The following is a 144179-nucleotide window of genomic DNA, read 5'->3' on the forward strand; positions in this document are numbered from 1 at the left end:
GGGTATGGTTTTTGCATTTGCTACGCCATTTAGGGTAGGATTTTGCATGTGTTTTGCCAGTAAGGGGTGGAATTTGGTTATGTGAAAATTCGCCATTAAGGGTGCATTTCAGAGGTGTTCGGACGCGGGTGGGAGGCACTTTTGTGTGAGAGTGACCCCCGGGGTACCAACTAGAACATAACAAACGTATTTTAGTTTGGACGAACTCCAGTTGCAAGTAATATCACTTCAAATCCTTTGAAGATTGATAATAACAGCAGAACTGTGCACGAATTCCCAAGTCCGCAAATTTAGCCTCTTTATATTCGCCATTTTAGGTAAATTCACTACTTAATAAAACCATACTGTTAACCAACATAAGGCATGTTTTCTCCCTACCTAGTACAGGGTTTCTGAGATTATGACTAATTACATGTTTCAGATTTCTGAATGGCGAAAGTCTTACTTATTTTCTAGATGGTATAACAAGGTCTCGTAATATTCACAGACAATTCAACCTGATCTGATGTGTTGTAAAAGTTTCGTAGTTCACTGTGGATAACAATGGCCTCATCCCAATGGCATAGGTCAATAACCTCAATTAAACCCAAAATGCAAAATGTGACCTCAAGTTACAGAGTATGAGTTTTTGTCCCAAAATTTTCAAAGGTCATTCAATGAATCTACAAATGTATTGGGCTTAAAGAACTGTGCCCTGATGGGTGAGCATGTTGTGAATCCTAGTGTATGGCCAAAAAACCTTTGTGTGTAATGCAATCAACGTATAGACCTCAATCTCTACTTCTGTGCAATCTCAGCAATGTTAAGATATTTTCAAGAAAGAGGTCAAACAACACTTAAACGGATCCCTAAGAACAAACGTGCAATCTATGTTATTAATTACCTGTATTCAGCTGGACCTGCTGTTTTTTCTTTCTAACATTAAGTTTGGTAATAATAATAATGTGATTTCATTTTATCTAATTCCTTTACAAATTTGTAGGTAATGGTAACAGTATTCTGTAATAATTATTGCATGTTTTTGTTTTTGGTTGTTGTTGTTGTTGTTGTTGTTGTTGTTGTTGTTGTTGTTGTTGAGGAGGAGTTTAGATGCTTACTATTTATACTTCCGTTTGAATTAGGTTGATGCAAATTATGCATCAACTTCAATTGTTAAACCTGAGGTCCTGGGTTTGATTCCAGGGTGGGATCTCTTCTTCTGATTGTCTCCGCGCACTGGTAACCTAACATAATTGCAAAAGGCCTAATTAGCTGGACAATGAGAAAACTAACATATTATGGTAAAATAACGATTATTAAACGCTGGTTATCTCACAAATACCTTATAACGCCAGCATTGGGCAATGATTCAATTCAAAAGTTTTTATTATGTACCAGATTTTGACTATATTTACATGTATTTAAATTTAAATTAGGCTGATTCAAAATATGCATCAACATCAAGTGTTAAATCTGAGGTCCTGGGTTCCATTCCAGGGCTCGGTCACCCTTTTCTGCTTGTCTCCTTTATTATTTGCGACGGCGAACCTGGTGAAAAAGTATGTTTATTTATCTTCAAGTGTATTGAGGCCCTTTAAACTGGAAACTATATTGACATAATTGCAAAAAGCCTATAACTAGCTGGACAATGAGCATACTAACATATTATGGCAAAATAACGATTATTAAAACTCTGGAGGTTTCACAAATACATTATAAATCCAGCAATCTAACTGTACCCGGCTATATTGTTTTAAAAAGATACTCAGGTACACAAATAAAAATTAAAACTTTGTTTGCTGGGATGTTAACAAACCCATTTTTAATTTTCTTTGGTTTCAGAAAGAGAGAAAGTTAACAAAAAACAATAACAGGTTATATGGAATAAGGTGGTATGAAAATGTTAAATTTAGCTTATCAGATATGCGCCTTAAAAACATAATAGATTTTCAACATTTTAGATGGAAATGACAATATGGAAATATGGAAATGACAATATGGAAGAACATCGGTTCCCAGAGTTTTGTGGTTTGTCTTTTTCATTCCTGAACTTAATTGTAACGGGGAAGACCTAACAGAAGTAGTATATGACCAATGCCGTAGTTCTATAAAGAGGTGTTAAAAGTTTGGTACAAAAATAGAAACAGGAAAAAAAATTCCGTAAATATTATATTATTATTATTATAAATATAAGACATGAGAATGCGTAATGTATGAAAGACATTGTTGTAAATAATAGGATTTTAAATTTAGATTAAATTAATTATCTCAGATTATCACAAATACACTGAGCCTCTACTTTATTCCACAATTTAATTGATGTTATCCTGGAAAACTATTGCTATAGAATATGGTATTTTTAACAAGGGGTGGTCAATAAGTTCATAGAACAAGGTACTTGAAAGAGTACTAGTCAAATTCGTTATATCTCAATCTTGAGCATGGTCATTGCATACCTTAATCACCCGTCGCAATGTTTCTTGAAACCTTCCGATTGCTCCATGAGCCACTCTTCTTGTAGAATTTCTCCCCGTGAAGGCTCACCATCATTGATCACCAGCAAACCTGATATTATGGAGGTAGAGTTTAAAGTTCTTAAATAGATTTCACCTACTGGAGTCTGGAGGCCATGCCTGGACCACAGTATGGTTGCTTTAGTTAACTAACTCCTCTGTCGCGAATGACAGCTTGACAAACTGAGAATATGGTACAGGACACAGTTGAAGAACAGTCAGATTCCTACCACCAACCTTTTTCACTTGATGGATTAAAAAACGGGTCTTAGATATTTTTTATCTATTTTTAAAAATTAATTTAAAAATTGGCCCAAGTATTTTTTTGTTACGTTGAATGTAAAAGAAGTGGGCCATAAAACCGTTTTAGGGATTTGGGGCCAAAATTAGCATTTTGGCCCAGATTTGACCTCACATACGAATTTATCAAGTATTTGCCATTCTAAATAATTATGTATACTTTTATATACTTTAGACCCATAATTTATCAGTTATGAAAGTTTCAATAATTCCAGGGTTAAGACCACCCTTAATCACCTTTAACCATATAGGGTGAGTCAAAAAAGTGCAATAGAGAAAAGAATCCATTTTTATTTAAGAACCGAGTTGAACATTTTAGGTTTTACAACATTTTATATATGATATATCAGTGACCTTGTGTGAAAACATCAAGGAATTAGCATTTACCGTTTTTTTATGACACAGTTTATAGCGATACCCAATTTTAATATTTGTCCAAGAGACATCTAACATTTCAATGTCAGCCCACTCTGTGTAAGGTAGAATTGGAACAACTGCCATTTTCGTAGCCTCATTGGCATTGAAATAAGATGGAACACCCAAAGTGTTATTGCTCTTGGTTTTGTTCAAGAAGAAGAAACATTATTTGTTGTTATTTTCATTTTACCTTTACATTAAAGATGTTTATTCTCTATCAAAAACATACAAATTTGTAGGCGGGTTTTTCAACCAACTTTCAAAAAACTGGAGTTGGAGTCGAGTGAGGTATGAAGTAATGTTAGAAACTTTGTTTGAACAGAAAAAAAAAAAAGAAATTAAAATAACGCAAAAATCAACCTTATTTAAGTTAAAGTCAGTTTTGGAGCTGGTGGCTTTACCTTGCATTGTGTGCTCTCATTCAAAATACATGGTACCGCGTGGACAAATAGCGAAATTGGGTATCGCATATTTTCACAGTAGGTGACTATTGAGACTATTTATAAAATTGATAAAAGTTCGACTTGGTTCTTGCATAAATATCGATTCTTTGCTCTATTGGACTTTTTGACTCACCCTGTATATTATATGAAACCTGACTCGGTCCTCAAGTGTATAGAAGGTGTGGACCTGATTATGTCAACTTGTATCAAATTTGTGCATTAAGATTTTTGGACCCCATCTAGAAAACACCCTGGAATACCCAAATGTTACTGGATATAAATTATGTTGAAAACACTTTCATCAGAGTTGTCATATTTTGTCTCATCGTTCGTTTTGGTTCTCTATTCAACGCCACTGTATTAGCACGTATATATATCATCACTGGTGACGTCAGCAAGTCCTGTGAGTGATCTTCAAGGACTCTCATTCCATCCTTGAACTCTAAGGACCATTTCGTTGCTGTTGAATATCAAGGATTTCATTGCCATTTATAGCAACTTTACATTGTTACATTTCATGTGAGTTTTCACTACCGTCTGAAGACATTTCCATGATGACCCCGTGTTCACCTCTGGTAGTACCTGTGAATTCAAGGACGTAGGCTTCCTCTGCAGAGTGTCCTGCCTATATACAGTGATGCAAACATCGAATATTTTTTCACTATTATTTTGAAGGAACAAGTTTTCAAATGCGATCAAATTCACTACCCTGCGACAAAGTAGCATACCTTGTTCTACGAACTTTCTGACCGTCCCTCGTAACTATTTTAAATAGGTGCCACAATATGCACCCATATCTCACACACCACAATATTATCACAACAAACGGGTTATAGGTTATATTTTGGGTTTGGGGTTTTAGTAAAAATCTGTCGGGTTATATAAAGATCACGAAAAACAAAACAACAACAACAACAACAACAAAACAGCAAAAAAAAACTACAACAATATTGTTAACATGTTGTCAAAATGTTATTGTCAATCGCTTTTGCAAACATTTTTCCCAAATATTTTGTAAATACTTTAATAACATTATGTTAGAATATCTGCAGTAAGTTGTCAGAAAATGTTTTTGAATGTTATAAAAACGATTTATACCCTTTATATACCCTTTATATAACCCGATATTTAAACGTTTTTTGTTTTGTTTGCTGTGATATAGTACTTTGCAATGATAGCATTATTTAAATATCTCATTTTTATATTATTTATCATGTATTGCATTTCGTATATTGATATTAATTAATTCTAAAACGGTCTCCTCCGTATTGCATTATTCCTACTTGTACCAAAGTGTGTTGTGATGAAATGAAAAAAAAATAATAATAAAGTGAACTAGGGTTAAAAAATTCTCTTTTCATGCTTTAATTGCTTGAAATAAATGACAGATCTGAAATATTGATAGCACATTTATCACACAGATCATTAGGATAACACAACAGCGCAATAAGTGTATTATGCAAAGTAACTCAATTATGACGAATTGACATCAATAGAACCATATTGATGTAGCAAATTTACAACCAGATCATTAGCTGAACACAATAGCGCAGTAAAGGTATTATTATTATTATGTTAACAACGTAAGTCACTGACATCAATAGAACCCAATTTTTAACACGTTTATTACACAGATCATTAGCTGAACACAATGCCGCAATAAGTGTATTATTTGTATACAAAGAAACTCACTTACGAGGAACTGACATCAAAAGAACAAAATTTGTAGCACATGTATCACACCGATCATTAGCTGTACACAATAGCGCAATAAGCATGATAAGTGCATTATACAAAGTAAGTCAACTATTACTCACAATAGTCAGATGAATAGAATCACTGGTGGCACCAATGCAATAGAGGCCTTGCACGAAATTATCGATTGGCTCCAAACAAAGGATTTGAACCGGTGTCCTTCACCGTAATTATGGCGGAGTGCAGTCCATTCAATCAAATGTTGTCATCAACCTATTTGATCGTAGTGCAGGGTTATGTGTGTGAGACGAACTGTCACGGTAGATTGCAATCATGCTTTTGTTGAATGCATTTGAGTAGTCCGCCATATTTACGGGATGATACGTCACATGCAAGGCCTCTATAAGCTCTGTTAGAAAGTAAAAAGAGCAAGGTATACCAACTTGACGTGGATAAACAAGTAAAATACAAACTAGACCATACACAGAGGGGACAATTCCAACATGCTACTTTTATGATACAACTTTCGTCTGGCAAATAAACCCACAACATAGAAGTGTCTGTACTCAAATTTTAAGTCAAAAAAGCTGACACACAGATGAATGGTATGGGTTCTATTAGTTAAGGGAAAAAGTTCACTTTGGTGACCACTCTCTGGCTAGTAAGGTTTGACGATTGATTCGACTTCTATGGACCATTTAGAAAAAAAATAGCCACCATGTCCCTCGCGAAAATCCCGGCATTTTTCGCTAGAGGCCAAAATCCAAAATGGCCGCCACCACCATTTTGAAAATTTAAGTTTTGAACCAGAGCACCTATAATCATGCACAAAGACACTTTTTCGGATATGTCGAGTACAAGGATTCCGATTCTGACATTAATTTGACATTACGGCATCATTTTCACCCAGAAATCCAAGATGGTGGCCGGCACCATCTTGAAAAATTTAGTTTAGAACAAGAGGACCTTAAATCGTGTACAAAGACACCTTTTTGGATAAGTCGACCACGAGGATTTCAAATTTGACATTACTTTGACATTACGAACTCATATTTACCCAGAAATCCAAGATGGTGGCCGCCGGCGCCATCTTGAAAAAATAAGTTTTGAACCCGATTACCTAAAATCGTGTACAAAGACACTTTTTCCGGTAAGTCGACCCCAAGAAATCCGAATCTGACATTAATTTGACGTTACAAAATAATTTTTGCCCAGAAATCCAAGATGGCCCCATTTGGTAGAGCGTAAATGTGATTTTTGAATGAAAGCAGAAGCATAAATGTGTCATTTCCGCCTTATCTGGGGTTCATGTCCCTTATATGGGGTTTAAACTGCCTTATCTTGGGTTTACATCCCTTATCTAGGTATAAGGCGCCTTACCTGTGGTTTAGACGGCCTTATCCTGGGTTTACGTTCCTTACCTGTGGCTAAGATGCCTTAACCTTAGCATATCGCAGTCTAAACCCAGATAAGGCATCTAAACCCCAGATAATGCGCCGTAACCCCAGATAAGGGACGTAGACCGCCGATAAAGCAGTCCAACCCCAAACAAGGCGCTTTAACCCTAAATGAGGAACATAAACCTACGATAAGGCATCTAAACCCCACATAAGGTGCCCAAACTCTAGATACGGGTCGTTAACCCCAGATAAGGGTCGTAAACCTCAGATAAGACATCTAAACCCAAGATAAGGCGCCTTAACCCCAGATAAGAGACGTAAACTCAGATATGACAGTTTAAACCCCCGATAAGGCGCCGTAACCCCAGATAAGGGACGTACACCTCAGATAAACCAGTCCCAACCCCAAATAAGGCGCCTTAACCATAAATAAGGAACATAAACCTAATATAAGAGAAGTAAAACCCAGACGGCGATAAGTAATACCGTATCGTTACCAAGGCAACAGTTATAGGCTTATTAAACATTGATTCAAATGAATGAGTCTCCTCGTTTCTTATAGAGAAATAATTTATAAAAACCATTTTACAATTAAGTTAGTTGATCCCCATCTGTGTTTGACAACAATGGTTTGTTTATATGATCATCACTAGGGCAACTGACAACAGTAATACCTGATCGTTACTATGGTAATGGTTGTCAGGCATTGTGACCTTATTAAATATTCAAATAAATTTGGTTTTATGATCATAACTACCGGCAAACAATGCTTTATAATCATAATTTTAGGCAAGTGATAACTGTACCTGATCGTTACCAAGGCAACAGTTTTTTAGATGACTGAGCTTATTAAATATGGACTTAGATAAATGGTGATATACATAATATTTACTGGTATTCAGAATGTGTCCGTACAGTACATTAAAACAAAATCAATATCTTAAAATAAAATAAACCTGAAATAACCAAATAGAGTAGTCAATAAATGAAGAATTTCATTCTTCGTAGTTTGGTACCTCGTTCGACATGATGCGACTTTTGGACACCAAAATATTTTTAGCTTCTAAGAAAAGCTCCATTAAGTATTTGGGGGCCCTATAACTTTGTTTAGAAGGAAGATATTACTTTAATATGTGCAAATTTGAAATTTAGAAATATCTATGTTTTCGGGGTGTAGTTGGGGAAATATGATCCATAAATCCAACTTTCGCACAATAAAGCGTTTTCATGCCAACTACCACAAATTACCCCCCCCCCCCATGTATAAACTTTAAACGGTTGTCATGCATAATTATATCAAAGTTAAAATTACAAATATTCAGGGGTGACAACCGGCAGTATAGGGTAGGTCAGGTTATGCCAACCAAAGACATTGTTAGGCCTAATTGCTTACAAATGATGACAAGTAGGTTAAATAGAAACCTATTGATATGCATTATAAATGTGAAATGAATGTTTGGTTTAGTATTGTGGCTTAGCCAGGACTTTTTCAGAGGGGTTGGAGAGAGGCGAGGGTGGAGGGGGATGAAAATGGTCAAAAATGGCCTGAAATCTACAAAAGAGGTATACAAATTTAAAATATCAGGGCGGCCAGCTCCAGGGGAGTTGCTCCCCCTGTCCCTTTGGCATATATTCAATTATTTAGAGTATAATTTCCTCTTAGTAATGATACATCAATGTACAAAGGATGACAACTCCCCTGGAGCTGGCCGCCCTGATATTTTAAATTTGTATACCTCTTTTGTAGATTTCAGGCCATTTTTGACCATTTTATATTTGAATGAAATAAAGATGAATGTATATGATAATAAGCATTTAAGAGGCTGATCGGTGTATGGATGGATATTTGTCAAAATTGATAGAAAACCTGGTTAAAATGACTGCTGACATTTACTTCATTGTTTTATGTTCTATGATGAAGAGTATCATCAACCTTATGGAAAAAGGTGCCGGTATGATTTGTTACTAGAACACGGACGAGACACGGACGAGATGGTTCTCTATTTTGGTACTCTTTTCTCGTTTCTATCTAAAATAAGCAATTCTTACTAATCCTTTCCAGGACAAATAGTCCAGGACAAAAGATACACGGTTTGTTTACCCGATACACAGATATTGGAAACAAGCTTTATCTTTTACGGGAGAATATGAACAAATTGTATCACGCACAGACACTTTTAACCAGAGGACCTTTAAAATTGTCGCTTATTTTCCCCAAATTTGAAGCAGCTCTAGTAGTAGCTGCAACTACAAACCTTTTTGGGTTGTGATATCAAATATCTAATTTTGTCACGGACTGTCTGTCCGTGACAAAATTATTTGTCACAGACAGACAGAATTTCGTCACGGACAGACAATTCCTTACAAATCACCAGAGGACTTTTAAACTTGCCACTTATTTCTTCCATATTTGAAGCAGCTCTAGTAGTAGCTTGCAATTCCAAACCTTTTTCTGGGTTTTGATGTCAAATATCTAATTTTGTCACACACATACAGCATTATTTTACACAGACAGACATAATTTCGTCAGGGACAAACAATTCATTACGAAATTTAGACAATGTTATATAAATCTAAACTCTCAAAAGCGACATCTAATCTAAGAAGGAAAAAAGTCTATGATGAAAACACAAATACGTGTTATGTGAAAACTTATTAACGTAAAAGATATAATTACATATTGCAGTTTAGAGGTTTTGATTGCTGCAAGACTCTATTTTTTTGGATATGAGATGTTATGTATGGATCCAATACATCGCAGCCAATTCTAAATGAGGGTGAACAAGAGCAATGTGGTTTCATTTCCCATACTATAAGTGAACACAATTGGATGACCCTTTGTGGTAACTTTAAGTGTTTTACATCTGGAATTACTGGAACCCATTTGCCATTTGTGTGACCATTTGCAGAGTATTGTGAGGTCAGTTTGCAGGATTTTGGTATCACTAGATACCTTTGGTATCTGATAATCCTATAGAGGAGACAAATATCTGCAAAAAGAAAAATACAGGTTGAACTGTCTATGTCTAATGTTGGAGGCAATGTCGTTTATATAAACCAAAAACATAAAGGGACCTAACACAAGGTAGAACTCGCGCCGGTTGGGCTGATTCACCATCCACGACAACTATCTGTGTTCTATTCATTAACCAAGTTTATACCCATTTCCACATTGAACCTCTATACCATTGACATGATTCTAAACTTAGTTTTACTATTTTGCTGTTGACCAATTATTTTTAAATTTGATCTGAATTGGTTAAATCTTTGGATGCACCCCCAAACTTGCTCCATATGGTCATTTCACACTGTCACCAAGTACCATATCTATCTTTATCACTCCATCCAACGCTTCCCTATAAAAATGGTCTGACCTCCCCGTCACATCACAGATATTTATTTGTGCAATAGTTGTAACTGCTTCAAATCCCACTTGAGAGACTACTTTCAGTCCATTCAAGAAATATACTCCTTGGTGCCATTTGTGTTTTGTCGTGGAGATAGGGGGGGCATTGTCTCAATATGTTGTGGTGTGTTTTATCTGCTTGACTAAGTGCAATATATTGTGTCTCTTGTATCTTGGGGCTTCTTGCTTCTTGCTTTTAATGATGTGTTTATAATCTTTTTAATTTTTATGTGTGTTAATTTTTATAGTGCAATACTTTTTCATGACCAGCTTTCAAGGGTGGAGTCCACTCATCTCTTAGATGTCAGTGCTTAATTTGCCACTTTTGCTGGGCCCTGGCAGCCCTTGCTTGCTGGTCTAATGTTGCTGTATATTTTTTGAAATGCCTAATGCATAATAAATAAATGAATAAATAAATAAATAAATAAATAAATAAATAAATAAATAAATAAATAAATAAATAAATAAATAAATAAATAAATAAATAATAAATAAATAAATAAATAAACCACCTGTTTGGTATTGAAGGTAATTGATATTGTTCACAAAGTAGCCTGTCAATTACAGTAGTGAATCATGCAACAATGAAAGTGAACTACAGGCATCTTTAGCCTAATATAGGTTTGACTGCAGTATTTGCTTTATTAGTTCATGATAGTAGTTTTGCAAAGATTTAGCATCACGAAGTTTATTATCTTTAAAATAGGACCCATTGAAATTGTCCCAAAATGGCTTATGACCAATATTGTCGACACAAATTCCCTTTTCCAGTAGTGAATAAATCAAAAGTTAAAGTGAATTGAAGGCATCTATTGCTTTATTATGTTGTACCAGTTAATGTTAGTGTCTTTGCAAAGATTGGGCATAAAGAGATTGGTCATCTTTCGAAAAGACCCACCCGAAACAAAAGTGCCCGTTAGTGACAAAAATGTGTGTATGTCCGTGACGCACTTTAAATTAAAGATTTAACTTACTTAATGGTGCCTTTGTTATTTATAATTCCTGGATGGGGATGGGCATATATAAGATTGATACTTCATAATCTTTTCATTTTTCTACTCTGTGTTAGCTTACAGTTAAACAAAAAACAAAAACTAAACAAAAAAATCTTTCAAACCTATCAAAGACGGATAGGCCGCACCAAAACGATAACACATGTAATTTTTCCAACCAACTGTTTAATAGAATATGTATCTTATGTATATGATTCCAAACCTTTTATTTCTTGGTAAAAACTTGAAAATCCTCAAAAAACACACTTATTCATATCAAAATGTTCAGAAATAAAAGATGCAAAGTAAATTTGATAAATTTTGCTTGAAAAGCTGCAATAGAGAGAAGTAATTTGGACATTTTATTTTTGATGTCTATTAATAAGCAGTTGATTGGTTTGTACACGCAATCCACAGGTTACTGTGGCTCTAATATATTGCTTTCATTTATCAATTAATAAACCATGATACCTTGTTGAAGTAGCTTGATAAATTATCCTCATGTATTACATTATTAGAAAGCTTAATATAAACCTTTATTAGGTGCATTGATGCAGCATATTTCACTCATCTAATGGGATATTCCAATTTAAATGCATACACCCACTATGGAAGACATAACTATAATCTCTCATACAGGAGGTGTAGATTTCAAATGGAGTCACCTATTCAGGTAACTCCAATTGAAATTCAAACTCCTTGTGTGGATGATAAGGTCATGTCTGCTATAGGGGGTGTCTGGATTTCAACTGGAATAGCCCAATGTTGTCATATTCTGGTCTTTGTGTTGCCATGGAATGTATCAAATACAAACAATATAGTAACTATGGAGGTTATTGTAATAATTAAATGTGATAATTTCAGAGCTGTTTTCTATGAGTTGCATACAAAGTTTGTCTCAATAAACAGTAATGCCACATCTCACTTATAGAGACATTTTTAAAATTGGTATTCTTCCTTTTTTGTGTCCCCAGAATGACTGCTCGTGGAGACACTAACCAGTCCAAATTAAATATGCTATTGTCAATTCATTTTAAGTCGCTGGTAACCAGTATTTCAAAAAATGGTGTAGCTTTGAATTGATGTGATGGGATTCCATTTTATTCAATATCTATGCTGACCAACAGATCGTTCTACAGTTTCACGATTTAAATTACTATTATAAGCCTATGGTCCGAGATTGCCGAGAAGGCATTGAGGCACACAGCATGCATGTGAAATGTTCCAAAGGTTAATGATCGAGAATGAAAAGAACATATTAACTTTATCATGTTTGTCTCCCTATGCATGAGTGCGTATATTTATGGCCTTTACAATATTTTGCTGATGTTCTTGGTTAGGTATGGGGGTATTATTAAAATAAAAAATAGTTATATTAAATGAAATCCTAGGACAGATAAATCGTCTTCATTCAATTGTGCTGTCTTTAAAGCAAGTAGAAATAGCTTGTCAACTTTCAACATGGGAACACATTATTAAATATCTATAATTAGTGAAAAGATGTAGCTCAGCGGCCGGCCAACAAAAGGAAATTGTCTATAGTAGGCCTATACGAGAAACAAGATTTTCTCTCTGAATTGGCCGTATTTTTACGTGTAAGAAAATCATCGCATTATCGTGTTCACTCCAGCGTAAGTTTGGGCCCTATTTGAAACATTGGAACGTTCGAAAGAACCCCCCGCGACTATCAAGGTAAAATGAATCAAGTATAGGTGGGTGTAGGGGTGAGTGGGTGTATATGCATGTTAAAGTTTCAGTTAAGAGTTTTGAAATTGCCTTATTTGAAGTAGCTTGCGTCACACTCATTTAATTTTGTCATATTCTGGTCCTTAGTGACTGTTACCATGGAAGTGCATCAAGTACAAACCATAAATTAACCATGAAATTTGATATAACTAAGTAGCCTACGTGTAAGAAACGCTGTAAGCAGTTCGTGTCAATAAAACTGTAAAACCACATCTTGCTTATTATTTATAAGTAAATCTTCGGATGCATTACATATTTACGGATGTCAAATGTATCAAAACGTTGAGCAGGTGAATTGTATTGGGCATAAATTATACACTTGCCATTAATGTTTAGCAATTCATGTGTCTATTAAATTAGACATTCGAAAGCTATTTTCAGAAAGTTAAAATGTCGTACATCTCACATGTAATAGATTATTTAAGTTATCCTTCACATTTTTTTAAATCCAACACCCGTCACTATGGATTTTACCATAGAGTGTAGATCTGTTAGTATGTAATTCAGCCGAGGAAACGTTAAAGAATGAGATATACCTGATGCAAGTTTACCATAAGGTTAGTTCTGTCAGCAAGTAATGCAGCCGACAAAACGTTAAAGAATGAGATATATCTGATACAATCAAGTAAAATATATAGTTTGTCGAGCAAAATCAAAATTTGTTTACAATTTCTTATATGTAATTTACAAAACTTTATTTCACTGAAATCTCCATCACAATTCAGTCGATTCACAATACGATGCGCCTCCAGCAGTGCATCATGGGAAAAAGTTGACAGGCAAACCCAGCGTAATAAGAATAGAACACAGGAACATATCAATGCCAATATAATGATGTTACACGACTCACGATAACAGACACTAACAGCAATTTACAATTATAGTTTTATCATTTTCTATAGATCTCACAGAATCAACTTTATTATTATCACACTTCCGTGAATTCAATGGATGAAAATATGTTAACGTTTCAGTTTAGGGTTTTGAAATTGCTCTCACTCACTTAATAAACCATAATGCTTTATTTGCAGTAGCTTGGTGTCGTATTAATTTCATATAATCCTTTATCAGCTCCATTGATGTATTAGTGTGTCACATTTCACACATCTAATTTTGTCATATTCTGGTCCTTACAGGGTGTATCAAAATGATTGGTACCGGGCTATGTGACATTTTCAAAAATATATCAAAAATATGAAATTGCTAATTAATATAGTTTTTGTACTATAAATAGAAAGGGGCATTATGTTAACTTATTGATCTATTAATCTGAAGTTGATAGGTTGGTGCATCTGGGAGCTATTGTCATTTAAACGAAGATCGACGTAATCATGGTTTGACTTAAACAACACAGGATGAATAGGTTCACTGCTTGAACCATTTATTGCATACATACACTCATAGAAATTGTTCGTTGGCATTACTCAGTAAGTTGATGTAAGTCGTTGCGTCAACTTTCCGAGTAATGGCAACGCGTACAATTTTGAGTAACGCTGACTCGATATCATTATGTTGGTCGCACTCATTTGCACTTACTTTATTGAGTTGTTACAACTCAGAAAATGAAACTAGGTTAGCATAATTTTCTAGAGGTGTGCTATGTATACAAAATTTTGCACTGATTACAAAAATAAATATTTGAATACTGCTAATTGTGCAGATAATGATCCAATTACGTGAATTAAGTAACAAAGTACCAAATTGGAATAACTCAAAACAATAAGTACCAGTAACTTAATAGGAACGAGTTACATCAACTTACATGTTGAGTTACAATAACTCAACTAATTGGTTCTTTGAACCTTGTTTATTTTTCTAAGTTCCCTGAACTTGAATTCAGAAGTTGGCATTACTTAAAAAGTTGACGCAACGACTTACATCAATTTTTAAGTAATGCCAACAAAGTTGATTAGTTGACGGAACTTTTTCAGCTTTTTCAGCATTTTTAAGTTCGGATAACTAAAATGAATTTTGTTTTGGCAACTTTTACACTATTTTTGAGTTGTCCAAACTTACTCTTTTGAATTGCGCCAACAAGGCGAACAAGTCATTTCTATGAGTGTACTCTTCAATATCTCACCTCAGTATACATAACATAAAATTGCTTTACACATGCTTTTAGAAAGATAGTTCCTGAAGTACCTGTCTTATGACTCTAGTAGTGTGAGGTGAAGCCCTATCTTGAAAGAACTTAACACCTGGGATGGGTCCATTCTGTAACTGCCCATATCAAATTTTGAAGCATTGCAAGTTATAGCATGTTTGCATGTGATACGCCTTGCTCTTAGAAGCTGTCTCCTAAATTTTCTCTGCACTTCTCCATAGCTTTGTGTCGACCAGTGATTCTTAACTATGAATGCACACTGAAGTGTGGAATACTGTGGAGCCATTCCAATAACTGTTACCAGGTCTAAACTAACCTACACTGTCTACAGTCTATAGCCATTCTGCCACACCATCTACTTAGTAATCTCAATAATACAATTTAAATTACCGCCCTGGACATGCTGGATGGTGTTGATACACAAACTTCTTTCACCCCACCTAAATTATTCAAGTCAATAATATTACTCTCAAGCAATAAATATTGATTATAACATTTCTATATATTATGAATGAAGAAATAGGCAAGGAAAATATTAAATATTTCCATGATTTTCAACATATCATCCTCACAAGAAATTTGCAGTAAAATAGAGCTTTGAAAATGGTGCGCTACTGATCCAGCGTTACGATGAAAAGTGTAAAAACACCTACTTTCCTTTAGAATCATGTAACTTCTGAATAGAATGTGCTATCTTTCTGATCTAAAATTCTTAGAGAAGATAAAACTACTATAATTACAAATATTTACACAATTAACCCCAAACTGGCACAAAATATAGTAAAAAAATTCGGCAAAAAATGAGAAGTCTTCGGTACCAATCATTTTGATACACCCTGTAGTGTTAGTGAAATTTTATATAAAGAAATAGCGTATATGTAACAACACACAAACATATCATTGTGTACTTAATTGTAAATATATAATGGCGTTACACGACTCATAAGAATGTACAGTAAAAACAGCAATTTACAATTATAGTAGATCAATTTGCTATCTATTGATCTCTCAGAATCTTTCGTGGAGCTGTTTTCAACTGTGTTATTATCACACTTGCGTGAAAATGCCATGGTGGCTAGTACAGCGATGCCGAACCTGGAGTTTAAAAATTGGACTCATCGAATTGCGAGAATTGGACTAGAGATATAATAATTGTTCAGAACAATAAAAGACAAAGGAAGTTGAATGCTATTATTGGCTATACATTCATGTATCTCAAAGTTAATATTAAGTGACAAACTCCACCCCCACCACCACCAACACCTCCGCCACCACCACCAACTCCACCACAAGCACCAGCACTATTACCACCATCACCACTACCAGCGCCAACTCCACCACCACCATCACCACCACCGACACCATATTTTTTGTCCATTTAGGTCCCATTAAGGCAGTAAGATCATCACGCCACCTATAATTCTGCATTCCTCTCGACCTTTCCCTGTTTTTGTTTGCCATTCTATAAGCTGTTTAGTCCATCTTCCCTTTGTGTAAGGTGACCTTCCCATCTCCATTTCACTTCTTTGAGTTTCACAATATAATAATATCTTTGACTAGAGTTTGATGTCTTATTTCAGTGTTCTTAATTTGATCTCTTAAGGTATGTGTAGCATCTTCCTTTCCATTTGGGCTGTTTGTAGTTTCTGTTCCAGGTACTTGCCTCACACCCTACCAAATGCTAGTCCATAGAGATGTGTATTAAAATGTATAATTTCCATCAAATTTTAATTTTGTTATTCTTTACTCAAAAGTGTTGAATAGTCATAAGGGTTCTGTCCATTTTAAGCAGAAATAATGTGGTAAAGTAAAAGAAGCCCTTGGCTATTTTTGCCGTTTAACATGGAGTTCTATGGGGGACTTAATTCGTGAAATATCACATTATGTCGGAAATTGCTCTGTTGTATTACAAGCACAACAAATTTGCCATATTCCATTTAGGTGTAAGTTTGGACATCATATGAAAACATTACAAATAATGTCAAAAAATCAAGTTTGAAAAAAATCATATTACAAGATCGTACATTACGGCTTTCAGAAAACAGGAGTGACTCCAGTCTTTAATACCGACATTTCAATTTATAAACCTTACTTTCTTATTTCATTAGCTTGATGAGTCTCTTGTAATTTATATTAACCTTATCAAATGCATTTGTTCATGCATGCAACACCCATCTTATTCCTGTCTGTTATGTTGCCATGGAAATGTATAAAGTGAAATTCATTATAGTAACCATGGAGTTTATTTTAAATAATTAAATACATGCTAAAATTGAGCCGCTTTCCGTTTTAAATGAGTTTCGTACACATACTGTCTTCTTGAAACCATAATGTCACATAACGCTATGCGTGCTGGCCATGGGATTGAATATAAACAGTCCAAGTATTGAGGTATTTTCACAAAATACCAAGAGCTATCCCAAAAACCACTGAACTAATACTAGTTTGTACCCGTTTTGATGTATTATTCATGCTGATTCCAAAGATGGTCATGAAAATGTACATTAATCTGACTTTTTTTTTCAATTCTGATCATTTAAAAAATTTGTCGTGTGCAGTCGACACCCATGAGTAGATGGTTAAAGTTAAAAGTGATGTTACGTCATACATGTCTGATTGTCTGCAGGAAACTTTGTATGTACTGTAACAAGTAAAGCAGATGGATGGGAGTGGTATGGCCAAGGGTGGCAAGGGGGACAGCAGATATTATGTTGGAAATTGCTTTGTTGTCCTACAAGCACAACAAATTTGGCTGATTCCATTTAGGTGTAAGTTTGGTCGTCTGCAGTAATGGTTAATGTTACAAGTGATGTTACGTCATACATGTCTGACTGTCTGTAGGGGAACTTGGTATGTACTGTTACAAGTAAAGCAGATGGATGGGGGAGTGGTATGGCCAGGGGTGGCAAGGGGGACAGCAGACCCCCTTCTGGGACATATCCCCATCTCCCGTTGCATAACACTGGTTGCCATGATAAATTAGGATTTTGCTAATTTTTACCATTTTCATCTTACTCATTTTAGTGCGTTTTCAGAAATAATTGGTGTGAATGAGTGGGTTTTCATGTTATAAAAATCATCAAAATTATGAACTTTATCTCAGTTAGACAACGTAACTTGTCACGTTTGCTTTTTTTTGTAAGCCTACAATGTTATTCGCACATCTAAAAAGGTTTTAGAAGAAAAGGTTTTTATGTTAGCAAATAAGAGAGAAACATTCTTTTTGAACCAGAGAGTCAACTGATCTTTAAAGGAGTGCAATGGTCATGGTAATTAAAGATAAAACAAAATTAACGATTTGAAAACTGGGTCTAAAAATAAGGCATTTGAGTTCAAAACCATGGAGGCGGAATCATTCAGGGATATATGGTTTATGTGTGAACAAGTTAAGATATGGACAAGAAACATGGACAGAACTTAACGTCCAAATACTTGATGGAAGTCTAACTTAAAGACCTATTCAGTGATTTGCTTATCCGACGGATCTTAACAATCATTGAAATTCAGATTTTGACACCTTTCTTAGTGTCATGGATGTGCTAACATAGCCTCCTTATGGGTTAGTTGAAGTTAAAGTCCCATTCAGTGATTCCATGGAAAGTGTAAAAAAATAAAACTATGTATAAATCCTTAAAAGTGAAGGATAAGTCATTAAAATTGTCATTTAGTATTTCTGAAACAAGGAAACAGCATTATTGACCAAGTTGAAGCCCCATTGAAATACACAGCTAATTAATATACTGTCAGTATATAAATGACAGATTCATGTATAATGTCTTAATTTGTCTTTCATATACATGTATGGCTTTCGGCTGAACTACTAGCAGGCTATGTTAGCACATCTATGACAATGACAAAGGTACCAACATTTTTGATGATTTTTACGATCGTCTGGATGATCAAATTACTGAATGGGCCTTTAAAGACAAAATAAGACATTAATCTGTAAAGGACTGTGCAATAAATATTAATTCGACCTGCCAAAAATCGCATCCCCCATCTCGGCCTGTCAAAGAATCTTTGCCCCCCCCCCCCTCCCATCGTACTGTTTTCTTAGGCTAGAAACCTTTTAAGTGCATTTTATTTAAAAGGCGCCCCATTAATGTGTGCTAAAAGTTGCATGCCCCTCCCCCCCTCCACCCCCATTTCGGCTTGCAAAAAATTGCTCCCCCCCCCCTTTTCGGCTGGCCAAAAATATCTTGCCCCATATTTAGAAATTAGCTTCATTTATTTGAATGCGAATTTAACTGCTGTTTTCTTTGTTTTAGCCAAATCTTTCATTTCAAAAATACCTAATCACTATTTTATTGACTTTTCCTTCACATTTAGGAAATTAATGCACAATTTGAATAAAAAGTAAGAGTTTGTAATCACATTTATTAAACCCAATGCGTACAAATACCATACAATACAATTGGCTGGTGCATGACCCCTTTCAGCGGGGTGGAGTTGGTAACACATAGGGCACCTCCGACAAAATACATTTCATAGTTAGAAAATTTAATAATTTTCTTCTTTTAATGCTTGAGCTTGAAGTAAAATGACAAATATGAAATATTTGTAGCACATTAAGAAGACACAATCGCACAATAAGTTTATTACAAAGTAACTGACTTATGATGAATTGACATCAATAGAACCAGTGAGTGGAACCAATTCTTTTATGAGTGATGAGAGCTCAGGAAGCTTATTAACAGGGATACACTCCGAACATTTCATTTGATATTAACAAATTTTCAAGTGATAATGAAATAGAGCAATAACACAATAATGAAATTGAGACAAAGGCTAAAATAATTGACAAAAGATAATAGAAAACGAACATAACACAATTGGTAAGGGGTGTTATTTCAACGTCAGTAAGCGTAGTAGCTCAGCTAAACATGATCAGCAATAGTGGAATTGATATAATATATATAATATAGGCTAAAATGAGGGACAAAAGACAATGAGATATAAGAAAACGAACATAACACAGTTTGTAAGGGTGTGATTTCACCGTCAATAAGCGAAGTAGCTCAGCTAAACAAGATCAGCAATAGTGGAATTGATATAGGCTAAAATGAGGGACAAAAGACAATGAAACATAACAAAACGCACATAACACAATTTGTAAGGGTTTGATTCCAATGTCAGTAAGTGCAGTAGCTCAGCTTTGGAACCTTGAAGATTCATCAATAAAGTATATGGCCCTATTATCTTAAAAACCAAATGTTAAAGCCATGACCTACCCTCTCTGAGCTGTACTAGATATGTCATTGGTTGGCTGGCAGCGTCACTAGATATTTCGCTATCAGAGTGAAAGGGTATTTTCGGACCTTTGGTGTTCAGAGGATTTGTGCCCTAGTAGACAGCTGATTTTATTAAAAGTTTCTTAATACATAATACTGCCACTAATCAGTGACCTTAATGTACATTTACATGCATTTGATTAATGACATAGACATTAATAGAGAGTTATAAGAGGATTGAAAAAACGCAACACTTGAAATATAACTAATCAATGCAGAGCAAAAAGGGAAACAGAGCACCAAAATGAAGCGAATAGAGCCCAATGCTGACAACTACTGGATTATGACTCAAATTGAGTAGGCCTACCAAACAAACAAGCAACACTGAGCTCAACCGGACTCACCCGCTGTCCCGCTCCCCCTCACTCAACATTGAGCAATTTTTACTATTTAAAACAAAATTAAAGAGTGAAGCAAGTTTACAATGGCTAAAATACACAGGGATTAGATTTTTTTTTCATGCCATTAACAGTTGCCAGGATTGCCACCTTTTATTAAACTTTTGTAACTGTAAGCTACATTTTGCTTGGTATTTCAAAACATTGTAATAACATTTAAGTTCCCTTTTTAAAACATCGAAATTTGGTCGTTTTTCTGTCATCTTTACTCTATATACAAATGAAGTTTTGCAATAGTCAAAATCAGTGTTAAAATAAAATCATGTGTTGATCCAAAAAGAATTAATTGAGGGGTCATAGCTAGATTTATATTAAGCTTCTCTTTTATCCAGTCTTTAAGGTTATCCCAAAAGTTTCTAGAAATAGTGCAATCCACAAAGAGGTGCTTGATTGTTTCTGGATTCATCTTACAAAATGTACATAAGTCATCATTTCTCGTGTTCATTTTCAACAACAAAGTGTTTGTGCCTATGATACTCTGACTAATTCTATATTGAAACCATCTCATTTTAATATCAGTAGAAAATTTAAAATTTAAGGTACATATATTTTTCCAATCATCATTGTCCATTCCAAATTCCGTTTGCCACTTACACATTGCCGCATTTCAAATATATAGTTTTAGTTTTGGTTTTGGTTTTGGTCACGTGGTTTCCTATTGTCCTGCCTAACCACTTGAATCACAAGATATCGAACTCTTTGTTTCTACCTTTTGTTTAAAACTAAACATTTGTGACAGGTAGTTTCGGTTTTGGTTTCAGTTTCTTATAAGTGGTGTGACGAATAAAATTACAGGATTTTCGAGTTACCTGATCTAAGTATACAAAAGAAATGTTTAAATTTCGCAGTGCAATATTCACGAGCAGAGAAGTCGAACAAAACAGTCTACATTTGAAAGCATTGATTTAGTTTGAAAGCATTGGCTTGAGACTACGAAATAGCCTAAGCTGATTTCACTGTGAAAATATATAGACCATCGAAATATTTGCATTCGACATTACAAAAGGGCCACTACTGTAATTGTATAGGTGCTATAAACAAAATCGATTCATGTCCTTAATCCCATGTACCAGAATCGATGGAAGGCCATTATATGACCTCTACAACCTAATGACTTTTACTGAAGCAATTTTTACTGCAAAAAGTAGAAGATAGAGGGGAGAAGATTGGTGTGTGTGTGTGTGTGTGGGGGGGGGTTGGAGGGCAAGGGGGATATGGGCCGGGAGAGAGAGAAACATATGAGAGAGAGCATTGGAAGTGAAAGAGAAGGAGGAGGAGAGCTCGAGATGAAGATATCGAATGTAGGGGAGGAGGAGGGGGAAAGGGGGAATTTAGGAAAGAGGTGGTTATATAGGGGGGAGCCCCTCTTAAAGAGGTATGGGTTGTGCTTCCTGGGATAATAAACTAATTCATAATCAAATCATCTCCATGCATCGTTTATGTTTCATACAAACAAACAAATTCCCCACCCCACCCCATCCTTCAGTATACGCGCATGTATATGATTTCTAGGCCTAGAACTCGTGAGTGTAATATGCCACCTATACCTTCGACAGAGAGCATCAACTGTCGTCCGCGGGATAGATTTCCGATATCAATCATGGTAATAATTATGTTAGCACAATATGCTATTGTATACTTCTGGTTATATACCCTATACTGTGTCCTCCCAGCATAATAGTGTTATGATTGCAGATCAGATCAGCTCTACTTTTTAATCCCTTGATTTTTGGTTTCTGAACAAAAGAGAAACCGAAACTATATATTTGAAATGAGGGATTGTATTCTTCATCTTTGATCCAATAGAAATATCATAGAACATTTTGCACCCTTTTTGTTGCTTAAAAAGTAATTCCATATTATATGGCTGAAAAGGCGACGCTAGTTTGGAGCCTATAGTACCATTGTAATTAAAGTTTGATTGAATTGCCCTGACAATACCATTGTATTCCAAGAAATTGGTCTTCACTTTATAAAGTTTTGTAAATTCTGCACTAGACAAAAAAGATCCGTTTACTTTTAAAAGATCATTTATAAACAGCACACCCTTTTCTTCCAATGGGCATAACAAACTGATTTACCACCAATCTTTATTTTATCGTTCCACCACAAGTATTGTTTTGCAATACGATTGAAATCAGATTATTATTATTTACAATGTTTATAAGCGAGGACCAAGAAAGCAGAGTATCATACCAGAACTTCAAGTGTTATCGATCATATTTTTCATGTTATTAAAACGATTCATACCAAAGCAACAAATATCATCACTTATTACATTCAAACAAAAACGAAATAGCTTAACCCATTTTTGATCACCACAGGCAACTCTCCGAATCCAATTTACCTTTAAAGCATTTATATGCATTTCTACATTTGGCATCTTTACTCCACCATTTTCATAATTTTGTATAAATTGGCTTCTTTTTACTCTGTCTGGCTTGCCGTTCCAAATATACTTATATATCTCATCATTTACCGTTTTGATTAACTCCTTTCTTGGGTTTGGTAGCATTTGAGCAATGTAACTTATTTTTGGCAAAGCCAATGATTTCACAACTACAACCCGTCCCAACACAGTTAAATTTCTTTTTTTCCAACTTGATAACATTTTTCTTATCAAAAGAAGTGCATTATCATAATTATCATTTACCATTTGAGCAAGGTTTGTACTAAAAGAAATTCCTAGAAAATCAAAGCCACCATTGAAATTCCATTTTATTCTTAAATTCTTACTAATTTTAGTATTTCTGAATTTCTGAGACCCAATCCAAACTGCAACCGTTTTATCAATATTAATTTTCAAACCAGACATCCCATAAAATGATTGCAATGTTTTAAAGGCACTTTCCAGTGATTTTTCTGTACCATCTAGTATTAATGTAGTGTCATCTGCATACTGCGCAATTTTAAAATTTATGTCATTTATGCAAATTCCTGTTATATCCTTATTTTGTCTTATCATTGAAGCTAATACCTCCGCACATAAAACGAAGACATATGGTGAGAGAGGATCGCCTTGTCTACAACTGCGCTGAATTTGGAATGGTTTAGATATATTTCCATTTATGATTACAGAAGAGGATGCGTTCTTATACAAAGCTCTAAACCATTTGCAAATGTCTGATCCAAAATTAAATGCCCTTAAAGTTTTAAGAATAAAATCATGTGAGACCGTGTCAAAAGCTTTTTCAAAATCTATCAGTAAAAGCATCCCAGGAATTTCTTTAACTTAGCTCAACAAATCATAAATAAGGCGAATACTTTCACCAATGAATCTATTTGGGACAAAACCTGTTTGATCCTCCGAAATTAAATATGGCAAAACCAATTTTATGCGGTTTGCAATACAGGCAGAGGCCAATTTATATGATACATTTAGAAGTGATATAGGCCTCCAGTTTTTTAAGAACTGGCGGGGCTTATCTCCTTTCGGCAGAAGAGTAACATGACCCCTTTTTGAACTTGAGAAAGAGACCCATTTTTAAAACCTTCATTTAAAGATCGAAGAAGAAAACTGGATATTTCCAACCAGAAACATTTGTAAAATTCCACTGTAAACCCATCCGGCCCAGGTGTCTTGTTGTCCTTCATGGTTTTCAAAGCATAGGTGAGCTCAGAATGAGTAATTTCGCCCTCTAAGGTATTTTATTGTATTTGCGTTAATTTGTTTATGCAAGCATAATCATCAATTTTAACATTATTATTTCCACCTTTTTCTTTATACAGATTTTCATAAAACGATACTACTTCCTTTTCAATCTCATTTTGAGCTGTTACCTCTGTGTTATTACTTCTCACAATTTTTACCATTTGTTTGTTTACAAAGTTTCTCTTTTCAAGATTAAGAAAATATTTTGTGGGTTTCTCTCCCTCCTCTATCCATCGGGCCTTTGTTCGAATAAAGCATCCTTTAATCCCGCCTTTAATCCTTCTACTATGAATATCTTCAAGCTCATGTTTAGCATTATCTAACTCATTCTTTAAAATGTCAACATTAGGGCTATTTATCAATGAAGCTTCCTCGTATGACGTATTTAAGTTTTCTATTAATTTGTCAAGTGCTTCTTCAGACTTGTCTATCGCTTTCTTTCGTTTTGATGAGTATGCTATAGTAGCGCCTCTGATTTCCAAAAGCATTGTTTCAAAAAACAGTTGGTCATTAATAGTTAATTCTCATTTGGATCAATATTGTTTATATTTTCTCTGTCATACGGCGAAGCAGCGTAGATTTGTTTTACTTTAGTTATCGAATCCTTAACTACTTTTACATATTCATCATCTTCAATTAAATCATTATTCAACTTCCACGAACCTCGTCCCCTTTGTATATTATTGCTCTTACTTAGACCAATGACTACCATGGAATGGTCAGTCCTATAACCTGGTAGAATGTCTGTTTGACCAATTATATTCAAATTTTCAGAAGAATAGAGCACCTATAATCATGCACAAAGACACTTTTTCGGATATGTCGAGTACAAGGATTCTGATTCTGACATTAGTTTGACATTACGGCATCATTTTCACCCAGAAATCCAAGATGGTGGCCGGCACCATCTTGAAAAATTTAGTTTAGAACAAGAGGACCTTAAATCGTGTACAAAGACACTTTTTTGGATAAGTCGACCACAAGGAATTCAAATTTGACATTACTTTGACATTACGAACTCATATTTACCCAGAAATCCAAGATGGTGGCCGCCGGCGCCATCTTGAAAAAAATAAGTTTTGAACCCGATTACCTAAAATCGTGTACAAAGACACTTTTTCCGGTAAGTCGACCCCAAGAAATCCGAATCTGACATTAATTTGACGTTACAAAATAATTTTGCCCAGAAATCCAAGATGGCCCCATTTGGTAGAGCGTAAATGTGATTTTTGAATGAAAGCAGAAGCATAAATGTGTCATTTCCGCCTTATCTGGGGTTCATGTCCCTTATATGGGGTTTAAACTGCCTTATCTTGGGTTTACATCCCTTATCTAGGGATAAGGCGCCTTACCTGTGGTTTAGACGGCCTTATCCTGGGTTTACGTTCCTTACCTGTGGCTAAGATGCCTTAACCTTAGCATATCGCAGTCTAAACCCAGATAAGGCATCTAAACCCCAGATAATGCGCCGTAACCCCAGATAAGGGACGTAGACCGCCGATAAAGCAGTCCAACCCCCAAACAAGGCGCTTTAACCCTAAATGAGGAACATAAACCTAAGATAAGGCATCTAAACCCCACATAAGGTGCCCAAACTCTAGATACGGGTCGTTAACCCCAGATAAGGGTCGTAAACCTCAGATAAGACATCTAAACCCAAGATAAGGCGCCTTAACCCCAGATAAGAGACGTAAACTCAGATATGACAGTTTAAACCCCCGATAACGCGCCGTAACCCCAGATAAGGGACGTACACCTCAGATAAACCAGTCCCAACCCCAAATAAGGCGCCTTAACCATAAATAAGGAACATAAACCTAATATAAGAGAAGTAAAACCCAGACGGCGCCTTATCTGGGGTTTAAACTGCCATATCTGAGTTTACGTCTCTTATCTGGGGTTAAGGCGCCTTATCTTGGGTTTAGATGCCTTATCTGAGGTTTACGACCCTTATCTGGGGTTAACAACCCTTATCTAGAGTTAAGGCACCTTATGTGGGGTTTAGATGTCTTTTCTGGGGTTTATGTTCCTTATTTAGGGTTAAGGCGCCTTATTTGGGGTTTAGACTGCTTTATCTGGGGTCTACGTCGCTTATCTGGGGTTATGGCGCATTATCTGGGGTTTATATGCCTTATCTGGGTTTAGACTGCGATATGCTAAGGTTAAGGCATCTTAGCCACAGGTGAGGAACGTAAACCCATGATAAGGCCGTCTAAACCACAGATAAGGCGCCTTATCCATAGATAAGGGATGTAAACCCAAGATAATTCAGTTGAAACCCCATATAAGAGACATGAACCCCAGATAAGGCGGAAATGACACACTTATGCTTCTGCTCTCATTCAAAAATCACATTTACGCTCTACCAAATGGTGGCCATCTTGGATTTCTGGGCAAAAATTATTTTGTAACGTCAACTTAATGTCAGATTCGGATTTCTTGGGGTCAACTTACCGGAAAAAGTGTCTTTGTACACGATTTTAGGTAATCTGGTTCAAAACTTATTTTTTTCAAGATGGCGCCGGCGGCCACCATCTTGGATTTCTGGGTAAATATGAGTTGGTAATGTCAAAGTAATGTCAAATTTGAAATCCTTGTGGTCGACTTATCCAAAAAAGTGTCTTTGTACACGATTTAAGGTCCTCTTGTTCAAAACTAAATTTTTCAAGATGGTGCCGGCCACCATCTTGGATTTCTGGGTGAAAATGATGCCGTAAATGTCAAACTAATGTCAGAATCGGAATCCTTGTACTCGACATATCCGAAAAAGTGTCTTTGTGCATGATTATAGGTGCTCTGGTTCAAAACTTAAATTTTCAAAATGGTGGTGGCTGCCATTTTGATTTTGGCCTCTAGCGAAAAATGCCGGGATTTTCGCGAGGGACATGGTGGCTATTTTTTTTCTATATTGTCCATAGCAGTCGAATCAATCGTCAAACCTTACTAGCCAGAGAGTGGTCACCAAAGTGAACTTTTTCCTTAACTATTATCCTCATTAGGGCCATACAGACAAACTATCGTGATATCCATGGACATCATAGTAATATCAAGTACAATCCAATTGCCTGCTTGATCCCGCTGAATATTACGCACTTTGAAGTCAAAGTTGTTATTCATTAACACTGCCACACCCCTGGAATTTGTCTTATAACATGCAGTATAACATTCGTATCCCCATTCTGATCTGATCATATTTTCCCATTTCTGGTCCCAATGTACATCTTGAAGGCAGTAAATTGAACATTTCTTTTTCCTTAAATAATTTAAAACATCTCTTCTCTTAGATTTATCACTCAACCCTCTACAGTTTATAGAACATATATTTATAGCACTATCCATTCTTTAACCATGTTAACATGTTTAACAGAAACCTTCATTTGATTTTTGATTACCACATACATAACCTGGTTCACAGCTGTCTTTATAAGAAAACTATAGTACATACCAAAACACATACACAAAACTATAAGTGAAAAAAAGTTGTTGTTGAAAAAAAAAACCACAGAAAAATCAAAAATAGAAAAAAAATCGTACCAAATATGGAAAAGTATTTGTTTCCCCTCATGTTTTCCCATATATCATGTATGCAATATTATATCTAAAGACCATTTTACATACATACATACATACATGAGAGCTTTTGTTACACGCCATTTCAAAAGATCACAGCGTGAAAAACCAAAACATATGCAAAATATATACAAGAAACAATTGAAAAACAAAAGAAAAATGAAGCAAGCAAAATTATGTTTGCGGAAACAGGTGGGTTTTGAGGCCTTTTTTAAAGGCAGAGACTGTTTCAGCACTTCGCACAGATGACGGTAAATTGTTCCAGATCAGAGGTGCATTGTAGGTAAATGCCTTGTCGGCAGCGGATTTAAAAGTCCAACTACGTATGATCGGCACATTTAATTCATCCCCATCTGTGCTTGACAACACTATACAATATGAACATCACTAAGGCAACTGTCAACTATAATAGCTGATCGTTACTAGGACAACAGTTGTCAGATATCGTGGGTTTATTAAACATGGACTCAAATTAAGTTTGATTTGGTAGAAAAGCCTCGTACAACCTAGAGGAAAATAATTGTTACACTTACTCAAACCAATTCAAATACATAATAAAAGTATTTGAAAGCAAATGAAAAAAGTTGGATTTTGAAGAACTGTCCTGTATCCCAACCTTCCTCCCTCTTTGATTGGTTGATCACTATTTGTATGGAAACACTTAAAAAATACAAAACAGATCAAACCAGTACAGGTTTCTACTTCTGTCCATTATATTATATTCACATAGCATATTGTATTCTACGTTTAACCAATGAACCTTTTTGGGTTTACATAAACACCGTTTATCTCTATCTATTGGATTACATTCTAGAATGTTGAACATTGTTTTTGCAGCCTTATTTCGAAAAGGGTACTCCTAAAAGTTGCAAAACATATATTTTATTTTTTCATGTGTGCTGAGAATGGTTGTGTAATGTTCATAACAAGTGGCCACCAAACTCATATATTTCATTAAAATAAATTTTTAATAAAAACATCGAGGTCCCATGTATGGAAGATATAACTGAATAAGGAATAGAACATGTTTTATGCTGACAAACTTCAAAAATTACCTTTTCCAAATAGGACCAAGGAGGCAGAGGTGGGCTCATTCTTTTTAATTTTGCCTGTTTTTTTTTTTTTTTTTTTCATTTGCATCGTTTTGGATAGATCTCCTTGACACAAAATTAATATTTATACTTGATCAAAAAAAAAGTTTGTCAAACTCCACTTCAGTACAGGAGTAGGTACCTATTATTAATACATGTAAGCATTGTAAAAACAATGTGATTGAATGTTCGATTTAGTATTGACGAATCGCTACAGGTAGAGATCTTCCTCTCGGTAAATTATATTTTTGATATTTAATTGGTTTGTGCACTCCACAAGTTGCTGTGGCTCCAATATAAAATAATTACTTTCATTGTTCATGTCAATTAATAAACCACGATTCCTTATTTCTTATTCCTTATTTTTCCTTATCATGTAAATTCTGCTATCTACTGAAGACAGCTTATATCAGACCATATTAATGTTACTGTCTACTGATATGCTTATGTCAGACTGTGTCAACTGCTATCTACTGAAGATATCCTATGTCAGATTATAAATTGATATATTAAAATCTAATTAGATGCATGTATCTATGCAGCACAACTCACTGATCTGTAATGTTGCCATGGAAGTGCATCAGGTAAAGACCATAATATCGTAACCATGGAGTTTATTTAAAATAAATTACTGACTGTCTCAATGAAACCTAAATATTTAAGAACATTAACATCTCACTATTTTACCAAACAAATGCAGCATTTTGCTTCATACATGAGTGTAGATCAACCTTGTAACTGAGAAAGATGGTTAAGTTTTGTAGGCATGTGAGAGTTTCTCCTTTAGTCAGATTTCAGACATTTTTAATGCTGGTGTTCCTCCTTTTTTGTGTCACCTGAACGAATGTTTATGTAGACACTAACCAGTCCAAGTTATGTCTGTGGGGTGGCTCCAATAAGGTGTGTGAATGTATGCATGGTAAAGTTCCAGTTAAGGGTTTTGAAATTAATAAACCACAATGCTTTTGAAGTACCTTGTATAAAATGTATGTAATCCTTTATCAGATGAATTGATGCATCCATGCGTCGCATTTCACTCATTTTGTCATATTCTGGTCCTTAGTTTTGCGATGGAAGTGTATCAAGTACAAACCATATAGTAACCATGAAATTTAAAATAATTAAAACTCCTTTATGTCATCAACTATTTAACTGAGTTTCATATGCAGTTTGTCGCAAATAATTAGACTGTAATGCCGCATCTCACTTAATTTTATAAGTAAAATGCTAAAGAATGAGTTATCATTTTGCCCTTATACTACCTTATGCCAGTCCTGTAGAGATATGTACTAAATTCACCTGAAGAAAACATTACTTTTTCTTCAGAGGAGCGACTCAGTTCTTTGGGACATTTTATTTTATAAGCTATTTGAATTTGAAGTAACTTGATTTCCTCATGTATTAAGTTTATGTAATCATTTATCGTTGAATTGATGCATTTATGCGTCACATTTCACTCATCTAATTTGATCATATTCTGGTTGGCATGTAGCGTATAACGTACAAACTATATAGTAACCATGACATTTTATATAATTAAATAGCCTATTATGTAATAAACTATTTAACAGAGTTTCATTTAATTTTAAAGTAAAATGTTAAAGAATGAGATATCATTTTGATCTTATACTACCTGATGCCAGCCCCATAGTGTACTAAATTCGCTTGAAAATATCGTTAATTTTTCTGCAGAAGAGTGACTCAGTTATTAGCGACATTATATTTTATAAGCTATTCTTTTTTAGATTGCAATTAGCTTGGTATGTGTCCTCATGCAATTTATATAGGCCTAATAACTTTATCAAATGCATTTGTTCATGTATGCAGCATCCATATAATTTTGTCATATACCTGTCTGCAATGTTGCCATGGAAGCGTATCAAGATCACATAGTAACCAGGGAGTTTATTGTAAATAATTAAATACATGTAATAATTTCTTTTTTTTTGCACAAACTGTCTCCTTAAAACCATTATGTCATATCCAATTGAAATATACACACCATGTTTGGGAGAATAAGGTGATTGTCTCAAGACATCAGGAAAACACAACACCAAAGCATTGATTAGACTCCGCATTGCCCTCACGATCATGAGGACCATTTATTAAGCTATTTATGACCATTCAACAATTTATATTCATATACATAAATATAATTGAGATACATAATGATAGATTTCATAGCACTTTCATAGCAATTAAGACCTGACATAATATAAGGTAGAACAAGAAATTAGCGAGGTTTTGTAGAAAGAAAACATTGGTATCCGATTAAAATTGTTCATCTAGAATGAAGTCTTGTTCTTCTTGATTGTGGAATTAATGAGAATCTAATTAAATTCTCAAGTTTGCTTGATTCATTGTATCAAATGTTCTACCGGTCTTTGCAATTTATTGTTCTCAGTCTACTTTTCTTCTTATCTTTTTGTGGCGCATTATATGTAGACGATGCACAGCTGCCATGGCTGAAGAATGCAAGAATTAAATCAGCTTGAATAACTTATGAGTATTCACGTAGCCAACCAAACTCCAGTTCGGATAACTCAGACTCGCAACAAAATATTTGCTTCCTGATATGATCGTGTCCTAGGTCTTAACTAGTTTTCTAAATGTTGATGGCAAACTGGACAAAAGAAGCACATGGAAACTCTTCACAGCCTTTTAATCGCCTATTTATGTGTTAAGAGTCCTTCTATTGTTTGGATAACCCGAACAGCTCAGACAACCCCACTGCAATTGATGTGCGAGATCAGCATAGGACATCAATACTCCTGAAATATAACCACAAAGAAACAAACAGCAAAAAGAAGAAACTACATGTGCTTTTTCCCCGTTGTTTGAAACCTTTGCGCCTGATTATATCTTATGATTGGTAAGCCTGGTGTTCCAACACATGCAACCCTAGAATTTATCTACTATAGACAACTTAAAGATTTAAAGGTTTACCACCATGATTACAGTTCTTAACTTAACTTAATTCAGTAATAATATAAATTTGTATCTCCAATAATAGAACCAGCATGCAGTCCGCATACTCTGCTTGATTTACAGGTTGACCTTTTCGAGCAATATTTAATCCATGTAAATCATTCCCAATAATTTGTCATATTATCATAATGACAATATGTGATCTAATAATACCAAAAAGAAAATGGTATATATTGTATAAACAATTTGCATACCATTTATTGCCTTATCTATTATGGCCTTCACATCATGATAAAAGGAGTAAAAAAGCAAATTATAATACTTGTCAATAAAGCCAACGCTAAAAATTTTGCAGACTTGTATTTAATTGATAACATCCAACTTATAAAATACTTGACTGTAACTAGGGTTCGTTATCTCATACAAAGTATTACCGATAAATGTGTTGATTACTTGCCTGCTTGTAAATAAATTGAAGCCGTTGGCTGATTCTGACATGAAGCCGGTGGCCGATGCCAATTTGACCATAATAAAACCAGTTGCTGCTCTGTGAATGTTGATATGCGCTTCTATACACTTAAATATTAATAAATTAATCACATCCACTGTTGAAATAATATATCATTATCAATCCTATACTTTGTGAAATACCACATCAGACAAACAGTATTATTCTTCCAACTGCCAAGAGCACAACAATTTTTTGGTCCAGCATGATCGGAGGAGCAAATGCAAGTGTCTTACTAAGAAAGGTATGAACACAACAAAAGAAATGGAATTAAAGCAGATACCTGATTGGCTGCACCCCTAAAGTGCCATCTGAATGGCCAGGAATCTGGGATTGTTGCTATAACAACACAACAACTCCTACAACATTCCAATACCATGACCCAAATCAATAGCATAAGTTTCAAGAGCACTTGATATGGCTCAAGTGGAACTGATAGGATAATTGTCCAGACTTGGCTGCACATGAACGCCCAAGTTTCCCTGATGCTGAGACAATCTGTTTTTTAAAAGATTTTCAACTTTGAAAAACGTCATTACTTAGGGAATGTATGGATTTCAGCTGGAATAATAGCCCAATGTTTTTAGTAAAGCAGTGGTGTAGTGAGGGGGAATGCCCACCCCCCATTACTGAGACATATCCACCTCCCCAAGCCCTCCTGCTGGTTTCCGTGATAATTTGTGAGTGATTTTATTGGAACTTTGCTTTTTCAGCAATCATGTGTTTGAATGGGTGGGTTTGGCACTTCCGGCAGCTGGTATAAATGGGCGCTTTTGACATTTTTTTCTCAAAACAGAAGCACCTGTTATTGAAACCTATGCACATAAGTGTGTATTCTTTAGAGTAGTTTGATGGAATTTCTAATAATTATGTAGCAGTCCTAATGAACACCTTCAAAGGTAGCACCTATTGATCTACCGAATGTTTTATACAAAGCTTGGTAACCATTCTGTGAAAAGGTATTGAATTGATTAGTCATAAAACTATCCTATGTCCTACTTGTAGCTTGTAGGTATAGAGAAAACCAGCACATATCTAATTACACAAGTGGGCACCATCATCCTACTTGTACTTGTAGGTATAGGGCCCTAGTTTCTCTCTTTCGTGAATATGCTATTTTCATAGGTGAAAACATCAGTTTTGAGATAAATGGTTATAACTTTTTATGTACCAATTACAGGTATGTTAAAGTATACATTGCTGGAAAGCATGAAGAACACAGATTAGAAAACCATAAATATAAAATCAATATTCAGGGTGTGTGAGAAAATATACAGGGTGTACCAATTAACGTTTTAATGAACATGTTGTATAGTTTTAATAGCTTATTTCTTGTTAGGAGCATTTTCACAATCTGAGGTCAGAATTAAACAGGGCTTGAAAAAGCACATCAGAAAATATATAGTTTGTATAGGGTATGATGTTTGTCTACGATACCTTGAATTAAGTACTTTTATGTATAAACATTTTACCAATCAACTTCCAGAAGCATTTCAAAAGTATTTTGTAAGGCAGAGTACTCTGCACAAGTACCACACGAGAAACAATGAAGATTACCAGGTTCCTAAATCTAAAACGAATTTAGCTCATAAAACCTTAAAAACAGCGGGCCCAATTAAGTGGAATTCACTTGAGAAACATATAAAGACTATAAAGACGATCAAGCATTTCAAAACCAAAGTGAAAGATAATATTATTCTTAATTACATTTAGTATTTTATCTAATTTCCTTGTACGGCTTAAAGTAATTTAATTGTGTATCGTATTATCTGTAATATAGTTAATGTAGTATTGAATTTATCTCGGTAATTTCTTGCATATTCTTGATCACAAAACAGGCTCTTTTGGTTTTTGTTAGGGTAAATGAGGGGGGGTGTGTTTTGACATTTTGCGATATATTTTGTTGTTGTTGTTATTTTGAAACTTTTTTTTGTTAGGACAGGGGGTTCTTAATACAGGCCATCCGGCCTTCCGAGAACATCCTCATTCAATGTATGTGTTTAATTGTTGTGCTGTTATATTTTATATTTGAATGAAAATAAAAGATGAATGAATGAATACAGGGTGATCCAAGATTTCTTCATTATTATACCTAATTAATTATTCAAAAATCTTAATGCTAATTAGCTGCTTAAAATACTTGCTGTAACTGGTTTAAGTCACAAATAATCATAACAACCCAGAGCTTAAAATACTTGCAGTAACTGGTTTAAGTCACAAATAATCATAACAACCCAGAGCTTAAAATACTTGCAGTAACTGGTTTAAGTCACAAATAATCATAACAACGCAGAGCTTAAAATACTTGCAGTAACTGGTTTAAGTCACAAATAATCATAACAACCCAAAAAGAATACAAGTTATCTCTTCATTTGACACTTTCGGACTTTACAAGCAACTTTGAAAATTGACCATTTTACATAGAAGTCTATGGAGAGAGACACAGAGTGACCCGTAAACCAGCTTGTTAGTCTTATTAATGAATTTAAATTACACAAACCCCTTCTTTATTTAATTGCTATATGATTGCTATCAATCTTGGTACTAAATAATCATGGATTTTAGTTTGCTAAACAACATAAAAGGGAAAACAATCATGTCATCAAACTGTGCTGGACCCTTTCCATACAGTTTGTATGGCTCCGTGTCCACACCTCCTCCAACCAAGGACCTAATGAGCTTTATAATCATAAAAGAAATTACCAGCAATATATAGACCGTAAGTTGGTAGCAAATTAGAAAGGAAAAAAACCAGGCTTTCTATTAAGACCAAAGTTGTAAACCTATAGTCATCTTCTTAAACAAACAAAACAGAACATTTCATATTCTCAAGTAAAACATCACAACTCCAACCTATTGGGGTACCCAACTTCATGCACAGCCATAGAGAAAATCATCATCTAAAGTGATACAATGTACATGTAACAGTGTGCACGAAATAATATACCAAAATTCAAAAATGTCCTACTCTTTTCTATTGTGTGATTGTCATGCATTAAAGAAACCATATAAACCTGCATGGGGAAGAAGGTTCTCTTTATTTTACAGTAATCTGCACTGCTGCTCATGGGTTTAATGTCCCTGTCAAATGATGTTTGGAAAGATGATATTAAATGAGCTCTGATGTATGTAGGGGTGTGCGTCAGGGTGTATGTGACACACATTTACAAGTTTTGGTTACAGTTGTAATTGTTTATAAAATGATCTCAGGTGAAAGTTCAAATCTCGTTACAAGAAAACTTTGGGCATTCCGTACTGCTTAGAGTGATGTAACCGTGTGGAGGTAGCATGGCCAGAGGATCTTGACCTAATTAGATTTAAACCACAATACATGCAAATTATGTAGAACATTTGAATAAGTTATGAGCATCAAGCCCAATAACCTTGTGAACAGATTATTTTTTTTAATTTTTATACATTAAAAAAAATCTAACACAGCCGTTCGTACCGTGACACTAGGTTGTGTCACTCATGCAGACGCGACATATTTTCCAATGCAAATATGAGTCGGCAAAATCACAATTTACCATTGGAGGGCGATTTACATCTGAGCATATTTTTGGTTACTTTTATGGCAATCAACTCAATAAATGCACACATATTTATTAACTATAATTTTGAAAAAGCACTGAAAAAAATTAAACATGGAACATGTTTTTGGTACATTTTAGTGTCATGGAGTGGAGGGTGCTGAGTAAAATGTTTCAGCATCTATTTAAATTATTTTGAGAAATATATTGCAATGACAATCTTATGAATCAAATATTTACCAATTGTTAAAAATAACGGAATCTATTTCCAATCTGTTAACAATGCAACATAAATCATATAGTTTTCTTTGGTGAAACAATACAATAAATATTAATTTGTTTTACTAATTGCCTTTTATTATATAAGATGCATAGATGTCAGTATGAGGTAAAATTATCTATACAATACGTTGAATAATCAAAATTGCCATTAGACCCTTTGAATTTGACTGTAATTAATACTTTTCAGACTTAGTCTTTAACAGGGTTTTTGAGTACATTATTGGGTATTACAATCTTGAAAAAAGTAGAAATTGGAGATAAAAATGATGGTGTCTCTGTGAGCAAATCGCACATTACGGTTTAATAACTTATTCATTTTGGGCAGACATTTTTTTTAAAAGAAGAATTTGTTTTACACCTGTATGCTTAGTAGTATCAAACTTGAATTTCAAAGTCAAGAAAAAGAACAATAATTATTCTCATTAGCTAGACTCGATACCTGCAAGCGTGTTGAATACTAGGTGGAATTAACACTGCATGCATGTACAGGAATGACAATGATAATTAGAATACTGCATATAATTATTTATGATTATGCTTTGTTTTGAAGGGGGGATGACTAGGAAAATAGCAGTGATCACCAGCATTAGTCATACATGTATTATTAATGATCAGGATATTAATAGCAGTGGGAACTACTGTTAAATGGATCATTATCTTGCCTTTAAAGTGACTAGGATATTAATAGCAGTGGACACCACCATGGATCATTATGTGACCAGGATAGTAGCAGTGAACACCAATATGGATTAATATATTGCCTTGAAAGCTAGTGACCAGGATAATAGCAGTGGCCACCTCCTCCATGGATAATTGTCTCGCCTTGAAAGTGACCAGGATATAGCAGCAGACACCACCATGGATTATTATCTTGCCTTGGAAGTGACTAGAATATTAATAGCAGTGGACACCTCCATGGATCATTATCTTGCATTGAAAGTGACCAGGACATTAGTAGCAGTGGGCACCACTCTGGATCGATCATTATCTTGCCTTGAAACTGACCAAGATATTAATAGCAGTGGGCACTATCATTAATCACTATCTTGCCTTGAAAGTTACCAAGATGGGCACCACCATGGATCACTATCTTGCCTTGATAGTGACAATGATAATAGCAGTGGACAACTCCATTGATCATTATCTTGCGGTGAAAGTGACTAGGTCGGGCTCCACAATTGGTTATTATCTTGCCTTGAAGTGACTAGGATAATAGCAGTGGGCACCACCATAGACCATTATCTTGCCTTGAAAGTGACCAGAATAATAGAAGTGGGCACAACCGTGGATTAGTATCTTGCCTTGAAAGTGACCAGGATGGGCCCCGCCATGGATCATTGTCAGTGCCTAGAAAGTGACCAGAAGATTAAAAGCACTGAACACCACCATAGACCATTATCTTGCCTTGAAAGTGATAGGATATTAAGGATATAGCAGTGATGGGTCCTATAATGGATCATTGTCTGTGCCTTGAAAGTGACCAGGATATTAATAGCACTGAGCACCACCATGGGCCATTGTCTTGCCTTGAAAGTGCCCAGGATATAGCAGTGGATACCACCATGGGCCATTGTCTTGCCTTGAAAGTGACCTGGATATAGCAGTGGATACCGCCATGGATCACTATCTTGCCTTGAAAGTTACCAGGATAATAGTAGTATGTGATCACTGCCATTGTCTTGGCAAAGGGACCAGGATTATACCAGTGGACATCCCCTTGACTTTAGCAGTGGTCACTACCATAATGTTCTGCCTTCAATGGCATCTTTTTGGAGGTGCTCCAAGAGTATAACAATACAGTTTCACACATTACAGCCTTTGCATCGGCACATTGGGATAAGATAAGACCAACAAACAAACAGCAGAATAAGTGAGTATGAATATATTTACACTACTTTTACTTCGCCACATTTAAACTTCATAAATAAGATGAAAGAAACACACCATTATACTGTGTTTTTTATACTGTACATACATTCATTAATGTTCACTTTATGTCAACTAAGTTTATAATAAGTAAATAAATATTTTTTAAATAAATAAATAAGTAAATATTTTTTTCATAACATCATTAATTACATTATTAGGTATACAAATATTGAAGCCCCACCTCTCATTACTCATAGTCCAGTTTCCCTACGAAAAACTAATCACTCCAATTATCCCCTATTGCTGTCAGCAGGGTGTGAACATAAAAGTGTATCAACAGGTTCTTGATATTAATAACATTATTACATTGTATTGTTCTATCAGTTGGTTCATCTTCTGTGGGTTATCATTTTGGTAAGGCTTGGTAATATATAGGTGGGAGTAAAATTGGCTAAAGGGGGTAACTAAATACTAGTATAAATTGAGATTGGTTTGTATCCCTTTTGGCAGCAAAATTCAACCAGTACTAATTTACTACATAATTTCAATGGAGTCATCCATTCAGGCAAACCTAATTAAAAGCCACAGTCCCTGTGTGGAAGATTAACCGTATGTTTTCCATAGGGGGCGAAGGGTGTATGGATTTGAAATATAAGACCACATGTCCAGGGATTAATGCTCACATCATCTTTACAGACATTTTGCAAGTTTGCAAGTCTTTAAACAAAATAAAAAGAAATTTGCATTAATTAACAAGTGACTAACTTTGGAATTCAGATTGTAAATTTGAAATCATGACAAATTATCCGTCTGATGATCGGTTTATCCAATGATCGTAAGTGAGGGTATTCCGTGAAACTTTAAGTAACGGTTGCCTTGCCAGAGGTCTATACTTTGAATTTGTTTCTATAGCTCACCTGTAATGGGTTTGAGCACTCTAAATTCCAAAGTTAGTCACTTGTAAAGTATACTTGTTATAATACGCCCCCACTATTTTTAGTGGTTGAGCACTCTCGACTACTTTTGGAGTAGAGATTGTTCTGGTTGGCTTTGTCATGTTTTCGACAACACAGAATGTATATACTTGTATAAACATTCCTGTAAATTTGAAATCATGACAAATTATCCGTCTGATGATCGGTTTATCCAATGATAGTAAGTGAGGGTATTCCGTGAAACTTTAAGTAACGGTTGCCTTGCCAGAGGTCTATACTTTGAATTTGTTTCTATAGCTCACCTGTAATGGGTTTGAGCACTCTAAATTCCAAAGTTAGTCACTTGTAAAGTATACTTGTTATAATACGCCCCCACTATTTTTTAGTGGTTGAGCACTCTCGACTACTTTTGGAGTAGAGACTGTTCTGGTTGGCTTTGTCATGTTTTCGACACCACAGAATGTATATACTTGTATAAACATTCCTGTAAATTTGAAATCATGACAAATTATTCGTCTGATGATCAGTTTATCCAATGATCGTAAGTGAGGGTATTCCATGAAACTTTAAGTAACGGTTGCCTTGCCAGAGGTCTATACTTTGAATTTGTTTCTATAGCTCACCCCTCGCATGCCAGGCACTGGGTCGGCGACACTTTTACACGCGTCTTGGGCTTCGCTGGGCAGCGAAACCGTGCCTATATATCACTTAGGGCGATTGCGTCATCACACCACGTGGGATGCATGCACGAACAGCGCATATATCAAGTAGTATTTTGTAGTACACTGTCCTGTTAGGGTGAAGTGAGATTGTTTCTGTGCAAAGGGGGAAATATCTGAACAGAATGATCACAGTGCCATATCTTGATAAATTAATCAAACAGTCAAAGGTCTATTGGGAACCAGTCTTATGTCGGAACAACTAATACATGAAACATGTAGGAGGCATTCCCTTTAAGGGATCTATTTATTCAAAAATGCATTCACAGTCCAAAATAGGTGAAAAGTAACAAGCTGAATTATATTAGGGGAAAATACACGATAATCATAAGTATTATGTAGTCAACCAAAGCTTTTACAATGTCCTTATCTGTCGCTTGTAAACCAGCAGGGGCAGATATAAAATAGATGATGTGGAAACATAAATATAGGAATTTATAATAATAAATTAATTATAATATAGTTATAATAGAGTTTTAAGCAAAACCGCTCTTTTGGTTTCTGATAAAGATCCGTTAAAAATTGGGCAGCAGCTTAGCAAAAATCTGGAAAGCTGTAACAAATGGCTCATTCATAATAAACTGTCTCTCCACATGGGTAAAACAGAACTCATTCTTTTTGGAACAAAACGTAATTGAAGAATTGGCCAAATTATACCATTGAGTGTGAAGGGCAAACAATTCATGCTACTCCCTCAGTTAAATACTTAGGTCTTACTATTGACCAGTGCTTGAATGGTGAAGAAATGGGTCTTGGTGTCATAAAAAAAAAGTAAATTCTAGACTCAAATTTCTTTACAGACAGGCAAAGTTTCTTGATCAAAATATCAAGAAAATTTTATGCTCTGCTCTTGTACTTTATTTATTTGATTATTCTATTTCTTCTTGGCATGCTGGAAACAAATAAGCAGATGAGTAAAAGCCTACAAATTGCTCAAAACAAAGTTATCAGATTCATTTTAAATAAGAATTGCATGTATCATATTACAGAAGATGATTTTAAAGATCTTAATTTCCTTAACATACAAAATAGGGCAAAACAACTCAGGTTGAACCATGTTTTTTTTTTTTTAATGAAGTTGGCCCAGACTATCTTAGTTCAAATTTTACCAGAGTTTCAAACGTGCACCAATACAGTACCAGAAACAGTGCTCAAAATTTTTGTGTTCCAAAATCCACTACCATCACTTCTGGCTCTTTTTATTATAATGCCATTCAGGATTGGGCCAACTTACCAAGTGCAATCAAATCAATTTCTGATAAACCAAGTTTCAAAAAGTCTGTAAAACTCATCTTTTTAACCAAATTTAGTTTCTAATGATTTTAATCATGTTTAAATACTTTTTTTTTTTTAATATTCACTTGTATATATAATTTATTTGTATGTTTTTGTTTTTATTTATGCCTTTTGCCCTTCTATGTATAAAGGACCCCTTCGGAAATAAGCCTTTGGGCTTAAAGGGCTATCCTGTGATATCTCCTTGCTTTGTTTTTTATGTGTATTATATGTCATTTATCTTAATGCATTTAATATCTATTTACCTTGTATTGTTGTATGTGCAATATGGAGATACCGAATAAAATCAAATCAAATCAAATCAAATCAAATATTAGGCAAAACATTTACAATAATGCTATATCTGGCGAACAATAACCCATTTTACACAAAGCAGTTTTAGTCATAATTCAAGGGTTGGTACAATTTGTGACCCTACTTCTCATACCCGACTTTTCATACCCCACCTGACCGGACTTATGTTTTAAGTTTTGTTAGATAGTCGCAGTGTATTCCGTTGGTAATCAGATATCAAGCAAATACCATAAAAATTTCCTTAATACATGTATTATTGATAAAAGACGGCGTTTTCAATCATTTTCTTATTTCAAATTTGAAAGCCTCGTTCCGCGATATTCAGGTACAAAATTGGAATTAGCATTGATGAGTTTTGAGCCCTGTGAATACTAACTGACCGGACTAAGGGATTGTTCAGAAATACTTTTGTGGAGGCCGCTGGGCAAAATGAAGGGGTCAAAAAAGTTTTTAAGTCTCCAAAAAGGGGCGTCAAAGAAGTTTTTGCTCCTTATAGAGGGGGTCAAAAAAGTTTTTAACAAGAAAATGCAAAAGGAACAACAACTCCTGAGAAGTTTGAGGTAACTAAGATCGCAATTCAGGAATGTATCAGTGACATTTTATGTTGGATGGACAGCAATAAGCTAATGCTAAACACAGATAAGACCGAGGTTATGATTGTGGGCACCACTTCGCGTGTTAAGCAGGTTGCTAGTAATTCCATCACAATTTTGAATTCTGATATCAAAATACAGGAGTCTGTTAAGTACCTTGGGGTGAGATTGGATCAAACGTTATCCATGTCCAGTCACATCAGTGAAGTTTGCCGTTCATCATTTTTGTCTTTAAGACGTATTGGGTGTATTCGGCCTTATCTGTCTGATAAAGCTACTTCATGTCTTGTCAATTCAATTATTACATCACGTCTTGACTTCCTCGTCGTAACTCGTCCTTGACTGGTATCACCACTGACCAACTTAACAGACTTCAAAGAATACAAAATTGCGCGGCCCGTTTAATCATGAAGAAAAGGAAGTATGAGCATATCACCCCCGTCATATATGAGCTTCACTGGCTGCCATTAGAATTTCGGATTCAGTATAAGTTAGCTGTTCTTGCTTTTCGGCACTTTGAAGATACTTTACCAACTTATCTGTCTGCTACGCTCTGCACGTACAAACCAGCTCGATCACTTCGATCTTCTACTGAAAGATTATTGAAATCTCCCCGTGTAAATCTAAAATCGGCTGGTGAACGCTCCTTTCATTTCGCTGCCCGGCTGTTTGGAACTCGCTTCCAAACAGCCTCCGTAACGCACATTCGCTTACGCAGTTCAAAAAGCAACTTAAAACTCATCTTTTTCTTCGTGCTTTTCCGGATTCACATATGTAACTTGTTTGTCTTTATTGTTTGTGCGCCTTGAGTTCTTTTTGAAGATTGCGCGCCTACTAAGAACCCTCCATTATTATTATTATTAACATACAACATTTTTCCGCGCTATGCTCGCCCATTTTTCCGATAGGCCTAAAGTCTTTTTGGAAGCTCAAAGACTTTACATGTATTGTACAGTCTCTATAAGAAAAGAGAATATATATTTATCTCGCTGATGATACCGGGTCAAAATGATGCAACCGACAAAGTTGTTTTCCGTTTTTGCCCCGAAATTTATATTTTCCTATTGCAAGAAAGCCGTCTACGCCCCTGATAACAATACAAGTCACCCTAAACTTGCATGTTTCAGTGTAGGAAATAGGCCTATATAAATAAATAAATGTGTAAACATTAAACATGACTTGTAATAATATTGGGATTGAGTTCGGTACTAGTGACTGCACAAATCATAAGTTGTTTTTTAAATTCTTGGAAAGGGTGGATCAAAAAAGGTCTTGTATGTCTAAAGATGGGGTCAAAAAAGTTTCAGGTTTTCAGGCGCCCGCTCTGGCGGTGGGAGTGTCAAAGAAGTTTTGACTCCAAAAATTCCCAAGCCGGTGCCCTGCCCCCACCAAAGTATTTCTGAACACTCCCTAAGCCTGGATATAAAGTTTGCTCAAGCAAATCAATAAGTGTTTGCTTATTATCACAATGCATTGACCAATTACCAGGAGAAACAAATAAATAACTGGTTATACCTTATTATGCTAACTTGATAGAACTCGCTTGGAGCAACTGAGCGGTACGTTGTAGTCAATGCTCAATAAATCCCAAATGTTGGTAGCACTAGCAGTGAGAGTGCTAAAAACTACATGCAATGACATTAAAGTTCATAATGTCACCATGCGTAGATCTTAATGCGACAGACAGATTTACTTCCTCACGAAAAGGTAACTTATGAACGACTAGTTTGGAGATTATGGCTGCGAACGAGGAAGAACAAGGTTTATAAATAATATTTTCTAAAACATAATTTTTCACCAATTACACTGATTTAGCCTTTTCAATTTGGTAAACTTCATTTACACTTTATTTAGTATTCACTGAAATATCTAAACAGATTTATCATAGCAATAAAAAGTCGGGTCAGGTGGGGTATGGAAAGTCGGGTATGAGAAGTAGGGTCACAAATTGTACCGACCCTAATTGAAGCCTGTATCCACCTGAAGCCACATGGTGTCTGTTACTGCTCCAGTTACAGTAGCACGCAGCACGGTGCTGTGCACAAATTACTGGTAGTGTATGTCAGACAATGGCAGTGACAGATTCTCTAGCTATTAGCGTGGGTTAAGGATTAAGCTAGAGATATGGTAGGGAGGTCCGTCTTTCTTGCGCGCACAGAGACTAAATGGTATGTGACCAAGAAATAAACAGGTCGCACGGTGATCCAGAAGGGTCATAACAGTGTTTGGAAAAAACACAGAAAAAAAAATTATAAACCAATGTAAAATTCAAAAGCGGCATGCAAAATTTACTAAACACGTAAACCAATGAGATTTTTCAAAGTGGCATGGAAACCTACTCTACACGTAAAACAAGACTTTTAGGATATTTTCCCCTAGCTCAGGCTAGCTGTCTTGATTTTTTTTCTGTGACTCTGATTTTTTTTCTGGGAACCACAGTGCCAGGATACTGTAGATTTTGTAGCCCTGCAAACATATTAAGTCAGATGAGATTGTTTCTTTGCGAAAGGAGAAGTATCTGAACAAAATGATCACAATGCCATATCTTGATAAAAATATATATCAAACAGTCAGAAGTCTATTGGAAACCAGTCTTATGGTGGAACAACATGATACATGTAGGAGCCATTCCCTTTAAGGGATATTTTTTATTGAAAGATGCTTTCATATTCCAAAATAGGTGAAAAGTAACAAGCTGAATGTACTCTACTCAAAATAATAGGAAAAACGCATGTTAATCACAAGTGCAAATCCATGTAGTCAACAAAAGGTTTTACAATCTCCTCATCTGTCACTTGTAAACCAGCAGGGGCAGATATAAGCTGGATGATGTGGAAACATAAATATAGGAATTTATTATAATAAATTAATTATACTAGAATTTAGGCTGAAGCCACATACTGCCCCAGTTCACTAAATTCCCTGCCTTGGCAATCATCTAAGCATCAAAATCATGTGTTGTATGGTATATATGGGCTATAATATCACTATAAAGCTATCTTCAGTAGATAGTACATTAGCAGTTATTCAACCCTATTTTAGTCTTGATTCAAGCCTGTATTCACATGAAGTCACATGCTGCCACAGTTCACTAAATTCCCTGCCTTGGCAATCATCTAAGCATCAAAATCATGTGGTGTATGGTCTATGGGCTATGATATCACTATAAAGCTATCTTCAGTAGATAGTACATTAGCAGTTATTCAACCCTATTTTAGTCTTGATTCAAGCCTGTATTCACCTGAAGTCACATGCTGTATGTTACTGCCCCAGTTGCAGTAGCATGCAGCGTGGTGCTGTGCACAAATTACTGGTAGTGAGTGTCAGACAATGACAGTGACATATTCTCTAGCTATTAGTGTGAGTTAAAGATAGCTAGAGATATGTTAGGAAGTCTTTTTTGCTTGATCAGAGACTAAATGGTATGTGACCAAGAAATAAACAGGCGGCACGGGGATCCTGAAGGGTCATAACAGTCTATGGAAAAACACACAGAAAAAACAAACAATATATAAAGCAATGGAAATTCAAAAGCGGCATGAAAAAATTACTATACACGTAAAGCAATGGGATTTTGCAAATTGGCAAGAAAACCTACTCTACACCTAAACCAATGGGAGTTAGCAAAGTGGCAAGAAAACTTACTCTAAACGTAAACCAATGGCATTTTGCAAAGTGGCAAGAAAACTTATTCTAAACGTAAACCAATGGGATTTTGCAAAATGCCATGAAAACTTACTCTACACGTAAACCAATGGGATTTTGCAAAGTGGCAAGAAAATTTACTCTACACGTTAACCAATGGGAATTTGCAAAATGCCATGAAAACTTACTCTGCATGTAAACCAATGGGATTTTGCAAAGTGGAAAGAAAACTTACTCTACACGTTAACCAATGGGAATTTGCAAAGTGACATGAAAACTATTACTCTACACGTAAACCAATGGGATTTTGCAAAATGACATGAACACTTTTGTTTACAAGTTTTCAATTTGTACTTTCACACGCTATATATATACAGATTCGTCCCATACTTTTCATGTAAAAATGTCAATTTGTTCCTATCAAAAATGCAGTCAAAAGTTAAAATTTAAACGCTACATTCACTGGAATTGCAATATTAATTTGTATCCTTTGGTCCCTCTCTAACTAAATAATTCTAGCATGTATACCCAGAAATCTTTGAGACCCCCCCCCCGGCCCTTAGGGCAAAGAACACACTCTGATACGAGCTTGTCAGCACTAATCGGATAGCAGGAGTGACAAGAACTGATACGCAATCTGACAGTATAATTCTATCTTCAGTAGATAGTAACATGATTTTACATACGATACCTTCAGTAGAGAGCAACATTGGCACAGTGTGACAAAAGTCAAAAGTTAAACGCTACATTCACTGAAAATGCTATATTAATTTGCATCCTGGGGTCCCTCTCCAACTAAATAATTTCGAAATTATATATTTTTATATAAACTGTTTTGAATTAAATATAGCCTTTGAAAATAAAAGATTTATGTACAACTGTGTCCTTTTACCGTCGTATGCATGCCTATATGATTCATGAAATAAAGAATGAATAGACAGAAACGCAATCAAACAAACAAGCAAACAAAAAGGAAAAAATGTACAAACCACGCATTTGTTGAAGAGCTTCCTAATATTTTCACATAGCATAGACCAATGTATCAATATTTGAAATCTGGCTTTGTAATATAACCAAAAGATAAAAAGCAATCACCGGGCGCCCAGTATTAAATTCAACAAGAAACAATAAAACATGGAACTATCTAATAGCAAACAAACGCAATAAATAAAAAGGACCCATGAAAAGAAAATGTTCAAAAACTTGAGGTCAAATTTGGACGATGATTGGTATATGTGGGTGAACGATATTAGTAGCTTTTTAACGAGATGATAATATTGATGAGCCATGTGATTAAAGTTTTGTTTACGCTGATACATGCCCTTATTGTCCCTATGCACAAAAGAGTTAGACCGCGTCTAAAGTTAGACCTGGTCTAAGTGGAATTTAGTCCCAGGAGAAAGGACATTTTCCTTTACATTTACTTAAGTTATTTTGTATTATTTTTGGACTTTGTATTTAAATCTTTAGAATTTGCTTGCTACTCTTGGAAGGAAATAAGTGCAAAGGACTGTTCCTGATGGAACTAAATTCCACTTAGACCAGCTCTAACTTTAGACCCGGTCTAACTCTTTTGTGCATACGGACCATATGAGTTTACACGATACAGCTATGACTGGGCGGTAGTAAATGCGCAATTTGTCACATTTATTATAATAAAATAAAAATAGAATTTTAGGGAATTTAGGCAAAGCATCTTACAATAATGCTAATTATTTGTAGACAGAAAGTTGACGAAACACACATACTTTAACTGGATCTCTAAAGATGCACTCCCGTGAAATATATACAATACTGCTTTAACAATAACTCATTTTACACAAAGCAGTTATTAAACCCTATTTTAGTCATAATTCGAGCCCGTATCCACCTGAAGCCACATGCTGTATGTTACTGCCCCAGTTACAGTAGCATGCAGCATGGTGCTGTGCACAAATTACTGGTAGTGTGTGTCAGACAATGGCAGGGACAGATTCTCCAGCTACGGGCGTGGGTTAAAGATAGCTAAAGATACGGTAGGGAGGTCCATCTTTCTTGCATGATCACTAAATGGTATATGACTAAGAAATAAACAGGTCATCACATCGTAATTCCAGGATTCCGGTTTGTATTGAATAGGCACTAGCGCACTGCCAGCCGGAGTGTTCGGTCAAATTGTTCAAATGAGCTCTCAAATGCACTTTATGTTCTACACAACATAGTAGCACATATAAATCTGTTTCCTGACCAACGATGTCCAATTAATGAAGTGATGAATACTTTGAAATGGGTTAAACTTTTAAGTTTAACCCATTTCAAAATCATTAAAATGATTGAATAATCACATATTAACTCTCATCGGCCCACTTTCGTGCACTTAGTTCATTCAAAAGATACCAGAAAACGTTTTAAAACGTTTCCATGACATTTATATAACCGGACATTTAATCTAAACCAAAACCCAAAATATAACATGTTTAAATTGTTTGGTTTTTTTCAACCCCATCCCCCATTTCAAAAAAGAAATCCACGCCACTGGTTTGATGTGCTCTCAGATCCCACAAAAGTATATGAAAACGTCGCTATTCGAGCCCTTAAGACTTATACAAAGTTGAAAATATCCACATCTCACTATTGTAAGACATTTTTGTGTTTGCTGGCCTCATCATTGTTTATCATCGTATTGCATTGTTTTACTATCATATATGGCAAAAAAGGGAAGACAGTATAAAACTGACAAAAGGACCGACCCTGAGTTTCAAGGGCAATGCAATGTTTTACGCCTAAGCAATAACAAAATCTGACATAAGCTATCTTCAGTAGCAACATTGACATGATCTGACATAGGCTTTCTCCAGTAGACAGCAACGGTAACACAATCTGACATAATCTGACATAAGATATCTTCAGTAGGTAGATACATTAATATGATCTAATATAAGCTATCTTAAGTAGAAAGGAGAATTTTCATGATTTGACATAAGCTATCTATGCTATCTTCAGTAGATAGGAACATTATCATAATTTGACAAGCTATCTTCAGTAGATAGCAAATTTAACATGTACATGATCTGACTAAAGGTATCTTCAGTAGATAGGAAAACTGCCCATATAAGCTATCTTCAGTAGATAGCACCATCAACATGATCTGACATGAGATATCTTCAGCAGATAGCATAGCAACATTGATCGAGCCTGACATAAGAATCTTCAGTAGATTGCAACATTAATATGGTCTGATATAAGCTATTTTCAGAACATTATCATGATTTGACATAAGCTATCTTCAGTAGATAGTAAAATTAACATGATCTGACATAAGCTGAATTTTCGGACCTTATGTTTGTCTGTCTATTGCATTCATAGAAATTGATTATGCCTTGTATTTATTAATTCATACTTTTCTAGCATTACATCAATGTTAATAACATTTGCAGCTTCATTCATTACTAGTTTATACCTTTCTTTTCTTTTATCTGATATTTGCTGCAACATTAAACATTATTTGTCTTTTTTATCAAGTATACTATCATAATCATGTAACCATATTTAAAGTTCTGTATATTGCATTAATGCTATAGACTTGTTCCGTAACAACTAAATGGGTGCAACAACTATACACACTTTGCATTTCTGTGTCATCCACACCACATTATTAAAGTATTATTTTGTAATATTAATATTAGTATGATCTCATTTGTATGTTAATTACATTGCATTGCATTTTGTATATTGACACTAATTTATTACAAATGCTGTCTCTGTATTATATTATTCACTTGTGCCAATGTATGTCGAGATGACATAAACTGAACTGAACTGAGCTATGGACAAAAATATGAATCAAATACTGGACTCACCAACGATTTTTTCAGTAACGTTGCGACCCGTTCACCGGGTCTTCATCAGACTGCGCAGAGACTTGACTGATGGTTTGGTCACGTGATGGTAATCGGCGAGGAATTACCGTATTCATTCCAATAAGCGCCCATGCCCCATTAAGTGCCCACCCAGGGTATTTTCAAGCTGCTAAGGGTACCTTTAATCACAGCAGGAAAAAGTGGGCAATACGGGAAGCTCATTGCCAGAAAATTTTTGGTTTTTGACCAAAAAAATAAAGAAATACATAAGGGAAATATGTCATACTGGAGGGAAATTTGGTAAAACTGGAGGGAAATTCTGGATTGCTTGCAGGGAAAAAAACATTTTTTCAGCCTGGGCGGGGGGGCATTAATGTTGAAGTGACAGATAGACGTTGATACAGTGAAATAGCTGGAGGACTACAAGTCCTGTGTAAACTTGCAATACATTTTCTGCATCAGATCTACTGGAATGTCTCAGGACCCTTTTATAACCTACATCAATTTGTCTCTAATAAATGCCCCTTACGAGAAAATTAGGTAAACCAGGTAAAAAATAAGCGCCCAGGCAACATGACTTTGTTAAGCGCCCTGGGCGCTTATTGGAATGAATACGGTAGTTTCCTTGTCGAAGATTATGATGTCGTCGGCATTGAATTGGTGGTTTGAGAGGGGAGTGAAAGAATCCATCCGGGAAAGAGCTGAGCAGCCAGTACTCAACAAGAAGGGGGGCCCCCGTTTCCTGCTATCGCACGCCTGGGACCCCACCGTGAAACTACTTCCTCGCCGATTACCATCACGTGACCAAACCATCAGTCAAGTCTCCATGCGCAGTCTGATGAAGACCCGGTGAACGGGTCGCAACGTTACTGAAAAAATCGTTTGTGAGTCCAGTATTTGATTCATATTTTTGTCTATTTTATACTACTGGATGACTCAAAACATTCACAATCTTGAACTGAGCTATCTTACATAGATATGAACATTAAACACTAAAAGGTATCATCAGTAGATAGCAACATTAACACAGTCTGATATAAGAATCTTCAGTAGATAGTCAAATTAATATGGTCTGATAGAAGCTAAGTTTTTAACAAACATTGTGTTTGCATTGGCCAAGTCCTTTAATTTGTTGGACTTCTATGATTTTTTGAGGCTTTGGGAATTCAAATGGCAAGTTGATTTTGTCCTTAGTTTGCCATTTGATACTCTATTTACAGAACTTCTTGTTTTTAGCCATTTTATTAGAAAACGTGAAAGGAAACCTTAGTCTATTGTTGGTGCTGAAAGTATGGAAAAAAGGTGTCAGGAGTGTAACATTGCTTGTTAGGATAATTATCAGGAACTTAAACTAAAGAAGGTTTACGTAAACCTAAGTAGACACTTTTAAAGTGTACTTGTTTGCAAGTTTAGCATTTTTACGTAATGTCAACTACAGGAGAGTACTTGTGCATGATCTGTTCAGGAAACATTTGTAGTTCAACTGAACATACCATTTTGTGCAGTGTTAACATTAAGCTATTCAGTGTGGATGTTCAGATATTGGGTGAAATCATCGTTAGGTAACACTGCTACATAGTATTTTCCACTTAGATTGTACTTTTTTGGGCATAATTTGTGCTTTTATCATGTTTACAAGAGTTTAAATAACAAAATCCTATTAATGTATATAGTGTCTTATAACCTGTCAGGAGTGTAAAATTACATTAGGATTGAGCTCACAATCTGTTGATAAAAACATACATGTAGTGCATATATACGAAGTAAATTCATCATAATGTTTTAGGTAAATATATTTTATATTTACCACAAGGAAAACCTAAATACCACATGATATACTTGTACACTTCAATGTACAATTGGACCATTATTGCACACATAATAGCATTTTAATAACCTGAGCATGTTCTGTCCAGATGGCATGTTAATCTGGTCAACTAATCATGCTTGCTGAAACTACAACAGCTACCTTTGACATATCGAATGGAAAGTTACTCATTTAATTCTTGTAAAACCTGATGTAACAATGCAGGAGTGTAACATTATAATGTCAGGAGTGTAACATTATCATGTCAGGACTGTAACATCATGTCAGGAGTGTAACATTATCATGTCAGGAGTGTAACATTATCATGTCAGGAGTGTAACATTATCATGTCAGGAGTGTAACATTATCATGTCAGGAGTGTAACATTATCATGCCAGGAGTGTAACATTATCATGTCAGGAGTGTAACATTATCATGTCAGGAGTGTAACATTATCATGTCAGGAGTGTAACATTATCATGTCAGGAGTGTAACATTATCATGTAAGGAGTGTAACATTATCATGTCAGGAGTGTAACATTATCATGTCAGGAGTGTAACATTTTCATACCCTTTTGATGATAGACCACTGCCCTACCAATTGTTGACATATGCCTATAAGATATATCCAGCATTCCAGTAAAATCATTTTCATTGTCAAATCAGCATTAGGAAGCAGTATCTTACACTCTACTATTGTTTTCGTATTATTAAAAACACCAATACCTGAGCCCCTGTTCATCAGCCCATTTCAATGCTATACATATAGGCACAATTTGATTCACTTGTATTTCATAGTCCTCATAACGTCTGATACATACCTATAATACAATGTCAGGAGTGTAACACGATGTGTACACACTATGTATTTTTTTTAAAGAATACTGTCTTGCCATAGATTGTAATATGAGCTTACAACTGTTGATATATTTTGATATTGCCAAACTCTGATGTTTACAACTGCTAATACCCAAAATATTTCCCAATATTTTACTTAAAAGAAACTTTTTGCTTGCACTTGAAAAATATGATCTCAATTTTTGTCACTTTGATTGTTTTAAGTATAGCAGAAATGTGTTTCTGTGCTAACCTATATTCTAATGTAGATTAGTGCCATAAAAAGCTGTTTTTAAACTTTATTACTTTTAAATAAACCAAAAGAAAGTCTTATAGGATTTTAGGAGGAAGGCCAAAAGAGCAGTAGTTTGTCAATTTTTGCCTCTTGGGTGGAACGAGTATCCCAATTTTGAGCCATAAAAAAACTGCCCATAGAAGCTATTTTCAGTAGATAGCATCATTAGCATGATTTGACATAAGCTATCTTTAGTAGATAGGATTATTATCATGATTTGACATAAGCTATCTTCAGTAGATAGGATCATTATCATGATTTGACATAAGCTATCTTCAGTAGATAGGATCATTATCATGATTTGACATAAGCTATCTTCAGTAGATAGCAAAATTAATATGATCTGACTTGAGGTATATTCCGTAGATAGCAACATTGTCACAGTCTAATATATCAACCTTCAGTAGATAGTCATAGTACTATTAAGATGCATTCATAGTCCAAAATAGGTGAAAAGTAACAAGCTGAATGTACGCTACTCTCACTATAATAGTGAAAAACGCATGATAATCATAAGTGTCATGTAGTCAACAAAAGCTTTTACAATGTCCTCATCTGTCGCTTGTAAACCAGCAGGGGTAGATATAAGCTGGATGATGTGGAAAAATAAATAGGAATTTATTATTATAAATAAATTATAATAGAATTTTAGGCAATAGGCAAAACATCTTACAATAATGCTATATCTGGTGAACAATAGCCCATTTTACACAAAGCAGTAAATTACTCAACCCTATTTTGGTCTTGATTCAAGCCCGTATCCACCTGAAGCCACATGCTGTATGTTACTGCCTAAGTTGCAGTAGCATGCAGCACGGTACTGTGCACACATTACTGGTAGTGTGTGTCAGACAACAGCAGTGACAGATTCTCTAGCTAAGGTGTGGGTTAAAGATAGCTAAAGATACGGTATGGAAGTCTGCCTTTCTTGCTATTACAATCACCCATTTACACGAAGCAGTATTTCAACCCTATTTTAATCATAATTCAAGCCTGTATCCACCTGAAGCCGCATGCTGTATGTTACTGCCTCAGATGCAGTTGCATGCAGCACGGAGATGTGCACACATTATTGGTAGTGTGTGTCAGACAACGGCAGTGACAGATTCTCCAGCTACGGGCGTGGGTTAAAGATAGCTAAAGATCAAATCCAGCAAACACAAAAACGTTTTAAAAATGTTAAAAATAAGTTATATTTTCCGTTTTGATTTGGATATACATTAAATGTCAGGTTATATAAAGGTCATGAAAATATTTTGTATGAAAACAACCTGCAACAATATTTTTAAAATGTTTTCAAATATTATTGTATACTATTTTTTGCAAACATTTTTGCCAAATATTTTGTCAACACTTAAATAACATAACAGAACAGTTGCAGTAGGTTATCACAAATTTTTTTTAATGTTATGAGAAGTTTTTTACCCTTTATATTCCCTTTATATAACCCGACATTTAAACGTTTTCTGACAACCTTTTGCGATGATGTCGAAAACATTTTTTTTCATGCCACTTTTGAATTTTCCATTGATTTCTACAATGACAGTGGTCCCAGTAGTATAAGAGAGAGTCTCATACAAAAATAACCCTATTTAAATAATTAAAGATGGTGGTTTGTACACCATAGGCAAATGCACTAGGGGTGTTCGGCTGGCAGTAGTATAAGAGAGAGTCTCATACAAAAATAACCCTATTTAAATAATTAAAGATGGACGTTCTTGCAGCTTCTTACTGAAGTGAAGAAAAAATGTATAGATGTAAATTAAAGATAATATTAATAAAAATGTCTAAAAATTCTTATTGAAGTGAAGAAAAAATGTATAGATGTAGATTATAGATAATATTAATAAAAAAGTCTAAACATTAAAAAAAAATCATATTGGCCCTTTTCCATAGGTTGTTGACTTCGATTAGGTGAGCACTTGTTGGTTCATGTCATATTAATTGGTTAAAAAGTTAAACTCAAATAAGTCTTATGCACAGTTTTTGTATGTTGTAAGTATATACAAGGTTATTAAGAAATTGTCCATCTTATTTCCATGTCAAGATGTATCTAGGACGTAATTACGAATTACCTCTAAACGTGGTCTAGTTGAAAGCTGGCAAATTTCACTAACATTTGTGTGTTTGTTGAACCCATCGATGTTTTCTTCTCATTTAAAACGTGTTATATTTTGTTTTGAAGTCCCAAGCCATGTCAGGGAGCTTTAATATGAACAAAATACTTATCATGCTTATCATGAGTAAAACAGTTGGACAACCGCATCGTGAAAACATTTTTATGGAGATTATCTAAATCTACAATATGATGCTTACTAAACCTTTGGCTTCAGTTTTTAACCGTTTCCGACGTACCAAATCTGTATTCACTTAAATATAAACAACCAAAAATCACATTTTAATCAAATAACTTTTATCTTAAAGCAGAGATTTCAGAGTATAATCATGGGTAATTTCAATATCCTGACACGTAAGATAAAGAGATGTGATGATGGAGGTAGAACTCTTTGAATGACCCTCGTACATAATCTGACATTAGATATCTTCAGTAGATAGCAACATCAACATGATTTGACATAAGATATCTGCAATAAATGGCAACATTAACATACTCTTGTACTGACGGTTATCCAGACCGAATGTATATATATTACTATTGTATTGTTTTTGTAGTATATTATGACTTGTTGATTCTTTATGATCTCAGATACTAGTGATTTGATAATATTAACAAGCATGGTTATCAGGAATGGACTTATGAATGGTAGGTGTCTCATTGGATGATTCGTATAATATAATTAGGATAATTTATTCATATCCATATAAGGTAATGATGTCCTATGACACTTGTTACTTTAACTTGTGAGCTATGGAATGTGTGGTTTGATAGTGATCCAAACATGAAGGAAGTGTCATCATGATTATATATGGTTTTAACATGTTTAAGAAAATGTCCATAATCATCACAAATCTGACATAAGATTTCTTTTGTAGATAGCTACATTGACACAGTCTAACATAAGTTATCGTCAATTATCTTCAATAGATAGCAACATTAACATGACTTGACATAAGCTATCCTCAGCAGATAGCATCATTTACATGATTTGACATAAGATATCTTCAGTAAATAGCAACATTTACACATTCTGACATAAGCATCTTCAGTAGATAGTAACATTAATATGGTCTGATATAAGCTATCTTCAGTAGATAGGAACATTATCATGATTTGACATAAGCTATCTTCAGTAGATAGCACCATCAACATAATCTGACATAATATATCATCAGTAGATAGGAATAATTATTATCATGATTTGACATAGACAATCTACAGTAGATAGCATCATTACACATTCTGACATAAGCATCTTCAGTAGATAGTAGATAGTAACATTAATATGGTCTGATATAAGCTATCTTCAATAGATAGGAACATTATCATGATTTGACATAAGCTATCTTCAGTAGATAGCACCATCAACATAATCTGACATAATATATCTTCAGTAGATAGGAATAATTATTATCATGATTTGACATAGACAATCTACAGTAGATAGCATCATTACACATTCTGACATAAGCATCTTCAGTAGATAGTAGATAGTAACATTAATATGGTCTGATATAAGCTATCTTCAATAGATAGGAACATTATCATGATTTGACATAAGCTATCTTCAGTAGATAGCACCATCAACATAATCTGACATAATATATCTTCAGTAGATAGGAATAATTATTATCATGATTTGACATAGACAATCTACAGTAGATAGCATCATTAACATGATCTGACATAGGATATCTTTTGAATATGTCAACATAAGATTCCACCAGATAACAACATTGACACAGTCGTCTGACATATCATCTGTAGATAGCATCATTAACATGATCTGACATAGGATATCTTCAGTAGATAGCAGTTGACACAGTCTGACATAAGCATATCAGTAGACAGTAACATTAATATGGTCTGATATAAGCTGTCTTCAGTAGATAGCAGAATTAACATGATCTGACATAAGCTATCTTTAGTAAATAGCATCATTAACATAATAATATGTATTTTAGTAGATAGCAGCATAATGGTTGTAATGATTGTCATCCAGACTCAATGTATATTACTATTGTAGTATTTTATTTTGACTTGTTGATTCTCTATGACCTATGATACATGTGATTCGATAATATTAACAAGCATGGTTATCAGCTGTGGTATTTTGAATATTATAACCGGGATATAAAGTAACTAACTACTGATTGATTGAACATAAATTGTATACCATAGGGTCCACAAGTTATAAGTTCCCCCTAATACTTTTTAATAGATCGAAAAATATTTTACGAAATGGAAAAGTGTAAAAAGATATGTGTAGCCTTTGTTTTACACATGTGGGCCAAATTATAGCGTCACACGTCATTACGTTCAGTCACAATGATTCATTATGTAAAATACAGACCGTTGATTGTGAAATATATCTTGTAAAGGCTTATCAAAAATATTTTTGTATGATTACGGGGTATAAAATTGAAAAATGTTGTCAATCTCAACAATTGGAATTAATCCATCTTAATTTAAAAAAAACATGCTAATACGTAACACATTTATTTTTCAATATTCAATGTTTGCATTCTTTTGGCTTTTTATAAATGGCCAACTGACATTCGTGACATTACCTCATTTGTGGTGAAAGATTTAGCTTGAGGACCTGCAGAACGTCAAAGTGCAGCATTGACATTCGATCTGAATTTTTCATACTTGCTTATAGATTTAATTCAGATATGTCCTTTAACTAAAGTAGTACATGGTGGAAAATATATTTTTGATATTTAACAGTCCTTGAAGTTTGAAAATTTTGACATAAATTATGATGGAGGGCTTTTCCTCCCAGCAAAATACACTTTAAGTACATATCATTAGATTTATAAAGTTTACTTCGAAGAATGTTAAATATCAAAAATATTAACTTTTAATAATTTCCATTCAAAAAATCAAAATTATTTGATATCAGAAGGACATTCCTCGTATTCATAATGCAATTTGGTGTGTTTGATGTGCTCTCAGGTCCCACAAAAATACTGTGCAAACGTTGCTATCCGATTCCTTCATATCAGGTCCGTATATTTAGAACATAAGGAATAGTTCAACCAACTATTGTGTCAAGGAAGCTCGTAAGGAAACATAAGGCTATTATCCTCATCTGTTTTTGAACCAATTTCACTGTAATGTCATGTATACATTCCCTCATTTCAAATCTTTAGTTTTGGTTTCTCTTTTGTTCAGAAACCAAAAATCAAGGGATTAAAAAGTAGAGCTGATCTGGTCTGCAATCATAACACTATTATGCTGGGAGGACACAGTAAATAGGGTATATAACCAGAAGTATACAATAGCCTATTGTGCTAACATAATTATTATCATGATTGATATCGGAAATCTATCCCGCGGACGACAGTTGATGTTCTCTGTCGAAGGTAGGTGGCATATTACACTCACGAGTTCTAGGCCTAGAAATCATATAGGCCTACATGCGCGTATATTGAAGGATGGGGCGGGGTGGGGGATTTGTTTGTTTGTATGAAACATAAACGATGCATGGAGATGATTTGATTATGAATTAGTTTATTATCCCCGGAAGCGCAACCCATACCTCTTTAAGAGGGGGCTCCCCTCCGCCGCCTCTTCCCTAAATTACCCCTTTCCCCCTCCTCCTCCCCTACATTCGATATCTTCATCTCGAGCTCTCCTCCCCTTCTCATTCACTTCCAATGCTCACTCTCACCTGTTTCTCTCCCACCTGCCCCATACCCCCCTTGCCCTCCAACCACCCCCCCACACACACACACCACACAATCTCTTCTCCCTCTATCTTCTACTTTTGCAGTAAAAATTGCTTCAGTAAAAGTCATTAGGTTATTAGAGGTCATATAATGGCCTTCCATCGATTCTGGTACATGGGATTAAGGACATGAATCGATTTTGTTTATAGCACCTATACAATTACAATAGTGGCCCCTTTTGTAATGTCGAATGCAAATATTTCGATGGTCTATATTTTTTCACAGGTGAATTAGCCTAGGCTTATTCGGTTTTGTAAACCACATCTTTCAATGTTGATTACCTTGCTCGATTTCTCTCCTCGTGAATATACGCCGTAGAAGTGACGTAGTTAATCGGATTAACTACCATAGCAATAGATGAATACAATTTTGACTATACCGCCCTGCGCTACAACGTTCACGCGGTACCAATGCATTCAACCATAGATATCAAAGAAAGGCTGATCACTCGCACCTGTAAGATAAGTATCTTTGAAAAGAACGGTATTGTATTCAATCTATGTTTGCTGACATATACAGGTGATTAGTGCAATCTGCTTGTAGTGCAGGGCGGTCTATTCAAAAATTGTATTCATCTATTGCTATGGTAGTTAATCCGATTATGACGTCACTTCTACGGCGTATTGCACTGCGAAATTTAAACATTTCTTTTGTATACCTAGAGTAGGTAACTTCAAATCAAATAATTTTACGATTCACACCACTTATAAGAACTGAAACCAAAACCGAAACTGACTGACACAAATGTTCGGTTTTAAACAAAAGGTAGAAACAATGAGTTCGATATCTTATGATTCAAGTGGTTAGGCAGGACAATAGGAAACCACGTGACCAAAACCAAAACTAAAACTAAACATTTGAAATGAGGCATTGATTACAGAGTATTGATTACCTTTCAGCATGATTTTGCCTTCATGTATTGATTACAACCATGCCATGAGATTTATCTGGTTTTTGAAAATTCAAATGTTTCTTGTGAGAGCTTCGTTCGGGTTTTGTCAAGTTATCGTTTATATTGTTATTATTTTAGAAAGCTTTAACCTCGTGGATTCTAAATAGTTTTCTAGATCCAAATAAGGTGTAGATAGAGGGTGCCAATTAGAAACTTGTTTGAACTTGTGTGTTCGTTTTGCTTTCTTATTGGGCATTAAATAACGAATGGGCATTATTCGCATGAATGTTTCTGTATCCCTATCAAGCATTTTCGCCTCAGGATCTTTTGGGATATCCACAAATTTCAAACCTCTCCCTAATATAAATAATTCTGCATCAGGGAATTTTATTTTGCTAAGTTTATAACAAACTTTTTGTACTTCTATGATTTTTGGAGGGTTTGTGAATTCAAATCATAAGTTGATTTGTCCTTAGTTTGTCGTTTGATACTCTGTTTGCGGAACTTCTTGTATTTAGCCATTTTATTAGAGCACATAAAAGGAAACCTTATTCTATTCTTGGTGCTAAAATGCATGTTTAACATCTTTACAATGTTGACTACAGGAGAGTACTTCTGTGCATGATCTGTTCAGGAAACATTTGAAGTTCAACTGTTCATACTATTTTGTGCAGTATTAACATTAAGCTTTTCGGTGTGCATGTCCAGGTATTGGGTGAAATCATTGTAAGGTAACACTGCTACATTGTATTTTCCACATATATAGTTTGTACTTTCTCGGGCATAGTTTGTGCTTTTATCATATTTACTAACGTTTAAATAACAAAATCCTAATAATATATATAGTGTTTTATAACATGTCAGTGTACATTGGGATTGAGCTCCCAATCTGTTGATCAAAACATAGTGTATATAGGAAGTAAATTTATCATACTGTTTGTAGTTAATATACCGTATTCATTCCAATAAGCGCCCAGGGCGCTTAACAAAGTCATTTTGGGTGGGCTCTTATTTTTTACCTGCTTTACCTAATTCTTCGTAAGGGGTGTTGATTAGAGACAAATTTATGTATGTTATAAAAGGGTCCTGAGACGTTCTAGTAGCTTTTCTGATGTAGAAAATGTATTGCAAGTTTACACAGGACCTGTAGTCCTCCAGCTATTTCACCATATCGACGTCTATCTGTCACATTGATGGTACCCTTTAGCAAATTGGAAATTTCCTGGGTGGGCGCTTATTGGGGCACGGGCGCTTATTGGAACGAATACGGTACTTTGTATAGAAAGCACATTTACTATAAGGAAAACCTAAGTAGCACATACTATACTTGTACACTTAGAAGCAGGGTTATTGCTAGCCCAAGTTGAGTGCAGGCTCATTTTACTATCCAATTACAGGGCTGGCACGGGGCATAGTCCTTTTAGCGAACACAAGGGATCTGGGAATAGGCAAGGGGGTATACCCCCCAACATTTTTTGGTTTTTTAGTCTTTTTATGATAAATAAAACATTTGTGGGGAAAAAATTAAAAAAAAAAATTAATTTGGTTTTTTTTTAGGTGCCGGACTGCCGGTTACCCCCGACCGGCACCGACCAGCGTGGCTATAACCCTGCTTAGAAGTACAATTTGAACATTATTGTACACCTAATTATAATAACATTTAAAATTAGAATAACTTCAGCATGTTCTTTCCAGATGGCATGTTAAAACTGGTTAACTAATCATGCTTGCTAAAACTACAACAGCTACCTTTGACATATCGAATGGAAAGTTACTTATTTAATTCTTGTAAAACCTGATGTAACAATGCAGGAGTGTAACATTATCATGTCAGGAGTGTAACATTATCATGTCAGGTGTGTAACATTATCATGTCAGGAGTGTAACATTATCATGTCGGGAGTGTAACATTATCATGTCGGGAGTGTAACATTATCATGTCGGGAGTGTAACATTATGTCGGGAGTGTAACATTATCATGTCAGGAGTGTAACATTATCATGTCAGGAGTGTAACATTATCATGTCAGGAGTGTAACATTATCATGTCAGGAGTGTAACATTATCATGTCAGGAGTGTAACATTATCATGTCAGGTGTGTAACATTATCATATCAGGAGTGTAACATTATCACATCAGGTGTGTAACATTATCATGTCAGGAGTGTAACATTATCATGTCAGGAGTGTAACATTATCATGTCAGGAGTGTAATATTTTCATACCCACTGGATGAAAGATCACCGCCCTACCAATTGTTGACATATGCTTTTAATATATATCCAACATTCCGGTAAATTCATTCTTATTGTCAAATCAGCAATAGGAAGCGGTTTCTTACACTCTACTATTGTTTTCGTATTGTTAAAAACACCAATACCTGAGCCCCTGTTCATCAGCCCATTTAGATGCTAATTCAAATACAGGCACAATTTGATTCACTTATCAGTATTGTAACTACTTTCATACTTAGAGGGAAGTGTTTTATGATCCTCATAACCTCTGATATCTACCTATATTACAATGTCAGGAGTGTAACACATGTGTACACAATATGTATTCATTTTTTAAACATAACTGTCTTGCCATAGATGGTAATTCGCCACTTGCACGGTTCCGCCATTATGCACTATATGCGGGGAGAGCCTCGAACTGGCAGCATACATGAAAGGAAGAATTACGTAACCTTACACAGAATGTTATATGACTGGTTCAATTCCCATTCATGTATGCTGCCAGTTCGAGGCTCTCCCGCACATAGTGCATAATGGCGGAACCGTGCAAGTGGCGAATACGAGCTAAAAACTGTCGGTATATTTTGATATTGCCAAACTCTGATGTTAACAACTGCTAATACCATAAAACCTATTTCCTTAATATTTTGCATAAAAGAAACTTTTTGCTTGACCTTTGAAAAAAATAGGGGTTTTGAGTGGAAAATCTGATCTTATTTTTGTTTCACTTTGATCATTTCAATAATAGCAGAAGTGTATTTTCTGTGCTTCCCTACATTCTGATGTAGAGTAGAGTCATAAAAAGCTGTTTATAAACTTAATTACTTTTAGATAAACCAAAAGAAAGTCATATAGGATTTTCGGAATACAACAAGGCCAAAAGAGCAGTAGTTTATCAATTTTTGCCTCTTGGGTCATTAAAAAAACTGCCAATAGAAGCTATTGCCAGTAGATATCATCATTAACATGATCTGACACAAGATATCTTCAGTAGATATTGTAGCTAGGAGCAATATCATGATTTGTCATAAGCTATCTTCAGTAGATAGCAAAATAACATGATCTGATATAAGCTATCTTCAGTAGATAGGAACATTATCGTGATTTGGCATAAGCTATCTTCAGTAGATAGGAAAGTTAATATGATCTGACTTGAGATATCTTCTGTAGATAGCAACATTGTCAGTCTAATATAAGAATCTTCAGTATATAGTAACATTAATATTAAGATGCATTAATTGTCCAAAATAGGTGAAAAGTAACAAGTTGAATGTACCCTACTCTCACTATTATAATAGGGAAAATCATGATAATCATAAGTGTCATGTAGTCAACAAAAGCTTTTACAATGTCCTCATCTGTCGCTTGTAAACCAGCAGGGGTACTTATATGATGTGGAAAAATAAATATAGGAATTTATCATAATAAATTAATTATAATAGAATTGTAGGCAATATTAGGCAAAATATCTTACAATAATGCTGTATCTGGTGAACAATAATCATCATCATCATCATCATCATCATCATCATCATCATCATCATCATCATCATCAGCCGTATTCAACCCACTGCAGGGCGAAAGCCTCCCCAAGTTGGCACCAAAGTTTCCTGTCATTTGCTTTTTCCATCCACCTGATCTCTATGAAACTTGCTATCTCATCCCTCCATCTGACTTTCTGTCTGCCTTGGTGTCTTGAGCCCAGCCAAGGCCTCCATTCTGTGACATTCTTTGTCCATCTATTATCTGTTGATCTTGCAAGATGGCCAGCCCAATGCCACTTCTTCATCTTTATTATGTGGATTATTATTGTGAACAATAATTAATTTTACAATTCAACCCTATTCTAGTGATGATTCAAGCCCGTATTCACCTGAAGCCACATACTGCCCCAGTTCACTAAATTCACAGCCTTGGCAATCATCTAAGCATCAAAGTCATGTGGTGTATGGTCTATGGGTTATAATATCACTATCAAGCTATCTTGAGTAGATAGTACATTAGCAGTTATTCAACCCTATTTTAGTCTTGATTCAAGCCCGTATCCACCTGAAGCCACATGCTGTATGTTACTGCCCCAGTTACAGTAGCATGGGTCTTTGGGGGCGCGAGCCCCCCCCCCCGGGTAAAAGCAGTGGGCGGCCAAAACGAAGGGGCGGCGGGAGAAGAAAGGGCGGCGGAAGAAGAAGGGGCGGCAAAAAGAATTAGTAAAGAAAAAAGGGCAGAAAAAATTTGAAGGCTTTTTAAGGCGGTAGTGTCGGAAATTTTGTACTGTACGCTATTTTCACACATGATCGGGATGAAAAGGGCTTTATTGTGACACAGTGCGCACGTAGCACGCAAAAATTTAGTATTTTACCATTTTTTGGCCTATTTAGATACTTAAAGATGGACGCGAAGAGAAAATGAAAATTCAGTAAATTATAGATGATATTTGACAACAAAATATTCTAAATTTTAACAAAGAGCCTGGGGGAAGGGGTACTTGGATTCTTGCCGGGTACCTATGCTCGATCCGAACAAAGTGAGACTGGTGCTATGTACTTCCAATAGGGGTATAGGGGAATCCGAAAAATGACTCCCGCTAGGGATATTATATGTGACGTGATCAAGCAAAATGAGTCGGATGTCGGGAATATTGATTTTGTGATATAACCTATAATAGTATTCAACATCCTTTGTATTTTATTATTCTGAGCAACACTGAAATAGTCATATCTGTGGAACCGTAAGTCTAATTATGATGGGGTTTTCAGCAAAATAAAGCTCTGAGAATAGCTCATGTAATGAAATTAAAAACTTAATTTTGATTTTGATCGACATCAGACTCATTTTGCTTGATCACATCACATATTCCAAAAGTCTCTTCTAGTACCACTATGGATATATCAATTCTGAAATCACAGCCCCACTATGGGTATCCGCAGCATCAAACTAATTCCAGAATTTTATTAGGGGTCTATGGCTCCATATTAACCAAATTTGTACTTTATGAAAATGAAACTTGCGAAAAAAGTCTCATCAGGGAGTAGTTTTCAAAGCATTCTAGTCCCAGTAGGAGTATACTTTCACCTAAACTAGTGACGTTTTTCAAAGTTGAAAATCTTTTAAAAACCAGATTGTCTCAGCATCAGAGAAACTTGGGCATTCATGTGCAGCCAAGTCTGGACAATTATCCTATCAGTTCCACTTGAGCCATATCAAGTCCTCTTGAAAGTTTATGCTATTGATTTGGGTCATGGTATTGGAATGATGTAGGAGTTGTTGTGTTGTTATAGCAACAATCCCAGATTCTTGGCCATTCTGATGGCACTTTAGTGTGGTGCAGCCAATCAGGTCTCTGCTTTAATTCCATTTCTTTTGTTGTGTTCACACCTTTCTTAGTAAGCCACTTGCATTTGCTCCTCCGATCATGCTGGACCAAAAAATCCCACCCACCCTCCCAGTAGCTGGAAGGGTAGGGTAATTCAGTTATCTCATTTGTCCAAGCTGATTTCTTGCATTCTTCAGTCATGGCAGCTGTGCATCATCTACATATAATGCGCCACAAAAAGATAAGAAGAAAAGAAGAAGACTGAGAACAATAAATTTGCAAGACCGGTAGAACATTTGATACAATGATAGGGTAATTCAGTTATCTCATTTGTCCAAGATGCTTCAATAAAAGTATGTCAAATTATGCTACTCTCCGCTTTGTCTGGAGTTTTCTTCAAATCCTGAAGAATCTCGTCAGTATATTTTTTTGTCTCCACTTTCTACTAAGCTTTGTGATGGCTTTATAAATGCTTTGTATGGAGTTCTTCAAATCCTGAAGAATCTCGTCTGTAGATTGTCTCCACTTTCTACTACGCTTTGTATGGAGTCTCGTCAATACCTGATGAAACTTGTCTGTAGATTGTCTCCACTTTCTACTACGCTTTTGTATGGAGTCTCGTCAATACCTGATGAGACTCGTCTGTAGATTGTCTCCACTTTCTACTACGCTTTGTATGGAGTCTCGTCAATACCTGATGAAACTTGTCTGTAGATTGTCTCCACTTTCTACTACGCTTTGTATGGAGTCTCGTCAATACCTGATGAGACTCGTCTGTAGATTGTCTCCACTTTCTACTACGCTTTGTATGGAGTCTCGTCAATACCTGATGAAACTTGTCTGTAGATTGTCTCCACTTTCTACTACGCTTTTAATGGGGACTGTATGCTTTTATGGATTTTCTTCAAATCCTGAAGAATCTCGTCTGTAGATTGTCTCCACTTTCTACTGCGCTTTGTATGGAATCTCGTCAATACCTGATGAGACTCGTCTGTAGATTGTCTCCACTTTCTACTACGCTTTGTATGGAGTCTCGTCAATACCTGATGAGACTCGTCTGTAGATTGTCTCCACTTTCTACTACGCTTTGTATGGAGTCTCGTCAATACCTGATGAAACTTGTCTGTAGATTGTCTCCACTTTCTACTACGCTTTTAATGGGAAATGTATGCTTTTATGGATTTTCTTCAAATCCTGAAGAATCTCGTCTGTAGATTGTCTCCACTTTCTACTGCGCTTTGTATGGAATCTCGTCAATACCTGATGAGACTCGTCTGTAGATTGTCTCCACTTTCTACTACGCTTTGTATGGAGTCTCGTCAATACCTGATGAAACTTGTCTGTAGATTGTCTCCACTTTCTACTACGCTTTGTATGGAGTCTCGTCAATACCTGATGAGACTCGTCTGTAGATTGTCTCCACTTTCTACTACGCTTTGTATGGAGTCTCGTCAATACCTGATGAAACTTGTCTGTAGATTGTCTCCACTTTCTACTACGCTTTTAAAGGGAAATGTATGCTTTTTATGGATTTTCTTCAAATCCTGAAGAATCTCGTCTGTAGATTGTCTCCACTTTCTACTGCGCTTTGTATGGAGTCTCGTCAATACCTGATGAAACTTGTCTGTAGATTGTCTCCACTTTCTACTACGCTTTATGTAGAGTAATTTATGCTTATTTGAAGTATCTTTTTGGCTTGATTGTTTTTGTCAGTGGATTATTTCATTTATTAATTTTTTTTTTATAGTAAATTTTGGCTGACTTTTCAATAATTACCAGCTTATATAGGGATTTAAAGATTTAATTCATTGATAGAGTTGGCATTGTTTCTTCTTTTGGAGATTTCTGTTTATTTAATAATTGCGTTATAAATATTGTTTTCCAATTCAATCCTCTGTTTGATCCAAAGAGGTATCTGTATTTGCTTAAGATGAAATTTGGTTAAATGTGATACAGAAGTCAATTCTTGCATGTCCAGCCTATATGGTTGGCTTGTTGTACACATTTTTCCAATAATTCTTGTATTGTGTTATTAATAATATTTATTGGAAGATAAATAACTATTTATATTATGTCTTAACTGCTATGAAAGTGCTATGATTATTATATTATTATTATATTATGAAATCTATCATTATTTATCATTATTTATCTCAATTATATTTATGTATATGAATATAAAATTGTTGAATGGTCATAAATAGCTTAATAAATGGTCCTCATGATCGGGAGGGCAATGCGGAGTCTAATCATTGCTTTGGTGTTGTGTTTTCCTGATGTCTCGAGACAATCACTTAGGGGTATATTTTTACTTGAAATTATTCCCGGTGGGATTACCTCCAGAAACCCTGGATCTAGCATGGGTACCCAGAAAATACACGAGACCCCCTCCTCCCTCCGGCAAAGAACACAGTTAAAAGTCCACATGAGGCTACTATAACAAAATCTTTTTTACATAACTCATCAGATAGTAAGAGTGACAAGAACCGATACACAGTCTGACAGTATAATTCTATCTTCTGTATACCAATAGTAATATGATATAGATAGCAATATCGGCACAGTCTGACAAAACACCCGATAAAAGGCAGGGCTGTCAACTCTCTCACATTGGGCGTGATGATCACGCATTCTGTCACTTTCTCACGCCAAGGTAGCATAATCTCATGCAAAGAGCTGTCAAATGAGTAAATTCTCACACATCGTAAAAAATAATTTGTTGTCCCTACCCCCATACCCCCTACACACACACTTTTTAGATTCTCAAGCGCCGTGTAATGTATATTACTATTGTATTTTTTGTAGTGCTTTTATGACTTCTTGATTGTTTATAATCTCAGACACAGGTTATTTGATAATATTAACACGCATGTTTATCAGGTGTGGACTTAAGAATAGTAGGTTCCTCATAGGGTGATTGGTATATTATAATTAGGAGATGTTATTCATATCCATATAAGGTAATTTTTGAAGAGATTCTTATATGGAATACAATATTTAGATTACAAAGTTTTTCATAGTATAATTCCAAGAAAAAAGCTCACTTTTTTTCCATACAGTTTGGGCAATCCACTCTGTTGCCTTTCTCAATGATGGTGTCTGCCAATAGATCCTTTGTTGGATGGTATGACGTCATCAGAAGATGATGACGCCCTCAGGATCAATTGGTCGTAGACGTGACTCAGTTGGTATGCCCCCTCGTCGCCGTTCATTAGGCTTTCTCTCATACTTGGTTGTGACTTCCTCCGGATCCAGATGGACTCCCTTATCCATCTGGTGTTTCTAGTGTCATCCATTGCGAGGATTTTAGGATTGTCCCAGTTTATAACATGATTTTCTTTAGTGGCGTGTTCTGCAATTGACGATTTTGTTTCAATAGACTGCGAGTCCTTTCTTGTTGCTCTGGTGAAATTTTGGGCCATCATTTTATCAGACTCTACTCTGTGTTCTTTTTTCCGAGTACCGAACCGGCGGCCCGTTTCACCTGCATAAGTTTTTGGACAGTTGTGACACGGAATTTCGTAAATGACGCCTGTTTTATCGTCCATAGCAACTTTGTCCGTAGGGTGTACTAATAGCCGTCGTAAACTAGTGTGCGGTTTGACAGAGGACGCGATGTCGTGGGTGCGTAGGATTCGCTGAACATGCTCGGTTACCCCCTCTATATAGGGGAGCGTAACATTCGCCCTAGTTTTGTTCTCAGAATTTTTGCTGATGGTCTTTTTCTTGGGTTGCTGTTTTTCCTTTTTGACCTTATCAATAGACCAGTTCGGGTATCCACATATATTTAGCGCTTTCCGTATGTGGTCCTCCTCTATTTTCTTATCCTTAACGGCGACGAGGGGGCCTACCAACTGAGTCACGTCTACGACCAATTGATCCTGAGGGCGTCATCATCTTCTGATGACGTCATACCATCCAACAAAGGATCTATTGGCAGACACCATTGAGAAAGGCAACAGAGTGGATTGCCGAAACTGTATGGAAAAAAAAAAAGTGAGTTTTTTCTTGGAATTATACTATGAAAAACTTTGTAATCATATAAGGTAATGATAGTAGTTAATGTTCTATGACACTTGATACTCTTAACTTGTAAGATCTACGGAATGTGTGGTTTGATAGAGATCCAAATATGAAGGAAGTGTCATCATGATTATGGTTTTAACATGTTTAAGAAATGTCCATAATCATCTCAAATCTGACATAAGATTTCTTTAGTAGATAGCAACATTGGCAAAGTCTGACATAAGTTATTATCAATTATCTTCAAATGCAATAGATAGCAACATTATCGTGATTTGACATGAGCATCAGTAGATACCATCATTAACATGATCTGACATAAGATATCTTCAGAAGATAGATACATTGACACATTCTGACAAAAGCATCTTCAGTAGATAGCAGCATCAACATGATCTGACATGAGCTATCTTCAGTAGATAGCAACATTAACTTGATCTGACAAACTATCTACAGTAGATAGCAACATTAACTTGATTTGAAGCTATCTTTAGTATATCTATAACATTAACATGATCTGACATAAGATATCTTCAGTAGATAACATCATTAACATAATCTGACATAAGATATCTTCAGTGGATAGCATCATTAACATAATCTGACAATGTAATTATGTTTTAGTAAATAGAAACATTAACGGTCATCCAGACTCGATGTATATTATACTACTGTAATATTTTATTATGACTTGTTGCTTCTCTATGACCTATGTTACATGTGATTCGATAATATTAACAAGCATGGTTATCAGCTGTGGTATTATTAAAATTATAACCGGGATATAAAGTAAGAGACATTCGGAGAACTGTCCATACCATTGTACCAGTCGTCAGTCACATTAAGCATTGAAGTTCATGTGCTATCATGTAAGGCCCTGAAGCCCGAATCATAACTATAGAGTTTGGTCGTGTGTCTTGAGCTCGCCACCAAAAAAAGGTGGCGACGTTACATTTTGCCAAAGTCGACTCAAAACAAATGATGATATCTCTGTCAAGCAAGAAGGTATTGTCATGCTTGTGGTCTCATTTATTGCTAAATAAAATGCACTTTCAACCCTGTAAAAAGAAATACTTGAACTTGTTTAATACTAACACTGTGCTTCATAGAATTCGGAATGGGCAGGGTGGCGGTGGTGGGGATGTGGTGGTGGGGATGTGGTACACACAAACTCTATGGGATTGGTATTTTTAGTGCGTAATCTGCTTCTGTAAAGGTTGTAAATTGGATTTGGACTCTATTTAGCATCTAAAACACTCATGGCCTTACAGCTAAACAATTCTACTAATTGTTTTTAATAATTTATGATTGCTTTAGTCTAGAAAATACAAACTTTTCCATACAAAACTACCCGTTGTCATATTAAGCACTGTAGTAAGTAATGCAGATGTCTTCAAAATCTAAAAGTTACTGTAAAATTTTAATTACTTATCCTATCATAGTCAAAGTATAGATTTTCTGAAGAGAAATTTGACGAGGAATCTAAATATGGACATATTTTTTCTGTATGGGTTAGGGGGAAAATGTTTAGGTTCAAAATATGTTGAATTGTAAAAAATCGAACATACTTTGGGACACCCTATATTCCGAGATTACCAAACAGCTGTGATTTTGGTTTCTTCCAAAGTCAGTTGGCTCTCCATATCCTCTAACCAAATGAATGTTGTTTACTTCCAGTTTATTACTGTAAGCTGGTAATAAGCAATGCATTGAGTGACCCATTTTTTATCAAAATCTTTTTCATTCCACCCTGTATAACTTGCAGGTCACCCTGTATAATGAGTTGAAATGTATATATTTGAATTGCTTATGCCTTCAGCTTTCCAGAAATGTATACTTTTGCTAGTTTAGGGTTGGTGATTGTCAAGATAATCTAATTAGAATCCCGGTTGGTGTAAAAATTCATAATATTTGTCATGTAACGCTAAGGGTGGCGAGTTCAGGACACACGGCCGTTTTTCATTAAGAAAATCATACAATTGGGAGAAAACTACCTTCTCGCAAATTTTGGATAGGACCGGGAGAATGATGATAGGCCTGTAATTGCTCGGATCGGTATGATCCCAACTTTTATAAATTGGATTCAATCTAGCTCTTTTCAGCTATCAGGAATTACCCCTGTTTGTAATAGCAACCCCAGCTTTCTTCAGTAACCTTATTGAGATGTTATCAACACATGTGGCTTCTTTAGGTGTGCTCTTTCTAAGCTATCAGGAAATGGGATAAATTATAGCAACACCAGCTTTCTTCAGTAACCTTGTTGAGATGTTATAAATACATGTGGCTTTATTTTCACTCAGATTTTTGGTGTGATCTAAAACAAACTCATGACTTACAGGTTTAAACCTACTACTGAAGTTTCATTAACATCTACCTTATCATGACATACATTCATAGATATAAAAACAGGGAAAATCTGTTTTTTGAGAAAAATGCAAAAATAGGCACAAAATTGGCCAGGGGTGTAGTACCCTTAATCTCATTGATGTGCATTTTTTTTTTTACGAGGTACAACATAACGAAGATGCTGCCAAACCTGTCAACTGTTTTTACCACTGTTTACTATACCATCAGTAATAAACTTGCACTTGCTTTTTGTAATGGCTTTATTCACATGTTTTTTTTTTCATACTCCGCTCATTCAGATCGTAAACAATCATCAAAATGCAGATTTTGGTACCTTTGTCGTTGTCATAGATGTGCTCACATAGCCTGCTAGTGGTTCAACCGAAAGCTGTGTATTTCAGACAAAATAAGGCATTTACATGAATCTGTAATACTGAAATATATAAATTGTCTACATTTATTTGAATGAGGCTTCAACTTTGTCAATGCTGTTGTTTTCTTCAGTTTTTGCCACCTTTTGCATTCAAAAATACCAAATGACAATTGATTACAACCTAATTTTATTTTTTTACACTTTATTCAGGGGTTCCCTATTTATTCTTGCCTTTGCGTGTTCATCATATTGGTTCAACTTTTGATTCATTTTGCATTATATTTTGCATATATTGTTTCTTTGTTCGTTTTGCTTGATCACATTATTTGGTTTTGTTTTCATAATTAATAATGATCTTTATTGATTACTAATGGTTTTACTTATGATATGTATTCTGGGTGACATCCCGCTATCTCTAAGGTCCGCTATCTCTAAGGTTCGCTATCTCTAAGGTTCGCTATCACTAATGTGTAAAGTCTATGAAGATCAGAATCCCGCTATCTCTAATAGAGAAAAGGGTTCGCTATACCTAAAAAAAGGTCCGCTACTTCTAAGGTTCGATATCACTAATTTAGAATAAGGTTCGCTAGTTCTAAGGTTCGATATCACTAATTATAAATAAGGTTCGCTATCACTAATTTAAAATAAGGTTCGCTATCACTAATTTTGAATAAGGTCCGCTATCACTAATTTATTGAAGGTTCGCTATCTCTAAGGTTCGTTATCACTAATTCCAATAAAGGTCCGCTATACCTAAGGTTCGCTATCACTAATTTTGTTTCAGGTTCGCTATCCCTAATTAATTAAGGTTCGCTATCTCTAAGGTTCGCTATCACTAATTTCGATTAAGGTTCGCTATACCTAAGGTTCGTTATCACTAATCTTAAATAAGGTCCACTATCTCTAATTTTAAATAAGGTCCGCTATCTCTAATTTCAAATAAGGTCCGCTATCTCTAATTTTAAATAAGGACCGCTATAGCGAACCTTATTTGAAATTAGAGATAGCGAACCTTATTTAAAATTAGAGATAGCGAACCTTATTTAAAATTAGAGATAGCGAACCTTATTTGAAGTTAGTGATAGCGAACCTTAGAGATAGCGAACCTTAGAGATAGCGAACCTTATAGATAGCGGACCTTATTTCAAATTAGAGATAGCGAACCTTAGGGATACCGGGATTGTTAAAATTAGAGATAGCGGACCTTATTTTAAATTAGTGATAGCGAACCTCAGAGATAGCGAACCTTCCATAAATTAGTGATAGCGGACCTTATTTAAAATTAGAGATAGCGAACCTTATTTAAAATTAGTGATATCGAACCTTAGAAATACCAAACCTTTTTCAAAATTAGTGATATCGAATCTTAGGTATAGCGAACCTTTTTCGTAATTAGTGATAACGAACCTTAGAGATAGCGAACCTTAGAGATAGCGAACCTTAGAGATAGCGAACCGTAACCGTATTCTGATGTTTGTTTAGGTAAGGTTTTGCCTGCATTAAAAGATTGTTGCTTGTCATGTTCTTTTTTGCCGAGTGCGTGGATGCCGGTCATCCACTCTCTTTGTTGCTTGTCGCTTGTAATTGAATTATTTTATGTACTATTTTTGCTTTGATATATTTGTAGTTTACTTTCATATTTTATCATATTATATTGCTTGCCTATTTTGTGGTTCTGTTACTGTAATTGACTATTTATTGCTTGCCTGCTTTGTAAAATCATCACGTTTGAGTTTCAGTCTTTTCACCTTGTTTTGCTCTCCTTCTGACTGTATTCTTAGGCGTGCTGGTTCTTTTAATGTTTTTATGCTTATATATTTTGTTGTAAAGCGCATTGATGCTCTTCGTAATAATACGCTATATTAAGTGTCTGTTTATTGTTATTATTATTACTTAAAGGGCCTTAAAATAAGTGGTTTTATTTCAATATGCTTCTTTTGACCTAAAATGAATTCCAACAAAACAATTAGTGCTATTCAACATGAGTCTAATATGTGAGAAGACCTGCTTGTTTTTGCTTATTTTGCTGTAAGTTACCAGCAAACACAAAACATTGAAAAGGGTATAATAGGTTCTAATTACGCACAGTCTGACAAAAGCTATCTAAGATAAGCAGCAGTCGTCTGACATACGCTATCTTCAGTAGATAGAAAAATCAACATTGACACAGGCTAACATAAGGTCTTCTATAGATAGCAACATTAAAATGATCTCACAAAAGATATCGTCAGTAGGTAGCAACATTAAAATCTCACATAAGATATCGTCAGTAGGTAGCAACATTAAAATGATCTCACATAAGATATCGTCAGTAGGTAGCAACATTAAAATGATCTCACATAAGCTATCTTCAGTAGATAGCAACATTAAAATGATCTCACATAAGATATCGTCAGTAGGTAGCAACATTAAAATCTCACATAAGATATCGTCAGTAGGTAGCAACATTAACACAGGCTGACTTAAAGAAATCTATAGTATATAGCAACACTGGCACAGTCTGACATAAGCTATCTTCAGTAGATAGCAACATTAAAATGATCTCACATAAGATATCGTCAGTAGGTAGCAACATTGACACAGGCTGACTTAAAGAAATCTATAGTATATAGCAACACTGGCACAGTCTGACATAAGCTATCTTCAGTAGATAAACACCTACCAAAAGTAACTACCCCCTTATGGATGACCATTATTCCATTAGAGTTGAACGTATGCCACATTTGGGATATGCAATCAAGACAGAATTTATTTCTGCACATTATAACACCTCATCTGTTGCAATGGTTCCAATATTGATAGCATAACCCCAGATTTGAAAGTTGCAGCAACAGAAAACTTGCTTTGAATTCAGTAACCATGGAAGAAAATACTTTTGGCTCTCATTGGGTTATTCCTCTTATTTCGTGAATTTAGAGGAGGTCAAAACATGTGATAATCAATATAAAATGTCATTATTCACATCGGTGGATAAAATTTGGCATACGATTAACTGTTTTGGAATAATGGTCATTCACTAAGAGAGGTGATTGCTTTTTGGGATGTGTTTAGTAACATTAACACATAAACTATCATCATTAGATAGTAACATTAACATAAGGCTAATGAAATTTAATGATTAGTTTCCCATCACATTTTGTTCAGTGAAATATGAGGTCATGATTTCATTATTCATTATTTTGGAAAATTTCATTATTGTCAAAACTTTCATTTACATGGCTATTACCTATATTGTTGATGAAAGACCTTCACAAAACAGGTAATAATGCTCAGATTATCATTACAGACATTTTGAGTAAAGATTTAAATTTGTTTTTATTAAAATGAAAAGAAACTTGCAATATTTGTAATCACTAGAAACATGATGAGGTAATCCTTAAATTTTCATTATTTACTACATCCTCTACCCCTACAACTAAGGAAAACTGCTGATTGTGATCAGCAGAGAATGTCGGACATTTTGAGAGTTTCAATTTTGATTATTTCCATCTCAATTTTCAGATAATTGACTTTTTATGAAAATAATGAAAGTTTTGGTCAAATTGAAAAGGCGATGCGGGCGGGTGACGGGAAATTAATCATTATATTAGACTTTATTTCAACACGGAAAGCCCAATTCAACAAAAGTTGTTCTTCCGAGGGGCCGTGCATAAACAAACATACATGTACAAAATAACAAACAATTACTTTATCTCGACTTACCATGCTTACAGGCATAACTTTATGATTTTTTAAGATTATTTTTGAAAGTATACAATGTTGGAGAGTTTTGGATATTATTTTCTAGTTCATTCCAGCTTATTTCATTTCATTTCATTAGCCTAATCTGACATCAGATATTTTCTGCAGAGCAACATTGACACAGTCTGACATAAGCTATCGTCAGTAGATAGTAATATTGATATGGTCTTGAGCTATCTTCAGTAGATAGCAACATTTACATGATCTAGCATAAGATATCTTCAGATAGCATTATTGTTACAATCTTCAGTAGATAGCAACATTAAGACTGCCTTATATAAGCTATATTCAGTAGATAATAACATTTAATAATATGATTATTCTTCTTGTTTGAATTCAGTAACCATGAAAGAAAATGTTTTTGGCTCTCATTGGATTATTCTTCTTGTTTCGTAAATTTGGAGGAGGTAAAAACATGTGATAATCAATACAAAATGCCATTATTCACATCAGTGGATAAAATTTGGCATACGATCAACCGTTTTGGAATAAGGCGACGAAAAAAAGAAACCCTGTTCTACGGGCGGACGGACCTTTCAAGTAGGGTCGGTCGGCCTTTTTTTTTTTTTTTTTTTTTTTTAAATGATCCAAAAAATCACCAAAATCTGTAAATAATTTGCAATTTCGTCGCCTAATGGTAATTCATTAAGAGGGCTAATTACTTTTTGGAAAATGTTTTATATCTTTAGTAGATAGCAACATTGACTGAGTCTGACATAAAATATCCTCAGTAAATAGTAACATTAATATAATCTGACATAAGATATCTTCTGCAGATAGCAACATTGACACAGTCTGACATAAACTATCATCAGTAGATAACAACATTAATATGGTCTTATCTAAGCTATCTTCAGTAGATATCAGCATTCATGTGAACTGACATATCCTATCTTCAGTAGATAGCAACATTAATATAATCTGACATAAGATATCTTCTGCAGATAGCAACATTGACACAGTCTGACATAAGCTATCTTCAGCATTCATATGAACTGACATGTCCTATCTTCAGTAGATAGCAACATTAACATGATCTGACATATCCTATCTTCAGTAGACAACAACATTGGCAGTCTGAAATAAGCTATTGTCAGTAGATAGCAACATTAACATGATCTGACATACGATACCTTCCGATAGCAATATTGACACAGTCGCTTGACATGGGCTAACTTCAGTAGATATATAGTAACATTAGAAAATTAACTGCGTCGACATTTAATGAAGAAAGCAAACACGTAGAAGAATAATTATAATGTCGTAAAAGAATATTTATTACACAAATTTTCGGGCCTCGCCCTTCGTCAGGTGACAATAGTGGTGGTGTGAGGCCTACACGAGAGAAACATTTAAAACATGATTAAAACGCGAGCGCAGGTGAATGGTGGGAGCGACACGCAAGCGACACATGAGCGACAAGCGAGCAAGCGGGTAGAGCGGTAACATTAGTATGGTCTCATTTAAGCTATTATCAGTAGATAGCAACATTAATATGATCTTTGGCAACATCTGACATAACGTTGACAAAGTCTGACATAAACTATCTTAAGATAGCAGTAGTCATCTGACATATGCTATCTTCAGTAGATATACAAATCAACATTATCTGACATAAGATATCTTCAATATATAGCAACACTGGCACTGTCTGCCATATGCTATCTTCAGTAGCAGTAGATAGACACCTACCACAAGTAACTACCCCCTTAATGAATGACCATTATTCCAAAACAGTTGAACGTATGCCAAATCTGGGACATGACACCTCATTTGTTGCAATGGTCCCAATATTGATGTCCCAGCGTACAATTAAATGAAAGTATCCCAAGATTTGAAACTTGCAGCAAAATCCTATTGCTTTGTATTCAGTTTTCATGGAAGGGAATGTTTTCGGCTCTCATTGGATTATTCTTCTTGCTTTGTGAATTTGGAGGTTGTCAAAACATGTGATAATCAATACAAAATCATTATTCACATCGGTGGATAAAATTTGGCATATGATGAACCGTTTTGGAATAATGGTCATTCATTAAGAGGGGTGATTGCTTTTTGGGATGTATTTAGTAACATTGATATGGTCTGATATTAATTATCTTCAGTAGATTGAAACAGTCTGACATAGGCTATCTATAATAGATAGTAACATGGTTTCATATGAGCTATCTTCAGTAGATAATAACATTAACATGATCTGACATAAGATATCTTCTTTATATATCAACATTGGCACAGTATAACACATGCTATCTTCAGTAGATAGCGACATTAACATGATCTGACATAGGATATCATTCAGTATATCAATATGGGCACAGTCTGTCATATGCTATCTTCAGTAGATAGCAACATTGGCAGAGTCTGGTCTGATATAAGCTGCCGTCAGTAGATAGCAAAATTAACACAATCTGACATAAGATATCTTTAGTAGATAGCAACATTGACACAGTTTGACATATGCTATCTTCAGTAGATAGTAACATAAATATGGTCTGACATAAGCTATCTTCAGTTGATAGCAACATTCACATGGTCTGACATAAGATTTCTTTTTGTAAAAAGCCACATTGACACAGTCTTACATGCTATCTTCAGTAGATAGTAACATTAATATGGTCTGATATATATTTTTCTTTAGTAGATAGCAACATTGACACAGTCTGACATAAGCTATCTCCTGTAGAAAACAACATTGGCACAGTCTGGTATAAACTATCTTCAGTAGATAGTAAAATTAATATGATCTGATAGGTTATACGCTAACTTTTTTGCATGAACTTACTATTAACCCTACTCCTACGAAGGGTTTTTTTACAAACCTGCAGAAAAAAGTGTGTGTTTAGGCCTAAACGATTTAAGCTATAACCGTAGTTCCATCCTATGTGCTCAGTGATAATATTTTTACCCCATCACATTACCTAGAGGTAGGACAGACCATAAAGATGACTAGGGGTGGTAGTGGTACTACAGCTTTCTACAGTAAAATCCGTGATTTTCGTTTTGCTCTTATATATTATTGCAAGGGACAGGACTTTTTATTTGGTAGTTAATTTGAAATAGTCATTTCCTTGTATATTTCAGAGAAAATCAATTTTCCAGTACTTTTGTACATACCTAGAATTTCCCAACTTTGCAATTTACCCCCAATTAACAGCAGGAGAAAGAAAATAATGCATGACACCTTGTTTGTTATAATTGACTAAATATTGTTGTCTCGGTGTAAATTTGAAGGCGACAAGTGCCAATATTCAGATTTGCAGTAAATTGTATTGATTTGAATTCAGCCCAAAGATAATGGGTGCATGGAACTTTTAAATTCATGTGTTTTTCTTTTGAAATATTCCTGAAATTGAGTGAATGAATTATCAAAATGCGCATAAATAAACTTCTTTCTATGTAAATATTTTGTGAATACGATTAATAGTTCTGAAGGTATGGGCGTTTTTATAACAGTTGAGTTACTTTCTGTAAGGTCTTTATCTAATGCTTTTTATATGGAGCGGATCTAGGGCTGTGTTTTTAGGGGCAGCTGTATTTTTTGACAAAAAAGTGCAAAATCAGCCCACTTTTGATTATTTTGGGCTTCACAAGCTCCTTCCCACCTCGTCTTGACCATCCAATTTGATCTTTTCATCAGAAATTGGCAATCAATTATCAACTTAAAACATTGAATCCCCCTCCTCCCGGGCCAGTACCTTTAGGAATATGGTAACAAGGACTATACATCTAATGTTTCACATTCTCTGATCATTTCATCACAGATTGGAGAGGAGCAACTTAAAAGTTTATTAGAGCAGGTCAGCATGCAGACAGCAAAGAAAACTACAGTTAAGGTAAGCTATTTTAAACCTGATTAAGAGTCTGTTAGAGCAAGTTAGCCTGCAGATAGCAAAGAAAACTACAGTTAAGGTTATCTATTTTCCCCGTGGTTAAGAGTCTATAAGTTAGTATTAGAGCAAGTTAACATACAAAAAGCAAAGAACACTATAGGTAAGGTAAGAAAATCTGAGTTCTGATTAAGATGATATCAAATATATCATGTATATATTTCAAAGTAGGACGTAACTCGACTTATGGCCTAAAACACGACCCCTATTTTGCACGTAAAGTCTATGGAAAGCTAGTTTGTGTTATGTACCCTTAAGGTAATCTATTTTAACCGTGGTTAAGAGTCTATTAGAGCAAGTTAGCATACAGACAGCAAAGAAAACTACAGTTAAGGAAAGATATTTTAACCATGGCTAAGAGTCTATTAGAGTAAGTTAACATACAAGCAGCAAAGAAAACTGAAGTTAAGGAAAGATATTTTAACCATGGTTAAGAGACTATTAGAGCAAGTTAGCATACAGACAGCAAAGAAAACTACAGTTAAGGTAAGCTATTTTAACCATGGTTAAGAGTCTATTAGAGCAAGTTAGCATATAAACAGCAAAGAAAAATACATTTAAGGTAAGATATTTTAAGCATGGTTAAGAATCTATTAGAGCAAGTTAGTCTTTATCTAATGAGTTTGATATGTCATTTCCAGGAGCGGATCCAGGGCGGTATTTTAGGAGCTGCTGTATTTGTTACAGTTGGCTATCTTCCGCCTATCTTGACCATCCTGGATCTGTGACCAATTTTATCTTTATATCAAAGATTTGAGAGGAGCAACTGAAACCATTGTAGTGTCCTTCCCTGGTAACAAGTACCCCGGTATTGCGCGCTTTACACTCATTTGTTCCAGTTTAACGTCATATTTGACCATTTAGCTTGAACATTGGCAATTTTGTTTGTGCTTCATGCACATTTGTTCATAGAACTCAGCTTTACAGATCTACATCCATACCAGATATTAGCTTTGTTCCACCACTACTTCATGGTTAGGTCGCATTTTAAAATTGGGCATTTTGTCAATTTGTTTACAGATCTACAGGCTTTGTAATATTGTAGATGCAAGATCCTCTATTTCTGAGGCTAGATTCTGCTTATTTGGGTGAAAGTCATCATAACTAGCAATTTCCAGCTGGATATATGTATTCAAATTCATGATATAAACCCCGCAAAATGCAAAAAAAACAAAAAAACAAAACAAAACAACAATAACATGGCTTGCAAGAGCAAAAGGGGGTGTCTGGCTTACATTTCGTTTTACTGCCAACGAAAAACAGTGGCATGATCGACGGGAATTATATAAATAAACATTATTTTCATCAGGTTCGTTGTCGCAAATAATAAAGGAGACAAGTAGAAAAAGTGATCCCGCCTGGGAATCGAACCCAGGACCTCAGGTTTACGAGACCTGGGTGCGATTCCCAGGCGGGATCACTTTTTCTACTTGTCTCCTTTATTATTTGTTTGCATTCTTCATTAATAATAATAATAATGTGAATTTCCAATGCGCACGTCTCCATCAAATCAATGGCACTCAAGGTGTGATAACTTAATCTACACATGAACAACAATCAATAGGTGAACAAAATATGGTGATGCACATCAGTAAAATGCTTCTTTACATGAACAACAATCAATAGGTGAACAAAATATGGTGATGCACATCAGTAAAATGCTTCTTTACATGAACAACAATCAATAGGTGAACAAAATATGGTGATGCACATCAGTAAAATGCTTCTTTAATTAAATGAGTTTTAAAGAACTTTTAAACTGTGTTAAAGATGTACTTAATTTAATGTGGGTTGGCAGAGTATTCCAGAGACGTGGTGAAGCAATTGAAAAAGCCCTGTCCCCCCAAGAATGTTTTGAACAGGGTTCACAGAGAAGCGATTTGTCACTGGAACGGAGCATACGAGGAGGGTTATATGGTTGGAGGAGACATTTGATATATTCTGGTGCAAGATCATTTAGTGATTTAAAAACAATGAGCAACAGTTTGTACACAATTCTGTAACCAACCGGCAGCCAATGTAACTCTCTCATTATATCTATAGAGGCATGTTAAAAATGATTTGTACCAAAATCTGAGAGGATGACCGGCCTAGCTGCCAAACCATTTGTTCATTGGGGCATGGACTGACCTTTGGATGTATTTCCTAATACATTTGGGCGTATTTCAAATACCTTTGGGTGCATTCATGAAACATTTGGGTGTATTGCTGAGACATTTGGGTGTATTCATAAGATATTAGGGTGTATTCCTAAGATGTTTGGGTGTATTCCTAATACATTTGGGTGTATTCCTAAGATGTTTGGGTGTATTCCTAATACTGGAATTCATTTGATACAACATCTATTATGTATTTGAGAAATCTAGAAAAAAATCAAAGCAACACACGCATTACATCTTAGGTGGCAAGTTTCAGTTTTATATTTAAGAAATGAAGCAAAAATTAATGACATCGTCAAACATCTTTTTCCCTCATTAATTTTATTTACAATATTTACAATATGATTTCAATTAATGCTATGAAAATCAATCTATAATTGTCCTAAAAATTTCATCTTAACTTTCACTGCACCTATAACTAGTTATGATTTGACCAGGGTATATATTTTGACAGAAATGCATATTTTTCCTGTACCTTGATTTTCAGGATATGTTTGAATTGCCATAACTTGACATGTTTCTAATTGGTAAAAGTGCTTTTTCTTATTTTTATTTTTTAGCCCAAATATTTCTCATGATATTGATATACATATGAATTGTAATCTCACAAATGACTAATATATACTGCGCCAAGAAAGTATCCTTACACTTGGAAAAATAATCACAATTTCAAAACTGAACCATATTGGGGTAAATTTGTTTTTGTGATAGATGCACGATCTAATCCTGCACATTATGACACCACATTGAATCTAACAGTCCTGTATTCACTATTTATAAATAGCAATATATAAATTCTTGATAGAGAGAAATGGAGGTTGCCATTTTGGCTGGGCGCCAGTATGTCTGGAGAGTTGACCTCTAGCACAGTAGGTGGTCTTCCTGTACTTTTCAATGGTAAGTCGGTTGACTTCAGCAACTAGTCGCTCAAAATTTGGGGTGTTTTACCGAATAAAAAAACATTATAAAATGAATGGCGCTCGGTAAATTTTAAAATGCTTTCGGTAAATTTTCTCTAAAATCAGTTTCTCATAACATATGTAAGTTACAGAATCCCCCAATCTTCAGATTTTTGACCCATATCATTTTTGTGAAAATTCATGAATACCGACATCTTGTTTTCCTATTCATTTGTATGGAGTGAATGCTTATCTAGATACTCTTTGGTGATACGATGTTGTGTAATGGCTGCGCCCATGTACCCCATGGTGATATATAAATAGCTATTTATAAATAGTGAATACAGGACTGTCTAATGTGACCTCCAGAAGTAAAGTTACAAGCAATTGAATAGACGAAGGTCCAGTTTTAAAAGTGACAAATTGGCCTATACAATACAAGGCGCAAAACGATTCCAACAAGCGCAACATAGAGACTATACAGTTTCTGCAATGAAACTTTATTTAAAGCAGTTTTTATTTCAGTTTTACTTCTCTGTACTTTTCATAACTTGCATTTTATTTGTCAGCTCTTTTGTTTCAGTTTCCTTTTGTTCCTTTTGTTTTAAATTAAAGGCACACACAAATTAGCCATTTACCACTCTCAAACCAAGTTTCTAGTCCGTGGAGTTTTGAATAGGCCAGTGTGTCACTTTTACAACTGGACCTTCATCTAATCAACAGACCTGCCAACTGTCCCTCATTTTGAGGGACTGTCCCTCATTGGGGTTTTGTAAAGTGAAAATGAGGGACAGTCCTGTTTTCTGAAAATTTCAGTGATGGCAAATTTAAATGCAAGAACAGCAGAAAATTATGCAAATTTCACTTTAAAATTTTGCTATAGCATTCTCTTCCATCTACTGTGATAAATTTAGACCTGCAAAACCTTCCCTGAATTCTGAAAGTATTGCACACTTCAAGTCTTTGAATTTGTCGCTACCTGGTTTATGTACATGTACAAGGTTTTGGTTTCAGTGTCCCTCTTTCTGACTTCGGTAGGTTGGCAGGTCTGAATCAAATGCTTGTAACTTTGCTTCTTGAAGTCACATTGATTCAATGCTGTGTCAAAATGTGCCGGATCAGATATTTAAAAAAAAAACCCAATATGGTTCAGTTTTGAAATTATGATTAATTTTCCAAGTGTAAGGATACTTTCTTGGAGCAGTATATGAAAAAAGAAGCGGCTGATATTATCCATATGTTTAAAAACCATTAAATTTCTAACACTTAATTCAGAGTTTGTTTTCTGTGAACAACAACAGTATACGTTCTGTGCATTGAGAATGTTTATAGTCCCTCTCTGGCAAAGCAGGCACAGTCATTTCATGACGTCAACTTTTTTCTAGGCCAAATCTGTCTCGTTCGAAGGAACTCATCGCTTAAGTTGGTTTTTGCGGAATATCAATTTTAAACGTCTTATTTTCTCAAAAAAGGAGTCATTTTTATTGTCCTCATAATATTAGCTTCATTACGATATTTTACGAGCAATATATATGACCTTTAAGAATGAGTAGATCAATCAGTGTTCCACAGAGCTACTGTCGAATCTGGTGATGAGTCCAGCCAGTACATTGGTCTATTACAGGGAACCAATGGCGGCAGAAGCGGAGGAGCCAGGTTGCACCCACCCTCGGGAGGGCTGATCCTCCCACTTTAATCACACAAATAATCAATTCCCTATTTTTATAATAGACCCTAAAAGAAAGTTTAGAAATGATGTGGACCTTCATTTTTCCAAATTTTCCATCATGTCTATGGATAAACAAATCCTCTTTTTGCTTCTGCTTTGGGCACCCAACACTATTATGTTTAAAGCAATAATTTATACAATGATAATGAAAATTTGACCACGAGTCCACGAATGGCTTCAATTTGAAAATTGTTACGCTTTTCCAAAAAAAAGTATATATATACAATAGTTACTATTCTCTACCCAGAATTACAAAACGTTGCACAGAAAACATTTTTAAATGTTTCACACCCTTGACATTACCTGAAAGGGTGTGAAACATTTTTATAACGTCAAAAAACATTTTAACATAATGTTATTTAAGTGGAATTTTTTAAAATCTTTGCAAAAAAAAAAAAATATATAGTAATATTTTGATACCAGTTTGAAAATATTGCAGTAGTGTTTTTCATATAAAACAATTTAAAAATGCATTTTCATGTCCTTACGCAACAAATATTCGTCAAACATTTGATTTAAAACTTAAACATGTTGAAACCCCGTTTAAAGCGTTTGAAAAATTATATTTATGCCATTCTGCAAAATGACTATATAATTATGGCAATGTGGTAATTTCTTCTCCTCTTTCTTCTTAATATTTTCACAGTTCGATAGGAGACGTATGAATTTGGACGACAGTGATGACGACTATTGATGGCAGCTTCATCCCTGTGTACTTAATGGAATAATCCATTTGAAATCCATGCACCCCCTATGACCAAATGGATTCACCCATCCCATTCAGGTAACCACATTTGAAATTCACACTCCCTATGTAAAAGATTAAGGTCGTGATTTTCATAGGGTGTGTATGGATTTCAACTGGAATCGCTCAATACATGTTATCAACTGTGACTTACTTTCTTAAGACTTGTATTATCAGCTTTATACGCTGAAAGTTCGGATGCATGAACGGTTTGCAGTCCTGATTTTTTCAGTCTCGCCATATGGTTTACACATACTATAGTGCATTGAATCTTGTAGTTATTTATTTATAAACTGGTAGATAATATGCTCTACCAGGGTTTCTAAAATCATTTTTCCCAGTCATGGTGAAAATGTGCAATGTACTAGATTTGAGGAAAGAAGCTTTTGAGCTCTGCTGAAAAGGATATATAATAATATTATAGCCGCTAAAAGGACCATATTGAGGTCATTTCTTTAAAACCAGAGCGAACGCAGCTATAGGTGGGCATAAAGAAAGTAAATTAAACTTAAAGTGGATTTGCTTGAAATTGTGAAATTGAAATTGCACATACAAAATTTTGAGTAAAATGCTCTACTATTTTGAGTTTGGCGCTATTTAAAAATCCTTGTGTGATTTCAATTTGTCATTTATACTCTCTGCCAACTGCTCGCACGGCCTTGATTGCTGGGTAAAAGGAAAAGGCATGTGTATTGTTAACCTGAAATTGTGTCAGAGACTTAACCCATATTTTAATTGACAATTACTCTATCATTTATAACATACTTGTTTGTACAGTTATTTAATATGCATGTTATTTTTCTGATCTGGATGCCTGAACCGTTATTGTAGTTCTGTTAAAATTCAGGTAGACTTTGTCATCTGTGTATATAAATTGTTGCCCATACTCGACTGTTTTTGGAATTATATACTGGAACTTACTTTATTCGCATCTTTGCAAAGTTGCGTCTAGAATCACCAGACTTCATCAGGCAAATGACCTGTTGGACTGGTCACATGATCAACTTAATGGCCCAGTCCCATGCATGAGATAAGTTAACTCCCTGGACACTGCTGGTCATCTAACAGCATTTCTGATTGGTTGATAACTTGAAATGCTCATTTTAATTGCCAATTATGACTAGGCTTTAAACTTTTTATGGTCAAACTTGCATTTGCAAATGATCTTATTAATACCCTCCTTGATATGATTGGTTCAAAATTGGACACAATATTCATTTTGGCCAATTAGTAGGTAGTTATCATGGGGTTAAAGCGGAGTCCCACTCTCTTGTTTAGTGATGGTTGCTTTCTCTGATGCCTCTCCTATGCCCCTGTTCCTCCTGGTCCAGAAAAATGACTTCCTCGTTGTTGATGTGATGTCCAGTATCCTTAACACAGAAAGGGCAGAGTTTTGCACTCCGTTTATGCTGGGTCTTTTGTTCACTTATTTCTCAACTGTAATGTACGATTTATGTAATTGTAATATTTGTAATTTTTTCACAAAAGTTATACATTTGTAATAAATACCAGAAAGGTTTATTATCCATTTGAAGCCGAAATAATGTGAAAAGTAAACCATTGATTTTACATGTAAACCAGATCCCTATTTTCTTATCCCTATTTCACTATCTTCGTTAACTTAATTACTTTTTTGTAGCATTAAAATGAATTTAATTTAACATGTTTAATAGCATAGATACAGACAAAGTTGTTTTTCCCTGTTTGCTTCAAGATGAAAAAAATGGGTACTCCAGCCTATGCGAAAAAGGCATGGTTGAACTATGGTTAACCATGGTCAACCATGGTTCAACCATGGGTTTTGACCATGGTCAAACCATGGTCAACCATGCTTTTGAAAAATGGCACCACGGCCAGAGACCATGGTCAACTATCTAAAGTGACCATGGTTAAAACTTAGCATGTTTGACCATGGTTGAACCATTGTCAACCATAGTTCAACAACCAGGGTTTTGACCATGGTCAACCATGTTTTGACCATGGTCAACCATGTTTTTGATCATGGTCAACCATGTTTTTGACCATGGTCAACCATGGTCAACCATGTTTTTGAAAAATGGCACCACGGCCAGAGACCATGGTCTATCTAAAGTGACCATGGTCAACCATGCATGGTCAAAAATTTGCATGTTTGACCATGGTTAAGAAACAATAGCAATCAAGGAAGAAACAATAGAAAGAAACAATAGCAATCAAGCTTAAACTTTAAATTAGCACCTGATAGAGGGCAGGGCCTGAAGAATGAGGGAAATTATGGGGTAAATATTTAACGGAATAAACTGCATAATCATATTATTTAGATTTATTCCGTTAAAAATCTTATTTTAACTTATCAAATTACTAGTTTTTATATTCTATGGTGTCAAATATTTATTCACAACGTTGTAAATACGAATTAAATACGATTAATAACAACAGAGGGCGCTTTTTCTCATTCACTACCCAGAGTCAACCATGGTCAGGTGAGGTGATGACCATGGCTGACAATGCTCAGCCATGCTAAAGCATGGTCGACCATGGTATACTTAAAAGTGACCATGGTCAACCATGGTCAGGTGAGGTGATGACCATGGCTGACCATGCTCAGCCATGCTAAAGCATGGTTGACCATGGTATACTTGAAGTAACCATGGTCAACCATGGTCAGGTGAGGTGATGACCATGGCTGACCATGCTCACACATGCTAAAGCATGGTTGACCATGGTATACTTGAAGTGGCCATGGTCAGATGAGGTGATGACCATGGCTGACCATGCTCACCCATGCTAAAGCATGATTGACCATGGTATACTTGAAGTGACCATGGTCAACCATGGTCAAGTGAGGTGATGAACATGGCTGACCATGCTCGGCCATGCTAAAGCATGGTCGACCATGGTATACCATGGTGACCATGGCAACCATGGTTGACCATGGTCAAGCCACCATGGCTGATCATCGCTGACCATAGTTAACCATGGTCAACCATGTTTTGACCATGGTTGACCATGGTTGACCATGCTAGCACGGTTGACATTTCGCCTAGGAGTTCACGACAAATGGCCTTATACAAAGACTACAAATTTTGTGTTAGGTGTAAGTTGCAACATTAACATTACAATTATGCCAAAAAAATCAGGTTTTAAAAACATGTCCAAAATCGTTTTAAAAAACGTTTGTACCTTACGCATGAAATTTAGAATGTTGCAGTTTACTTTTTTACTCTAAATAATGTGTCCGAGGCAGTTAAAAGGTAAATAATAGGTGCGGTATACTATCTAATAAAATCTGCATTTTGATGGGGTTAAGTGGGGGAGGTGATGACGCTGTTAATTTCATCAAGCACCTTTAATTGTATTAAAGACTCACATTATGCATATTTTAGTTTGCATATAAATCAAGTGTTTTATAATTTGATTTTGTATCATAGATATCTATTAAACTGAAAGTAAAAGAAACAATATTTCATTGCTTGCTTCCTTTCTTGTATTGGTTTATCCCCTTGATGAAGATTTTACAGATATTTATGAAACTGAAAGTAAAAGAAACAATATTTCATTGCTTGCTTCCTTTCTTGTATTGGTTTACCCCTTGATGAAGATTTTATAGATATTTATGAAACTGAAAAGTATAAAAACAGTTCATTCCTTGCTTCATTGCTTGTATTTTGTGTAATGGGCTATTACAAAGTTTTCATATTACATTAAACTGAAAAGGACAATAAACAGTTCATTACTTGCTTCATTTATTGTATTGGTTTCAATGGTCTATTACATTTGAAAATCACAACCCCTTGAAGATTTTTGAATTTCATCGATGTTCATCAATAGCTGTTCAATATTCAATCATTTGCATTCCAAAACAGTGGAAAAGGTGTAGAATTTCAAACAAAATTTCTCAAATTGAGGTGGAATTGGATAAAATCGAAATAATTTCAATTTTGACAGGTTTCAAATGCGCTTCAGATTCTATCTGGATTGGTCGTATTATTCAAGTGCAATTTAGAAACATCAATTCAAATGAAACATGGCAGCTACTTTGAGCGTGATGAAAATGACATTATCTTTGTTCATTATTTGATGAAATGATACAATCACCGTATGTTGGGGATAGAATGGAGGGAAGGGTCCACTCCAGTGCTACAAATAATCCCAAATCTTCAAGGCCCATTGATCTCAAAACTAACGGGCCCTCGTCAATTTTCACAAGCCCGAACGCAATTCTCTCCCCACTCTCATTTGCTCAGTCTGTTAATTTTCATTAAAAACTTTGATGTTACACTGGTCCACTTAATGTGACACTTAAGCAGGTGTGCAAATTGTAATTGCTTCCTCAGGAGCAAGGGTTTTAGGCTCAAGATTTCCTCAATCATACCAGACATAAAAATAGCTTTATTCTGCACTTCGAAATATGAGAATGGTAACATAGCATATATTTTTAGAGAGACTCTACATGTAAAGTCTTTGAGCTCTCAAAAAATGCTCTTTTGGGACAATGTGCGAGTGTAGCGCGCAAAATTTTGGTATTTTACACTAGTTTGGGGTGCATTGTGGTGGGACACAGGCTCCTTTCCCCTTTTCGTTTCCTTTGCACCCATTTCGTGTTTTTTTTGTCAGATGGAGCACTTCTATATCTTTTTTTTTTGTCAGGGGCTCCATTGCCTCAAGCACCCTTTGAAACTCTGACGATTGATAGACTTGTTGACAAAGTCGTGGTAGCTTTATTGTGTTTTGTCACACTCTTCAGTTCAGCATCTCGGAATTCTTTCAACTTAACAGTGAGCAAAATCATTGTGCAAAGTGTGTAGATTGAATGAATATATACTTCTGAACATTCGTATGAAAATACTGTCCATCAAAGCCGCCTTTAACAATTGTTAAACAAGTGTTCTTTAACAATATCATTTGAAAGGTACGAATATTGACTTATTTGCTTAGCATCTGTTTATCCCACCTGCATGCATCATGCCTTTGGTTTTGGTTATAAATTCCCCAATTTTTGCATCATAGTTCATCAAATTTGAATATCAAGTTCAATTATTTGTTATTGATTTGGCCTTCTCCATTTGTTTCCTTTTAATTTCCTCAAATCGTGGTCCTCAGATGTATGCCATGTTTCCACCTGCCTTCCCCCAACTTCTTTTTTCTTTAAATTGCATTGAATACCTCTTCTGGCGATGAATTGAAATGTGCATTTTACCCATTTCCATATTATAACACCAACACATTTCTCTTTTAAGGCTCTTATTTCTTGAATAATCATGTGAATTCCTCAAAATTTTGCACAACCATTGTCTTGAGATATCCTCTCTTCCATTCAGTAGCTTCACTGCCTCATGGCCCCACCTATTAACTTGTTACCTTTTGCTGAGATCTGTTTGCTTCTATGTTATCTTCTACCTCACTCCTCCGCTTCTCTTTCTTTTCTTTCTTTCTTTTTCCCTTTTCCTCTCCTCTTTTCTTTTTATTCTCCCTCCCTCTTTTTTCCTCTCTTTCTTTTTTCTCCTCAAGGCATTATTTCCTCAATTTTAACTGTCATTTCCTAGGAGCGGTGCTGTGGATCATGAAATGCCCTTTTAATTAGACGATGGTGGACTACATTATTCACTGTGGCAACAGCCAATATCGTAAACAAAACAGACAATATGACGGCAACACTGCCTGGACATTGGACGCCCCGTGCTGAGTTGTGTTTTTAGCTCTATTGGCCTCGTTACAGAAAAAAAAACACAAAATATATTTCTCAGTGAATGTATAAATTTTCACATAAAAATAAATATTTTTGGATTCAAAATAAATGTGAAAAAAAAAAAAAAAATATAGCCGGGAGTGAGCGGGACTCGATCTCGGGACCCTATGCACCGCAGGGGAGACCCGTTACCATTAGACCAAGCGAACCGTGATACACAATGGTTGAAATTTTAGGTATATATCATAAACATACCGTGCGTTATTCATACAAAACATTCAAAAAACAGTAGGCCTACTTACAATGAGGTTCACTGGCGAACCTCAACGGATTTAGACTGATAAAATAGTGCTTAATAACATACGTACAGTTTTGGAATAATTTGAGACATTTTTGTGTTTACGTGTAAAACCAATGACAACGTCAAAATTCAGCCAATCTTGGCCGGCTCCCCTGCTTTTAATGTGACACTTAAGACTTTCTCTCGCCCACTCTCATTTGTTCAGTCTATCAATTTTCATTGGCCCAGACTCAAATTAAAATCTTTGATGTTAGACTGGTCCACTTAATGTGACACTTAAGGCTTTCTCTCTCCCACTCCCATTTGTTCAGTCTATCAATTTTCACGGGCCCAGACTCAAATTCAAACATTTGATGTTACACTGGTCCACTTAATGTGACACTTAAAGGCTTAATGTACGATTTCCTTCAAATTTTAAATTTGTCATTATATACTCAAAATGCTGAAATAATACTAGTAATAATTATCGGGAATGGTTTCTGTTAATTTTGAGCTGAAATAAGGAGGTAAAGTGAAAGAAACACTGCTTGTTATTTTGGCCGTTTAACACGCAGTTCTATGGGAGGACATAAAGTCATAATTCTTTGAATTATGACTTTATGTCGAACTTTGCTCTGTTTACCTACAAACACAATAAATTTGGCCGATTCCATTTTAGTGCAAGTTGTGACATGTGTAAACATTACAAATATGCCAAAAAATCAGGTTTGAAAAAAATTAACCAAATTCATATTATAAGATCGTACACTTTGGTGTTACACTGGTCCAGTGATATAAAAATCTCAACTTTTTTTTTGAGAAAAGTGGGGATGAGGCTGTGGATCACGAAATGCCCTTTTAATGTGACACTTAAGACTTTCTCTCGCCCACTCTCATTTGTTCAGTCTATCAATTTTCATTGGCCCAGACTCAAATTAAAAACTTTGATGTTACACTGGTCCACTTAATGTCTACCAGAACGACACATGGAACAATTGGGGATTTCACAGTTACTGTTTGCTTGCTCAAGCTTTTTAGTATACATACAGCATCCTCCGTTGTAGCCAACGCTCCGGTCGTATGTCCTAATTACCATCATTTTAATAGGTATGTTATTGTTTATATGCTATCATATGTTATTGTTTATGCGCATTTCACATTTCACTTTATCATGTATAATTAGACTGTTTTTTAGAATTATATTATCTCATGGTATATCATAAGGCATTCTATCATTAGGTATTTTGTGTGTATTTTTGTACAGGCATGTATATTGGCCGATGAAGACTTAATACAAGCTTCTACCAATTAAGTGTGCAACTTTGCTACATCACTGCATCAATGATCTTAATCATTGTTAATCCGCTGCGTGCTGGTGGCTTCAACACGGGGTTTCAATATAAAAAGTTTCAAAATTATTTTGCTCAAAGTATCCAGAGTTATCTAAAGATCTACTGGGCTCATTTGTACTCATTTTAAGGCATTTTTTCAATTTTTGAAAATTTGAAAATTGTCATCTGCAGTTGACACCGGTGTGGGAGGGTAAAACATATAGGCCTAATTATTAAGGGATGCCTGCTTTATGCCTCTTGGTCTCATAAACTCAAGAGCTGTCTCAAGAACCACTGAACCAATACTAGGCTCGATTTTTGATTTGATTTGTTCAGGTTTTGACAACCCTGGATAACCCAAGAAAGCCTCTATTGAAGCTTATTTCCATTAGGGTCCATTTGAACACCGGGACGGGTTGGGAACGGTCAGGGGTTAATACCCTACTCTTTTCGAACCTGGCTGCGAAATACATGTACAGATAATGGCTCTCTGCACACGGGACCGACAGTTTAACGTCCCCTCCGAAGGACGGAGTACTTTTATGATTCATTTACCCAATTCTAAATGAATCATGGGGAGAGCGGAAGTCTGAATTTAGTCTACAGAAGTTGCCAATTAATTTTTTTTTCTCGTTTTTACTCAAAAGACCTGTACATCATTAACTTGAAATTGTGTCACAGACTCATCCTATAATTTTAACTGACAGTTACTATATGATTTGTAACATATACTTGTTTGTACAGTTATTTAATATGTATATAAAGTAGAGGTGGCTACTTCGGCATGAAATGTTATGATAAGTAGGTTCCAAGTAAAGTTGCTTCCACTGATTAGGAGACATGCTGCAAAATAGGGCATAAACCTGTTTTCTAGTCAGAAAGGAGTCTCCGAGTATTTCAACTTTATAAAACTGGGGCCCGCACTGATGAAGACCTCAGCATTGCTGGATGCAGGTGTTTTGTTGACTTGGAACTTTTACCGTGTTCAAGGATTATGTCCGACACCGCATTATATTTAGCCCTAGGCCTATCATATGGCCTTATTTTGCGGCATATCTTGTAATCGTGGAAGAAACTCTACTTGGAACCTACTTATTTAATATGTATGCTCTTTTCATGATCTCGATGCCTGAACCCTAATTGTAACCCTATGGTAAATCCAGGTAGAATTTGCCATCTTTGTATATAAACTGTTGCCCATACTCAACTGTCAATTATTGAGTTCTTGGAATAATATTAAATCTATATAATACTGGAACTTACTGACTTCGCGACGTTGCATCTGGAACGACCAGATTTCATCAGACAACTGACCCACTGGACTGATTACGTGATAGATGGTTAGGTATCGTGCCACTATTGTTCAGTGATGGTTGCTCAGCCTGCTCCCAGATGGTTTCTGTGATGTTTCTCCTATGTCATTGTTCCTCCTGAGTCCTAGTCCAGAAAAACAACTTCTTCATTGTTAATTTCATGTCCAGTAACCTTTAAGACTAGGGGTCTGTTACCATCAAGCAAAATTTTAAATATGTGGACAAACTCAAAAAAATAGAAATCCTTGATTCTTTTAGCATGGAAAGGGTTTAGGGGGGACATTTTAAAAATGACATTTAAAAAGTTGCATTTGGCCTGTTGGCATGGTAACGGACAAAACAAATTTTAGTCGAAAATGACCAAAATTTACAATTTTCATTTTTGAAAAAGGGCAAAGTTTGGTCGAATGCCACAAATAAATAAGATGTGATATAATTTTTTATTTTTTTTTCTTCAGATAGGGGCATGCTTTGGTAGTCCTTGCAAATGAAGAAAGAGCTTGTCACTCTTTTAAAAGATCCTTTAATTTTAAGTAGAGAAAAACACATTTTTGGGCAAAATTGTAAGTGTCATTTTACCCCAACATTGAAGGGGTGTAACTGTAAAGAAGAAGTTGATATTTTGTAATTGTATGGTGGCATAGCTAGAGTGAACCCTTGCTGACAGATATATAGTTTCAAAAAATTGGGGTCTCAACTTCTAAAGAAGTTCTGGCTTTTAAAAGTACCAAGTTTTTGAAAAATGTGTATTTTTAAAGGAATTTATGGCAAAAAAGACAAATTTCGCTTAAAAGGATTGTGTTTAAATAACCGTAATGAAATAATTATTGAATATATTTCTATTGATGAAAAGATTAAGCGACTTCTTAAATTTGAGTCTCAGTTTTAAATGGTACAAACAAGCTATATTATACATACAGGCCTTTTAAGAGTTTTAAAAGCAGATTAGACAGATTCAAATACAGATAGAGGGCGGCGCTTGGAAGACAGGTTGCTTTTAGCATCAGACAGCTAGATACCCGGTACAAACAACAGAGTTCACCAACTATACGAGAACACCAATCAGGGGCTGTGCAATAACGATAAGCCCTGTAGGAAGGGTAAATATGGGGGGTCCAAGAATTTTGACAACCCCCAAAAGGGAGGGGAGCAATTTTGGCAGGTCAAAGGGGTGAGGGGTCTAGTACATGAACCTATACCATGGTTCCTAGCCGTCGCAAAGGAGCTCATAGGGTACTGTCAATATACCGGAAAACGACACATCTGATTTGCCCAGGTTTTTGTTTGCCACTGCAAGCTAGGTGGTGGCAATGGACATTGGAGCACATTTACGGGCAGACTATACTACAGACACGCTCTGATAAGGGCTTAGAAAAACAGTGCAGAAATGTTCAAATATGCAAAATTCTTTGCTCACTACGCTTGCATTATACATGTACATCTAGACTAAGGTTTGCAAATTGGGAACTCAAACATATGTCATGTGGGGGGGGGGCAAGGATTTGTTGGCAGGCCGGAAGGGGCAAGCAATTCTTTTTGGCACGCCGTTTGGAAGTTAAAGCCTAGCCCTTAACACCAGGAAGCATGTAAAGTTTCATCTCCAGCAGATGGATCTTCAGGGAATTCAACATCAGAAAATGTTAACCAAGAAACATTTGAAAATCATCAACATCATGAACTATGTGCTGCTTTTAACATCAGGCAGCTACTAGTACTAACCCGGTACAAGCAATAGTGTTCACCAATTCTACGAGAACACCAATCAGCAATAGGAATTATGTGAAGCGTTATCTTCAGTAGATGAATCTACTAGCTACGGTGGATTCAAGAGGTATTGCAAACGCTATTCAGTTACCCAAGGAAACATGTACATCGACATACATAAAGCATTGAAGCATTGACGCTTGTAGCTCACATTCAGTCAGGAAAATGTGACAAAATTACAAACATCAAAATTAAAAAGCCTTCTAGCCAAGATAAGAGGAAATACAAACGGACAGCAATGCAATCTTTCTGAATCAGAGATATGATATATGATTAGGTCATGAATTGGCCCTAAAGGTTATATACCACTAATAGGCCTGGAAATACGACGAGTAACTACGACGAGTAACTATTTGTTTGCATGGCATCTGAAAAGACTGCTTTAAAATCGCTGAATTTGACCAAGTAATATAGCCAAAACAGTACTTTTTTGGGTTTGATGCTTCAAAATAGTATATTTTCTCTCATTATATGACATTTTGGTTGTAATAGTACCAAAATTCATACGCACGGCTACGGTTTTTAGTAAATATTCGCCCTACCATATTGTAACTTTCAGCTTCGAGTGCGCACTGCCATTTTGAGGTGTTTACGGTTCAGTGCGTTAAAACAAGAAAAGTCTCAGGTCAACCTATGTTGAGTTTTTGATCATTTGGCATCTAAATCATATGGTTTCACCTGATATTGGTGGCATTTAACTGTGAGAGTTCTGAATATGAGAAACGTCCACCCGAAATTAGCCTTTTTGCCATTGAAACCCGTGTAATATATACATGATTAGTGGTATTTAACCTATAATCCGCAAGAAACAAACAAACCCAATTTCCAAGAAGCAGAAAGAATTTATTATTGATGGGTCTGAGCATGGAGAGGTCACTGGGATGGGAATCCGGGCTGTGAATAGAGAGACTCTTCTGCTGTTGCTAAGCAAATGCGTTTTTTGGCGGATATAAAATAGCAACAAGAGGGCATTTAGCATGTTTAGCAGGCCTACATCTGAGACGAGTATCTGACCCCACAACACACAAGTAGTTTTTTTCCGAGAGATCAATGATGAACTTGCAGATCCTGCAGATACAATGGTATATCAAGAGTGCCTAAAGCAAGGCTTTTAGCAAGCGGTGCAGAAACCAGAACTTTATCATCCCATTACTCCTATTACTTTGGGGACAAATAGATTATTTAGAGTACAAGATGACAAACTTAGCAGTGTCAGCATCAAAACTCTCACAGACATCTGTCAGGCACTGTTCATGATCTCATTAGAAAATCCCACACATGAGCGACTCCGTTTATAATTCTAACAACAATCTACACAAAGTAAAGACTTGAGCATCACTTTATGATGGGTTGGCAATGGCTTCACCATGCCCACATTTAACTTTTAAAAAATGTGACATTGCATTTTAAAAACAATAATTCAAGTGCATTGTCCAGTCCCCATGTTTTTATAAACATTTTTCTATTGTTTTGTACAATGTTTGATCTTTCTTACATTTGAGATTTGTTTTCAGTATCATGCAGTCTTAGAACTAGATTTATAGATAACATTGAATAAAACAAAGAAAAATGTTACTTGGTATGTCAGTTGCTGTTGTTGCTATAAACCCCAGATAAGGTAGAAACAACTGGTAAAAAGGACTTTAATATTATAAATCCACAAAATTATCACATTCTCATTATGTTTAAACCATATTTAGATTATTGGTGAGGTATTTCAGAAAATGTCAATCAATGAGTCCAGTAGTGAATATAGACCTAAATAAGAAGTAGAAATGATTATTATACATGGAAACCTACTAGCCTACTCCAGAGTAGTGACCAACTGAAATATAATGTGTTTTATTTGGTTTCAATAGTTATAATCGATTTATCCATTGTTTAGGAAGAGTAGAGATTGTAAAAGACAGATAACCACCACCAAGAAATTAATGCCCATGGTAACCATTTTGCGCCCAACTTTGCACATTTTTCATGCATTAAACCATATGGCTGGGGGAGGGGTCACTGGCAGTTTAAGTGAAAATTACTTAAACAAATGATAACCAATGGTTATGATGGGTCAATGAACTATTCTGGGTATGTTATTTGCAAATCACAAGCCAATAAAGGATTTTTTATACTGTGAAAGTGCTATGTAATTAGCTCATTTTTATCGAAAATAGCGAACTTTCTTCAAAGTAAAACTTCGTTATGGGGTAAAGACCCCAATTTTTTTATTGGTTGGTTGATCATCCCCATTCATTGTCATTCTCATCCAACCCCTGACTTTAATCAGCAAACTTCTTCTTGAGAGTTATTGAATTTCAAAGTTATACCACTTTTACTATTGAAAAAAATTGCAAAAAAGAGGGATTTTGCATTGCATATTACACAATATTCTAGGTGGGTGAGAAAACTAGCAATACTATTTTTGTAACGTCTAATACATAGGTATTTATCAGCAGCAATTTAAATTGTTCCATACTTCTAGCAATTTCATTAGTGCTAGCTAGAAAAATGTGTCTTTTTCGAACTGTAAAATTGAAAAAATGAACTTTCCCTGTGGCAATCTTCAAAGAACCGTTACCATGGCAACAAGGGATTTTCGAATTTTTGATCAAGTTACAAAATCATTAGACCCAAATACCTTTCCTATCACAAGATTTAGGCAAATTCCATGAACCTTTATTTTTGGCTTTGTCCGCACATTGCTGAATTGATCCAGACCCCCAGTCTTAAATGCAGGAAAATGGCAGAGTTTTGCACTCCGTTGGTGCTGGGTCTTCTGATCACTCATTTCTCAACTGTCAATTGTCTCGAGACAGCAGGAAAGCACAACAACGCAAAGAATAGACTCCGCATTGCCCCCACGATCAGGAGGACCATTTAATACACATAAGCTTATTTATAATAATTTCACAATCTCATAGAAATTAAGACTATATTGAGATAATAACAGATTTCATATCAATTAAACAAATTATATACATTGAGATAATTAATTGCAGCAAGCATTTGGAATTATTTATTATCTTCATATAAATCAATAAATATACGAATTATTGGAAAAATGTGTACAAGCCAACCATACAGGCTGGACAAACAAAAGTTGACTTCTGAATCACATTTAACCAAATGTCATCTTAAGCAAATCTTAAGCATATCTGAAACAAATACATCTTTGGATCAAACAGAGGATTGGATTGGAAAACAGCATTTTTAACCGCAATTAAATAATTAGAAATCTCCAAAAGAATAAACAATGCCAACCAAGTTTCTCAATGGAGAAACTTGATTAAACCCCCCGCCCCCTCCCCCCTCCCCTCCCTCAAATCAAATGTACAAAGGTGGAAAAGCAAAAAGCCTCAGGATGCTCCAGATGAGTCCTGAACCAATCCAACCCCTCTAAGGACCAATGAAAGCTGTCATATCTAAATGGGGCAGCCACACCGCCATCATCTTGATGTCAGCCAGTAATCAGCTGCTGAAAATTTTTATTTACGCATGTAGTGGTTTTCTTACAAAATCTCTATTGATGATCAGTGAGGAAATATAATATATACACCAAAGATTTTTTTTTTTTTTTTATTTTTTTTTTTTTTTTTAGAACAAACAAATTATTACAATACAGCCTGTACCAAAAACATAGGAAATATTGCATCACCCCATACACCCAATAAGATAAAAACAAATATTATTAAGGGGGTACTACACCCCTCTATAAATTTGTGTCTATTTTTGCATTTTTCTCAAAAACTAATAACACAGTGGTAACAAAAGTTATGTACATGATAGGGGCAAGGAATCCAATTACTACACTGGAATTTCAGTGACCCAAGACAAGCGGTTTGTTATTTATGATAAGAAATAAGGTACCGCTAGTATGTACCTCATTTCCTATCATATATACTGAACCGCTTGTGTTGAGTCACTGAAATTTCAGTGTAGTAATTGGTTTCCTTGCCCCAATAATATACATAACTTTTGTTACCAGTGTGTTATTATTTTTTGAGAAAAATGCAAAAATAGTCACAAATTTACCACAGGGGTGTAGTACCCCTTAAATCAAAAGGGGCAATTTATTTTGTACAAGTATATTTAAACCATGTTCTATGAAACAACTAAACAGGGATCTATTATAATAGCATACAGGTGTATAGGTATAATGATAGTTGCATTAAATGCACCAAGCCCAAAAAATGAGTACGCTATAAACATGACAAACTTTTAGGAAAGAAGACTGCAATTGTATAAATATTACTTTAATAAGTTGTCAAGCTCAGGCAACTAACCTATAATAATAGTTGTGCACAAGCCATAGCAACCAGATTGTTATTTGTTTGTTTGGTGTTAAAATAATGAAATAGAAATATATTTAGTTGTTCTCTCTCTATATATATGGTCAATTCCAGCGAAAGCGGGACAAAATTCTCTCTATGTTAACTTTCCACTTTAAAATGTCATTAATAAAGGAAATCACGTTATTGATGGAGCATATCATGTCACGTCCAATGTGCTCTCTTTGTGCATATAGGCCTTAACTAGCAAGTCATACCAGGGGACAAGTTATGATGGCTTAAATGAATTGGCGTTACCCACGAATTCAAAGATAAAGCACCATATATGTCATTGAAGATCCTTCAATCAAAATGAAATTATTACCGGTAGAAAGACGTTTGCGTGATCTCTCATCATATGTAAAACGATTGAATTCCATCAAAGTTTGTGGACTCTAGAGGCCATTAAGTCGATTTGGCTAATAATTTTGTTACCCGCGTATCAAAAATAAAATGATCGTTCTGAAAAATGTTAAGTGAATATGCCATAAATGACTATATCATGAAACGAAGTTTCGTTCTATAATTCTGAGGTCCAAGTGATTATTTTATGCAAATACGTTTTACCCATAACATTCCATAAAATCAAATTTGACGTTACTAACGTATCAACTGTTACCCACGAGTCCAGCAAATATAATTGCCATAACTTAAATTAACATTTAATGACTTTGGACACTGAATTTAGTTTGACAAGCGCTTAAAATTGTAAATCGTGAAAATACGTTCACCGCTTTAAAAAGGAATCTACGACGGTGTAAACTTTTGTTACCCACGAATCCCGAATAGATGCTAACCTTGAAAAACAAGGAGATTGTTTATTTTAAGTTTAAATCAGCACATATTCAAGCCATGGGTATGCTATAATTTTTACAGTACTTACAGTTTATGCACCTAAGAAACGCAAACCCCAAACGGTACTATAGTACTTATAGCTTTACCCACGAATTCGGCGTTACCCACGAATCCAAGGATTTACTCGTAAATTATATGTTTCTTATGCATCTTAACATTTTGAAAACATGCGAAATAGGTTCCAAAACAGTCCTGTTTAATAGCGTCCTCTTGAAGGTATACTGAAGCTGTATCATGAAGTTTTGATTGATTATCCTAAATTACCATTTTTTGGGTAAATGCAATTGGTTAGAGAAACGGGAATCATTGAAACATAATGGAGGAATAACCGCATGATGGTTTCCAACCTTCTGTAATATTTTTATTTTGCCGCTTACCAATACATACCTTCAAATATGTGTTACCCACGAACATTTTGGTTACCCACGAATCCCTACTTAAATTATAGTTAACAATGTATTGATAGTGTTTTAGTTCATAGGAACTGTCAAACACGAGTTAATAGAATATTGCTGCATGAAAATATGGAATGATTTTACTAAAATAATAATACAAAACTGTTTGCTCTGTCTAGTTGAATTTGGCAACTTCATTATTCTCAAAATTTTTATACCCAAAATGCCATAATGATCCATTCTAAATATTCCATGTAGTTTGTATTTTGATTAAAATTCATTTTAGTGCCATTGCAGCCTGAATTATTGACATAGGGAAAAGTATTTTTTATTTTTATTAAAAAAAATTAATAGGAATTGCTATTTTCCAGACACTGTTACCCACGAATCCATCCGAGATCCTCATCCTGCGACGAGATACAAAATCTAACTTTATATAAATATGAAGTATTTATTCTAATCTTTCGAAATAATACAGTAATGTTAAATGCCAGCCACTTTGGAAAGAGTTCGAAGAATTGACACAATCTTAACTGTACACCTGGTTCTTTCTTAAAATTTGTAATAACCAAAATATTTCTTTGTAGATATACCGTATGTAATAAAATTCTATTTTACGTTCAAAGTCTTCACCGATTTCTAGTGTATATGAGTCACACATAAAATATTGAATGATATTAAAGAAAGTGAAATTTTATGGCGTACAACAGGTGAAAAATGCTTGAATTCGTGGGTAACATGCATATGCGCATTTAACACTTTATTTGGTCTAGCAAGAAAAGTTATTTTTCAATCCGATGGCACTTCCACCTGATGATTCACTAGATATGATCGTCTCATTTGATAGGTCTAGAATTGAAAAGGAAAACATTTGCAAAATGGCCCCCAGAGAGAATTTTGGCCCGCTTTGGCTGGAATTGACCATATACTCTCTATAATTATGTGAAATGTACATATATAAATTATACAATTAGCATGATTAGATAGCACCATTAATTGCGCTAGATATCGCTTTACATACAATATTGCTTGCTGCAATTTCCAAGCATGTTTAGTGTAAGTTATCAAATACATACTTAAGGATGGACAGAATAGTGTACAGTATGAGATAATTCACATGATAATATTCACATGATGTGCAAATTGACATAAGCATCAAATTTCAGTTTATTTAACTGATCCTAACCTTGAAATGTATTTATCTAGAGATATTTTCATCTTATTTGATAATAATAATAATATAATAATTTATTCTTATATAGCGCATTACATCAAAGACCACAAGGCGCTTTACAATTAAAACATGTGTACGTAAAAACAAAATACCCATTAAAATATAAATATACATCATTAAGAAATAAGAAACAAATGAAATAGGCACACGATGAACATTGCACAAAAAGGTATTGCACGGAACAAATGCAAAATGAGCAAAAAAACAACTAAGTGAAATGTTCAAAGTGATGGCATAAGCAATAAAGCAAAATAAGTTTAACCAGACAACAATTAACAACAGCAATACTGCTAACAAATATCAAACAGAAGATGAAATTAGAATCATAAAACACAAATTTTTCAAAAAGCCAAGCTGTACACTACATAGATAACATGTGAGTAGAAAACAAAATGAAAATGAAGTATACAGCGAAGCAATAAAACACACGAGCAATTCAATGTAATATCAAAAATGGCAAAACACATTGATCTTGAGAACAAAACCAGAAATAGCTGTAAATGGCAAATTTTGAAAGAAATGATAACACATCGCTATTTGACAATTGAGCCACACAAAGTATTACTGTAGCTCCCATTTCAAAGATCCAATTTTAAAAGTGACATTTATAAAATAAAGTAATTCACTACCAATGAATGGTAACCCAGAGAATATTTTCTCACTGCTAACTTAAAAGTTCTTGCAGATGAATGAAATATGTTACCAAAGCTAATAATCTCATAAATCATCTTAAGTGCGTTGCACTGAATACGTTTAAACATCCACAATTGTCAATGTTAAAGCTCTTAATAACCCCTTTATAGATGGTAGTACAGCAAAAATAAATTGAACTGGTATCTACTAATATTTTTTTCTTTCTGAAAAATGATATCTGTTACACAAATTGATCAATTATGCTCCAGAAAAAACAACTACAAGTTTTATAACACATTGAAATGAAATGATAATGTTAAAACTCTTAATACCCCTTTAAACACGGTACAGCAAAATTAAACTAGTAGAAATCGAACAGTTATCTACTAATAATTTTTTCAAGAATTGAAAAAAAAAAATATTATCTGTACCACAAAAATTAATCAATCATTGAAATGTTCCATGAATATTCAATAATCACCTACCCTTTTAAAACTTGATATCTTTTGTGATCTTTTATTCACCTTTGATTTGATTGATTTGATTTGATTTTATTGCATATTGCACATACAACAATACAAGGTAAATAGATATAAAATGCATTAAGATAAATAACATAAAATACACATAAAAAACAAAGCAAGGAGATATCACAGGATAGCCCCTTAAGCCCAAAGGCTTATTTCCAAAGGGGTCCTTTATACATAGAAGGGCAAAAGGCATAAATACATTAAAATATATATATATATATATATGTTTTCATATTTTTAATTACCTTACACAATGTTGCTTCCTTTTTCCATATGAACGAAAGCATCAAATAATACAAAGTTTGAATTACTTGAACCGCAATTTAATGCAAATATTGAATTTCCCACACATATTAAATATGTTCCACATTCTACCAACTATAAATAATGTAAGGACCATTATTGTTGTTAGCAATTATATTTTATATCTATTTTTGTTTTGTTTTGTTTTGTTGTTTTTTGTTTGTTTTTGTTTTTGTTTGTTTTGTTTTTGTTTTGTTTTTTACTAACTGGATGGATGTCTGGTCTGTTTTTAGGCTACTCTTTTACATCCATTCATAATTTTGATTATAATTTATAATGACAAGCTTATTATGATGTTTCACATCTTGCATGTCATGTGTGCTTATACTTGTATTTGCAAGCCACCATCATCCTGGAACACTAATCTAGACTTCTATATTTATGACTGTGTTCCTCTTTATTGATAAGTAAAGCAAAATTGATAAATAGTAATATCCAATAGGGCCTACATATTTAATCTTAAAGCAATTTAAATTACTGTGAAAATAAAGTTGAACCTATTATAATAGAACATATTTTTACATCATTGATAAATACCATCATTTATATGCTGTCATTATCCAACTTATCCTGTATGTGTAAATGATGCAAAGTAGGGCCTACATGCAATGTGTCCCTTGTATTAATATCGACCTAGTCTCTTATATTTTGCAATTCTTTTCTACACCTTAGGGCATGTAGAAAGTGTGTCCTAGAAAGCATGTTAACTTCTTTGTCTTTTAGATTATAAATTTTGGTTTTCATGATGAACAACATCCCATAAAGACTAAAATGGTTTTATATTTGTACATAGCAAAGGACATCACATTAAGGACATCATATCAGGTTGATAAAGTATTGATGCATAAAAATATACCTTGTTTTTTTAAATTTAACCGGTATTTCATTGAAGCCAATAGTTCTGTAAAACTATGCAATATGAAATGTATCTAATTTACATAAAATACACATGTACATGTATAGTCTCTATTTGTATTCCAAGTTAGATTTCAGAATCGTGGGAATTGCAAGTCTATCCGGTGACTCGACTATAGTCTATAGTCGAGTCACCGGATGAGCATTATTTATGGTTAACAATATTTTGCTGAAGAATAGCGACTGATATAGTAGAACGGGATATTCGCCAAGTTTTATGAAAGAAGAAAATAATGGTATCCGATGCCAATTTAAATTGTTCATCTAAAGTGAAATGAACGTCATCAGCTGCTGTCATAACAATTTCAACTTCGTCTTGTATTGTTCCTCTTGCTTGTGGAAGAAGCTAATTCTAACAAAACTTTATTCCTCTCGATACCTGTTGAGCTGAAGAAATATGCTGATGCATACCACATGTAAATTGACATCTCAAGTCTGCTCAATTTATTTACTGCCAAATTTGTTATTGCAGAATTATCATTCTCAGTTCTTTTCTTTCTTGAATATTTTCGAGGTGCATATTTAAATGACGTATTGCTGCCATGGCCGAGAATGCAACTAGTCAGCTTGAGTAACTTATGGGTCTATTCACATATCGCAAGCCACATATGATGCAATCCTCAATGCAATTGATGTGCAATATCAGTGGAGGACACTTCTGAAATATAACCACAAAAACAAACAGCAAAGAGAAGAAAACTATATGTGCTTTCCCCCCATTGTTTGATACCTTTGCACCTTATTATGTTGATATTAATGGTTGGTATGTAAGCCTGATCCAAGATACGCAACTTCTAGATTTTATTTACTAATAACCGACTTGCATGCAGATAAGGTATGCAACCATGATATAAATCTTAACTTTAAGGCTTACATTCGCTTGACAAATAAATATGTATCTCCGTCCCATTAATAGAACATGTCCAAATACTCTGATTTTCACGTTGACCATTTCTTTTCGAGCAACATGTAATCCATTAAATGATACTCAATATGTGAGTTAATATGTCATCTTATCATACTGGTAATGCATGAGCTAATAATGGCAGAAAATTTATAATATAAACAATTGTCATTGCATCTTCTATAATTATATTCAAATTGTGATAAAAAGTGCAAACAAGCAAATTAAAAGATTTAGCGATAAAGCCACCACCCAAATTTTAGAAAATTTCTGCCGACTTACATTTAACCGACTAACACTAAGACATATAAAATACTTAATTGATTGTAACTAGGGTTGATTATCTCAAACAAAGCATTTACAGAGAAATGTTTTGACTACTTGCCTCTTTGTAAGCAATGTGAAGCCGCTGGCCAATTCCAACATGAAAATAACAAAACCAGTTCTGCTCTGTGGATGCTGATTAGCGCTTCTATACACTTAAATATTAATGAAATATTAACATCCACTGATGCAGTAATGTATAGTTATCAAGCATATACTTTATAGATTACTACCACACTAGCTACAAGTAATCTTTTTTCACTACCAAGAGCACAAAATATTTTTTGGTCCATAATTATCGAAGGAACAATTGCAAGTGCATCACTAGGAGAACTATGGACATAACAAAGGAATGAAAATTTAAGACAGGAGACCTGAATGGCTGCACACCACTAAAGTGACAGCTGACTGGACAGAAAAACTGAGTTTGTTGCTATAACAACATAACAACAACCCCTAAATTCTCGCTATTCGCAATAAGGGCGCCGCCAGCGGTTTGCGATGTAATCGTGATGTATCATGGGAAAAGGTCGACATCCAAGTCCGCGCAATACGAATATTACCATGCTATTACATAGGAACACGTGACAATAGTTTTTTTAGTTTGTCTAAATAAAGGTGTTACACGCGAATCGATACTCAATAATACTTAATAATGTGATTTGAAATGTGCACAATTAATTTTTTCTCTAACGATTTGCGTGTAATACCGTTATATTGACAAACTAAAAAATATTGTCACGTGTTCCTATGTAATAGCATGGTAATATTCGTATTGCGCGGACTTGATGTCGACCTTTTCCCATGATACATCACGATTTTCCCATCATACATCACGATTACATCGCAAGCCGCTGGCGGCGCCCTTATTGCGAATAGCGAGAATTAAAACTGAATTGACCAGGAGACCAAAAAACTTTAAGTGTACTTGAGAATGCTCAAGTGGGAATAAGAGGATAAGCCTCTACACCTAGATGCACATCACAGCCTAATGTCCCCTGCTGCTGAGACAATCTAGTTTTTAAAAGATTTGCAACTTTAAAAAACGGAATTCTTTAAAGCCATAATGTATGATTCATTATTATTGTAATATTTGTTAATTTTTTCACAAAAGTTATACATATTATTTGTAATAAATACCAGTAAGGCTTATTATTCATTTGAAGCTGAAATAATGTGAAAAATAAACTACATACTATCTTGACTGTAATAATGGCACTATACTGCAGTATGGGGATTTATTAGAGTATTTATGATCAAGTGAAAAATTGCTTTGTTCTAGATGGCCATGTGTCGAGAAATGGGGATCCTTTGCATTTTGTCAGTAACTTTTAAGGATCATACATGATTTTGCATTGAAACACTCATGATTTACAAACTATAGAAGCTATCATAGCAAAATGATCAGTAGGAGCAGGTGGAAATTCAAATTTCAATGAAATGGTTTTCAAAAAGTGACAACTTCCGCAAAAATATGTAACATCAAAACCATAGCACCCGTAGCACAATGTAAGATTATGCTTGATCCTGTAAATTTATTGATGAATTGAGTGTACATGTTCCATCAATAGACTTTACATGTAAACCGGATCTCAATTGTCGTATCTCTAGTTCACTACCTGTATATTCTGTTACTTAATTACTTGCAACTTGTTTTGTAGGCATTAAAATGAATGTAAATTTGATAGCATAGACCAGGAAAGTTATCTTCTCTGCATAGACACAGACAAGTTGATTTACATTGGTTACCTTTACAAATAAGTCATTTTTTACTTCCAGATGAAACACCGCCATCCTATTGGGTGACCCCAGTTTACGACACATGGCCGTTTTTTCCGTTTTTATTCACCTGTACTTGGGCCTGGTGGAAAGGAAAAAGAACATACAGACATGGTCCACCAGACCCCAACACTACAAATTTATTGTTAGTTGGAATGTAAACCTTACAATAATATACCCACAAAATCAAGTTCGAAAAATATGTACCAAATTTTGTTTTAAAAACGTTTGTACCTCAGGCAACGAAAAAAAAAAAAAACCCTGTTTTACGGGCCCGACCGACCCAGATTTTGCGTTTTGGGAATATTGTTTTTTTTTTAACTTTTGTTAAAATCATGTAAAATCAGCCGTTTGGGGGGCAAAATTTTGACTGAAAGTTTGCAAGTTTCTGAAAAAATTCAGAACATTTTCAAAATATGTTTGCAAAAAATTTGGTGATATTTAAAAGAAAAAAATGAATAAAAAATCCTGACCGACCAACTCTACTGAAAAATTCCATCCTGTAAAACGGCTTTTTTTCGTCGCCTTATGGAATTATAACACACAAAGAAGGTCGCAGTTTCCTTTTTTATGCTAAAATAATGTGTCTGAGTGATGAGTGATGCAGTTAAAAGGTAAATAATGGGCGAGCAAAATATATATGCTGTTGGTGCTAAAATACAAATTGCATTTTGTTGGGGCAATGTTGGGGAGGGGATGAGGCTAAATGAATCTGGTCGAACATCTTTAATTCTGTACCGCTACAATAAATCTGTATTTTGATGGGGCAAAGTGGGTCAAGTGGGGGAGGGGATGAGGCTATCCATCTGGCCAAGCGCCTTTAATTGTATAAGTGCACAGTAAGCATATAAATCAAGCGATTTATATAAATCTAGTGATTTATAATTTATAATTTGATTTTGTATCATAGATATCAATTAAACTGAAAAATAAAAGAAACATTTCATTACTGTTACATTACTTGCTTTCTTTCTTGTATTGCTTTTATTGGGTTATTACACAAACACTCTAGGGAAGAATTTTAAAGGGGCTATTGGATATACTCAAGATGCTTCTGAGTAGTAGTTTACAGAAAATATAAAATTGGGTGCAACCTGTTTATTGTAGCACTTATGAAATAAATACCTACTTAAATTAAAGGCCTATTCAGTGATTTGCTCATTCGGGAAATTGTAAAAATCATCAAAATTCAGTTTTTTGCTCCTTTTTTGTTAGCAGCATAGATGACCTAATATAGCCTGATAGTGGCTAAACCGAAAGCTGTGTATAATACACGTCTATTTTGTCCCGTAATAAACTTTTTAGGCTGCGTCTTAAATGCAGCGCCTTAAGCGGTGACCTGTTTTTAATTTAAAATCGTAGCGGCTCTGTCATTGGTTATTATCAAACAAAGCTATCACCTCAATTCTATACAAACCACGATTAGGGGCACACTTAGAAACTTGCTTGACAAAACTTCGAAATTCTTTTGATATGGTAATCTAAACAGAAGATCTTATCTGATAACACATAGGCCTACATGATTCTACTATACTATGTTAAATTTTATAAGACGGATTCAATTATTATTTCTTCTTCACGAAAGAAAAAGAAAATTATCTGAATTAAAATTCTGACGGGGTTCGAACCCACAACCTCCGGTTTCACAGTCGAGCGCTTACACTACTGTGCTAGCAGTTCTGTCATAAATGATTTTGTTCATTAGCTCTTATTGATTACGAAATTAAGCGCATACACTTGAAATGCTATTACCGCACTTGTCTCTTTATAGCCTACTGAATCTCCAATCAATAATGAACCTTGCCTCTGACTATGCGGTTCCTATGCTTATCAGTAAAAAAATTTCTGAAGTGGCAAATGCATTATACTCACGGGGAAGGGCACTTAACACAAATGACCATACGGGTATGCTCCCCGGAAAGACCCCCCCTTTTGGATTTCGCAGCTCCGAAAGACCCCCTATATTTGACCAAAATAGAACTCCGAAAGACCCTTGATTTTGATAAATAAATATTTAGCTCTAAGACCCCAAAATTGTTCATTCCTCATATTTCTTGGATTTTCAAGCAAAAAGCCAAGAAAGACCCTTGATTTTGACTGTTTGCAGCTCCAAAAGTCCCCATATTTTACTTGTTCGCAGCTCAAAAAGACCCCCTTTTACTGGTACGCCCGCATCTCCCAAAGAACCACCACCTAAACATTCCGGGCCCGGTAAAAATATTAACCTCAGGTAACTCTGTAAACTCTGTCCAGAGCTCTGTCCAGAGTAAAGAACAATGGGTTACAGAGTTTGTCCGGAGACAGTACAGAGAAAAAACTCGGGAACTTGGATCAGTATTACAAAAGAAACTCAGGCATCTCAGGAACTTGCTGGAGTATTCCAGAGAAACTCAGTGACATAACTGTCAACAGTTATACATCATCCATTGTCCTCTATACAATACATGGCCAACTTCCTCCTCCCACTTCTCCACCCACTTTATACTTTACTTGTTCCACAATAGGCACTTATTGATTACCTATGAACCACTATGTATCTCCATTTAGTGCTCTATATCAGGAAAGTTGACTTTCCTGTCTGCCTGTATCATTCAAGTTGTAACTGTTTTAAGTTGATATTTTTTGACAGTTCCAAGTTGATATTTTTACCTACTTCAATTTGATATTTTTAACTGTTTCAATTTTAATTTTTTACCTTTCATGTTGATATTTATTACTTGTTTTCTACAGTTGATATTTTTTTACCTGTTTTAAGTTGACAGTTTTATTATTTCAAGCTGTTATTTAATTAGGTAAAAAAAAGGTTTGTCTCAAAGCTCATGGGTGCATTTGTAAAATCGCATGCATTTGAATTTGAAAAATTGCAGATTTTTTTTTCCAAAATTTTTCCGGAAAAAATTTGGCGAAAATCAGATTTTTTTTCTCAAAATACCATAAAAATACCAAGTCGGGAATTCAGAAAAAAAATCGCATTTCGCATTTGTTTTCAAACAACTTGTGAGATTTGAGACAAACCTTTTTTTTTTTGCCTTACCTATTTCAAGAATAAAATTTTGGACCTTTTTGTCCTGACTTGGCATACTATCCCGATGATTTTTTTTTTTCATTTTATTTTTTATTTATTAGATATATATTGTTAGGTTTCCTTACTGGACAAAAACTAAAGAGCCACAATCCATTGAAGACAAGCTATACATGTATCATGGGTTACTAAATAGGCTTTCATTTATTAAGTCATACAGACAGGGACAGTAGAATACGGTTCCTGATAGATCATGCTGTTTCATGTCCACACTCAACATACATGTGCTTGAGTAGTTGTGGTTAACACAGGCCTATCATTTATAAGCTTGTCTTCCAATTTATCAGCTTAATTATTACATGCAATAGTACATAAGACCGAGTAAAATATTAACATGTTTCCTGTTCCCTCCCATATATGCTAAATTCAAAGCCAAATGTGGGTATTTACACCCATATTTTGATAAAAAATGAAAATAAAAATAAAAAGCCTTTCCTCCTTTTTTTTTCAGAAACCCGGATGAGAAACATTTGTACTACTAATTTAGTATACCTGAAAATCATATTTATTATATTTCACAAATCAGGATAATGCATCTTTATATAGAAAATATATTTTTGTGTGTTGTTATTTTCATGCCTGCATGCCCACTCATGAAATTCATGAAAATGCTTGCTTAGGTCACTAGCATAGAAAGTTAGTAATGCATCTACTAAAATCTCACAAAACATATAATATGAAAAAGCAAGTGTGAGAGTAATTTGAAAATTAGGTAAAACATAAATTCAATTCAGAAACATAATTTTGGAAATACAAACTGTTGTAACATTATATAATATCAAAAAGGAGAATGCGGCCTCAGACTTTTTATTAGACATACAATATTGTATGTAACATATCTACGGTATTTAATCTATTGCCATTCTATTTCCAGTAATGTTTAAGTTCTAACGAATGTTTGATGACGTAAAATTGATATGTTACATACAATATTGTAAGTCTAATAATACTCGGAGTCTGCTGCATATTGCTTTAAACCTCACTCACAACTTGAATACAAATTTCCTACAGGTATATTGCAATGGGTTTGCATGGGTCAAGTAATTAGACATGGTGTGGCACAAAATACAAAGGTGACCACTTAAGTTTGCTTTTTAAACTTATGCAATAATCAATTATATTGGACCAATTTTGTACATGTATGCACTTGGTGTCTGCATGTTGATGGATGTTGGACTGATATCATAAAGGCCTATATATTTTGTTTTTTATTTTCAATTTCAGTTCAAGCAAATAGGCCAGATTATTTTTTGTTGTAAATTCTGCTTTGAAGTAAATATTGATTAAAGTTGATCAACTAACCCGAAATATAATAAAGTGATAGTAGAGCTGTCATCCCTTACATAATTACGCAATCATCCAGAATAAAAATGTGTGTATGTGTACCGGATGGGTGCAATTGGTTTCACAATATACCAAATGACCCTATTGACACTTAGAATAAAATTTCAAGAAAACAATATTGAAATATATGTGGCATTTTCCAATATTATTATTTTTATTATTATTATTATTATTGATATTAAATCTACTTGTTAAGGGTAGACGAGGTATTGTTGGTCGAAGCAACCTAAAATCGATTTTCATTATCTAGATCAATATATTATTGAAAAATAACACCTTGATGTTTTGCAAAAGTTCATTCTACAAATCGTATACTTTGCAAACTTGCTTAATTTATTGTTGTTAATGAGTTATGTACGTTTTACAAAAGTGTTGTTGTTTCAGCCCTCTTTACAACGTAACTCAAGAACCGCAGCACCTATAAAAATATATCTGTGATATTTTAATTCTTCTACACACTCGCTATGAATTGAGCAATGCAGTTTTTGCCAAAGCTCACTACCATTCGTAAGATGCTGTGAACTACCAAATCACAACAGTTTAAAATAATTAATAACCTTAAAATGAATGATTGATCATAATTGAAATGTTTTGAGCATAAGTCAAAAACTATAATTCTGTCCTCTGTGTTGTGTCTGAACTTGAGTTTTTAGAAGCGAATTTTAATTTTACACTTCCTTCCTTTTTTTCAGTTATTTTTTTGTCATTTTCAGTTCAAGCAAATGGGTCAGATTATTTTTCTTTGTAAATGCTGCTTTGAAGTAAATATTGATTAAAGTTGATCAAGTAACCCGAAATATATAAAAGTAATAGTACAGCTATCATCCCTTACATAATTACACAATCATCCAGCATAAAAATTGGGAATTTGTTAGGATTTTCATTCTTTTGAGGGAGTACTGCACACACCCATCAGCAGACATGCCGCCAACTTTGAAATCCAGATTTCCATACTCAGAAGAACAAAATTCCGTATTTTGCACCCTAAACCCGTATTTTTCAAATATGTACCTGCCAACTCCAAAGTGGAACACATAATTGCGAAGGAGCACTTGTGCGACCGAGCACGTAACGGCGGGGTTCAGGGCTCGCCTTATGAATTTGCAATCAAATTTGGCAATGAAAGAAACATTCCATCTAAGTAATAAATCAATACAGAAAGATGCTTCCTTTACAAGTTATCACTCATTGAAAGTGCTACTTTGCTATACTTTGCATGGAAAGCGCCATCTTAAAGTCGTCATATTTCCTTAATCACATGACTGATCAATCTGATTTTCAGATATGTGATGCACAGTTTAAAATTAATTATTAAAAGATTTGGTGACCTCAGTCGACCTTTGACCTTGTATGTGACCTTTGACCTCACAAAATTGGATAAAGTATGTAGAGGAAACAAACTGATATATTTCTGGAAACATTTGGTTTTGTTACTTCTGATGTATAGAAGCATGCTTTGTTAAAACTTTCCAAGTTCAGAAAATCATTGATCATCATCATCATCAATTCATCATCATCATCATTATAGTATCAATTGGTAGGCCTAACATCGGGTTTTGTTCATGTATTCCAAAAAAATTAAACAGGTTAATGTCAATGTCAATTAGAAGACTGTACTGGGTAGGCCTATATAGTAGAGAGTCTAAGCATGATTTAAGAAAAATATTACAAATATTACAAATATTAATGTGCCACTGGTGCACCATTGAGAAAACAAAGTCGGAAAGCATCTTGCAGACTTGTTCTTTTGCAGACCTAAATAGTGAACTAAATACCTCCTTCTTTAATGTGCATGCATGGTGCGAAAGTCGGAAGTAAAAGTAGGCCGGAAACCTTCTTGTAGGATAGTTAACTAAATACCTTCAGAAGACATAGCATTAGGTGGTTAATAAAAAATATTAATGTGCATTAAAAAATCTGCAAGTCAGGAGAAGATTATTTCGGAAACCATATTTTAGACCTTTTAAATATTTCTTTAATGTGCATGCATGGTGCGAAAGTCGGAAGTAAAAGGAGGTCGGAAATTTTCTTGTATGCTTATTTGCACCAAGAGTAAAACTAAATACCTTCAGAAGACATAGCATTAGGCGGTTAAAAAAAATATTAATGTGCATGAAAAATCTGCAACTTAGTCAGAAGAAAATTATTGCGGAAACCATCTTGTAGGCATATTAAATACCGTATTTCTATTTAATGTGCATGCGCTGCATGGTGCGAAAGTCGGAAGTAAAAGGAGGTCGGAAACCATCTTAATGCTTATTCTTTTGCACCAATAGAGCTAAACAGTTAACTAAACATGCTAAATACCTTCAGAAGACATAACATATACTAGCATTAGGTGAATAATATTAATGCGCATGAAAAATCTGCAAGTCAGAAGAAAATTATTTCGGAAAGCACCGTGTAGGCCTATTAAATAATATTTTTTTAATGTGCATGCGTCATCGAAAGTCGAGAGAAAAACGATGTAGGCAACCACTTTATCAGACCAAGAAAGTGGTCAAATGATATCAGTAATTCAGGCGGTAGTCTAATCTTGCAGCTGTTTATCTTTTTAAGACACAACATTTATTATTTTGGTCAAAATTCTGGAATTCCGGGGTTTTTTTTTGGGTGACCGTGCTACCGTATTTTTCATGTTTTACCGTACTAAATACGGTGAAATAATAGCCTTCAGGACTGTTGAATAATTGTTTGTTCAGGAAGAAGGAAACATAAAAATAAAGGACAGAAAAAGCAAACACAAAGAGACTTGTAATGATATCCATATCAACTTTTAGCGTAAGCCTATTTTGCTAGTACATGTACATTTTGCAATTCCCTAGATAAATTTAAAGATGATAAAACTGTAAGACTTTAATAAATTTTCCATGATCCCTTTATTATGCAAGTCCTTAAATTTACATTTAAAATTATAATATTTTCTAAAGGTTTAACCTGGGGTTTTAGCTTGAATTACAAGATTTTGTCATTAAAGATTTTTCGAGTCCAGAAATATACTGTTTTCCACAAGAGGGGCCTACATGATAGGCACATCTGGATCTTTGCATTTATTTCAACACAAACAGAGTATACCCCATGCATTTAGAATGTTTAGGCATTATACTCTGTTGTTGGTCATGTTTACAGAGATACTCCGTCAGATTTGGGCTACATGCCAGAGCTCACTGGGCGTATTCTTTTGTTCTTGCTCCGTTATTGACGGAGCTCTGTCAAATAAGCCACCATAGGAATACACATAATGGTTGAGAGACTCCGTTAATTTGGGCTCTCTGTGGGTGGAATCTTTTGTTTCTTGACGGAGGACTGCCGGAGCATGCCGGAGTATCAGTGGCATGGTTCCTGAGTCGGAAGGGGGCCAGTAAAAGGGGAAAAATTTTCAAATCTGGGGCAGTAAAAGTTGTCCTATATATGGTAGGCCTATATATATATATATTAGGAGCTAAAATAACCGAAAATTTGAAGTCGACAGTCGTTTATGCCCCATTCGCCCTTAGTTACTAGTCTCAGGTTTTATGCAATAACAGTTCGTACATTTACGGTCGGAACTTAACCAAAAGATGGTGACTCTTTCTGGACTCATGTAGGCCTATTTGCAATTTTAAATTAAAATCCCTCAGAACCCTGGCTGGATGACTCGACTAGATAATGGTACTCATTTATCATGCATGTGGTCGTCAAATGACTTTATTGAGCCTGTTTCCATCGGAGTTTATTATGGGACCAACACTGATCGTGTCAACGGTTTTGTGTCACGGTCAAAAACTCATCTCTTTTTTCCTCAATGAATTAGGTTAGTAGCGTGTAACATGTATTAATGATGGATGTTTGAGATGATGCTGTACTGCTGCCGTATAGGCCTAATATCAAGTTATTTTAAGTCTAAATGGAAGCAAACTTGAGTCATCATTATAGAAATCTTATAGTATACCCCTACTAATCATTGTTATGAGTCTGAAAACTGAAGTTGGTGTTTTACTTAAACCTTTTCATGCTTATCACTTGACCTTAAGTATGTATTGGCTTTGACTGCTATATAAGCCTATAATTATACGATCGATAAATAAACCCTGGGAAACAAACCAGAAACGTTTTGTTCAGCGTTCTATAGTATAAGTTATACTATACTTTCACTGAGTCTCGGTCTCAATATTACAGCCTACAGTTCTGTTAAACATTGTTAAAAGACCGTGGTATTTTTAATTAATTGTTTGGTCAGGTAGACGGAAAAGTCAAAATCAAGACAAAAATAAAATAAAATAAAAGAGAGAGAGAGAAAGTGTTGGCCTTTGCTAGTTCATCTCCCATACCATGAATACCCTATAAATTAGAAAGTTATATTTTTAAAGGTGACAAAACTAGGTTTAAAAAAAATACGATCACTTTAGAATTATGCAAGTCCTTAAATTTGTACTTCAAATTGTAATCTTTTTAAACGTGGATTGTAAGCTTTTGTCATTCAAGTCTAATACTTTAAAACGTTTCGAGTACAGAAATAATCTTCTTTTTTGTAAGAGGGGCTAGATATAATAGGCCTATATACTCCTTTTCTCTGGATTTTTGCATTTCAACACAATCAGTATGAGTATACTTATTTAGCATGTTTAGGCTCCAACTATTATACTATGTTGTTGGTCATATTTACAGAGATACTCCGTCAGATTTGGGCTACATGCCGGAGCTCACTGGGCGTATTCTTTTGTTCTTGCTCCGTTATTAACGGAGCTCTGTCAAATAAGCCACCATAGGAATACGCACAATGGTTGAGAGACTCCGTTAATTTGGGCTCTCTGTGGGTGGAATCTTTTGTTTCTTGACGGAGGACTGCCGGAGTATGACGGAGCTGCAGTGGCATGGTTCCGATCGAGAAGTTTGAGAAAGAGCCTCGGTCAGAGTGGGAAGGGAAGGGAGCTCAGTTTTGTAAAATTCGACTTATTTTTAAATTTGGGGCAGTATAGGTATAGGCCTCGGGTATAAGTCAAGAGATGTGAGCACATTTTCCGCCACTTTTTGATTCTTTAAACCTTTACAGCAAAATTTTCACCCGACTTTTTCGCACGCACGCTCAATTAATATTTTTGTTTAACCCTTTAACATATATAAGCTAACATGTTTAACTGACTTTAAAGTCAATAAATATCATTTTAATATAAGTTTAAGTCAACGGTCGCAGAAAAACTATAGTAAAATCCTGTGTCGTTTTGTCCCCTGACTCTTTCTGGATTCATAGTCCCAATTTTAAAATAAAAATTCCTAAGAGCCCCGGCTGGATGACCCGTCTAAATAATGGTACTAATTTAACATGCCTATGGTCAAAATCTTGAATCTTTATTGAGAACATGTTTCCATGCCCAAAATTGATTAATTTTGGCCCATTATCGGACCGCCAGCATGCTGATCGTGTTGTGGTTTGCGTTAAAAAAACACTCAACTCATCTTTCCTCAATGAATATTACCCTAAGAAGTATGTAATGTGCATTAATTAACGACGACGTTTGAGATGATGTTGGACTGCTGCTGTATATATCAAGTTATGTTAAGTCTAAATGGAAGCATATGAAATTTTACATATGTCGTATAGGCCTAATATCAATTTATGTAAAGTCTAAACATGCTAAATGGAAGCAAACTTTGGTCATATGAAAATCTTATACCAATCATTGTCTGACGTCATATGCAATGGTCAAAGGTCACAGATCCTTAAATGTAGTTGCTGGACGGCTGTTCTTTTTTTCAAGAAAGCTTTATTTTAAAAAAGCTCTATCTCATGACACAGTTCATATAATTATAAGCTGCTCAGTTGTCAAGTTATGAGCCTTTCAGTTAAAGTTGACGCTTTCACTTTTCACACATTTCATGCACTTTAAAGTGACAGTTCCTTAAACACTGACAGGTCCTTAGATGGCATTTCTTTGTAAAATCCTCCATATGGACCTTCTTACCATAATGACGGTTCCTTAAATGGGGCTGTCAGACGGCGAAGCTCTGCCCATTTTTTTCAGGAAAGCTTTATTTTAAAAGTCTCTATCCCATGATGCAGTTCAAATGTACGCAGGTGGCTCAGTTTTCAAGTTATGAGCCTTTAAAGTTGGTGCTTTTACTTGAACCTTTTCATGTATTATAAATCCTCCTTATATGGACTTAGTTCCTACTGACGGTTCCCTAAATGGGGCTGTCAGACAGCGAAGTTCTGTCCATTTTGTTCAAGAAAGCTTTATTTTTAAAATCTCTATCCCATGATGCATTTCAAATATACGCAGGTGGCTCAGTTTTCAAGTTATGAGCCTTTAAAGTTGGTGCTTTTACTTGAACCTTTTCATGTATTAAAAATCCTCCTTATATGGACTTACATGTAGTTCCTACTGAAGGTTCCTTAAATGGGGCTGTCAGACGGCGAAGCTCTGTCTATTTTTTTTTTTTTTCAGGAAAGCTTATCCCATGATGCAGTTCATATGTATTCAGATGGCTCAGTTTTGTTACGAGCCTTTAAAGCTGGTGCTTTTGCTTCAACCTTATTTTCATGTAATAAAAATCCTCCATATGGACTTAGTTCCTGCTGACGGTTCCTTAAATGGGGCTGTCAGACGGCGAAGCTCTGTCCATTTTTTTCAGGAAAGCTTTATTTTTAAAATCTCTATCCCATGATGCATTTCAAATATACGCAGGTGGCTCAGTTTTCCAGTTATGAGCCTTTAAAGTTGGTGCTTTTATTTGAATCTTTTCATGTATTAAAAATCCTCCTATATGGACTTAGTTCCTACTGACGGTTCCTTAAATGGGGCTGTCAGACAGCGAAGCTCTGTTCATTTTTTTCAAGAAAGCTTTATTTTTAAAATCTCTATCCCATGATGCAGTTCATATGTATTCAGATAGCTCAGTTTTCAAGTTACGAGCCTTTAAAGTTGGTGCTTTTGCTTCAAACTTATACTTATTCCTGTATAATTTCAACTTCTGTATTGATAAAATACCTCCCCATTGCTAGCGTTGATTTCATTTAATGAACTGCACATTATAATGCTTAGGGGAGCAATAAGACACTATGAACCCTATTTAGCTATTGAAAGTGATATTTAAGAAGAAAGTTCTTATCTTTCTGGTATAAAAAAAACCTCTGAAACATCCTTTGCCATCTTTTTCTTGTTAAACATTTCTTCCATTTCTTGCTTTGTTTATCAAAGCTATCTAGGCCAGCATGCATATATTAGCCTACACTGGCTATCCAGGCTTGTGCATTTGTATGAGCTTGGAACGGTCCATGGTTTTCCATGGATTAGCATGTGTTCCTCACGGACCAACCTGGGTAAACAAACAAACAAACAAACAAAGTTTCTCTTCTTGGAAATAATTTATAACCCCACTACATGTATATCAAAAGGTATATGAAGCCAAGTTTAATGCTGCATGAGAGCAAACCTAATGTGATTTAATATTTTTCAAAGTTTTAGGGGCCTGAGCTTTCGATCCTAGCAGGATCTTTATCAAAACAGAGTGACAAGACAACACACAAACATGCATAGGAAAAGGAAATTAGCAAGACAATAGAAGACATAAGTGTTTCTTGGGAAATATCAATAGGGGCAGGAAGTGGGATGTCATGAATGGAAGTAAGAGGGACAAGGATATGAATGAAGACAATGGGCTGAATAGAAAAAATGAATGGCAACTACATGAACAAATTACAAAATGATAGATACAAATAGGAAATAAAAACTAAAATAATAAAGTGGAGGAAAAATATATAAAAAATAAAAAATAATTGGGAAAAAAAAAAAAATTGGGGGGCAAAATATTATGATGATTAATAGCTACTTTTCAAGCTTTACTGGTTGATTTTGTTAGACTTAGTTCCCACCAACAGTGTTCTCTGTGGGGCTGTTGGACAGCGAAGGAAATGGCTTTTGGCATTAAGCTTACAGAAATTACTGTCCAATCTTTATACAATAATAATTGATAATGAATAATACTGCTAATTAATATAGATCTATAAAAAAATGCCTGTATGATTTCATAAATATTGTGTCTCGTGATATATTATTTTCATTTAGTATTATTGATATTCATAATATTATGAATGTAGTAAAATTAATATTTATCACTTTATTACATTCATTTCATTTCAAACAAATTGTCATAGCAGTATAAAGAAAACTTAAATGCAACAATTTTACAATACACATTACGGATTAAAGTACATTTAAGTACATCAAAATCATTAAGATTAATATATTTACTCAGAGAAGATGTACTATAATAAAAATCTGTTACTACATTCCATGTATTAAGAATTAAATTAATACATACCCTGAACTCTTTGAACACTGAGTGTTTCAAGTTGAACAGCAATGTTGCCAATGCAAATGCAGTGTTGCCACAACTTTTCAGCGTCAAGGCGCGGCGCATTGACTCGCCAGGCCGCGGTAAAGGATTCTCAAGTAGCCCAATTTTTTAAGCTTCCAAAAAAGCGCCCACTACCGGATATTTGGGCGGATTTACCCAAATTTAGAACGCAAAACACCCAATTGGGCGGAAAAGCACTTGACTTTGAAACTTCCGGTACTTACTGGGAAGTTACTGACCAATCAATAAATGGTCACAAAACCCATTGTAATTTCAATTTGGAGCTTCAAAGAGGCAAAACCTTTATAAATCGGCTAAATAGAAAGGAAAATACATCAAATTAGTGCCGCGGCCTGAGACTGGCAAAAGTAGCCCAATTTTAGACAAGTAGCGGCATGCTTTTTTGAGTAGCGGCAAGTGATCGCCAAGTAGCCCAATTGTGCGCCTAAGGCGCGGCGTTGGCATCACTGTGCAAATGATGCATGCAACTGAAGATCATTATCCCTCTACATGTGAAGATCATTAGAATATCACTATTATAGAGCTCATTGGATCATGAAAGACCATGAAGACCTCATGAACACTACCACACAGCACAGGGCATCAATAAACATTGCTGGGTTTGAAAGCATTGAAATAGTTTCATGTACTATTTCCATGGTTAAAGCATCCACACACCTTTATTGATTAAACAGTACTTGAGACCAGTGATTGACAGCATGTGTTACTGAGCTTATTGTTAAGCATTTAATGATTGACATTTGGTAGGCTCTGGTGTTTACCTGAGCTCAGGTAGGACTCTGGCCTGAGTTTCCAGTGAATATGCCTGAGTATGCCTGAGTTTTCTTTTGAAATTATGCCTCTCTTGCTGGAAACCTGAGTTTCCAGAGGATACTGCTCCGGACAAACTCTGTATGAACTCTGGCATTAGTCCGGAACATGGAACAAGAGCTAAATTATTTTTGTTAGGGGGGGAACATACCCACCAAATATTGTTGATGTGCCTAGGCTACTGCTGACATTTTAATTAACATTGAATTATAACAATATAGGCCTACTATTGACTTGGTGATAGTAATACTAGTAAATTCAGTACTTATAATATATCAACAACAAAATAATAGTCAATCTTTCTAATATTAATAATACAGATGATATTAATATATAAACAGTTTTGTTGCAAAAGCCCTTTATACATCTACTTTTTGACTTTTTGAGAAAAACAGCTTTTTCAAAAATTGTTCAATTATTACTAGTTCGATTTGATTCATTTTGGTTTTGAATAAAGTGTTGATAAATAGAAACTAAAAGAATAGGTTTGGTACAATTTTCAAGCCTTCCTATTTATTTTATTATTTCGTTTATATCGTGCCTTTTGTGGATGTAAGGGCTTTTGCAACAAAATAAATTTACCCCTTTTCTAGAAACTATCTTTGCAATCAAATTCGAACCCATATTTTGCACTACTTTATGTAACTTGACTAATGTTTTCAAGAGAAAAATTAAAATATCGCATTTACTTTTATTAAATTCGGCAAAATGGCATTTTTTTAGTATTTCCGAAGCTACAACTTTTGTTAATCAAAACGATTTTTTTCAAACATAGTGACCCAAAGACAGTTTCTTTTTGGTTTTAATAGGTAAAGATTATCATGGCTAGGCCTATACATCAAAATATTTTGACATGCTAAAAATATCCCCCTTTCGGCCTACCATTTGAATTTAGGCCTATCCTGACATGTTTCTACATCACATTCGCAATATCGAAACGGTGCAAATACCTATCACTGTTCAACTATTGGCTCACCCCTTGTCTCTCCAATAAAGCTCCTCCCTGTAATTCAACACCCTGGGATAAGTATTGCATCACATCACCCCTCCCTGCACCTCATCCTGGTGCGGCACTCTTTGGTGACAGATCGAATGGAACAATAGGGTGTCTTCGGGTGACAGAGCATGTGCTCGTAAAAATATAGGGTCTGTGGGTGACAGCGACGCTGAAAAGGGGTCTTAACAGCCCTACATACTAGTACGCGTCACCTCCAAAGTGGGAGTGTCCCCCCCGAATCAGTCTGACTAAACTTCTTTGATTGATGCAACGACCGGCCGTGACCCAAGTTATGTAATCACTTTGATGTCGAATAAACAAAATACAACACTGTATTGTATATGTATAAACCTATATAAGGGACGCACCATTAGATATCAAGGTGGGGGGGGCTTGGTAGGTGGTTGGAAAAGAAATTGTCACGCCATCTGATAAAAAAAATTGCTTCACCTCAGAGCCCCCCCCCCCCAAAAAAAAACATTGCACCACCTCGTACCTGAAAAAAAAAAAATTGGTGGCAAGGGTGCTCCAGTTTTCATCAGGTATATTAATTTTATTTTAGCTTCAAACTGGCAAGTATTTTGTTCGCATTTGTTTGTGAAAGGTTATTCTGTGAGTGAATACACTTGATTCACTCCACTTCAAAGATTTTCCCCAGAGTCCACCCCAAAGTCAAAAAGAAATCTATGCCACGTGATGATGGGAGCCATATGTGGGGTCAGTGGATGGATCAGAGTATGGTTTTGGTGAGATATCCTCACATGAACCTATATTTTGAAGAAAATAATCACAAGACATGGATCTCCTTTGAAAACATTCATGAAAAAAAAACATGCTAAAACTCACCATTTGAACCAGAAGCGTACCGGTACTAACCAGCGGGGGCAGAGTGCTCCCTGAAAAGAGTGCCCGCATAACAAAAAATGAAAGAAATCGGGACGGCATAGGAAAAGAAAGGGGCAAGGAGCCTGTTTCCCACCAAAATTACCCCGATCATGCACCAAAATGAATGTAAAATACCAAATTTTTGCGCGCGCGCGCGCGCATTGTCTCAATAAAAACATTTTGGCCCGGTTTTTGGAGGCTCGAAAATTTAACAGTTTATATGTAGGCCCTACAGTCTCACTAAAAAAAACCCAGTGTATGTACATATCGCATTAATAATACCGGTTCAAATTGATGATTATTTTGTATTTTCCCCCAAAACCTTTATTTTTCCCCTCTGATCACGAAAGCTGACTACGCTCCTGATATGAACTCATTTTAACATAAGAAGAACGTTTTTCGTTCTACGCGAAATTTAGATGTAAAAATGTAAACTGTTTGCTTCATCGAGGCGCTAAAATTGCTTCACCGAGGTAGGCCTACTAAAATTGTCACGACTCAGCCCCCACCTTGATATCAAATGGTGCGTCCCTATATTGTACCATACCTGCCATGTATGCATGCATGCAGGGACCGTCTTTAAAATAAATTATATCAAGTTGGCAAGTTACTATTTTTGGTGAATATTTTGTATTGAACCATGATCTTTCTGACATAAACATTCAGAGAACACCTCAAGGAAATATGAAATGTCCCATATATATCTTTACTTTAAAGTCGAAGCTGCAAGATAGCCTGAATAAAATTTAAATTTGCCGGCCAAAAATGTGATATTTTTGAACTTTTTCTTGACCACTTTCATGGAAACAAAAACTTACAAGAAACCTCGGTAAAACTGACGATTTACAAGGAATTTCAAGTCTCAAAAGAAAATCTATCCGTGTTATCTTGCACACAAAATAGTTCTTGTCTCAAAAATCCAAAAGAAGAATGCGTTTTATCTGTACTTTTTATAATAAAGCTTCGGGACTTTAGGTCTCGAATTTCGTACCACGACAAAAGAAGTACGGTACATACATCTGACACAAAGCATACATCCTTTTGGCCTGATATGGAAACGTAATTAGAAGGTAGCTATTGTATTCTAACAATAAGATCGGGGTCAAATAGCTTACAAAAGGCTCCTCCGATTTATAGTGATCTACAATCAATCGGCAAGCTGCGAGTTATTGATTTTTAATCAATCACGTATTGCACTCCCCAACGGTGAACAGAAGGGTTTAGCCCAGGTTGAAATCTCATCTCCTCCCAGTCGTCATAAGCGAATTATAAGTATGAATTGAAACCCTCTAGAAGTTACCAAAGTATACCGCACATGGCGCTATTTATAAACCTGAAAGATTTCTAGCACAGGTCGTATGCGAAAAAGACGGATGTGAATAGACAAAATAGCCTGATAGGGGCGCACACCACTAAATAATCGTCCCATTGAAATACACGGGAAAATACAAGAAAGTAAGTTTGTTTTTCTACCCCATGTAACAACATTTTTAATATTTTGATCGAATCAACGTCTTAAATAAAGATTAAACTTTTATTTAAATTTGATTTTTTGGGACAAGTTGAGACAAGCTTAAGAGATACGAACTCCTGAACAGCGCCATCCCGAAAATGTTAAATTTCCCAGTTGTATGTTATTTTTGCAAGATCGAAAATTGTTTGATAAATTTCTCTCTTGGGAATTGAATATTTGGTCATATTTTGGTCATTTTTCCATCATTAGGCCGTAATATAGTATGCTTTGACTTTAAATGTCTATCGAGACCCAATTAAAGGTTCAGTGATTATTTTCAAAACGGTTATAATTGAGTTTTGATCTTATATTTTGCATCAAAATAATTCCAAGATGTTTAAAAGTGACCACTTCTATGATATTGTGGCCAAAATAGCTCAATTCAATAGCCCAGTCTTAAATTGTCAATTCGACGGGAACTTGTGTTTTGAAGCAAATTTCTCGTGCGTTTGAGAATAAAATCGCGTATTTGTAGACGGAAATAGAAAACGGATCTTTTTTCTTTGCAAAGACATCAGTTTCAGACAAAAATCTCAACTTTGTGGCACTTAAAATCAGGTATTAATCATGTCCACAGCCTATAAAAATGAGTCTTCGAAGGGCGCACACCAATAAATAATCGTCCCATTGAAATACACGGGAAAATACAAGAAAGTAAGTTTGTTTTTCTACCCCATGTAACAACATTTTAATATTTTGATCGAATCAACGTCTTAAATAAAGATTAAACTTTTATTTAAATTTGATTTTTGGGACAAGTTGAGACAAGCTTAAGAGATACGAACTCCTGAACAGCGCCATCCCGAATTTCAGCCGACACTCTCGCCTCCTTACCAGTTCCGAGGGCCTATTGCCCATGTACATTCGATTCGGAACATTTTCTGAACAGATTTGTAATGTTGAGCTCCTATTCTATCGTTTTTATCAAAACAACCAAGAGTCACTCAAATTTGGTTCCCTTGGGACGCCGATATATTTCGCATAGTATTTTTTACCAGAACGATGAAGGGTTACACCAAATGCGGAAGGATTTAGTGTAGTGCACCCATAGTGGCTAAACCCAAAGCTGTGTATTATAGACAAAATAGGACATTTTACATGAAACTGTAATATCTCTACTTAAGTTGGCACTACACCCTTGATAAATTTGTGACTAATTTTGCATTTTTCTCAAAAATAATAACACACTGGTAAGAAAAGTTATGTATATTATAGGGGCAAGGTATCCAGTTACTACACTGGAATTTCAGTGACTCGAGACAAACGGTACGTTATTTATGATAAGAAAAGAGGTACCGCTAGAATGTACCTCATTTCTTAACATATATAATGAACCACTTGTCTTGAATCCCTGAAATTAGATTCCTTGTCCCTACATAGCTTTTGTTACCAGTGTGTATTTATTTTTTGAGAAAAATGCCAAATTAGTCACAAAATTTATCAGGGGGTGTAGTACCACCTGAAGCAGGTTAAGTAGAGAATTATTAAACTAATTCAACAACTCTTCCCACACTTTTGTACTGGAGCCAACCGTTGTTAATCCGTGATGAATCCATAATTTTGCAGTAAGCGTATACGCGAACGCCAGCGCACATCCGCGTTACGCGTGAGCACGTAAAATTCGTCATGTCTGGAATCTGTGTGCGTATCACGCTTACAAGTTGAATTCAGTATTTTGGAAGTATCGGACTAAGATTGCCGCTTTATTTAGTTTTATTGCTGATATCAACAGAAATCACCGATCGTTTTGTAAGGCTGACTGTCAATGAGTAACTGACATTCCTCATGAAATAATCGAGGAAATAATCATGTGAATTATACGATCTTTAGCTTATTTTCGTTGTTGAAAGGGATTCAATCATGTTTCACCGTTGTTCATCACCGATTAACAACTCGCGTCCGGCGCGTCTGCGTGGTTTACTTTGCTCGGGCAGCTAAAGCTGCCCTCGCGAAGTAAACCACGCAGACGACGCGGACGCATCGTTGTTAATCGGTGATGAACAACGGTGAATCATGATTGAATCCCTAATTGAATGGGGCTTCATCAATGCTGTTTTTCTTGTTTTTGCCATTTTTTTTCATTTAAAAAATACCTCGTGACCATGTTAATGACTTATCCTTAACTTTTAAACATTTTATACACAATTGTTTTTACACTTTTGCTGGGATCACTGAATGGGCCTTTAAAGCATTGACCACTTTGGTTTGTAGCCTGGAGACTCTTCCTGACCATGCAGCATTTTGCCTGCACAGGCAACAGGGCTCTATTTGAAATAGTATCCTTTAATAGACTATTACTTCTTGGTTTAGATTAAAGAAGTAAAATATATAATAATATCAACATAATCAATGGATATACAATCAGTGGTAGTTTTCATCAATTTAAATTAACATAAAGGTAATTTGCATATTCAAATCAAATTTAAAAAAAACATGTTAGAATATACATCATTATGTTAGAAATTGTTTAGTTATTTGAATTATTTTTCTCCAGGTGAAATTTTCTTTGGCCTGGTGAAAAATTGTTAGGTTAGATGTAGCTGAAATTCGGAATAGTTACATAGACCTATATTTCCTGTGCAAGCAACATGCTGCCTTGTCCGTCAGTGTTTCCTAGGCAGGGTGCGGACCGGACTGTTTATGATGTACAAAAATACCAAAACGCCTGAATTTTGAAATGTGATACTTATTTGCTCCAACATTGGTTGGTGGGGGCGTGTGGGAGGGTATTCAAAATAGTTTGGAATCTACACAAATCGAATATCATATTTAGCCTCTTTTGTGCTCCAAACAGTCGATATGGCAATTGGCACACTTCATCATTTTGGGGTTCAGTCTGTACCCATAATGGTCAATGGTGGAATACAGACAGGACAAACAGTCGATATGGTAATTGGCACACTTCATCATTTTGGGGTTCAGTCTGTACCCATATGGTCAATGGTGGCGTACAGACAGGACAAACAGTCGATGTGGCAATTGGCACACTTCATCATTTTGGGGTTCAGTCTGTACCCATAATGATCAATGGTGGCGTACAGACCGGATAAACAGTCGATATGGCAATTGGCACACTTCATCATTTTGGGGGTTCAGTCTGTACCCATAATGGTCAATGGTGGAATACAGACAGGACAAACAGTCGATGTGGCAATTGGCACACTTCATCATTTTGGGGTTCAGTCTGTACCCATAATGATCAATGGTGGCATACAGACAGGACAAACAGTCGATATGGCAATTGGCACACTTCATCATTTTGGGGTTCAGTCTGTACCCATAATGATCAATGGTGGCGTACAGACAGTACAAACAGTCGATATGGCAATTGGCACACATCATTATTTTGGGGTTCAGTCTTTACCCATAATGATCAATGGTGGCATACAGACAGGATAAACAGTCGATATGGCAATTGGCACACTTCATCATTTTGGGGTTCAGTCTGTACCCATAATGGTCAATGGTGGAATACAGACAGGACAAACAGTCGATGTGGCAATTGGCACACTTCATCATTTTGGGGTTCAGTCTGTACCCATAATGATCAATGGTGGCGTACAGACAGGACAAACAGTCGATATGGCAATTGGCACACATCATCATTTTGGGGGTTCAGTCTTTACCCATAATGATCAATGGTGGAATACAGACAGGACAAACAGTCGATATGGCAATTGGCACACATCATCATTTTGGGGTTCAGTCTGTACCCATAATGATCAATGGTGGCGTACAGACCGGATAAACAGTCGATATGGCAATTGGCACACTTCATCATTTTGGGGGTTCAGTCTGTACCCATAATGATCAATGGTGGTATACAGACAGGACAAACAGCCGATATGGCAATTGGCACACTTCATCATTTTGGGGGTTCAATCTGTACCCATAATGATCAATGGTGGCGTACAGACCGGATAAACAGTCGATATGGCAATTGGCACACTTCATCATTTTGGGGGTTCAGTCTGTACCCATATGGTCAATGGTGGCATACAGACAGGACAAACAGTCGATATGGCAATTGGCACACTTCATCATTTTGGGGGTTCAATCTGTACCCATAATGATCAATGGTGGCGTACAGACCGGATAAACAGGCGATGTGGTAATTGGCACACATCATCATTTTGGGGTTCAGTCTTTACCCATAATGATCAATGGTGGCATACAGACAGGACAAACAGTCGATATGGCAATTGGCACACATCATCATTTTGGGGTTCAGTCTGTACCCATAATGATCAATGGTGGCGTACAGACAGGACAAACAGTCGATATGGCAATTGGCACACTTCATCATTTTGGGGGTTCAGTCTGTACCCATAATGGTCAATGGTGGCATACAGACAGGATAAACAGTCGATATGGCAATTGGCACACTTCATCATTTTGGGGGTTCAGTCTGTACCCATAATGATCAATGGTGGCGTACAGACAGTACAAACAGTCGATATGGCAATTGGCACACATCATTATTTTTGGGTTCAGTCTGTACCCATAATGATCAATGGTGGCGTACAGACAGGACAAACAGTCGATATGGCAATTGGCACACTTCATCATTTTGGGGTTCAGTCTGTACCCATAATGATCAATGGTGGCGTACAGACAGGACAAACAGTCGATGTGGCAATTGGCACACTTCATCATTTTGGGGTTCAGTCTTTACCCATAATGATCAATGGTGGCATACAGACAGGACAAACAGTCGATATGGCAATTGGCACACTTCATCATTTTGGGGTTCAGTCTGTACCCATAATGATCAATGGTGGCATACAGACAGGACAAACAGCCGATATGGCAATTGGCACACTTCATCATTTTGGGGTTCAGTCTTTACCCATAATGATCAATGGTGGCATACAAACGGGGCAAACAGTCGATATGGCAATTGGCACACTTCATCATTTTGGGGTTCAGTCTGTACCCATAATGATCAATGGTGGCGTACAGACAGTACAAACAGTCGATATGGCAATTGGCACACATCATTATTTTTGGGTTCAGTCTGTACCCATAATGATCAATGGTGGCATACAGACAGGACAAACAGTCGATATGGCAATTGGCACACTTCATCATTTTGGGGTTCAGTCTGTACCCATAATGATCAATGGTGGCATACAGACAGGGCAAACAGTCGATATGGCAATTGGCACACTTCATCATTTTGGGGTTCAGTCTGTACCCATAATGATCAATGGTGACATACAGACAGGGCAAACAGTCAGTGTGGCAATTGGCACACTTCATCATTTTGGGGTTCAGTCTGTACCCATAATGATCAATGGTGACATACAGACAGGACAAACAGTCGAATATGGCAATTGGCACACTTCATCATTTTGGGGTTCAGTCTGTACCCATAATGATCAATGGTGGCATACAGACAGGACAAACAGTCGATATGGCAATTGGCACACTTCATCATTTTGGGGTTCAGTCTGTACCCATAATGATCAATGGTGGCATACAGACAGGACAAACAGCCGATATGGCAATTGGCACACTTCATCATTTTGGGGTTCAGTCTCTACCCATAATGATCAATGATGGCATACAGACAGGACAAACAGTCGATATGGCAATTGGCACACTTCATCATTTTGGGGTTCAGTCTGTACCCATAATGATCAATGGTGGCATACAGACAGGACAAACAGTCGATATGGCAATTGGCACACTTCATCATTTTGGGGTTCAGTCTGTACCCATAATGATCAATGGTGACATACAGACAGGGCAAACAGTCAGTGTGGCAATTGGCACACTTCATCATTTTGGGGTTCAGTCTGTACCCATAATGATCAATGGTGACATACAGACAGGACAAACAGTCGATATGGCAATTGGCACACTTCATCATTTTGGGGTTCAGTCTGTACCCATAATGATCAATGGTGACATACAGACAGGGCAAACAGTCAGTGTGGCAATTGGCACACTTCATCATTTTGGGGTTCAGTCTGTACCCATAATGATCAATGGTGACATACAGACAGGACAAACAGTCGATATGGCAATTGGCACACTTCATCATTTTGGGGTTCAGTCTGTACCCATAATGGTCAATGGTGGCATACAGACACGACAAACAGCCGATATGGTAATTGGCACACTTCATCATTTTGGGGTTCAGTCTTTTCCCATAATGATCAATGGTGGCATACAGACAGGACAAACAGTCGATATGGCAATTGGCACACTTCATCATTTTGCGGTTCAGTCTGTACCCATAATGGTCAATGGTGGCATACAGACAGGACAAACAGTCGATATGGTAATTGGCACACTTCATCATTTTGGGGTTCAGTCTGTACCCATAATGATCAATGGTGGCATACAGACAGGACAAACAGTCGATATGGCAATTGGCACACTTCATCATTTTGGGGTTCAGTCTGTACCCATAATGATCAATGGTGGCATACAGACAGGGCAAACAGTCGATATGGCAATTGGCACACTTCATCATTTTGGGGTTCAGTCTGTACCCATAATGATCAATGGTGACATACAGACAGGGCAAACAGTCAGTGTGGCAATTGGCACACTTCATCATTTTGGGGTTCAGTCTGTACCCATAATGATCAATGGTGACATACAGACAGGACAAACAGTCGATATGGCAATTGGCACACTTCATCATTTTGGGGTTCAGTCTGTACCCATAATGATCAATGGTGGCATACAGACAGGACAAACAGCCGATATGGCAATTGGCACACTTCATCATTTTGGGGTTCAGTCTGTACCCATAATGATCAATGGTGACATACAGACAGGACAAACAGTCGATATGGCAATTGGCACACTTCATCATTTTGGGGGTTCAGTCTGTACCCATAATGATCAATGGTGGCATACAGACAGGGCAAACAGTCGATATGGCAATTGGCACACTTCATCATTTTGGGGTTCAGTCTGTACCCATAATGATCAATGGTGGCATACAGACAGGACAAACAGTCGATATGGCAATTGGCACACTTCATCATTTTGGGGTTCAGTCTGTACCCATAATGATCAATGGTGACATACAGACAGGACAAACAGCCGATATGGCAATTGGCACACTTCATCATTTTGGGGTTCAGTCTGTACCCATAATGATCAATGGTGGCATACAGACAGGACAAACAGTCGATATGGCAATTGGCACACTTCATCATTTTGGGGTTCAGTCTGTACCCATAATGATCAATGGTGGCATACAGACAGGACAAACAGTCGATATGGCAATTGGCACACTTCATCATTTTGAGGTTCAGTCTGTATCCATAATGATCAATGGTGGCATACAGACAGGACAAACAGTCGATATGGCAATTGGCACACTTCATCATTTTGGGGTTCAGTCTGTACCCATAATGATCAATGGTGACATACAGACAGGGCAAACAGTCGATATGGCAATTGGCACACTTCATCATTTTGGGGGTTCAGTCTGTACCCATAATGATCAATGGTGGCATACAGACAGGGCAAACAGTCAGTGTGGCAATTGGCACACTTCATCATTTTGGGGGTTCAGTCTGTACCCATAATGATCAATGGTGACATACAGACAGGACAAACAGTCGATGTGGTAATTGGCACACTTCATCATTTTGGGGGTTCAGTCTGTACCCATAATGATCAATGGTGACATACAGACAGGACAAACAGTCGATGTGGTAATTGGCACACTTCATCATTTTGGGGGTTCAGTCTGTACCCATAATGATCAATGGTGACATACAGACAGGACAAACAGTCGATGTGGTAATTGGCACACTTCATCATTTTGGGGGTTCAGTCTGTACCCATAATGATCAATGGTGACATACAGACAGGACAAACAGTCGATGTGGTAATTGGCACACTTCATCATTTTGGGGGTTCAGTCTGTACCCATAATGATCAATGGTGACATACAGACAGGACAAACAGTCGATGTGGTAATTGGCACACTTCATCATTTTGGGGGTTCAGTCTGTACCCATAATGATCAATGGTGACATACAGACAGGACAAACAGTCGATATGACAATTGGCACACTTCATCATTTTGGGGTTCAGTCTGTACCCATAATGGTCAATGGTGACATACAGACAGGACAAACAGTCGATGTGGTAATTGGCACACTTCATCATTTTGGGGGTTCAGTCTGTACCCATAATGATCAATGGTGACATACAGACAGGACAAACAGTCGATATGGCAATTGGCACACTTCATCATTTTGGGGTTCAGTCTTTACCCATAATGATCAATGGTGACATACAGACAGGACAAACAGTCGATATGGCAATTGGCACACTTCATCATTTTGGGGGTTCAGTCTGTACCCATAATGATCAATGGTGACATACAGACAGGACAAACAGTCGATGTGGTAATTGGCACACTTCATCATTTTGGGGGTTCAGTCTGTACCCATAATGATCAATGGTGACATACAGACAAGACAAATAAATATATGACCTGTTGCAGCAAAATATACTTTAAATACACGATCTGGTATGTTCTGAAAATAGACAAATTAAGCATGATATCTAATAAAGAAAATCATAAGGACAATATTGCTAACATTGTGCCTCAAATCTAAACCTCCAATTTTCAAAAGCAACATATCATACTAGAGCTACGTTTTGCCTCTTCCAAATGAGTATGAGTAAATCTCACATATTTTGCTGAAATGGGTCATATAATGGGATATTCTAGTTGAAATCCATTCACCCCTTATGTATGACATGACCTTAATCTTCCACACAGGGGTATGAATTTCAAATGGAGGTTACCTGAAGGGGTAACTCCTTTTGAAATCTACACTCAATGTGTGGGAGATAAGAGTTAGGGTCATGTCTTTCATAGGGGTGTATGGATTTCAACTGAAACAAATCCAATGTTTCCATTTTGTGACAGATAGAGATAATCATCATTTTGTCAGCAATATATATTAAATATTTGTGGTAATTCTGACATCAACAAATATGCTAAATAAAGAAATCTTCATCATATAAACTGTTAAAAAAAAAAAAAAAACACTATAAACTAAGTTCATTGTCTAAACAAATATTATGTACTTTTGAAAGTAAACTTTGATTTTTAAAAACTTTGTTTTCTTTTGGAATAAAAATCAGTTAAAGTAACAATAAAATAAATCAGTATTAATTTATTACATATTATCAACAACGTTTAGTACTAAAATTGTTGCCATACTGCATATCTTTTTTTTAAAGTGAAGAAAGGCAACTTTAAAAATGACAACATTTCAATTTTGAACTTTTAGAATCCCAAATTTGTTAATATCTTAAAAACACAAAGTTATCAAGGGGTGTAGTACCACTTTAAACACATAAATAAAGCAAGGTAATTAAAAAAGAGCTAAGCAGAGTGATGTATATTAAATCATCAAAGCATTCAACATGGTTGAGTATATTATTAATATCTGAGCTTATCTGTATAACTCCAATGCTATCTTGAATACCACAAAAACAACTGAATAATTTATAACCATTGGTATCATAGTTGGTATCATTGCGTATCTATGGAAGTCAAATATGCTGCATTCTGTATCTTTCGATAGTTTGCCTAGGATATCAAATCATGTAGTACCTGTGTTTGTGTGTTCAGGTTTTAGGATTCAATTAAGTTTTAAAAGTGGCCATTGTACCGGAGGGTTCCATATAAATCTATTTTTCTACGATTCAGGCGGGGTTTATTTCAGAAGTTTTGTTGAATTTGAATGGACAATTTCAGCAAGTAAGATCTTAAATCAGAGCTAAAGTATACAGGTACAGCTTGTTTGTGACATATTTATCTTTGTTTAGGATACACAGGGTGTAACATAACTGGTACCTTTTAAATTCTTGTAGCCGGCTGTATAGTTTTATTCATGGGTAATATGACAACCCATGAGACTGTTGTCCAATAAATAGAGACACATCAATAAAAACCCTAAAAAGTAGGGACTGCCATTGAGATGACCAAGTTTTGAGGATTATTTTTATACATTGGAAATAATAATTTAAGCAATAAAGAATTTTGAGTTAGAAACTCAGTTCATTACGTTCAGGAGCTCCAATTTAACAGTGTTTCTTAGTCGGCATATAAAACCATTGAGTACCAGCTAATCATCTGCGTACTTGAATTATTAATCTCTTGGTTCCATCTTCAAATTAGAAATTTTAATGTAATTCAAATATAATATAAAGAGAATATAGCATAAACCACTTACCTTGATTATTGCCGTATATCAAGTGTATAAATTGAAAAAGGATAACAATTGTATTGTACAAAAGATATTGTTATACTGCTTTATTAAATTTTAAGGGGTTCAGTTTCATTCTAAAGGCAAAGTTTTCATTAGTATACAAACATTCATGTAGATGGTGAAGAAATATGAAATGTTGATGTGGGGATGAGGTTGTCCTCTTTTGACTTGTTTTGTGTTTTGTTTTTATCACCACGGAAACAAAACAAAATCCAGTGCGCGATAAGGATATGTTTTAAGTTGGACATCACTTCTGACAAAGCTGTTGGAACCGACATACGTGTGTTATCTTCTCTCGATTTGAAAGATATCAGTAGCAATTTGCAAAAGTAAGATATAGTTTGAATATTTACAAACAACTTTTCATCTGCTATTTACAGAAGTAATTAACAGGAATTTGCTAATTCAATCATCTGCTGAAGTAATTAACTGGAATTTGCTAATTCAATCATCTGCTGAAGTAATTAACTGGAATTTGCTAATTCAATCATCTGCTGAAGTAATTAACAGGAATTTGCTAATTCAATCATCTGCTGAAGTAATTAACTGGAATTTGCTAATTCAATCATCTGCTGAAGTAATTAACTGGAATTTGCTAATTCAATCATCTGCTGAAGTAATTAACTGGAATTTGCTAATTCAATCATCTGCTGAAGTAATTAACTGGAATTTGTTAATTCAATCATTTGCTGAAGTAATTAACAGGTATTTGCTTATTCAATAATTTGCTGATTTAAGAAGAAAACTTGCAAAAATAACAGAAATGGATAAATCAAAGGCTAGCTGCAGTTTGGTGTGGATCGTTGCAGTCCTGGTGACAATGATACTTTCATGTATCATTGCACTTGCTTATGGAGAAAAGGGTAAGTACTGTATCATCATCTCCTCACCATTGTTTTCTTACTCTTTCCCCTTTCTTCTTCCCCCATCTGTATAGTAGAACTTGAAATGTAATCATGTATTAAGCATCCCATTTCTTTTGAAGATTGGATGCGATATCTAACGTTTTGTTGTTGATGATATATTGCTTGAAGGTTTTAGCTCATATGTGACACAATCTGATCCAAGCAGGTGCTTTTGAAAATTTTGCTGTTAGTTTCATCAACTTTACAGTGTTCAAGTATGTTGCCATCCCTAGCATACTTGCTTATTGCGTTGTTAGTTTCATCAACTTTACAGTGTTCAAGTATGTTGCCATCCCTAGCATACTTGCTTATTGCGTTGTTAGTTTCATCAACTTTACAGTGTTCAAGTATGTTGCCATCCCTAGCATACTTGCTTATTGCGTTGTTAGTTTCATCAACTTTACAGTGTTCAAGTATGTTGCCATCCCTAGCATACTTGCGTATTGCATTGTTAGTTTCATCAACTTTACAGTGTTCAAGTATGTTGACATCCCTAGCATAAATGCTTGCAAAGTTATGAGCTTTTGCTTTGCCGACTTTCTTATGTATGTTATTTTGTGCTCCTTATTTCTGTATCAATTTCACAATTGCCACCTTTGTCTAATTTGATCAAAACGTGTATCATATTAACAGCTGTTCTTGTCTCAATTCATAACGTATAATACAAAGTTGCTTCACTACAAGAAATAAGTTTATAATGTTTGCTTTGATAAGTAATATTCTCTGCTCTTGTGTTAGGAACTTAATGCTCACTAAGTCTGTTTTCTTTTCTCATGTCATGATGTAGTCCGGGATGTTATTAATAACACAAAGTTGCTTCACTATTCTTTACAAACCATGAGAAATAAGTTTATTATCATATGTGCTTTGATATGTATATAAGATGCTCACTTAGTCTGAAAGAGTTAACGACTTGTTCTTGTCTCATTATTTGACGTAATCCGGGATGTTATTCATAAGACAAAGCTGCTTAACTGTTCTTTAAAACCCATGAGATATAAGTTCGTAATCATATGTGCTTTGATATGTATATAAGATAGTTCCTATGTTAAGAAATTCATGCTCATTTCAAGTCTGTAAGAGTTAAAGATTTGTTCTTGTCTCATTATTTGACGTAGTCCGGGATGTTATTCATAAGACAAAGTTGCTTCACTGTTCTTTAAAACCCATGAGAAATAAGTTCGTAATCATATGTGCTTTGATATGTATATAAGATAGTTCCTATATTAAGAAATTCATGCTCACTTCAAGTCTGTAAGAGTTAAATATTTGTCCTTGTCTCATTATTTGACGTAGTCCGGGATGTTATTCATAAGACAAAGTTGCTTCACTGTTCTTTAAAACCCATGAGAAATAAGTTCGTAATCATATGTGCTTTGATATGTATATAAGATAGTTCCTATGTTAAGAAATTCATGCTCATTTCAAGTCTGTAAGAGTTAAAGATTTGTTCTTGTCTCATTATTTGACGTAGTCCGGGATGTTATTCATAAGACAAAGTTGCTTCACTGTTCTTTAAAACCCATGAGAAATAAGTTCGTAATCATATGTGCTTTGATATGTATATAAGATAGTTCCTATGTTAAGAAATTCATGCTCATTTCAAGTCTGTAAGAGTTAAAGATTTGTTCTTGTCTCATTATTTGACGTAGTCCGGGATGTTATTCATAAGACAAAGTTGCTTCACTGTTCTTTAAAACCCATGAGAAATAAGTTTGTAATCATTATGTGCTTTGATATGTATATAAGATAGTTCCTATGTTAAGAAATTCATGCTCATTTCAAGTCTGTAAGAGTTAAAGATTTGTTCTTGTCTCATTATTTGACGTAGTCCGGGATGTTATTCATAAGACAAAGTTGTTTCACTGTTCTTTAAAACCATGAGAAATAAGTTTGTAATCATATGTGCTTTGATATATATATATATATAAGTTTAAGACTGCGTCGGCAATTAAATATATATATGTTCATGTCTCATTATTTGACATAGTCCAGGATGGTATTTATAACATAAAGTTGCTTTACTATTCTAAGCTTTACCACAAATGCAAGATATCATAATAATGATGTGTGCTTTGATAAGTAAGATAGTTCCGATGTTAAGAACATTAAACCCAAAAAGGAGAGTTTATCGATTGATCAACATTAAAAATACACAAATAACATGATAAATGATCATTTTAGGTGATAGGTAGGCCTACTGTCTGTTCAATTAGCTTAGATTCTTGAATTTTTAAGATATTTGAAAAAATAAAAATTGTGGTCAAAGTCATCAAAGAAGAGTGTTAGCACAGCCTTAGACCTAACGTGATTTATACTTTTCAAATTCTAAAGTTCAATTTAAAACCCCATTTCTTTTCAATTTTGATCTTTTCCCGCGATATTTTTATAAAAAGCCGTAGAACGTCGGGTACCATAAACTTTTTGGAATCAATCCATTTAGAGCAATGGGGACGAATGTCACAATGCGCAGAGATGGTATTTATTCGACCATCCGCATCAGGAAGTATTGTCCAGCAAAATATTTTGCTGAAACCCTATACTGTCGAAACATTACGTTATTATGAGAACTAAGGTTTTCTAAAATAGGCCCAGCTTATATAAATACATTCCTTGTGTATTTATTTATTTATTTATTTATTTATTTATTTATTTATTTATTTATTTATTTATTTATTTATTTATTTATTTATTTATTGTGCGAATGGGTCTGAGAATGGGTCTGAGTAGGCCTATTATAAAACTACACATTTATTTTCAATTTGTTATTTCGTTTTGTTTGTTGAATACAAACTGGAAAAACTGTGAAACAAAAGAACTTTTATACAAGAAAATATTATTTAAAACAATCAGGTTACCGAAAACATTTCTTGTAAAGTTACTGTATCTGAAAATGTCAAGCGAATGCTGATATTCTTGGGAAGGAATGGTCAATGGTGGTATTAAACAACACTCAATTTACATTGTAAACCAGTTGAAATGAGAACGAAATCCATAATTTTAATGTCCTTGTTTAGGAAAAAATAATGCTCAGAATAATGTTATGCATAAAACGTACTCGCGCCATATAATTTTGTGTAACAAAAACCGGTGGACCATCATCACCTATAGCACCTATCCAATAACCGGAACGGTATAACAATTGAAATGGCAGGACAGATTGGCCCGCAGATTGGTGGACAGATTCATGAGATCTTTTTGCTAAATTGGATAGGGTCTATGCCCTAAGTTGAGATTGGACCGTCCTACTTGATTTGTAAAAGGTCGCGAACCCTTTCGGTGGACCCAAGTAACTGCCCAAAATGAGGCAAAATTGAAAAGAAATGGGGTTTTAAATTGAACTTGGGAATTTGAAAAGTATAAATCACGTTAGGTCTAAGGCTGTGCTAACACTTTTCTTTGATGACTTTGGCCACAAGTTTTATTTTTCAAATATCTTGAAAATTCAAGAATCTAAGCTAATTGAACAGACAGTAATATTTAATAACTTTTCATGTTTCCTGTATCCTTACCAATTATATCTTTACCATACCAACGAGTGGTGACGGTATATGCCTACCAACATCTTGAAATAGGGCCTTTGGTAGTGAATGTCTTGACAAAGTGGGGCGTTATGTATATATAGAATGTTTTGAAAAAGATGGTGATTGCCTACGGAGTTCTTAAAAGAGGGTTATTAGCTATACACAGTTTTGAAAATAAATAATGGAATTTCATTAATTCTAAATTCATAATATAAATGTGCTTATATTTATAGGTATGTGATTCGCCTATTGCACGGTTCCGCCATATGCGGGGAGAGCCTCGAACTGGCAATAGACATGAAAGGAAGTATTACGTAACTTCATGCAATGTTATATGACTGGTTCAATTCCCATTCATGCATGCTGCCAGATCGAGGCTCTCCTCGCATATGGCGTAACCGTGCAATGGGTGAATTGCATTATTTATTAGCATTTTGTATGTAGGCCTATGTATATGTAGTATACACAATGTGGTCATGCATTATAGAGTTAAATTCCACAAAAATCACCAGGTAGCTACAAACAAAAGAGCATAATGCGTAAATCATGGGGGAAGGGAGAGTAAGGTCGTTGGGTAATACATGTAATAGATAATAACTGGTATTTGTATAGCGCTCCAGCTACCCCAGTGTGCATCACAATGAATAAAAGACAAGCAAATTACCTATGAAACTTAATAATGACTCAAAGATAACATGATAAGTTCAAAATGACAAAGTATCATGAGTATAAAATACACGAAAATCTGTATTTTTGCAAACTACAAAAAAACCGAAATGTCCATATTACACATACAGACTATTGTAAAACTATAATTTTATATATGAAGCAAGGCCGTCGAGCCTGCAACCTTGTGCAAAATGTAATGATTGACCAACAATCTTTCATTTGGCCTGTTTTAATCCACAATTAAGTTGACCTTTTGGGCCATTTTAGCATTAAAATTGCTCATATGTGACGTGTCATGTCAAAAACAGACACTTTGGGGCAGGTTATCAATTTTGAGGTTTTACATATTTTAAATATAGAAATATTTTGCTCCACAACACCGTTTTCCCCAAATGAAATTGGACATTCCTAAGCGAAGATATTGAGTTCGTAAGTTATGGTATTATAAAATTGGAAATTGAGATATCGGTTATTCAAAATATTATTGACAATGTTAAGAGTATGAATGACCTTGAAAAATGTCTGAAAAATACAAGATGCAAGTTATTTTCCGGTCTGAAACTATCAGACAATATTTTAAACATTATTAAGCATCACAGATTTGCAAAAAAAAACCAAATTGTGAAAACAATCACCACGGGCAGATTTTTGGCTATTTCTCCATTTACGATCCTGCCCAAAAGCGTCTGCTTTCGATATACCACACCACATAATTGCATTTTGCCATGTGTTAAAGTCTTTTGTTTGCGGACGATTTGGCCATTTTCCCTTTTGTTTATTTGCTTGGTGCTATACGTAATGGTTGCCAACACGTTTATCATTGAACAAATGCACAAATTCGAGCTTGATAATAATCATAAATGTGGAGTGTATGTGGGGTGTGTGTTGGGGGTGGGGTGAGTTTGTGTATTTGTGTGTGCATAAGCATCTGAAGTGGATGTGACCATGTGATGGTATGTGGGGAATAGCTGATTGTGGGTGTAGTTATGTGCATGAGCAGAGGTGCATGAGTGACAGCTTTATTGAATTGCATGGAGAGTGAACAATAATTTTTGTAAATTGTAAATATTGTTATCTGTAGGCCTATTCCCTATCATTTTCACAATATTTTATGTATCTTTTATATTCTTCCTGGTTTGTGTTATGTAGTGTTGTAATGTTCAATTATTCAAATATAATTATTATATGTTATTTTCGGGGCATAACTTAAGTTCTGGAAGAGCAATATTGTAATTGAGCATGTCTTACTGTTACGAGGGGATATTCTTAGTTTAAATGAGGGTACGGGGATGTGCGGCATGATTCGGGTGCATTTTACAGCCATTTACTTTAGACTTGGGTGTATTTTCAGCCATTTAGCTTTATTGATTGCCATCTCAATTTCTTGAAATTTGATTTAAGAAATTGTGGTTTTTTTTACATTTTCTCAAAAAAGAGTACATTTTTCATTGTTTTTTAGCAAAATTTGCGCAAATATTCCAAAAATTGGTCTGATTTCAGGTCTTGCTTTTCAACAAATTTGGTTTAAAGTCGGGTAGTTTTTCAGAGTTCGAACCGCACATCCCCACCCAAAACAGAGTTGAGACCCCCCACCCATACGTAAAGTGTATAAATTGTGATAATGATATAGTAATACAAAATGTGAACAAATTGTCATAACAAGCAGTCTTTACAACAAATTAACTGTTGCGACATCAAATGACATATTTCAACTGCAATCATGATTTGTTCTTTTGACTCTCGCATTTTAACACTGAAAATAATTGTGGTTGTTTCATTTGTCCAACTTTTACACCATGCTAAAATATTTGTTAAGATAAAGCATCCAATATGTGGGTAGTGAATACCCTACAACTTTAGGGTTTCAAAGCAGATCTTTGAAAGAATGGTACATGACTAGCATAGACTTGCAGAGTAAAGGGAATCATAGCAATGAAAGGAACAAAAACAAAATGGTGTTTAACAATGAATTAATTTATTTTCATTATTTCAGTGTTTGTGGGATGCAATGACGGTGGGCCTTTTGGGGTATACAGAGCTGAGGCAGATCCCAATTGGAAATCACTAAACTTCAGCCGTATATTTACCCTGAATAATCATCCTTACGGCATTACGCTCAGCCCGATGGATGAGATGCTGTATGTTACAGAGGACTATACTCGGATCCTGAAATCAAATCAGGACGGTTCAGGGCTGGCAACTGTCCTAGATCTAGCAGGAGAATGTGAGTATAATCAATATCCATTATTTTATTTTCATCTTCTTATTGGAGAATATTATTTATCATCAAACTTTGGTGTTAATAATGTATTATTATTATTATTATTATTATTATTATTATTATTATTATTATTATTATTATTTGTTATTATAATTATTTGCTATCATTAAAGGAGTATTTTGTGATCCTAGCATCCTCTTTTAATGACATTTTTCAGTAGATATCCACGAAAAATGCTTATTCCCAAAATTTCAGTTGATTCCGATTTTGCATTTGCGAGTTATACATGATTATGTGTATTACACTGTTCCATATGTGTTTTCGTGCTGGTGTACCAGAACGTAATTCAAATTTCACGATATTTTCCTAAACAAATGAATCTGCAAGAATTTTTGTACATAAACATTACCGTATGTAGCCAAATGTTTCCAGTGGTATAAAAATGTCAACTTTTTTGTGAGGGGATGATGCTGTGGATCACGAAATGCCCTTTTAACCATTTATAAAGCGAGTATAATCGATATCTCATATTTTCGTATCTTCGTTGAGAATATTTACCATGACAGAGAATTTTTATTTTCAAACTTAATTGTTGATAATTTATTATTATTATCTACCTCTCTGTGTGTTCATGTCAATGTCAGGAATGCAATTCAGATACAAAAAAGTCTGATGCTCATGTGATTGTAGTAGTTTTTGAACTTTTTTGGATTTGTTTAATGAATATAAAAAAGTTGATGTATGAGAGATATTTAAGGGGAGAGGGATGACGTGCAAAGATATGTGGTAGGGGTATGTTTAATATTTATTTGCTGGACACTTCACCTCTCACGTTTTCATATTTCTGTACACATTCAACACATACACTTTCACCCGTGCATACCATACGGTCACCCATGCACACTTTCACCCCCTAAATTAAAAACACTATTATATGTTCACAACGTGACAAATGATGAGATTACTAAACCCATAGTTTTATGAGATCATTTTTGGACCATAATGTACATAAGGACCAGTAATTACACTGACAAAATGTCATCGATATAGCTCCTTCGCTTCTTGGTGATGTCAAAAACGTTTGGATACCCCCTCGTATATTACACTATAATTAGGGATAACCATCAAAATTTCATGTTGTCCCTATTGCTACAAAAGATTGTTTTCTGGATAGAACTCATCAACAGAAGTATTTTGGTGGTTAAATGGTCAAAATCGGTCAAAAACTTTTCGAATTATGAATTTTAAAGTTTCCCATTCTGACCGGTCATTGGAACGAAATAAAATGACATGGTCCAAAAATAGCAATTGGGAGCAAAATTGGCATAAACATATATTTACCTTTATATATTTCTTTATTTTAACATATATGCAAACATGAAACAAGCATATTGTGAAAGTATCAAAGGGTTTCTTATGAAATGGCACTTTACTAGTCAATGGCATAAAGTATTTTTTCAAACCGAGGCATTGAAATCATGCATTTAGAGAACATTTGCCAAAAATCATCCAAGATGGCTGATATGGCACAAAATCAAAATTGCACTTAGTCTAGGTGAACTTTTTGTTCACAACCAAAAATTTCAATGTTATTGGGTTTAATATGACCAATTAGTAGGTGTATGCAAACAAAATCTTAAAGTGTCATTGAAGGTCATTGACTCATTCACAACAATAGAGGTATGCACTTCACTCATCATGCTCATGTGTGACCTCTAACAAAAGGTGCTGGTTCCCGTAGTATTCTTCATTCAAACCAATTCAATGCATGACCTCGGAGTCACCTGCATGACTTTCGCGGGCTATTTTGAAACAGTTATGGTTGCACATTCAGGTATTTCTTTTGAAAGTTCTAAACAAGGTATAGCCAGCAGCAAGTTGTAGATGGTATAGGCCTAAATATAAGAAAACGTTTAGGGTTGAAATCAGGTGAAAAATACATCGAATGAGCACGAAACTTCACATTTATGTTCAGAAAGGTGTCTTCTTAGCATGATTCGAAAGGAGTATGGAAATTCCAAAGGGAAGCTGGTGATTTGATTTGTAACTCGAGATCTACTTGTTCATATTTTTTTCCTTTTTACAGAGGGTATGATAGAGGTATTACTGTCAACTCTGCCAAATTACAGCTCAGTAGGCCACATTTTTCACCTGATATTATTAATCTGAATATTTTGTGCCATTCTTGAGCAGTGCTGAACTCAGCCACTGGCAATTAAACGCACTGTGGCGATGGACCAATTTTGACTCGCACTTATAGGAAAATGAAATAAGTTGTGTTGCTGTAATTTGCAAGATAGTTACAAAATATAATTGGCATTCACTTTCCCAATTTTTATAGAAAAATATTGATAAATAAAAGAATGAGATCAATTTAGAAATGTCTGTGCAAGCAGTGCACAGTTGAGCTCCTTGCATGTCTATGGGAGCGTTCTAATCAAGTTGATGGTTCATTGGTCATCCCTACTATAATGGTAATCGCTATATGT

The 144179-nt window shown here is 35.3% G+C and overlaps 1 long non-coding RNA gene across 1 annotated transcript; it reads left to right on the top strand.

Moving 5' to 3' along the window:
* The first annotated feature begins 37689 nt into the window (after positions 1-37689).
* Positions 37690-85908, top strand: LOC140146879 (uncharacterized). Its single transcript, XR_011858332.1, has 3 exons — positions 37690-38115; positions 78910-78981; positions 84469-85908. It is a non-coding gene; the product is annotated as an uncharacterized lncRNA (long non-coding RNA).
* Positions 85909-144179: the final 58271 nt, after the last annotated feature.

This window comes from Amphiura filiformis, chromosome 2, assembly GCF_039555335.1.
Source record: "Amphiura filiformis chromosome 2, Afil_fr2py, whole genome shotgun sequence".
NCBI classification, from domain to species: Eukaryota; Metazoa; Echinodermata; class Ophiuroidea; order Amphilepidida; family Amphiuridae; genus Amphiura; species Amphiura filiformis.